Genomic DNA, 144,179 nt, shown 5'->3' with positions numbered 1-144,179 from the left:
AAAGGCGAGCAAAAGTATCATCCTCGCCTTTAAAAACATTTGAATATAATTTTATTTGTCTTGGAGTTTTTTATCGCAAATGTACTTCGGAAGCAGACCAAAATTGTCATGCACCTTGGCTTGAAAGTAAGGTTTTGGTACCAATGATGAACGGATTTGGTACCTCTACATACGATTTAAAATTATGCATTCATTCTTTCTATCACTCTTGGTTTGATTCCTGCGTTCATTTGGCCCGATTTTTGATACCAGGCCGTCGACCGTCACTATCGTTTTTTGACAATGCGCTGTTATGACTTAGCTTTCTGATATATAACTCCCGCGTCAAAACAGCGTCATAACGGCTGTCACATAGGTGAACCTACAAAGTCTTCGTGAGAGGCCTAGAAAACAGAGATGTAATGCTAAAGTAGAATAGAACTATTTACCGTTACGATTAAGTGGTGATGATGAAATTTACTAAAATGAAACTCTTTTATAATATCCAACCTTTCGAAACGCAGAAGCCTGATGGGAAGATGTATCGAAGTTTCGTCGCTCGAAGGCCTTGACCTCCGTTCTCGGTAATAATGTGCCGGCGTCCACAGCATCGCCCACTGGTGCTGGCAAAAAGGGCAGTGACGAGCCCAAGTTGGCTGGTGTCGCTGCTGCAGCTCCGAAGGACGACGGGAAGGGTGGCGCGAAGCCCGACAGCAGAGCCCCTAACGACAAATTTCGCCACCGCCGAGAACGGCGCAAGTCAATTCTGCTCGTTCCCATCGCCAAAGTCATCCGTTCCAAAGTCTTTCGCAAGGCGGTAGGCCGTGAGTGACCACAGCTGCATCATGAAGTCTTTTTCAGACGAAGTAGTACTACCCATAAAAGTGTTGGTGTTTCAAAAAAAGACAGGTATTGCTATGCCACCTTTCAGCCATCACAATGTACACTGCGCTGTCATTAACACTGGGGAAACTACAAGTAATTATACTTGTTACTAAATATTGTTTCGGTGGCTTTCTCTACATATGTTTCTCCTGTGATTTCTCGTTGTCCGTAATATCCGTTTAAAAGACAAAGATGTGTTGCAGACTCTCTTTTAAGAATCCGCACCTTATTAGTGAAGGTAGGCCGAGTGCCGTATATCTCTATCTGGTCATCAGATCTGAAGTGAAACAGCCCCTTCTTGAGAGTTTACAACTGCCTGCGTACTCACAAACAGAAAGTTAGTACATTTTCTGGGAAATAATTTCTAAACGTAATTTGGTTTACACATTGTGTAGCTTCACGATAGCAGTCAATTTTGCTCTAATCCCCCCAAGGAATCATGATGTTTTGCTGATCTTTTTATGAACTCTTCGCATTGCTTTTATATGCCAGCCTTAATAATCTTTTTCGAGCGCACAACAATCTTCAGAACTAAAATTGTATACATTACAAGGTTAGACATTTTTTATCAGTGTCTACAAAAGTAACCTAAATATTTCAACGTTGCCTGATAAATATTTAAAATGCACCCATCGATTTCCCGTGTAATTGATAATTACTCTTTGTGAGTGCGCAACAAAGTTCAGAAGCAAATTTCTTTCCCACGAATGCGAAGCTAAAATCGTTTCTTTCAATGTAATTTAATGTATCGTAAAATATTCCACACTCCTCAAAATTGTTTCGAAAATCAAGCATAGCTCATTGGCTCTGCTCACTGTGGGCGCAAGAAAAACTTCAAAAAGAACTTTTGTCGTCTATCCGAAGCTTAGATTATACTCATCAGCATGTGCCTAGCAGTTACTTAAAATGCTGTACATAATCTTCAGAAATAACGAAAATATCCAAGAACTGTGAACTTCTCCATAATCAAAAGGATTGAAAATATATGTAAGTTCTGCCTCTATAATGGAACAGAATTATATTATGTTAACTTCCGACCTACATTTTAGGCAACAGTCTGGCGCTTATTAAACTGAATACTAATAGGGGCTACTTTTGAGTACCGGAGAACACCATACACTTGACCGAATGATGTCCTCGTATGCCATTCAGAGTGTGGCGGAAGATGTGAGGAGACTGGTTTTGTAAGTGCCTCAATTTCTGAAGAAACAAAACTATTAGTTCAGGCGCTGCGTGAAAACTGCTCTATGCTTTTCGGAGGCGTAAGATAGATTTTTTTAGTCTATCGCGAAACAGCGACCTTACAAGAAAAAGAGGTTTGTATACTCAAGAGGCGGTTTGGTTCGAGCAAAGCGCTTATTACCGTAAACTTTTACATTTCATTGCCAGAATCAGTCCAAATGATTCATTTTGACTTGCGCCTATACTATTACTCCATTTCAGCTTACGTGCAGCTAAACAGGCTTTTTTGTTTAGCAATTATCCAACAAAACGCGAGTTACACCTGTCCTCGAAGAGCGCACCTTTAAGCTATTGTGTGCTGTGTATCTGATCTCGAGTGGGTATTCTATGATTGTTCAGGTATTTCGTGGACTGTTTTATGGTTTGTTTTGTGTAGCGAGCTATAAGACAGCAGCTTCCATTAATTCATGTTTTAGTTATACCACATAAGTTAGAAAGGAGTATGCAGGAAGCCACTGCGAGACGCACAGACTGTACACAGGTATCCTATAATGCAGCAACGTTCCATCAGAGGGGGCGCATCTAACACATTAGAGGAGGATAAGCGGTGACGTTGCACTCAAGCTCATATCTTTTTTTTTTTTCCTAAGAATTGAAGGAACGTATCTACTCCTGTAACGGGTGTGTACTGCCTTCTAGCTTAGCAGGAATGCGGTGATATCTAAAAAAAGCAAAAGAAGTGAAGTATGGGATAAGCTACGCTGCCATAGAAACTATATCTATGTTCCGGTTTCCACCCATTTTGTGCATTACAACAGCTGTGTTTGAGTTGCAGGTCAACCTGCCCGTCACTATAGCACACCAATATCTAGCGGTAGAAGTTATATTTAATTCCGCACTCAGTGTGATCCTTAAGTTTACCCCTATCTTCAGGATGAGTCCGGTCTGCTATTCTTCAGTATTCTCAGTTTTTGCAGTGCGTTTTCAACATAGTACGCGTGCTATGAGCTTAGTGTATGATGGCATTTCCGCGGTCGAATCAACCGAAAATTTCTGCAGCACTGGTTTTCTTTTCGAGAATATTAAAACTATGACAGCTAATATCGTTATTCTGAGACTTTGCAACACAATCTTTTCCGGTGAGCTGGAAACGAGGCAGCTCAGAGCGCACGAAGTCTTGAAATGGTGGCTATCTTCTGTGACCCGGGGATGGCAGAAATGACGCGGTTATTATTCTTTACGAACGCCGTAAAAGGAACATATGCCTTGAAATACGCGGTAGAAAACGTTGTCATAATATGAAGAGGAAATGGTCTGAATCATGAACATAAACTATGTCTTATTGCGAATCTGGTGGTTGGTGTTGGCTGTTGTTCAACACATACGGCTAGGTGCGTTATCCCGCCCAGGCGGACGACTGGATGACGACGACTCGGAGGCCACCCTCAGCAGCAAGGAGGAGCTGTCCTTGGTCTTCGTTGTCATGCTGGCCGCTTTCTTGTTCTTCTTCATGCTGGCCCTGCTCGTCTACTACTTCATAAGCGGCCCCAACCTCCCCATCGCCGTCGCCTGCATCTCCGACGGTGCGTCAGTAACAGTGATGGTGACGCCGTCGATGTCCGTCCCTCTCGCGGTGTTTGTAGCATCACTGTCAAAGCCAGATATAGTTTCAGTGGCATTGATGACGATGGTAGTGTTAGTAGGTTCATCAGTAGTCCTGGTACATTGCCAGTAAAGCGTCACACTGGGTCAGTTGGACATCAATTACCCTAACGTAAAGACGCGCTAACAAAATACAATGGGGCAGCACACAGCACATGCAAAACACCTACAACTAAACCTTAGTTTAATTTTCACCAAAATCAATAAAAATGAGGCAAAAGGTAAGAAAACAAAAGCGAAACCAATTAAAAGCGGCTTTAAAATTGTCAGTAGCCTAGCTCTGCTATGCCACGATATACGTAGCGACAGGTTCGTTTCCCTGGCTGCGCTTGTTATGAGTGCATGTTTAACGATGAGGGACATTGGGTATACACACATTTTATGCATTCTGCTTTACAGAGACGAAGACTGCCCCGATCTGTGAAGTAGCATGCAGCGGTATATATTTTGTCTATACGGTGTTTCGATTTGGTGAAGTTTCTTTAGAATACTGTCACGTAGTGGTGACAAGGCCGTACACGCCAAAGAAGACACAGGCGTGATGGTACTGAAATAACTCTATTGGGGCTGACTTGCGCCCGCAAAAGAACTCAGCAACTCGGCGGCGGCGACAGCAACAAACATGCTCGTCGGTCGTCGAACAAAGAATGCCCGTCACACTCGTCAACGCTCAATTTAAAGGCTGCTCAGAACAATCTAGATAACGTAGCAAACACAGCTACCAGCACAAGCTGGAACATTGTAGAAAGACACACGAGTGGCCGGAACCTTTGAGACAGATTTCAGTGCATCTTGCGCTACAACGAAACTGATAAAGGTGCATCTCGCGACATCGAGCATTAACAAACAAAGAATACAGAACTGATACGCGATCCAGAATCGTAGTGATAAGGCCGTATGGCGGCGGCTGTTAAAAAACAACAAATACAGTTTTGAAGGTTTTGCGGCAATACAACTTGTTTACTGACGTGTTCCATAGGCTCCATCTCGGCGGCTATGCGCCGTCTATTACGCTCGGCAATCTGGAATCTCCGTTTAGCAAGCCGTTCCTCTCTCTATTCGGGCGTCTCCGCTGCTCTATTCGCCTTCTTAAGCTCATTCTCTCTTTGTTGAGTAGGCTAGTGCCAGGGACAACCTTAGGATAGTAATCTTCTCTTTTCTATACCACCGTTTATCAGCGGCTTGACTCTCCTCTTTATCCACGTCAAACGTTGTGATACAGCCGACTTTCTAATCTCCGCCCTTTATACGCAACGCTGCGCATGCGACGCGCGGTTGGGGTGATAGAGCGGCGTACGACAAGATGGCGAAAAAGCTCCGCGGCGCATCTCTGGGGTCTCTCTAGGTAGCATTTCATCTGTGCATGCGCACAACTGCTCATCCGCGTGGCGTCACGCGGATGAGCAGTTGCGCGCATGCGCCGATACCATGGTAACTAGAGACGTCATGCGCGGCTCCGACGGTGGAGTGGGACGCGGCGAAGACAATGTGCACGCCGCATCAGATGCTCTTAATTGGTTGCCATGGTAACGGCGCATGCGCACAGTTGGCATCTCCCGACCACCGCGAAATGCTTCACTGGTAGCCCTGTGTAGCTCTTGCTACAATAGATATAACAGGACCATTCGTATGACTGAACTCATTCAGATCTGATAAACCGCAGTATTGCGAATACATGCTTCAAACATTCAAGTAAGAAGTTTATGCCAGTACAGGGGGAATGAAATCATCGGCATTTTCTGCGCCAATAAAGCTTAAAAGCTTGTGCGCAAGAGTTAGCAACCACGGAAATGGGACCAAAGAATGCTCTTGCGGTGTCGAGCATCAGAATAGGTTTGTGGCCTGTGTACAAGGAGGCGTGTAGAATATATTCTATTGAGGTGCAGACTATATGCGCCAGACCGGAAAGTGCGTGAATGAGAGTTTGCGACAAGCTGGTAACATTTGGCAAGTCAGAATTGAAAATCTGGCAGCGAATTGCTCAAAGCATAATTGTGAACCTTTTTAACATCTATCCTACTTATATCGGGAGATCAGGCGACACGAAAGCTATGGAAGGCCTTTTCAATTTCTTTGATCTATCCTACTTATATCAGGAAACCAGGCGACACGAGAGTTATGGAAGGCCTTTTCATTTTCTTTGGTCTATTCTACTTATATCAGGAAACCAGGCGACACGAGAGCTATAGAAGGTGTTTTCAAACTCTTTGATCAGTCCTACTTATATCAGGAAACCAGGCGACACGAGAGTTATGGAAGGCCTTTTCAATTTCTTTGGTCTATCTATACTTATATCAGGAAACCAGGCGACACGAGAGCTATGGAAGGTGTTTTAAAACTCTTTGATCTATCCTTCTTATATCAGGAAACCAGGCCACACGAGAGTTATGGAAGGCCTTTTCAATTTCTTTGATCTATCCTACTTATATCAGGAAACCAGGCGACACGAGAGTTATGGAAGGCCTTTTCATTTTCTTTGGTCTATTCTACTTATATCAGGAAACCAGGCGACACGAGAGCTATGGAAGGTGTTTTCAAACTCTTTGATCTGTCCTACTTATATCAGGAAACCAGGCCACACGAGAGCTATGGAAGGCCTTTTCAATTTCTTTTATCTATCCTACTTGTATCAGGAAACCAGGCTACAGGAGAGCTATCGAAGGCTTTTCAATTTCTTCGATCTATCCTTCTTATATCAGGAAACCAGGCCACACGAGAGTTATGGAAGGCCTTTTCAATTTCTTTGATCTATCCTACTTATATCAGGAAACCAGGCCACACGAGAGCTATGGAAGGCCTTTTAAATTTCTGTTATCTATCCTACTTTTATCAGGAAACGAGGCTACACGAGAGCTATCAAGGCTTTTTCAATTTCTTTGATCTATCCTACTTATATCAGGGAACCAGGCCGCACGAGAGCTGTGGAAGGCCTTTTCAATTTCTTTGATCTATACTACTTATATCATGAAACCAAGCAACATGAGAGCTATGGAAGGCTTTTTCAATTTCTTTGGTCTATCCTACTTATATTAGGAAACCAGGCGACACGAGAGCTATGGAAGGTGTTTTCAAACTCTTTGATCAGTCCTACTTATATCAGGAAACCAGGCCACACGAGAGCTATGGAAGGCCTTTTCAATTTCTTTTATCTATCCTACTTGTAAAACCAGGCTACAGGAGAGCTATCGAAGGCTTTTTCAATTTCTTCGATCTATCCTTCTTATATCAGGAAACCAGGCCACACGAGAGTTATGGAAGGCCTTTTCAATTTCTTTGATCTATCCTACTTATATCAGGAAACCAGGCGACACGAGAGTTATGGAAGGCCTTTTCAATTTCTTTGGTCTATCTATACTTATATCAGGAAACCAGGCGACACGAGAGCTATGGAAGGTGTTTTAAAACTCTTTGATCTGTCCTACTTATATCAGGAAACCAGGCCACACGAGAGTTATGGAAGGCCTTTTCAATTTATTTTATCTATCCTTCTTATATCAGGAAACCAGGCCACACGAGAGTTATGGAAGGCCTTTTCAATTTCTTTGATCTATCCTACTTATATCAGGAAACCAGGCGACACGAGAGCTATGGAAGGTGTTTTCAAACTCTTTGATCTGTCCTACTTATATCAGGAAACCAGGCCACACGAGAGCTATGGAAGGCATTTTCAATTTCTTTTATCTATCCTACTTGTATCAGGAAACTAGGCTACAGGAGAGCTATCGAAGGCTTTTTCAATTTCTTCGATCTATCCTTCTTATATCAGGAAACCAGGCCACACGAGAGCTATGGAAGGCATTTTCAATTTCTTTTATCTATCCTACTTGTATCAGGAAACTAGGCTACAGGAGAGCTATCGAAGGCTTTTTCAATTTCTTCGATCTATCCTTCTTATATCAGGAAACCAGGCCACACGAGAGTTATGGAAGGCCTTTTCAATTTCTTTGATCTATCCTACTTATATCAGGAAACCAGGCCACACGAGAGCTATGGAAGGCCTTTTAAATTTCTGTTATCTATCCTACTTGTATCAGGAAACGAGGCTACGCGAGAGCTATCAAGGCTTTTTCAATTTCTTTGATCTATCCTACTTATATCAGGAAACCAGGCCGCACGAGAGCTATGGAAGGCCTTTTCAATTTCTTTGATCTATACTACTTATATCACGAAACCAAGCAACATGAGAGCTATGGAAGGCTTTTTCAATTTCTTTGATCTATCCTACTTATATCAGGAAACCAGGCGACATGAGAGTTATATGGAAAGCCTTTTCAATTTCGTTAATCTATCCTACTTATATCAGGAAACCAGGCCACACGAGAGCTATGGAAGGCCGTTTCAATTTCTTTGATCGAAAATGAAGGTAGTTATATGAGCGCTCCTTAGCTGCGATGATTGTGAAAGAAAAGGTCTTTCTATCGGAACAGAAAAGGAAGGTAATGGGACGCGTGTCATTTGCTCGTTAAAGTATTTTTCACCTTCGGTTTTGTTTTTGTTGTCATAGTGCTTTTTTATCTCATCTTCAGTGACGTTGGTGAAGAAGGAAATGAACTTTACCTGTAGGCTTTGAGCACATATGTCTTGCGCTGCCTTTTTGTATATTATTAGCACGCCACTAAGTTAAGATCAGTACAATGTCAGTTAGTAACGATGGTAAGTCACTACATTTGTCCTTGTCCTCAAAATAATTTTCAATCAAGCCAGCAAGAAGAGTCCTTAACGCGCGTTACCTGCCAAGCATATCAACGCCATTTTATATATTGGTGATATATAGTTTTTCTGCTTTTGAATCACGTCTAAGCGCCGCATATACGTAACCTAAACAAAACTACACACGTAAAAGTCTGTAGCTAGGCATCAGTGTGTAAATACTTATTGTGGGGAGTACGTGGGAGAATTGTGCTCTATTCCGAAATTTAATCTGCAGAACAGCATGCGTATCGAGCCAGAGACTAAGCATTCGAAAGGAGGTGCTATTACATATAGCACAAACGAGCCATACATATATTTCGGTGGCACACTATATACTTGTTTCTCATATATGATCACAGTAGACCTCCTTGCATCTCCTAGCGGCTGCAAATAAGATGGTCAATGATACCGCAGAAAAAAAAAAGAACAGTTGCAAGGAAGCAGAAAACAATTTCTCGACTAAAGGACACGTGTATTGCTGTCTCTCTGCATCAAAGCCGGAAAATACTACAGAAAAATGTCTGCTGTTTATGACAAAATTTCTGTACAGTTTTTGAGATCAAACTAGTTGCGACAACAGAACTTTCTGTAGTAACATAAGAATGTTTTTTCTTACGATGGAAATCTACTACAGAAAATGCTACAGAACTACAAAAAGTGTTTACGATAGAACTACAGACTATTTAGTCCTATGTTTGTCACTGTTCTGTCGTTTTTATTTTCAACTAAGATGGTCAACAACACTTCCAAAAAGTATAGCAAAGGAAGCTCTCAAAGAAGGTTGAAGATTTTTTTAATCACCTGGTGTTCTTTACTCCGCGCTAACCCTACACGCAGTAGCATACGTATTTTGCGCTTCGCCTCATCAATATGCGGCTGTCGCAGCCGGGATAACATGCACTAACATCGTTCTCAGTATCTAGTATGTGCCTTCCCTGCGGCGGATTGCCCAAACATTTTTGTGGCATACAAATGTGCTGCCCTATGAGATTTTCGTTATACATAATTCCAAGGAAACATGTGTTTTGCTATCGCTGTCAATAAAGTTTATTCTCCCTCTTTCTGGCTTGCTCAGTCGCAAGTATGCACGCATGCACTTTTTAGTATGCACAGTTGCACGTGCTTTACTGCCATAGACGCACACGGAGAGCGAATGTTCTACAGTCTTCAGAAACCTTTTGATACAGCGTCACTATGAATTCCAATGCTTCAGTCAGCTGCACTACGCGGCATGTCGAGCATAACGTTTGGTGGGGTAGTACCTCAAGGAATAAATGGTCTGTACTACAGAACACGCTGTAAAACTTCTCCCTACCGTAAAACCTCTGCAATACATCCATGTGTGTGCATGCAGAGTGCCTCAAGGCCAAGGAATACCTGGACGGGCTGTTGAACAATTCTAAGGATCCATGCGGCAATTTCTACGGACACGTGTGTGACTCGTGGCGCAATACGAATTCGAGCTTCCATGAAAACGTGGTCAGCAAGGAGCTACTCATGCTGAACCGGTCACTCTTCCAAGACGTCAAGGTCACTGAAGACGACGAGAAGCGGTATGGCGTTCACGTGCTGCGACCCGTCTACAGGTAAGTTCTCATACAATGGATTCATGCGGCGCGTGCTATCCTTTCTTAAGTCTCAATCAACAGTTCTGTGACTAAGTATGTTAGAAATAAACGTGTGATCAGGTCTGTGAACATTTAGACCGCATATTAGTACGTAAGCAGGCACCGAAAAGAAAGTCAAGGAAATATTTTTCACACTGTATGTGATGTGTATCAACGAAAATTAGTCATGCAATCGTTTACTTGCTTTAAGATCTATAAATAGTGAGTAGAAGAATTCCTTCAAGAATCGCGTACGCTCCATCGTAACAAGCAATGTGACATGTAGCATATCGGCACCCTCGTTTTGCTGTAAAGAAGCGCTGGTCCTTGGGAAATTTTTAATCGCTGCATATTTTGTAACGTTCTCACCTTGAAACGCGGTGATATCAGTGCTTTCATCGCTGTTCTGTCTTTTGGTTTTTCATCCTTCTTTCATGCTTCCTGAATGCAGTTTTGGCCAGTGTGTGGGGGTTAACGTCCAATGCCACTCGGGCTGAGAGGCGCCATAGTGGAGGACTCCGGAAATTTGACCACCTGTGGTTCTTTAACGTGCACTGACATCGCACAGCACACGGGCGCCTTGCTTTTCGCCTCCATCGAAAAACGGCCACCCAGGCCGGCATTTGATCCTCCGTTCTTGGGAACAGTAGTCCAGCACCATAACCACAGCGCCAAACCGCAATGGTAGAATGCAGTTTATTGTGTTGTGTTCCTGTTTTTAGGTTTTTGCTACATGCAGGATTTCGACGCATGCTCATTGACAAAAGCCGTTTATTGGTTTGGTTTGTGGGGTTTAACGTCCCAAAGCGACTCAGGCTATGAGAGACGCCGTAGTGGAGGACTACGGAAATTTCGACCACCTGGGTTATTTAACGTGCACTGACATCGTACAGCACACGGGCGCCTTGCTTTTCGCCTCCATCGAAAAGTGGCCGCCGAGGCCGGGATTCGATCCCGGGTCCTTGGGAACAGTAGTCTAGCGCCGTAACCACTCTGCCACCCCGGCGGGGTAAAAGCCGTTTATGCGGAAGCATTAACAGGCTACGTTGGTGACGTCGAGCCGTGGACACATTTCGATGCAGAAAGTGAATCTACGACGGCTCAGGTGTCCACGAAGAAAGTGTGCATATTCTGTGCCTTCAAAATAATAATTAGTTGTGATAATTAATAATAGTAACAAAATAATAAATAGTGATAACAACTAATGACAGTGGTGAATAACAAGAATGAAATAAAAATAAAAGCAATTTGTTTTAATAACAGAAAAAGACTCAATAAACACATTGAATGTAAATAGTACAAAAACGTCGCGGATTTTTTCCATTCAGTTTCAGCAGTGGTCACTAACATTTTCCGTTCCGAGTCAGTTGCTTGGTCACTCGTATGCGAAGTTTCGTCCTTCTCTTGGTTTTGCTTCTGCGCTGTTTTATGCACGAAAATTGCCCACTGGCGCGACGTTCTACTTAACTTCGTTTTACTCTCATTCCTGTATTGGCGCCAGTGTTACGTGGAAAAGATCGATCGGGGAGGAAGCAGCTTTGGGAGAACCCTATTATAAGATCGATCGGGGAGGAAGCAGCTTTGGGAGAACCCTATTATAATGTGGTGTGGCAGAAGGTATCAGAACAAAGGGCGTCAGACAAAACAAAATATTTAGCCCACAAGGATAGAATTATGAGGGGCTCGTATAAGATAACATGAAAAAAAGTGGCGCTTATTGAGACACAAGCAAAATTATCCGGTGTTTAACTTCGCTTATACCAATTATGGTTTTTTACCTTGGGACCTCTCGCTTGTAACCTTCTTCGGATTACCCAATAAACTCAGCTTGAACTTCAAGACGTGAGAAAGCAGCATTTTGTATGGTTTTGCTCGGTGGGTTAGCAGCGATAAAGAATTCAAGTGTTAAATGTCTATAGTTGGCTTTGTGTTTACGCGATGCCATACACACATCGTTCTGTTGCTGTTCTCGTCACCTCAATTCGTTCCCAACGTGTCGGAAAATAATATGCACGTCGTTTCATATCAGATTTGAGACGCAAATGTTCTTTGTAACATTCGGGGTGGCTTCGTACGATCCCTCTTCCGATATGGCATCTATTTGCTACCTAAGTTAGAGGCGACCTGGATTACAACCGACAACCTATGTTTATACGTACCTACAATAGACCTATGCCATCAGCCGGTTTCACGACGTCACTGCTGTCGTGGTGCATGCTTGTGTATGCCCTAATCCGGCTTCTTCAGCCGCTCGAGCTCCTGCGCGCCACATTTCGGAATGATGTTTAGTTCTTGGGAACAATCGTGCAATGCGGGTATTCACATGATGCGTTCCTATATGCCACAACAACACACCAGGGGCAAAGGCCTCTGAGTTTGCTATTCATAAAAAGCAAGAGCTTGATCAAACTTCGGAACAGCGGCATTTAAGAGGGTGAGACAGAGCGGCTTGTTAAGGCAGTCTTCAAAAATCGATGGCGCCTTTTCCCAAGCATGAATGGGTACTCGTGCGACTTCTTGTCTAGGAATGTAAAACTAGTAGTCGAGCATGCCAAATAATATTTAGCAACTTTTCTCTTCGTATCCCCTTTCCGGAATGGGTTAGCCACCGCTCGTTACCTGAAGACATGAAATTTTCGTTGCACATCCCCATATCCCTACGTTATTAGAAAGGAGATGTCTTTGGGTCTGAACGCTATGCCAGAACAGCGTCCCATAGATATATTTCGCTGTTTCATTTCATTTCAGTTCAGTCGTTCAGTCGTGTCCGACTCTTCGTGACCCTATGGACCATTTCACGCCACGCTTTCCGGTCTCTCACTATCTTCCTAACATCACATAACTTCATCTGCAGTGCCTCGAGGATGCCATCTAACCATCGCGTTCGCTGCCTACCCCTTCTCCGGCGACCGTCAACCTTTCCCAACATCAAATCTTTCTCCAGCGGCTCCTCTCTTCTCATCAGATGACCAAAGTAGCTGAGCTTTAACTTTAGAATTTGACCCTCCAATGAGCAGTCAGGGTTTATGGTCGACAATATCGACTGATTTGATCTTCTGGCAGTCCAAGGAGCTCTCAAGAGTCTTCGCCAGCACCACAATTCAAACGCGTCAATTCTTCGCCGGACAGCCTTTTTCACAGTCCAACTCTCGCATCCATACATCACAACTGGAAAGACCATGGCACGAGTTATACGGATCTTGGTTGGCAGACTAATGTCTCTGCTCTTTACTAGGCGGTCAAGGCTAACCATTGCTCTCTTTCCCAGAAGCAGGCGCCTCCTAATTTCATGGCTGCAGTCTCCTTCCGAGGTAATCTTGGAGCCCAAGAAGAGAAAATCTGTCACAGCTTCCAGTTCTTGTCCATTGATGCTCCAGGACTTGATAGGGCAAGACGCCATGATCTTTGTCTTTTTGATGTTCAGTTTAAGCCCAAACTTCTCACTCTCTTCTTGTACGCGCATCAAAAGTCTCTTGAGTTCCACTTCACTTTCTACCATTAAAGTGGTATCATCCGCATATCTAAGGTTGTTGATACGTTTTCCAGCAATCTTCACTCCATATGAAGACTCGTCCAGACCGGCCTTCCTCATGATGTACTCTGCATATAGGTTAAATAGGCAGGGCGACAGTATGCAGCCTTGCCTCACTCCTTTCTCAATCGGAAACCAATCGGTAAGACCATGCCCAGTTCTGACTGTGGCCTCTTGTCCTTCATAAAGGTTCCTGAGGAGACAGATGAGGTGAATTGGAACTCCCATCTCTTGGAGAGCTTGCCACAATCTGCTGTGATCTACGCAGTCAAACGTTTTCGCATAATCAATAAAGCAGAAGTAGAGGGGTTTCTGGAACTCTCTTGCTTTTTCCATGATCCAACGGAGGTTGGCAATTTGGTCTCTAGTTCCTCTGCCCTTGCGAAACCCAGCTTGCACGTCCGGAAGCTCCCGATCCACATACTGCTGCAGCCTACCTTGGAGGATTTTCAACATCACCTTGCTAGCATGCGAAATAAGTGCGATCGTGCGGTAGTTGGAACAATCTTTGGCACTGCCTTTCTTTGGAATGGGGATGTAAACTGACCTCCTCCAATCCTGTGGCCACTGCAGGGTTGTCCAAATATTCTGACATAATGTATGCAGAATGCTAACAGCGTCATGGTTGAGGTTTTGAAGCAACTCAGCTGGAATGCCATCACTTCCGCTGGCTTTCTTCTTAGCAAGACTGGCTAAGGCCCATTCAACTTCACTCTTCAGGATGCCCGGCTCGAGATGAGTAATCACAACCGTCTTATGTTGGGTTTGCACATTCGGGTCCTTCTTGTACAGTTCTTCTGTGTATTCCTGCCACCTCTTCTTTATCTCCGAGGCTTCAGTGAGGTCCTTGCCTCGTTTGTCCTTTATCACGCCCAGCTTAGCACAGAAGCTTCCTTTGATATCTTTGATTGTCTTATACAGAGCTCTTGTGTTCCTTAATTGGCTTTTGTCCTCAACTGCTTGGCACTGTATGTTCAGGAAGGCATTCTTATCTCTCCTTGCTATTTTCGGAAAATCCGCATTGAGAACCTTGTATCTTTCTCTTTCCCCCAGAACTTTTGCCATCCTCCTTTCCTCAGCTATTTGCAAAGCCTCTTCAGATAACCAGTTTGCTTTCTTGCATTTCTTTTGCTTTGGAACTACCTTAGTAGCAACTTCTTGTATTATATCACGAACATCAGTCCACATCTCTTCGAGCTCTCTGTCTTCTAGATCTAATTCTTGAAATCAGTGACTGGCCATAGGGTTTTCTTGGCAGGAAATACTGGAGTGGGTTGCCATTACCTTCTCCAGTGAATCACATTTTGTCAGAACTCTCTGCCGTGACCTGTCTATCTTGGGTGGCCCTACACAGCTGAGCTCACGACTTCATCGAGTTTCGCAAGCCCCTCCGCCACGACAAGGCAGTGATCCATAACACAGCAAACACTAATGCGGAGATCTGCGCTACATTTTATATAAGTGATATAAGTGTTGGAATGCCCTGTCCGCATACAAGCATGCATGCTTACGCGGACAGGCAATGAATGTTGAACGCTATTTTGCTTATAATAAACTTACTTACCTCCGCAAGCTGTACAAAATGCACCAACTGACAGTGAGAACTTTTATTCATCAAAATCTATATGCAAATGATAACTGGCGTTCCAATACCAATTAGGAAAGTGTTGATCGGACAGCTACTAATTTGGAGCTGTCAGGGACTACTGTAGGCAGCGGGCACCTACGTCACAGTATCATCCGTTGTATTGGACACGGAGCACGGCCATGAGCACCGAAAAAGGCTAGTCATATGTAATTGGCTTACCTTTATCTGTTCAGGCTTACAGTGCCGAAGCTGTGCTCTCCACAACAATATAGAGCTGACGACGTCATTCGAATGCACCCTATATTTCTTGTTTCTGCATTGCAGTTTACGTACAGCATCTGCCAGATTACGATAAAGATTGTCGCTGATCTTGCACTTTGAGGATGCACTATAAAAATGTGGTGGCCTATGATACTGCCAGCATTTTACGTTAGGTAGCGAAGCACTGGATGTAATAGGCGGATATGTCTACTTAGGGCAGGTAGTAACCGCAGACGATGACCATGAAAGGGGAATAACAAGTAGAATAAGACTGGAATGTAGCGAACTGGCAAGTTCTCGTCGATTATGATTAGCAGCTTACCGATACAGCCCAAGAAGAAAGTATACAACAGTTGCATCTAACCTGTACTCACCTATGGGGCTAAAACGTGGAGGCTAATGAAAACGTTCTACATAACGCAGAGGGCTATGGAACAAAAAATGATAGGGGTACCATTGAGAGATGGAAAGCGTGCAGAGTTAGTCAGAGGAATAACTCAAGTTACTGACGTTCTAGTGGAAATTAAGAAGAAATGGGCATGGACACAACATGTAGCGCGAAGAGATAACTGATGGTCGCTAAGGGTAACAAAGTGGATTCTACGGGAAGGAAAGCGTAGCAGGGGGCTGCAGAAAGTAATTTGGGCGGATGATGTTAAGAAGTTCACAGGGGTCAAGTGGATGCAGCTAGCACAGGACCGGGTAAATTGGAGAAATATGGGAGAGGCCTTTTTCCTGCTGTGGGTATATGCCGGCTGATTATTACGATGATACCTATACCGCGATTAATTTCTTAGAGCTAAGAAATAATACTGTGGCGATGGCAGTAAACTTCAGGTCTTGTACAAAATGGTGATGCGAAAGACGATAAGTCGCGAAATACGGACAGTGACACATGGAGACAATAGAGGTTATCGGAAGATTATGCAAAAAAAAAAAACAAAAAAACTGTACAATATATAAATCAAGGTTGGGTAATATGGATCTGGATAGCTCGCCCTAGCCGAAGATAGTGAGTTAAGCCATAGCACAAAATACTCGACTGGGTCCTGGGCGCAGCTTTTAAGCCTCGGAGCCCCAGCTACATTTCAATCCTAGCCATTGCAGCAAAAATCACCACGATTGGTTGATTGCTGCATACCACACCCCCTCCCGACCTTCCTGAAAGTAACAACTCTTTCCCGAGACATACATGCAAGCAAAAAGAGCAACAAAAGTCAGTACATGCAAATGGCAGTACCCGAGCGACCATATTAGCCTGCCGAAACCGGGTCCCTGCCCCACAACAGTAGCTTGTACATAGGCCCCTCTCTTGCAGAAGGAGGGAACAACAAAAAACCAAACATTCAATTTTTTCAACGCTTAACTTCGTAACCCTGTTCTCGCCCACGCATTTGCACTGTGTGGCTGGACACCCCAACGCCACGGTTGAGAAAGCTAATTTGGCTTTTTCGATTCGCTGTATCCGATAAGTGACTGTCAGTGGCCTGCACCCTTGCTAGTTTTAATGAAACTAACCTTTCCAAGCGGATGCATCTCTCTTTTGTACGCCTGCCATCCAACGGCCCTCGTGGATGCTGTTCACCTAGCAAGATTCAAAGTTCGGTGTCGACAAGCCCCTTTGTCTTATGTAAACGCAAGGAACCACTGCTGACGCTTGACTGTCCCCACCACGTTTCCGCGTACCAACATGACCCTTACGACTAAATGACAAAAGTTATTTAGCACAATAGAATGATATAGAAGAGCCATTTTATGGAAAATATTGCCACATGTCTGAGTGCATGTAAACGTAGCGACAGGATTTGCATGTTTCAAATCTTTCGTAACACCCCTTCTGAAGCCTATCTCTCCCAATAGCCTCTGCTAATGCTGGCAAAACATCCGCCCGACGGAATGTTTTCTACGCTCTCGGGTAAGCACTGTAAGGAACAAAGGGACGATAGAAGCCCCTGGCGATGAATTGTACGCAGGTCCTGCTACCGGTATATGTCCGAGGCGATTGACATGAAGGACGCATTAAAGGAGGCGTACGAATTGCTCGACATCACCGAGCTCGCGAATGCCGCCAGCTTCTTCGGTGTGGTTCGCTACCTGGTACGCCAAGTGATTCAGGTACGCCGCGCTGCTCACTGAAGCATATCACAGAGACCTGAGTTGCACAGTAAATCAGCCTTTATTAGGCCGACTTGCACTTCGCAGAGAAGCAGACACCGCAGGTCTGCCCCGAGATTTCGATGAGAGTTTCGACAACTGGACAGCATTGTGGCTAATACAGAGTATCGCACTCTGGCCCCATGCAAGCTCGCAACACACATTCAACCAACGTTCGTACTCTAAGTGCTTGCAGGAATTTCTTTCTAAATTCGTATTGATACAGGTTACCTTACAATTTAGTGCAATTGTTTCGGGTGCGAACTCGGCGAACTCCAAAGTCTTTTTCTCCCACACACAAAAAAAGAGGCAGTGATGACACGTTTGCCTTACTTCGTTTCCTCCTTTACGCCGCCTTCCCAACATTCTTTTCGAAGTTCGCTGACATACCTCTCGAAGATGCACATTAGCACCTTCATGTGCGGAAATGCGAAAGAATCTTCCCGGCTGGATGAAATCGAGCTAAAGATAAGCAGTCGGGCTGCTCTGCCGGGGAACACGAACTGAGGGTAGGCATTTCAGGTGATGAAAAGATTTGTCTCGTTGAAAGGCGAGTAGACGATGTCACCCTATCTTCAGACTAAAATAAGGAAGTAAAATTATTTTCGGCAGCGGTTAAAATGCTGCCAAACACTGACGCACTATAGTAGTCTTCCTAAGGCCATTCTGCATCAGCATAATATGGTGTGCACACTTGAAACCAGTTACGATTCGCCGTTATTATTTATTCCGCAATGTGCTCGAAGTGAGCGCAGGGCATCTTCGAAGTTTTCTTGTGTCCTTTTTATGTCGCCATGCCTGATCAGTTCCCACTGATATATTAAATTGATTTTCAGTACTTTACTTGTGGGAAAAAGTAACACTACACGAAAGAAATCGCTTTTGATGTCTACCACTGCTTGATCACGATGTCTCTTCTCTGCTACAGACAGGATTATTCACCATCTTCAAGGCGATGTTCGTGTACGAGAACGGTGGTACTGTGCTCTTCATGGGCCGGGGGTATTCCCTGAGCGACAAGCTCGGCGTTCCTTTCGACAGCAGCGATATGCGTGGACGCTTCGAGGAAATCATCAAGGTAAGGGCACACTCTACTATGCCACGTGATGTCGCCAATGGCGTAGGCGACAAATAGGCAGAGGAATGCGTAACTGAAACTAACTATTCAAGAGGCGGACTTGCCCTCACAAAGGAACTAAGCAGCTCGACAGCGGCGATGGCAGCAATAGCGCCCGCAGGTAATCGAACTAGTAATTTCCGCTATGCTCGTCAGCGCTCGATTTAAAGTTGGTCGGTGATTTAAATAAAGACCTAGATTAATCTTCAATGTGACTAGAACAAGCAACATCATTGAATCAATATTCGCGGTACATTTTTCGCGAGACCTCTATGACGTCATACTACCTCAGCCAATCAGAGCCGCTGCAAAAGCGGGACACATTTTTGTCCACGACAGCATGAGTCATTAAAGGCTTTCGCCTTAACAACAAAATATTCGCGTCTTCGCCTAACTCATTGGGCGTATTACAAGCAATGCATAAGGCTTCGTGCGCACGGTTTTTGATTACAATAGTTCGCGGCAATATACTCTACCTGATACTTGCGGCGCTAAGTGTTGCATTTCGGACATGGTATTCTGATTAGGCAGCATCCCCACTGGACCGCGGCTCACATCCTCTTTAGGCAATATGAGATAGTAAGACGAAAGCCTTAGAGCGCTGATACTCGCGGGGACCATCCGTCCATTACATCGAAAGGCTGGAAGAAATAAAAGAAGGAGGAAAAAAAAGAATAAGAAGAAGAAAAAGAAGAAGAAGAACGTTAATAAAAAGAAGACGAAGAAGATGCTTTGGTTTCTGGGGTTTAACGTCCCAATGCGAATCAGGTTATGAGAGACGCCGTAGTGGAGGTCTCCGGAAATTTAGTCTACCAGGGTCCTTTAACGTGCACTGACATTGCCACAGCACACGGGCGACTTGCTTTTCACCTCCATCGAAAAGCAGAGGAGAAGATAAGGAGGAAAAGAAGCAGAAGAAGAATAAGAATTTTAGCAGTAGTAGCAGTGTTTCTAGAGGAGCTATGTCACCAAAAACTACTCATCGGTTTATCAGCGCGAAAGGATTTCTCGTCTGATAAGCAGCATTAAGAATACCAGTCGATAGATCCTGTCGCCACGACGTGTCCTCAAGAGCTGCCAATAATTAAAAAGAAAAAATTAATGTCCACGTGAGAACTCCCACCACCATATTTCCGCGCGAGTGCGCTAACCACTACTCCTTGCCGACTTCCTGCGAGCGTGTCCACAATTCTTGTTTAGCTAAAGGACGCTGAAGGGCTTTGAGGGAAATAAAAGGAAAAATTACGAACACGAGAACACGAATAAAAATAACACATGAAAAAGTGAAACTAACACAAAAAATGATATTTAGTGCCGCCACCAAAGCAGTAACGGTCAGGCTTTCGCATTTCTCCAGCGCCGATTACGTAGTGCTCTGAACGTTTTTTTCTATGAAATAAGGTAAAGGAGGACAACTGTCCTCAACAGAGCGCGAGAGGGAATTTTTAGCATCAAAACGAAAAAATTGTGTCGAATTGCTGCAAACTTCGGAGTGTAATGCTGTGTGCATTGATTGCTTAGAATGTAATATTTAGACGCTCTATTTATATGATAGAGCTTGGTGTGCTCCCAGAGCGACCGCAGATCAGCACCGGTGCCTATAATGCAGCAGTGTTAGGTTACTGCATAAAACGAGACCTTCCTGTTATTTTCTTCTTATATCAAGGCGCAGTGCGCAAGTATATGAACGCGTGCTTTCGTGAATAAGCGAGGGCTGACTCTAAACGGCTCCTTCGCCTTTTCTGAGGCCACATTAGCCAGCGTTGTGTCTGACCGGCTAAACGCCGAAACTATGACATTTTTTCTTGTCTGATGTACCAATGCTCCTCGGGCCAGTGGTCATTCGAGCGAAGAGAAAACGTCTGTTCTTACCACTTCTATATATTTACCAGGATATTATCAAAGGCAGGTAAATGAATTCGGTGCTCCTGACTGCTCACTTACGAAAGCCAGCAGCGGTAGCAACCTTTCATTGAGTTTCTGTCGCTGCTGCCTTTCCTCATGACGCAGGGTTTTTGTTATAGCTTACAAGCTTCTAGAACTGGTTGCCTATTTTAGATTACAAACGAGTTTTGTGTAAACATTTATAGAAATGGAGGAAGACGTATAACGTTCCACGAAAGCGCGACGTTTTATAGTACGACCACCAGAAAGCTTTTTTAGATCAACCAACCTCATTGAGTTTATTCTGGGGTGTGCGTTTCGTTACAGTAAGGAAGGTCTGTCTTAAAACAAATTGTTGCGATTTTCAGTCACCAGCACAAAGTGTCAGGACGTCAATATTTCTAATTTCTTTGCTTTACTTTGTTCTGCACCCCACCTAAGTTCTGGGTAGGCCGCGAAGACGTGAAGGCTGACTTGGACCTCTTGGCGAAAATCGACAATAGGGTTAACACCATATTCCGCGACGTTCCTATGAAGGAGGAGAAACAAAGTTTCCATGATGTCGTCTCCGGCATGGTGGCCAACGTGTCGCCCGAACAGTGGCTACTCGCTATCAAGGACGCACACCGTGAGAACTTCGTTCTCCAAATGACAGACGACATCATCGTGGATGCGACAGCCAGCATAAGGCAGGCTATGCAGGTAAACATGTATAAAAGAGTGATGGTTCGAACTGCTGATAGTAATTTTGCTCTAATAGACCTGCACTCCATACCTCCGTTGTTGTTTAAACATAACGAAGTTCATCTCTGTATTTTTATCGTTTCTTCGCCGGTGCATCTTTGTTTGGGAGGCTGACTTTTGTCGAGGTGAAGGTTTCACTCGCAACTGCTCGTGCTTTGTCTTCAGTGAATTCTGGTGAAATCGTTTAGTAATTTCAATACGCGCTGGTTGCCTGAAGAGTTGTGTTCTCAATACGCACACCTGAAGTGTGACAAGATGAAAAAGGAAACGAAGGTATTTTACATGCAAGCGCTGTGCTCGATAAGACACAGTAGGTCAAGTTTCGACTGTAGTGTTGCGCAGCACTAACCTGGTCCATATACAAGCAAGTCTCAATCGAGATAGACCATGACACGTAAATGGAATATTCCGAGCTCGGTACAACTGATCGTGTACGGGAATGATTTACGTCTAAAGCAATAAATGTTCCCTCTAAACGTATACAAAAATACAGCTGGGAGCTTTCGCGCACCTACTACAGCGTATATGTCAGTATGCGCCCCATATTACAAAATTTTTTTTACTGACCACGATGGACCTGTGCAGAACAAGTTCATTCTTTATTTATCTCGAAGTCTCGACTAGAATGTTTTATCTTGTCCTGTATAAATGCAGAGTCTTGTAAAAGTAATCAGAACAAAAAAAACACAGATTTTTATTCGCTATGTTTGCCAAGAATCATGTAAGACGAGATAAAAATGTAGGAGACAGCGAGGTTATGTCTGCTCCTACTTCCTAGCATGTCGTATAGTACACCTGCCGGTATTACGTCCCGACAGTCAGCATGCGCGTGTGACCTAGGCTGCCTTTTGTGTTCCGACACGCGCACAGATGGTGGTTGGCTATGGTTTGAGCAACGCGTCGTTCTACCTGGCCACAAACATTGAGGCCGACGTGGCGTACATTATTTCCATGCGGGAGAAGATAGCGCAGAGTGAAGCGGCCAAGGCATTCTACTGCCTCCAGTTCACGTACAGGTGCCTGACGCTCACGTGGGCCTTCCTGGCCGCACGCTACGTCGCCTCGGCCCCAAGCATTCGCGTACTCAACGACATTCTCGATGCCATCCAGGATACCATGGCCGAGGAAGACGACACGCTCACGTGGATGTCGGTGCGTCCATGTCCATTCAGTCAGGCATCAAGGAAGCGAGTCAGTGAGATAATTATGGTGTCATCTTAATTAGCAGTTCACTGTTTGAGAGAACAGAAAAGTGTAATTTAAGACGTTATCCTAGCAAAGTTCAGTACAGGTCATCTTTAGTGTAAGTTTATTGCTCAAATATTATCACTGTAGATTGATGTTTGTACGTTATGCTTTTTCTCGCGTGGTTTGGAAAGTTGTTATATGAAAGGTAAACACGCAACAAAAGCTTTGGTCTCGTAAAAATGTATTTTCAAGGATAATACGAAGAGTTATTTATGAAACAGAAACAAGAAATGACTTTCGTAACACAATTGAGTGCGTTAAGGATCATTCGCAAGAATAGCCTTTTTACAAGGCAATCTTGTGGTGCACACTACCGAATTACGGAAATAACGCATTGCGGGAACCAGAATCACTCGGATTTATAGCTGTCGTCTTTCCACGGCTCACTGCCTCCACTGGACAGTAGCACTGTGAAATAGTAAACCGGACGCGTAAATTTAAAACACTGTAAAGGAATTCCGCGATATTGGACCCCTTTCATATCACGTCGTATGTGGTCATCCTGTCATCAGCCAGAAGCGTCCCTGCAACTGCTGTATTTGCAAAGGCCCTTTTTGGGCCAGAGTTGCAATAGACAGACGATGGCCTTATTATCATTTTTCCCCTGACAGATCAAGACAAAGCCTCTCCCGAACGCCACAATTCGGAAACAGGCATGCGGCGTGCTAATCAATCTGTGGCGTCCACGCCCATGCCCCCGACAAGGTACAGCGGTCACTCATACTTAGCGGGAATGCGGCTTCGCCTCTTCTGCGCACGTCTGAAGCATCACCGCTTCCAAGCCAGTTCCGAATTCGGACAAGATGGCTGACAACACGAAGCAATATTGCTTTAATGACCCGTACTTTTGTGCCATTCTGCACTGATTCGTGGCCAGTTTATCTGCAATGGCGCTAAGGACGTTCGTGGTTACGCGGAGCCATGTTTAAGCTTAGTGTGACTGACCCCGTACAAAGCATTTGGTCATGACAACAGTGACTGAAAGTTTGTAAAAAGAAGAACATTTGCTACCAAATCCACGATTACCATAATGCACTCTACGCCGTATATACTAGGTGTACTCCAATAGCCTAGGTTAGGAGGATTCTAGATTTGTCTCTTGCAGATCATATCTGTTGGCTAAATGGTTGACAGGCTGTCATATGCATGCGTCGTCTAATACATAACAGTCTAAATGCTTGCGTAAAGAGTACTTGCTTTCTAACACGAGGTATAACTATGTCACGATTAGTTTTGCGGCACACGTAGTAGATTTATGCCCTTATATTCTATGCTGTTACTTAGACTGCTTAGTAAAAGTCATATTATACAAAAGCATAAAGACCCCCGCGGACAGCTTCGTTCCCGAAGCTTGTGCTTCAGACCTGTACGCCACTCAAACATCCCGCGTAATAAACGAATGGTCGGAAGTCTCCCGCTGCGGACAATATGAGGTCTTCTAATTCAGTTTCCCACGTTCTCACGTCTAGAAAGGCCATTGTCTTGCGCAGCATAGCCGATGCCTTTAAAACGTCAGACCTGATTTTTGTGATATCGCTAACCATTGTAGACATTCCTTTATATAGGAAATAGTTTTTTCTTTTTGATTGCTGTCCAGAACAACTTCTAAGTACTTTCTCCACCTTCCTAAATTGAGAATATTTGCGCTTACTTTCAATGTATGCTTGTGCACGGATTAAATAAGAATACAAACTACAGTGACACTAGCTTGCAAAAAGAATTGCAAGAAAAAAAGAAAATTTTCTTTCTGAGCAAAGTTCAGATTTCTTCCCCACAAATGAGTTGCCAAATTTTCCTCATTCCCGTGTCGGAATTTAGCAGGCATCCTATAATCAAAGTGAAATTGCTTTGAAGCCTGCTTTAATGATTTGTTCCCTTACGCTTTTACCATAGAGGGCGAACGCTACGCTTCAGCCTTCAAAATCGACTCTAGTTGTCCTGGTTTTGCAAGAGCTTTTTTTTTTAAATCCATTTACTTGCTAATCTGGCATTGTTAGCTATATTAATGGCACAAATGTCCGTTACCGCTGTCAGAGATTCTTACTATCAAACGGGTAGTAATTATAAATTACCCGAAAGATATGTTCAATCACGCACGCCTCAGTCGCACTGGTCTATAATCATAAGCTGCGGGGGGCACGCAGAAGTCCACCACCCGCAAGGCGACGGTGGAGGCGCTGTCCAAGGTATCCCTGCACGTAATCGCGGGCAGACGCTTCAATGCCTCTAACGTCGACTACAACGAGGCGGACGTGAATCTCAACGAGGGCGAAAAGTTCTTCAAGGTCCTCCTTGCGGCGCTCAAGCTGCACCACAGAGTCATGGCCGCCAACCCGCCCACGCGCATCGAGTTGCTGATATCAGAGCTCCAGTTCACAAGCACGATTTCATTTGTCTCCGAGGGCAACTACATCGTAGTGCCCACACTTTACCAGGTGCGTGCAGTCGTCCAAAACGATATATCTTATATATCTTTGTGCAAGACGGATACCAGCCTGTTGCGAACTTTTACGGAAAATTGTAGGTGGCACTGAAGTGTCCTGAGGAATTTACTCGATATAATTTTCGTATGAACTTTATGTATTCATTGTATGTAATGGTTTTAATTAGTGCCCTTATTATTAATACAAGTACATAGGCTGTGTTGTAGTTTCGCTTACTAGTGCAAAGTTGTAGAGCTATGTGGTAGTGCTGCTTATTAATGCTTATTTTGGCCAACTAGAGGTGTCGGAGAACTAGGAAGAAGAGAACTTTCATCACCCTTAGCACAACGTAGCCTTCGCAAACAGATTTGGGACGCTGCCGACGTCGTCACCATCGACATTCACTATACCATACCGCAGCGTACTGATTTATTCTTACTCTGTGAAACCATACAAGGGGCCTCTTGGAATTTCACCAGGGATGCAGTCGTCGTCCTGAATACAACCTTCCGGAGGATATGCCCAATGCGTTGAAGAATTTGAAACGCAAGCATTAGGAAATTTAGGACACACCTAAGGAAGGTACAGTCGTGAGTAAAAGTGGTAAACAACACTCCGCCGGTGGTGGAGAACGGGAAAACTGCATTCCAACTTCATCTAGCGACAGCTATCTGGGATCGAGAGAATCGTGGCGGTGCCCCACTTTATCCTAATGCATGTGTCGCTGTGGCTATCGCTGCCGCTGTTGCTAGATAGCATTCCGATGCAGTTTTCCCGAGCTTCATCATTGGCTCAGTGTTGTGTGCCACATTTGCTCATTACTGTACATCATAACAGGTGATTTAAAGGCCCGTTTTGGCTGATCAGTTAGTGCTCTCGGTCGCGGACTGACTGGTTCAGTTCCGGTTGCCGCAGGCATATTTCAGAGGAACCGAAAAGTTGTGTGCGTCGTCGGGCTGCGCGATGTCATTGCGCGTTGTTTTTTTTTCTCTTGGTGACATAACTTATAACAATTCTTTGAGGCACCAGTTAGTTTTCTTCTTTAGTCCCTGCTTAATAAACTCTGTTCATCCGGTTGTCTCCGGACGTATGCTGCGCCCCTTCCTTTCCAAAAAGCAGTAAATTGTTGAATCACTGACTTTTATAACACTGCGCAAAACAATAGTGTACGTATGTGAAGTGGAATTCACCTACAGCGGCGAATTGCCTGATGGTAGATTATTAGATAAAAGAAGCGGTTTAAGAGAGTTGAATGCGCAAGGCTGAAATAATAGGAGGAAGAAAAGGTACAAGTTGGATTGATGCGAAGTATTTGGTGAACTGTAGATTTTGTAAGGAATTATATGGAATGGTTAGAAGAGTACGAAGGTCAGAATGCATAGATGACATATGAGATATAATGGCTAAAACAATACCAATTACATATATTTTGACTTCGAAGTTGATGGCAATGAATAAGCCTATTTTAGCACCACCGGTTTATTATCACTGCCAATGGGTGACTTTTTTCTTAATCCTGTTTTATTACGCCTCGTGTTTTTTTATTCGGATAATATTTAATTTCTTCACCTTCATTACACTAATTGTGTCTTTACATTATTTGGTCCTTTTTTATATTTGATGAGCTCTGTAGCCTCTATCAACGGTGGGACCGACCGCTGAATTTTGTTTTATTTGTTCGGCTGCCTGTTTCTTTGGTCGCATGCTCTGGGTCACGCCAACGTCATGCCAAATTTAATGGACAATATACATATAGGCCTGCACAAAATACTACAGCGGGGCTGCAACCCGCGCACCATAACATGACACAGCCGAACCGACATCTGTCTTACGTGCAGAGAATTCCGTACCTGTACAATTTCGACGTGCCGGACTACTACAACTACGGTACCATGGGAGCCTTGCTTGGTGTCCAGCTGGCCAAGATCGCAGGCGTTGGCATCAACGACGAGCGTCAGTCAACGTGGGACACCTCCTCGGTCAGCCAACACACCCGGATGGTCGAGTGCCTCGTCAAGCGGCGCAGGCTCTTGGGGTTCCCCGATTTCTCTCCCAGCAAGAGCATCAAGCAGCAGACGCAGTTGCTCACGCTCACCATCGGCGCACGATTCGCCTTCTCTGCTCTGAAGAATATCATCCGCAGGAAGGTCAGTGTCAAAGTCTATGGTACAACACCCAGAATAGAGTCTGAAGAACTCAAAATTCTATATTACGGCGGCGATATTTAATTGTGGGTCGGCCTGAGAACATTTTTCTTCGTCTGGGAACAGCTTCTTGCATCTCGTGCTGTCGAAACGTAGATAAAATCTGACGAGAAGACGCATGCAAACCCAGGACAATTCCATAAGTCGCAAACACCTTTCGGACGGCACGTTTTAAGCCCTTTGTAATACTACAACTTTAGTCATATGCATTTAGGTCATGGCAAAGAATTAGTTATGAGCCGTACATGCTAGAGGTGGAACATGGGATGGAGAACTGAGGGGAAATCGCGCCATCACTTTGCCTTTAGTGAGAAAATTTTGGAGAGCTGTAGCGGCCAAGTTATACGGCTTGGAGACAAATGAGCATTTTTTACGGAGCTGTATTTTTCTTGTTTAGGGCATAACGACATCCTGAGAACAGTGCAAACGCACAGTCATAGCATGTTAACTTGAAATGATAGAGCGAAGGCAAATGTGAATTGATGACCTCGTGGAACTTTGGCCACCGCCGAGGAATATCCAGCACGAGAATCTCTAATGAGTCGAAATAATGCGCCGTTAAACAAGTGTAATGACCCTGTGAAAACTAAATGACTCAGAAAAAACCGTACTAAACTCTTCACATAAGACCGGTCTTGAGATCGTGCACTTAACTGAGTGCCAGCTTCACCACTTCTTGTTGCATGGAATCTGACAGCGTTCATCCTGAGGTCCTAAGACCAGACTTTCTTGCGTTTACTATTGAATTACGGGTGCTGCCCTCGTGTTTCTAGTGACCGCACCAGCTTTTGTCGGCTTATATGTACGTGCGCTTGTGCCGAACGCAGACTTCTGCGTGGAAAGCCTTCACTGCGCAACCTCTGGTGAGAATTAAACTTAGCTCGGTTTTGTTTGGTTTATTGGTTAAAGCACTGGACTGGGGATCCTAGGGCTGGAGGTTCGACTGCCAGTAGTGACATAATGTATTTATTTATTTTTTTACCTATTATCCTCACGTAGACAAGGAGAATCAAGATGCGCGTTTCACAGTGCCGGGCGTGGAATAGTTGGTTAATGTCCTCGGTTAGGGATCAGAAGGATGGAAGTTCGATTCCCAAAGGAGAAGGAGTTGTATTTTTCGAATCACGTCACTTTCGGTTTCGGTTGATGACGTCATTTGATTGACAGCTATAGTGTGACCAAACAACGCCGAGAGCAAGAATCAATAAATACTTTGCCTTAAAAGAAGCCCATAATTCGGATCTCCTTGGCGTCTCTCATCGCCCCGAAAAGCGTGTGAGGTTAAGTGTCGTCCCGAGGAGAGAGACGGATGTGGCAAATTCCGATTTGGTAAGAGCGCATTGTAGACCACAATAGACCGCAGAGTAAGCGTCCGCTATCTGTTGTAGGCATGTTTCCATGTTTCCAAGACTGCCTTCCGTTGCCCAGATAGAGATGTCCCTCGCGTATAGGGCAAAACGGATCTCAGGCATGGAGCTTAATTTTGCGTCCGAAGGTCTTACCTTGCACGCTTGAAGAGGGAGGGGGGGGAGACAAAACTGCACCCTGTGGTGTATCGCGGTATCCGATGGCGTAGGGTCCGTGTTCCTCGTCTTGAATTAGAATAGAGCCTGGTAGATATACGAGACATTGCGAGATGTATCGGTATGAATTCTGACCACAGTTCGTACCTTGGAGGTGACTGGTTATTACTTCACGTCTGACGTTATCAAAGGCTTTTTCCACATTCAAGGCCCGGATACCTTATCATTTTTAGGAAGCTTTTTGGACTTAGATATGTCCTGATTGAGTTGTAGAAATATATCGTGTGCGAATTTGTGTAATCGGAAACTAAACATAGTATCCGCAAAAGGGTGACGCATTTTGAAGTAAGTGGACAATGTCCCGCACCAGTCTCCATCAGTTTACCGACACAATATGAGAGGGAGATATGGCGCAAGTGTTCCATATAAGTTGGCTTGCCTGCCTTGAGAATAAGCGTCACTAAGGCTGTCTTCTAATCCGGGGGGATAGGAATCTCTCCCACCCAGACTCGGTTGATGAATTCAAGGAGGATATGCGGTAAGCTCAATCAAGGTTCACCAGAAATTTTACGGTAACCTTCTCCTGGCCCGATGCATTACCACGCTTCATTTTGCTAGGACCTAGTTGAAATGATTGAGATGGAAATGTGCATTCATCTCGTTTCTTTTCTGCCTGCGTATGAGCATTGGGAAATGTTAGTGTCGATTGTGGTATCTGTAACGTCGGAGGAGTTCGAAGAGAGCAATTTAGTTGAGTATATTAATTGAACTCGATGCAAGCGCTCACATTCCAAAAGAAACGTGGCCATAGTCTAAACCCTGATCACTTCTTGGCCTAGTCAGAAATCGCGTCTACTGGGTGGCGACAAGGGCAGCATACCGCATTTAGGTTGGAAAGTAAATTATTCTTTCTGACAAAGTTACTCTTAGTACCCGCTGACAATAGGGCAACATTAGATATTTGAACTAAGTAAATGCGCGACGGTTCCAATCTCCTTGTTATATCCTTGAGAAGTGGCGCTTGCGATCGTATTTAACGTTATTGGTAAAGCATCACTCGTTCGAAATAAGGCTTGCACATTCACATGGTCTCGTGCCCTTGTCCTCAGGCTGACTTGCGCACCGACGCAATTTGATCAAGACGATAACTTTCAAAGCACAGGCTACTTAGCTCAAGCGTTGTCAGGCTGCGCTTAGGTATACGGCGCTGCGGTTTAATGGACCGGCGAGCACTACACCTGATTTGTCCGGCTGCTGCAGATTAAGGTGAAAGCCTTTAATGCCTCACCGTTGCCGCCAGAATATCGTCGACAGGATGTTGTTAGCAGAGGTGAAACGCTTTCGAGAGCGAGCGTAAAAACATTTGACGACGATTACGTTACTTGCTAATGCGAAATTTGAGTGCCGCTCATCAGGTGTTTCACCTTTTTTAATAGATTGAGGCAAAGATTCGAGCAAAACATGTATGTACAATTCCAAAAACTATTTTCCACACTTATGCCTTCAATAAACACTCCACTAACAGTTCTTGCCTGTCATGAAGAAAGCTTTGTGGTCGGAGAAATGAAGAGAGCAATTATGTTATCGGGAGGTTGCAGGAGGCAGCGCGTGGGACTATAGAACGTTGCGCGATGAAGAGACTGTCACAAGCTGAAGACGAGAAGAAAGAACCTTCGCAAGTGTCTTAAACTGACGTGAAAACGCTGTAGCCAAAGTTAGCAAGCATCTCATGGAATTTCTAGCAGTATATGTTTTAAAGAAACCTGTGGGTGGTCTAGATCCCGACCAGGCCTTCCTCGAAAGCCAGGGGACGATCGGCTAGAGATGCTGACTATCAAACTAGCTGTATATATGCCAACTAAATCAAAATGTAATGCTTTTCTCTGTTAATTCTCGGTTACTGCGCATGCTACCCTGCAGTTAAGTGTGGGTACTCGCATTACTCATGTACTATGTTTGCAGTGTGTATCATGTATGGTCACGTCTTCTACTTGAGCTCTGAAGCGTGCCTACATATTTGGTTCACAGGAATGGAAAGGCGCAGTATCCGTCACACACTCGTTTCTGTGAAGGAAGAAAGGGGAGCGTTAAAGTGGAGCTGGTTACGAGGGACAACTGCTACGACGACGACGACGATGCGAAACCCAGGAACGGGTTCTCTAAATTAAATTAATGAACCTTGTCTCCACCGGGAATCGAGCCTCCATCGTTTTAACGCGATAGCGTCTAGGAGCTCGTGTCGCAGAAAAGCCGGTGTCGTCGGCGTTGGCGGCGTTGGCCGTGAGCGATAAATCCCGGCATACACTTCATAAATAAAAAGCAACTTCCAAGATGGGCTGGGTGGGAATCGAACCAGGGTCTCCGGAGTGTGACTACAGTGTTCTAGAGTGAGACGGAGGCGCTACCACTCAGCCACAAGTTTTTTTTTCTTTATTGCCTGTTTTGAGTTCACATCAATTCAAAAAAGATCCACAATAATGGTAAAACTCGCAACAAACAGCCTTCGGCTGTCACGAAAGGTTTAAAATTTCTTCAGGACAGCCAGTTCATCGAGCACACTGATCCAGTCAGGTGGATCAGAAAGCACCCGGTACGTTTCTCTAAGGAGCAGCACACTCTCGATAAAGTTCTCGCGTACAGAACGCGTGTTGACATCTGCATGTTGCACTTGCATCCTTGTTTTCCACAGGCTGTGGAGGCCCAAGACCATGACTAAATCCAAAAGAATACCCTCACTGTTCAAGCAGAGAAAGCATTCAAGAAGTCACTCAGCCACGAGTTCGATGCTTGAAAACGGTACAAAAGCGCTTCTAGTGAATGCGGTGTTGCCTTGAAAACGTGCCGTAGAATGTTATACTGCGGTGTATATCGGTAATTATGAGCATGTTACTTACAGAAGTCGAAGTTACACCACTAGCGAAGTACGTTTCTGCTACATTTCTTTTGCGCTCTGCGCACATGCAGAGCCATCTTGCGGCAAACACAGAAGAACCCCTCCTCGCAATGTGCGGCGCTGCCCCGACACGTGGCGCGCCACTCGCCCCTGACGTTTCGCCGTGCACCCTCACGGGTTGTAGAATCAAGCGTCTTTCCTTTCTTCAGATCACTATCTTCGCTCACCCGCTTCTCCCCTTCGGGCCGCGCGGGTACCGGTGCGAGGATGCCCCAATACCCTTGCGTTTAATAAGTTTTCTCGCTCTCTCCCCTTCCAACATCCAGCGTGCGTCACTCGAACAGTGGTGTTTAGGCGACGCGGCTCCTCTTTCCGCTTACAGCGCGATTGCTAGGTGCAGCATCTAATGCCGGACGCCTCTGACGTGACCGCTGCGCCGTAGCGCTTCTGCTGGGAAAGCAATTTGAAGGAGTCCAAAATGACTTACACTACGATGAGTGAAAATGCCAGTTTGGTGTGTGTGTATGTGTGTGCTGACTAACCGACATACTCAGTGCGTGTGAACGCTAAAGGAACACGGGAGCAGGAAACGTTGTAGTGTGCACAACACAGTGCGATAATGTAGATTGTGAGAAGCACTTGTTTGAACAAATAATTAGAAAAAAGTTGTGCAGTGCACTTTGAGTATGAAAACTATGTCTTTGTGTGACTCAAGAGCATACCGAGCGAATGAGTGGGCGGTGCGTACGAGGTGCAATAACGCTATCGCGTTCCACTCTTGAAGGCGAAGCTTAAGCGTCCTCCAAATTTTGATCCCCGGCCCAACGCTTTACCAATTGCGCTACGCCCCGGATCGCGAAACGCTCTTCATAATTCCCCTTCCTTCTCTACCGTAAGGATGATAGTGGGATTCCGCGCTGGGGTGCCCCGCCGGGGTGGTGCAGTGGTAAGACGCCCGACTACTGTGCCGGAGTACCCGGGTTCGAACCCGACCTCGGCGGCTGCGTTTCGATGGAGGCGAAACGAAGAGGCGTCCGTGTGCTGTGCGATGTCAGCGCACGTTAAAGATCCCCAGGTGGTCGAAATTACTCCGTAGCCTCCACTACGGTTCCTCTTTCTCTCTTTCCACTTTCGCTCCCACCTTCCTCCCTTCCCTTATGGCGCGGTTGAGGTGTCCACAGAAAACAAGTGAGGCAGTTACCGCGCCTTTTCCTTCTTATGAATCAATCAGTCTCGTCCGTTCCGCGCCGGGGTGGTGCAGTGGTAAGACGCCCGACTACTGTGCCAGAGTACCCGGGTTCGAACCCGACCTCGGCGGCTGCGTTTCGATGGAGGCGAAACGAAAAGGCGTCCGTGTGCTGTGCGATGCCAGTGCACGTTAAAGATCCCAAGGTGGTCGAAATTACTCCGTAGCCCTCCACTACGGCTCCTCTTTCTCTCCTTCCACTTTCAATGTCATCTTCTTCCCTTCCCTTACGGCGCGGTTGCGGTGTCCACAGAAAACAAGTGAGACAGTTACCGCGCCTTTCGCTTCCTATAAATAAAATCAGTTTTTTTTTCCGCAAGTGATAAATACTGCGTCTTTTCTTTCCTGTAAACGAATTATGGAACGCCGGTAACTTTGATGCCTTCAATACAATTCTTGTTAACAAGGGGCGCTTGATGTACCGTCAAGACAGGTAATGAGGTCAGGAGTGGATTCCTGCACAAGCTACTCTAAGCCATATTTAAACCTTAGAACAGAGGATAAAAAGGTTAAAACCACTCATCAGATGATGCATTAAGAGGGTCCTGGGCCTACCAATGAGTACATCTACCGAGACCTCCTAACTATCGGGGTACACAATACGTGGAAAGAAACAGCAGAGGCAGTCAGAGCATCCCAACTGGAAAGGATAAGCCAGACAACTACAGGAAGAACCATTTGAAATATGGTAGGCCTGCAGACAGACAGAGGGATGCAACAAAATTCGAGAACCCCACAGATATATTGAGATAACCTAACCATCTCCCCACTTCCTCGAAACATGCACCCCATATACAACGCGGGGAGGCGGCAAAAGAGAGCAGAAGCACTCAAAAAGCGCTTCGAGCCGCTGGACTGATTTAATAAAACTGATTTATTTATAGGAAGGGAAAGGCGCGGTAACTGTCTCACTTGTTTCCTGTGGACACCGCAACCGCGCCGTAAGGGAAGGGAGGAAAGTGGGAGTGAAAGTGGAAAGAGAGAAAGAGGAGCCGTAGTGGAGGGCTACGGAGTAATTTCGACCACCTGGGGATCTTTAACGTGCGCTGACATCGCACAGCACACGGACGCCTCTTCGTTTCGCCTCCATCGAAACGCAGCCGCCGAGGTCGGGTTCCAACCCGGGTACTCCGGCACAGTAGTCGGGCGTCTTACCACTGCACCACCCCGGCGGGGCACAGTAAAGCATGTGCGTACGTAGATAGGGCGAGAGGGAAGTCAGGTGTGGCGGTAGCCTCAGTAGTCGACAGTCGAGACGCCCCAGAATCGTTAGCCACTATCAGAACCACCACTCTGAAACAGCTCAAGTATTTGCAATAGCGGTCCCTTGCGTAGGAACTGAAGCAAAATTCATAATTAGCAACAGCAAAACAGACTTCTACAAGTACGCAAAGAGCAGGATTGCACCAGGAGCGGTGAGAATACTGACCGGAAAACAACTGAATAGAGAAGTCAGCTTAGTATGGATTCCAGCGCCTGTGTCTGTTCCTTGTAACGAGGCGACACACGAGTTAGTTCGAGTTGTCTACTTCTGGGTAACCGTGGAGACGTCCGATTGCCAGAACATTGACCAATGTCTGTTAAATTACACAGAAATAGTTGAAGATTACAGACAAAGAAGAAAGCTAGTGCCACCAACAGATACGCGTCTGAGCAACAAATAGGCGACCGCATAGCGACGTCTACAGGCAGGGAATTACATCCAACCGGTCTAGGCCTATCACGTTCAAAACAATGAGAAACAGGACGATAAATGTAAACAATGCGGAGAGAGGGACTCTCAACGACATAATTTGAGAATGCGCTAGCTCTTCAGCGGCGAAGACAAAAAATAGATAGTAAAGAAGCCTGGGAAACCCTTCTGCGGAGCGAGGACACAACTCTGCAGAGCAAGAAATCCACCTGGCGGAAGAGGCCGCAAGGAACAAAGACCTGTTTGCCTGCCTCTTATTGCGGAGCTCCCGGCCCCCGTCCCCTAGGCCTGGGTACCGGAGGCGCGGAATAGGGAGCCTCCATTTTGGTGGTAATAAAAGTTGTTCACACAAAACCATGTGCACATACGAAGCTGAACCCGCCGGGTGTCCGAACCAGGGGTCCGATCCACGCAGCAAACAGAAGTAGACCCAAATGTCTAGGAGTCAGTACAGCAGGCATCAGCGGCGTTTGAAATTCATTTACAGGATATGAAAAGCGCTGTATTTGTCGCAATTCGACGAGGTCGACGGAAAAGACTCCTGGATATGTAAGTAGGAGACACTTCTGAAGATGCCCCTAAAACCACCGAAAAATAACATATAGGGCTAAATAAAGTTTTCCTTCCTTCCTTTGGCGGGCACATGCACCCCGCCGTAAAGGAAGGAAGGAAGGTGGGAGTGAAATAAGAGAGGGAGTTAGAGGTGCCGTAGTGGAGGGCTACGACACGCCGCGCTGTAATGGCTTTCGCCTCATAGCACTTTAGTGGTCCAAAGTGCCCTCTAGAATTTTTTTTCATGTGCCGATTAGGTGGAATATATGATGGCAAGAGGCTCAGGTACATGTTGTTAACTATTTGGTGTTTAACCTTGCGGATTCTGCCGACAAATGCTGCACCATGGCAGGTCAGTATAAATACTGCACGAAATGTGGCGATCCGCGCCGTCCAGTCAGGCTTTAGTTGGACGCAGCGACAGCGCTTTTACGTATCGTCTCCAACGTAGCATCTGTGCTGTTACATTATTTTCGCCATTGTCGTGACCTTGAACTGTGCCTATATGTGTCTCTGCTCGCAGTCCGGGACGGCGAAAGTGTTCAACGACTACTGGCCCGAGGCGCTCCGCGTGTTCTTCACACGCTACTGCCTGCTTTGGTGCAGCAGCAGCGTAAAGGCTGACCCAATGACGCCACGCGGCAAGTGCATGCTGCCACTGTACAACATCGAGGAGTTCGGCGAGGTCTACAATTGCCATGCAAACCACACGGGCGGCGCTGTCTGCCAGACTTAGCCGCGCTCTGACTCAGATGCACTGCACACCGGTTGGCATTGTACACCTTACACAATCTACAAAGGGCTGTATCAATCAACTGTACATAATACTGCCCCTTACAGCGGACACGAATTTTACACTGACACACATATCAAGCTTACATTGAACTACAAGTCAAGATATCACACCACATTCTGCTATGGAGGAGCTGCAATATCCGCATTCCGCCACATTACACTCCGTTGAATTAGCTTCACTACGCTACACCATGCTGCATCACAAGAGGCTGCTGCAAAAGATTGATCCAGATAAACACACATAGCGAAGTGCAGGACATACCACATGTTTCATTAGGTCACAGAACCATGCAACAATTCGCTGCAGTTGCAACAAAATACGCGCTGAATACATGCTTCGTCGATTATCCTAATGCACACGATCACTGTCAAGAGGCGATTAGGGCATTACAAAGTATAAGATAGCAGCGTCCTTGTAAAAATTACAGCACGTGGTCCATAGTGTATACGTCGTTTTTGTATTTGAATTATTACTTTGTTACTCAACTCGTTACTTAATTTCTATTGAATATTTTTCCCAGGAATAATTTCACCTCCTCGCATGCTTCTTTTTGTTTTGCTTGGACGGTCACTTCTGCTTCACATCGCTATTTGCTTGGCATCATGTGTAAGCATGCTGGACATAATTTGGTCTCTGTAACTTGTTTTCTTATTTGAGCGGTTTCTTTTGTTACAACTCAACGCAGTTTTGTTTGGTCCGGTTATTATGTATGGTTTTTCTTTATTTCCTTGGAATCAAGTGTGCATCGATTACACTGAAGCTCTCTATGTCTAACTGCAAATCAAATAAGGTGGTAGCTATTTTTCAGATTTTTTGCTCCAGATTTTAATTATCGCATATGACGCCCTGAGGCGTATGCATATGTTAACAGCGTGCATGTGTCATCTACCCACTGGACAGGAACGCTGATATTTATTCAACTGCAGCAATAGTCACCAGCAAGGGTTCTACAATTGCACAGAAGACTCTTAGAAGCTGAAACGTTCACTGGGCCATAATTTGGCTTGAACATGGTGCCAGAAGGGCAAGGGCTGGCGATGCATATCCATGCTGCTATGCGAACTGTGCGCCGAAATAATGTACGCTAAGAAGTCCTGTCAGAGTTGTTGCCCGCACAACTGACTTCATTGCACTTGCAAGGGGTTTAAAAGGCGCTGCTTTTAAAACCTTGGTAAACTGCACATGAGATGCAGTGAAAGCAATGCGCAAACGCGGAAACGCACAAACGCGCTTGCGCTAGTAGCTGGATATAGTGAAGTTGCAATAGCTACGATCCTCATATACTGACCAACGGGTTCGAGCAACTGAGCACTACGGGCCAGCGTCTGCATACATCGTGCATGCATCGAATGGAGCTCATTTTTAAGTGTGCCTTTAATTGTACAGTGTATGTGTCTAAGTGAACTTTGATTTTTCCTATTATGATTAGCTTGTGTGAATCGGGCGTTATGAGCGAAATATTCCGGTATCTCTTGAAGTACGCTTTAAAGCTGATGTGTTGATTTGAGCATTGTGCTCAGCTTTTGTGTTCTACTTCGTTTACAACTAAGGCGGAGACGTTTCTCTCGATGAAATAAAATTAACTGTGCCATGTTGTTCCTGCGGTATGGAACTTAGCCGTACGAGACGTGTACCGGGTTTGAGCAAAACGTGTTTTTGTACGCTTCTCAAATTGGTTACCGTCATTAGTAGTTCAAATCCCGCACCTGCGGGCCATTGTAAATAATACTTCTCAATGTTACATCTGCGCTTTGTTCTTGGTTTCTGCAAAGATGCCCTTTGGTTCTTAAATTCACATTAACCTATACAGATGAGGGCTGAAAAAAGTTTGCGAAGATTCTTTGGCCTTGGTTGAAATGAACTACAATGAAGTCTGTATACTGCATGACACTTTATGCATATGCTTTTTCTAATGCGGCTACGCGCTGAGGTGCTGCTCCACGTGCCTACAAGTACCTTAGTTATTATCCTTTATAAATTTTATATAAGTCATAGTTGGCTCTAGTTACATACCGGATGTGTCGATATTTGTATATTAAGAGAAACGCAGGTATAATAATGTGCAAAATACTCCCAAACATCTGATGTGCAGAAAGTCAGTGTACGAAAAGTCTCAGTGCTAGAAGACAGTTTAAAATATGGCTGTTTATAACGGATCCATACATGAAGGCCCAGCGGCAGGTACTAACGTATATGTGATAATGTACCAAATTATATTTTTCACAATGCTTGCATATCCATTTGTTTCAACCATATGTTTAGAAACATCAAGTCGTTTAATTCTTCTGTATTACTTGGAATAATAACGCTTGGAATGATCATCTTTACGACATATAAACTTATTTATTTATTTGGTACATACTGCTGACCTCCTTGAGGAGGTATTTGCGGGTTTGGGGTATAAAATGAAATCACAAAATGACAAATGTTGAGTCCACACTTGCTAACTTTTTACACAATTCTATACGGCAGTGTGGCACAAAAAATAGAAAAGAGGAGAAGGATATGGTACAATACAATACAATACGATACAATATAGTACAATACAATCATCCTTAAGGCATATGTTTCACAATATTTGTACAGAGAGATTTGTACAGTAAAAATTCAAAGGAGCTGGGTGGTCGGTGCCCCTAGTCCAGGGCTCCGCTGGCAGCAGCTGACTTGCGGACTAGCTGGATAATCCAGGCTTGCTGGTCCAGGTTGTCGCTGGTCAGGGCCGCCTCCCACTGCTCGTGTATCGGGCATGGCACTATTAACGTTGGGTCAGGTTTGTCCTGGCATTCCCAAGAGATGTGATAGAGTGTGGGGCTTGCACCGCACCAAGGACAGTAACTCGTGTATTTTGTTGGGCTTATCTTATTTAAAATTTGAAGATTAGGGAATGTGTTTGTTTGTATTTTTCTCCAGTCTATAGCGTCCGAGGAAGGAAGTTGTTTGTGTGGTGGTGAGAAAATTCTTTCTAACCGTAGGTGTTCCAGCCTGTACAGAGGTCGGGCTAGACATATATAGGGTTCTAAAGAAACAGTTGCCAGCTGTGAACTGAAACTTCTTATTGATGAGCAATTAACCACTTCATCGGCTAAATCATTCCATTCGCGGACCGCCAGCGGAAAGAAAGAAAACATGAACGTATCGCTGTGTGCGGTAACCTCTCCGCATACGTCGCCACCGCACACAGCGATACGTTCATGTTTTCTTTCGTTTCCCTGGCGGTCCGAGAATGAATGATTTAGCCGATGCAGACTCTCTCGCAGAAAATATCCACCCCCAGCCAAGGGGCTCTCCAAAGCGGAGGAAGTTAGATGGCGACGCCCACAGACAGGTACATATAACACACCGGCCCGTTTAAACACAATACACCCCGGATTCCCCAAATGCAAATATTGCGGGGAAAAGGCAGGCCTGCACCACATGGTGTGGACCTGCCCACACAATCCTCCAGATCCGAATGCAGTGCCAACAATTGAGGGGTGGGAGGCTGCCCTATCCAGCTCTGGACTAGAGGCCCAACGGGCCCTCGTGACATGTGCGCGGGTAGCAGCGGCAGCCGCTGGAGTCCCGGACAAGGGACCCCACCTACACATCCCCCTCCCTTAAATATACTTAATAAAGTGTTGCACTCACTCACTCACTCGCTGTGATCGCGATACTCGACTAGATACTTGGAATGTCGTGTTCTTTCGTTTCTATGTGGTGAGAGTAAAATGTATCTGTTGCGGTTAATTTTAAAGGCTCCAGTTGCTCGGGTACTAATAGTGCTAAAACCAGCCTGTCTATGAAGTTCGGAGGGAGAGTCAACTTGGCGATACCTATTGTAGACAAACCTTATGGCCTTGCGTTGGACGCTTTCAAGTTTGGCAATTAAATTCTTTTTATGACGGAACCAGCATATTATGTTGTACTCTATGACTGATCGCACGAGGGATGTATATGTAAGCAGCTTAGTTTCGGGTGAGGCGAAATGTAAGGAACGTCTTAGCGAGCACAGAGCAGAAAACGTTTTGGACATCACATATGAAACGTGCTTGTCCCATTTTAAATCAGATGATGATATTCCTAAATACTTATATTGACTGACAACGTTTACTTTATGGTCTGCAATATTGTAGGGAAAAACTAGCGATTTCTTCTTTGAAATAGACATCACTACTGTTTTTTCAAGATTAAGTGCCACATGCCATTCTTCACACCAGTTCGATACCTTTTCTAGGGCACTGTTTAGAATAACTTGATCTTGTTGACTATTAATTTCTTTGTATATTATGCAATCGTCCGCAAACATCCGAACAGTATTGTCAATGCTGTTAGATATGTCATTTTTAAAGATTAAGAAAAAAATCGGTGCTAGGACTGTGCCTTGCGGGACCCCAGAAGTTACTTTCGTACATTTGCAGGAGTATCCTTCGAACTGTACAAATTGTTTGCGATCAGAAAGATAGGCTGCTATCCAACTAGTAATCTTGCTAGTTCCGAGAACATTTTCGACTTTGTAGATTAGCTTTGGATGGGAGACACGGTCAAAAGCTTCCAAAAGGTCAAGAAATAGCATATCGGTTTGGCCACTCATGTCAATCGCCGTTGCTAAGTCATGTAAAGTTTCTAGAAGTTGTGTTGTGGACAGGCCCTTTCTAAAGCCATGCTGATTTTTGTCGAGTAATTCATTCTATTCTGTATAGAGTAAAACATGCTCTAGGATCTTGCATACCGTACAAGTTAGAGAAATCGGGCGGTAGTTTGCGGGGCTATTAATGTCTCCAGATTTATGTATTGGAGTCACTTTAGCTGTTTTCCATTCTTCAGGTATATCGTTAGTATCCAAGGATTTATTGCAGAGAAGTACAAGATATTTGGACATCCATTCGCCATATCTTTTACGAAACTGATTTGGGATATTGTCAGGACCCGAGGATTTTTTTACGACAATGGTCAGCAGTAAAGAGAAAATGCCTTCTTCTGTTATATATAATTCCCTTAGCTGTCCAGAGGTTCTTTGTTGGTGCGACAAGGGAGGCCTAATGCCATTATCACTTGTAAATATCGACTTGAAATAATTGGAGAATTTGCTTGCTTAATGAGATGCTTCTCTTTCAGATAATTTGCTGTTATTGCGCTTGTAAGAGTTTATGTAGCGCCAGAACGTGTTAGGAGCAGAACGTATGAAATTCTTTAATGTAGAATTGACGTATTTATGCTTAGCAGTTTTAACAGCATGTCTTAATGTACTTGATAATTCGCGCATTTCCTCCTGGTAGTGATTCACTGGGTGCTTGTTTCTCGTTTTCCGCAGACCTGATATTTTGCGTTTCAAATGTATTATATCTCGGGATATCCATGGGTTATTTTTGTACTCTTTTTAACCTTGAGGGTAAGTATAGCGACTAGCAATGGGTAATTGTAGACTTTACATCCCACAGATCGTGGACTGTAACTGAGGCATCTGCGTAAAGCAGCGAGTATGCTGAGTAATTGTAGGATAAGTGGTCAAGAATAAAGACATCGTCTGCATTTTAACAATCACATACCTCATCTGGATGCATTTATCTATACTTTTCTCTAAATATTCCCTGCTGCACTAATGTTCCATTTTTTAATTGGATATTCCCTTTTCGCGTCATGTTCATTTTTTGATTACTTCTGCTCGTATTTTATATTTTCGTATCCAAATGTAGGTTGACCATATTTTTTAATCAATTTTGCGTCAATTTATTAAATTTGCTTTGCACAGCGCCCGCTTTACCGTAGTGCGCCTTTTAAATTTGTGTATATTCCTTATTTATAACGCATGCGCCATCACTTATTTGCTATTCGTGGCCGCATAATTACGCACAATTACCGTATTGTACGGTACTCTTCCACTCGATCCCATAACATGTCTTTTGATACCATACCATACTATACTGCACTATACCACAGCATACTAGACATTCTTGAACACACCGTATCATACCACGCCATAAACGATACCATAACATAAAAATTTGGAGGTTTGAACATTGCTGTGGGAAAGACTGCAGCTTTTTGTGCAAGCAAAGTTGGCTAATGATAATGAGTACTGAAATTTCCTTGCCGGTATATATGTTATCTCCAATATAAAACAGAGAACTCTACGCGGTGAACACTGATAGCAAAATGTTACGTTTGACATGGCTGCCTGCAACAACAGGGTTATGCTAATAGCACACGGGCTTTTTTCGCTGTACACTGCTAGAGCCAGGTACATATATACATATTGCAGTCCAGAGTTAGTTGGTCTTATCTCACAATGCCTTTAGAACAGCCGTTTTATAAGGACTGAAAGTTATGCACAAGTTGAAAGTCATTATGCAAGTTACGCCAAAATGCCTTACGCTTAGTTGCCAAGCAAAAATAAAAAACAAGACTCAGTATAGCAGGATAAAAAATGTCAATTCGTGCGACAAATGTGCTGCATGAAGTACAAAAAGTCAAAAGCTGTCATTTAGCAAACATTAGTATATTTAGCTGTCGTTATACTATGCCACTAATATTCACGCTTCAAAATAAACTGTCACCCAATTTGTTCAGTAAGAAAATACTGACTGAAAATAGCAGACGAAAAACTTATATGACCGAACAGTTTAATTCACAGCCGTACATTTGGCTAAATAGAGTGGTTTTGACATATGTATCCTATCACAAATCCTGAAGTGGTAATTCCGAATATGAAAGGGTACCAGAACAGTCAGTCAGATTTCTTTACAAAAACGCACAGAAAATTATTTTTCACTCATAATATTCTTTACCCGCTACGACAATGAAGAAAAGGAAAACTATACTGCACAAAACGCTATGACCAGAGTGATAGCCGAATAATTACGGTAGAGGAAAAATTCATTATGCTCGTGCGCTTCAAGTCTATGGCGTTTGCAAATTTAAGAAAAAAATAAACACTTCTTCTCCGGGTTCATTTTGCTTCCCTTGGGGCAGCCGTACACCTCCGCGAAAGCCTTGGAATTGCGCACGACTTTGTTACAGTCGGACGCGATGGCATTTTGGGCACCAGGGCTGGCGCACGTCATGTAGCACAGCGTCATGAAGAACACCTTCTTCTCTGGCAAGTCCGGGTTGATGCCGATCGGCCCGTCGGTATCTCGACGCTCGGACGCCATCAGGGCGGCGTAGGCGATTTCTAAGGCGGGAATATCCGGAAAGATACTGCTGTGCTCACAGCCCTCCCTAGCGGTAAATTCTTTAAGGGTAGAGCTGGACAGTATGGTGTCTTCGTACGCGGTTATATTGGAGGACCATTTGATGCCTTCCGCGTCTATTGCGCTCACCAGCTTCATAGCCATGAAGAAAAAGAGGCCGCCATAGAGCATAGCCTTGGTCCCGTTCCGGTAGAAGGCCGGGGGCGCCGCAGCACCCATTGCTAGTACCACAATGTTATAGACGTAGTCGTAGCTGGCGTAGTCGGGGAAGTAATTTCCCAGCAGCATTAGTGCCTCGTCGTATCCCTCCGTCATAGTGACCTGGCTCGCAGCGCTGCGCCCCTTGAACCAAAAATCAGCGTACGAGCGCTCCTTCTCCGGAAAGTGGGCGTAGATTTTTTCTAGCGTGTGGTTGCTGAGGAGCGACGCGGAAGGCCAGATCAGCTTTTTCATGGAGCGAAATTTGTCTCGCACCCGCCACTTGCTTTCGTCATCTATCCATGATGTGTTGTTGACTTTGTCCACAGCAGCTGAAATGAGACTTTCGAAGCCATCGTCGATGATCTTTCTGTCTTGGACCGTGAGCCGGCTGAAAAATCCGAGGGCGGAGACGAGGACCTTGAACACCGCTTCAACGTGGTGTGCGCAGTATATCGGTAAATATTTTTCGGCTTTCTCGTGACTGCCGTAGTAACGCACTAGGACGGAGTAATCGCCGGCAACAGTAAAATACTGCACTATCAACCACGTCACGTGTTTGTTCAACTCTAGTCTGCTGTACGTGACCAGCAGGTTGGCAACAGTTTCGAGGAGTGCAACGTCGGTCACAATGATCTGGTCATCAGCAGTCAAGCTCGGCTGAAGCAGAAGCCCATCCTGGAAGTCACGAACCCAATCGGTGGCAGACGCATTCCCGACGCGGGCGCCAATGTCTCTGAAGGAGAACAACGCCGGCCTTTTTCGGGATTTTTTTCCTACTTGATACAACGTGGTGATAATATCTTCCTCCATGATTCGAATTTTATTGATGGCCTTTTCGTTCATCGGAGGTCGATTAGCAATGTCTGGATAGAAGATTAGAAGGAATTGCTGCCAATACTTGGCGTAGAATGGCGATACTGACCGGAGATGATTGAGCAGAATGGGAAGGTACAAGCCTGGACTAAGAAACACGTGACGTTTGCCAGATGCTTTATGATGCCTAACGTTCACTGTGATCCATAACGGCATCCGCCACCTGTAACCAAAACCGACGAACATGCCCAGCGGCGACTGTAAATTAGCGGGCGACTGCGGCCAGCGTAGACCATGCTGCAAAAAAAAATCCTTAACCAGCGCCATTTGGGACGCACTGTGCGGGTATTTCGTCCGGCACATATCGTACATTGCCAATGGCTTTCTTGCAGCGGAGATCTTCAGTGACCCCTTGGTCAACGTATCCAAGAAGTGATCGTACCAGGTAAACCGTAGATCGTCTATGGAAGATCTGGCCAGCTCCATGTGTGCCTTTGAAGGCTCCCAGGAGGAGCACACGAACGCCGCATAGTCTTCGCAAGGATCCAGTGCACTGTTGAGTAGCTTAGTAAGACGACTCGCGTGCAGCTGGCAATCTTCGGTGTGGCAGAATGCGTGACCGGTCTTGGGCTGCTTTCGGATGTCGCTCAAGTAAAACACGAAGAAGATCAAGAGCACGCAGGCACCGAAGAATGCGAGAGTGATCCAGGTTTCTTTCTTTGCATGGGAGCACGCTGCTATTTTGAAGAGCCCTGGCAGCTTGTTGGGATCCGTCTCAGTCATTCTTATCTGCAAGCAAATATTTATCAAAGATTTTCAACTTAAAAAGATTAGCCAATCCTGGCATTCAAACAAGCAACATTTCTGTTTGAAATTTTGAGGTATTGTGTAAGAACAAAGTGCGTTTTCGTAATAAAATATGAAGAAACTAGGAGACACCTCATTTTGTGAGCATTTAGGAAAAACAAAAAAAAATCTGGTATTTTTTGGCACTTTTATTATTTTCGTATTTTTACACACGGATATAACCATCGGCAAACATTGCCTTTCCATGCTGAGCAACTTGATCATTTGGAAGACGTTTTTCATTATTAAAAGTGTTTAAATAAATAACAAACAGTAATGCACGGCCACAACCTAAAGACGAAGCTGTTTACATCAAGCCCCTGCAAGAAAGTTGTACGACGCGCAACCGTCAGCCCCAGTTCAAGTTATCATGTGAGCAATTTGAGACGTTACTACAACGCATTTACAACGGGCATGGCCATATCACCTTCGCTATAGCAGCGATTGAGGTGATGTGCGATTCAAATCTCATATAGTTCACTTGCCACTAAGGTTTTTGACGGGCGCATGATCTCAAATGAGTGCACTAACAGCTCAGGCATGATTTGTGTACTTGTCGTCCTTTCCAAGCGTAACCAGTAAAAGTGCAGGTAAACGCTTTGTAAATTGTATAAAGTCCAGGTGTTCTGCTCTAGGCCGTGTAGTGGCTTCGGTAGCATTCAATGAAGTAATTCCGCTTGAAGAGCTTAGGACCAAAATTTGAACTTCATGAAACTGAAGCACTGGCTCGGCAGCAGACCCCTTGGAGTCTAAACTTTTGACAATAACCACATATAAAATACCATATTAAGAACGAAAAAGCAGACACAATATAACAACACGAGGTCTGCGTCGTGTTGTGTTCCTGCAGAAGTAAACGATATGAATATTCAACTTTAAGGTTTAACAGACAAGTCGAAAATATGGAAATCATAGTGGTTGTAATTTTTGTTGCCTTTTGCTTTTGCTCATGCAGCTTAAACGAGGAATGTTTCTTAGTTAAGAAGGAACCGTGTTCGGCGGTCATGGTTGGGGATGAAAATTCACTGCAGGTTTAGGTTGCATCTGATAAAGATGCATTTTAAGTGATGCACAAATATGGATGGGGGCGATGGCGAGCTATGTAAATAAAACAAGGGAATGGGGTGTACCCTAGTTCCACTCACTTAAAAAGCAGCCAAGACAGAAAATAGACAAAAGATTTGAATTATTCCCCACTTTCGAAGAGATAAGTATCACTGGCCTAGAGAAAAACTTAGGAAAAGCGAAACGCAGAAGTGCGCTTGTGGCTCATGGATGTGGCCTGACTGCTGTGTGCATGAGGTCGAAAAGTCAAAATTTGTGCGTAATCACTACTTTCAAGCTTGCGATTCTGGAACACATTTTTGTTGTAAGAAACGTGACCGGTATTGTAGGATACTGTTATGCACATGTTGATGGGAATGGTGTAAGCATTCATATGTGGGGCAAAAAACTTTTTTGGAGTTTTTCCTGTGTCGCAGACAAGGAAGTTATAAAAACTGCTGGAATAGAAGTCGACTTTACCCGCCAATGGGCTTAGGTGAAGCCTCCAGTGGCCATATTGAGGGGGGCAAGAAGCAGCCTGCCAAGCGCTGGGAAGCGCTGTTCACCGGCGTTGGCAGTTTGTTTCAAGCGTTTCAAGGACTTTTAATTTCTGATGCAATACTGCGGGCTATCACAAACCTGAATCACAATTGAATTCCTTATTTTTAGAAAAGCAAGTAGACACACCCCATATCTTACGATACTTCACAAAAAGGAAACTATACTGCTGTAAATAATAAACTTGACCATCACACTGATACAGGCTTCTTTATTAGCCTTGAAGCAGCAGGTGATATCAAGTTCTGTGACCAAGCGTTTGTGACCGACCAACAAAGAAACAAACAGCAAAAGATCCAAGAGGAACCTTAATTCTTGTGGGTTAACAGTTACATAGCATCGCCAGGAACATAAATACGAACGTCAAACCGTTTATATTTTGGCGAACATGAAATTTGCTGGATGAAAGATACTTATAATTGAAATTGAAAGTTGGTGCAAAACTCGTAATTAGCAAAGTAAATAAATTATTAAAATTAAAAAGTGCTACTCTGCTGAAGGAATAAATGGAGTTTGCAGTGAAGTGAAGGCAGGATCTCTTCGGCATACATTATGTACCAATACTGCCATGACTTAGAAGAATCCGCAAACCACAGTGTTACATCATGATCATGATGCTGCATATTGAAATTTTATTGGCTCCTATTTAATTGAAACCTTGAAAGGACAGACTTCAGTTTGTTGTTTGTACTAAACACATTCAACTTTTGTGTTATGTAATGAATCCTAATTTTACGTGGAGCTACAGCACAGTTTGCAAAGCTTGTAGACATGCTTTGCCTAAGGATTGTAGTCTATGAGAAGCTGATTCAACTGTGAAATCATTTTTCTCTGGTGAGAGGCTCAGGACTTCTAGCACCAGGCGATTTGTTTTCAAATAAATTGTCTAAATGATTTCAAATTATTCTTGCAGCCAATGCAGTCCTTCTTTGTTCGTTTATTCATCAAATATTTAACCGACCCTTTCAAAGTAGAGGGCTGCTGCTTACGGGCTATTAATGAGAAATCAACTCTTCAGTAACCTGACTTAATCTAACATAACCCAAAATAGGCACCTTTAATCTAACCTAACACAGGTTATCTTACGTGATGACCCTTAACCTAACGTAATAACCCTTAATCAAACGCAGTCAGCCACATTCTAAGTTAACCCAATGTAATCACCCTTTTTCCCGCGTAAACTGTCATATTCCAGCTTAAACCACCCTATTACAACTTAATCCGTCCTAATCTGACATTATCGCGCTTGGTAAAACGTAATACGCCCTAATCATGCCATCATCACCAACTCGCTATTATTATAACTTAATGAAACTTAACCAGATTTTCTCTACCTAATCTTTATAATTCGACCCACATTCCAACTTTATCCACACTTTATCTGACTTAACACGTCTTTATTGTGCACAACGTACGACGCCACTGACTCACAAACACCACACAAGGCCTGCATAACTTTCCCGACACATTTTTCTTAATTTGATGATACGACGATGGTTTCACAACCGAGAGATCTGTATACGCTTTCCGTAATAATCGCGAGCAGATTCATCAGCCATCTAAACTTTAATGCACAGAAGAAATTGTGCTCGCCTGTACACTGACGAACAGCGCCAGTAGCAGCTCCGGGAATAACGAAGCCGACACAAAGCCTATGCGCAACCATGCCGTTTGTCCAGTTCAGTCAAAGAATTCTGAAGTAAAATGAACCGAACGCAAGCGGCCTCCGCCTTTTGCTTGCAAGCCCTCGCGACAAACAGTCCGTTCCTAAAGTGTTCGCCCTCGGGACTCTTTGGAAACAGCAGAAAAGAAACAGTCGCTATATTTCCGCCCGTAGCGCCGTTATAATGAGCACGGTCATTTCGGAATGAGCTATAACTGTGAAATGTGACTCCCGGTGTCGTTTTTACACGGTTCGTACAACGGCAAGTCATGCATGAACCGACAATGTTTGTCTTGATCGTGTTACATGCCGCGTGCTTGAACAACCTCCACTTCTTCGTGCGCTCGGGTGAGATCTGTGCCACTGGCTCGCGTTTTTGCTCCCCTCAAAATGGCGTCGCGGAGGCTTCACTTGATAGGCGCGCATGCCACTCCATCAGTTCTTTACAATCTCCTTGGTTGCATCGTGAATCGAGCTACCATCGAAAACCAACGCACTGCGTTTGAAAATAGTTATGAGTTAACTGGAATATTAGAAAGTGCGTTTTATGAACATACGGATTAAAACGGTTAGAGGTTCCGATAAGTAGCAAGATTTTGTTTGTAGAATTTGTTCTGAGCTCACAACGAACAATTTCCACTTCTTTACAATGGAATGAAGTGATTTTAACTCTCGAATTTTGTGAAATGTATTTATGAGTATGCTCATAATCTTCCAGGCTTTCGATTCGTTCCTAAATTTTCCTTCAATAGCATATTGCTAGCGCACAATAAGTCAGAATACCATAAAACCATAACAAGCGCGTTTTTGAAACTTAACTGCAAAAAAGAAATGAATGTCTGTCAAAGGAAGATCAGCGAATATATTAATGATTATCGTGATATCAAACACTATGTGAACGAGTTATCTTCAAGCATTCTTTCCCCTCAAATGTACGATAAAACGCGTAACAGGGTATAGACGTAACAATTTTTTTATACATCATTAACTCGCCCGAACATACCCTTTGTATTACTTGCGTGTATCGAGCGGTGGTATCATCGATTAAAAATCCTCAACTTCTCGGAGCTATTTCAACGCAATATAATAAAACGATTCTTCGAGACCAACTCCAAATATAATAACACTACCTATACAACCGAGTCTCGCACTCTCACTAGAGACGCTTATTACGCTGGATTTCTGGCTTATTATACATGTAAAAAGTAACACATTGTGCTTATTAACTCCAAATATAATGATACCACCGATACAACTAAGTCTCGCACTCTCACTAGACACGCTTATTACGTTGGATTTCTGGCTTATTATACATGTAAATATAAGACATTGTACATATTAACTCTAAATATAGTGATACCACCTATACAACCAAGTCTCGCACTGTCACTAGATACGCTGGATTTCTCGCTTATTATACATGTTAAAAAGTAAGACATTGTGCACAACTGAGAGGATAGTGCACGCTCTGTACACCTACCGGAGGTCAAATTGTAAGAAATACTATACTAACATGTGCATTTTTCTTCCCACACGCAATTGTTAAAATTCGCATTATCCGAAAATCGACCCGATACCCAGGCGGTGCATTACGCACCCTACTCACCTTTTCGAGATTGTTCTCGAGGTCAGCCATCGAAGCTAGAATGTCCGCCGCGGTTTTCTTCCGTTTCGTGGCAGCCTCTGTGGCGGAATTGTGTCCACATGCAATTCTGGAGGGACGCACATTGATCCCTGCTCGCGGTGAAGCGGCCTCTCCCACTTGGTAATCCGTTGGACGGGCTCCGGCTGTCGCCCCCAGCGAAACAGGATCCCTTGGCCCCTGCTGCTCTTCAGCTTGTCGTGTCTTTGAAGGTTGCACTGTTGCGGCTGCAGCAGTCTCGTCCCGTGGTAGTCGAAAGCCGGCGGCGGCGCTGGTAACAGCGCTGGCGGCTGGCCTAACGGGCCCGCGGGTTGTCGCACTTGTCACTGGAATACCCTTGTGGGATTGGATGCTTACGAGGGACTTTGGAGACTGATTCTTTTTGGGAGACTTTTTTGTGGTTTCCTTTAAAGGTTCTCGGCGGTGACCACGCTTTTCACTGGGTCCGCGCTTGCTCGTTTTTGTTTTGGTGATCTGGTGAAGAGACGCGTGAATTAGGAATGAACGCGATCGGGATTTTTTTCTGTTACTAAACATAAGTTCTAAGGAAGTCGGTTTCCTAAAATGCTTCTTTTTCGATGCACCGTTTCGCACTTATTCTTTAATAGAGACATTTAGTTTAGCGCTGCCGCTTACCGCGGCCGTCTACCGCTACCGCGCACGTCAGCTAAGCACGCGCTGATTGGTCCACGCGTGCGGTGTCCGCCGAAATTTCACAGGAACGTGGCGCCATCTGTCGCCTTCGGGGTGATCTGCGCATGCGTACTGACGCTCGCGCGGTAGTGGTAGGCGGTTGTGGTAAGCGGTAACGCTAAACTTAAATGTCTCTAATATTTTGGTGCATGAGTACAGTATTCCATAATAATGGAACCTAACAAACTTTATTCAAAACAAAGCATAGAACTGAAGATGAGCGTGTTTATGCGGGGCTGCCCTGCGGACTCCATGGCCTCTTAGATAGCACTTTGTATTGCGTGATAATTTGCATTGGTTAATTTCTCTTGGTCATGGCAACATAAAATTCGCGCGTAACATGTTTTCTATCGGCTTCCTTCACCGCGTAAATAGAACTATCTCACGATTGACTGAGACTTTTAATCACAACCCTAGGCGATAAGCAAAGTAGAGCGTTTCAAGCAAGGTGGGTGAAATGAACGAAGAGAAATCGTTTTAACGCTATGCTATATTCTAGTATCAGTGTAGCCACGGACGTATCAGCTCACTTCTTTTAACGGGCCAGTTTTTATTAGGCCTAAAAGGGCTGAATTGTTTACGCAGCTTCCTGTAGAATTTTAAAAGCTGTACAGCTGACGTTTCTGGTATATGTGCATCTTATGTGGATATAATAGGACCGGACTGGGAGGTGGCTTAAATATTTGTGCGCTCTATTAAGGCAAGCTAGTTGTGAAAACCTGAAAAATTTTGCTTTTGCGGTCATGATTATAATTTTTGTCTGCTACAAATAGAGCGACATCCATAAAAAGAAAGAGGGGATGTATTTTTCTCAGCGCGCTGTAACATATATATGGTTAATCCCTCTATTTATAAGCGAATGGTGGGGTTCGGCTCACTTCTGTTCTGCATTTGTAGCAACACCCGAAAATTTTCTTTTTGTACATGTCCTCTCTGGATCACGTTTCCCTATTCTCGTGATCCTTAAAAGAATGAGAAAAAAATAGGTTGCTGAAAGTTCTAGGGAACATGTCGGTGTTCAATTTGTGCCATAATACACTCCTAAATTTTATGAAAGAGGATGTATTCTTCGAATGAAACATCAGTGGTTAGGATGAGCGCTGCTTGCTTGGTGCATGCAAGATAATCCATTGCCCGAAACCCGTGCACTCCGAGATAAGTCTGTTTATATACAAAAGAGGCTTATTAATGCTAAGATGTCTATTTAGGTAAAGCTGGTGGATGCTTAGCAAGCACCTCAACGAGCACTGCGACTCTATGAAATTGCGGTTCTTCAAACCTGCCCAGTAAACTCTGTCAGCACCATTTCATCAGGCTGTTCAATAAAGAAATAAAGATGCGTTTTTGAGTAGAAGACCCAGTTATCGACAAAATGCAGAAGAGTTTCTTTGTATCGCTAGAAAAAAGTGCAAGGCGTGAGGAAACCATCTGTTGTCAGTGACGAAGTGATAGGCTGACGCGTGTCGAGACTTTCAGCTTGGAGATGTTCACTTTTAGTACGCTCTTGATCGCTTGCTTACCTCGACAGCAATAATTTTCCCCCTCTTTTAGAAGGTAGCCCGTCGGTGCCCGCTCAGCAAGAAAACCCTAGCTTGTTGAAAAAGTTTCATCTCACATGGGAAGCGGTGAAAACTAATGATTTGTTCTTAAAAGAATATTTGCGTTTGATGAGACGAGAATTTATCGAGCGACCGCTGGATTCCGATTCATGCTTGTTGCCCCTAGGGCACGCAAGCCTGTTCGTACTTATTGTCATCATCATCAGCCCGTGTACACCCACTGCAGGTACTGTAACTGCAGGGCAAAGCCTTCTCCCATATTCCTCCAATTAACTAGTCTGTTATACTCCTGCGAACTTCTAACCTCACCCACTGACACACCACATTTTCTGCCACCCACTGCTCTGCTTTCCTTCCCTAGGAATTCAAGTTGTTACCCTTAGCGACCAATGAAGATGTACAGCAGATCTTTATACACCTCCCTTGTGGCATTTTGCACAAACTAGGCTACAGATGTCTGCTATTCGGTATGTGCGAGATTAAGAGGACTATAATTAGATTCTTCAGCGCTACCTCGCTCTAGCACGCCCCATATTACTGAATCATTGTCGGTCGGAATTAACTTAAATTGTCATTGATGTGTTTGAAGCGCCATCTCGCAAGCTTACCGCAGTAAAAGCAGGGAAATGGACATATCTCTGGTATACTTGATATCACTGCACGACTGTATGTAGGGGAAGGACGAGCATACGATTTCGAGGATCCATATAAGGATCCCCAGATGGAAGTCACTGTTAAGCTCACGTCATAACATTAAGGGCGGAAAATAGGTAACGCACTCTACCCATTTTTTACATATTTCAATCACAAAATATTGTGTTTAACCATGCCTTTTCCTGGTTCCTTCTAGCTTCTTTGAAATACATCTATTGTGAACAGGCACTCGTAATTCTATTCAGTTATACTGAAAACGGAGATTTCATGCTTTTCAATGCAGTGGTAACCTCTGCAGATGCAGAGGTTACCATTGCAGAAATGACATCTGCAGAAATGGCCTTACACTGGGTTCAAGTAATACAGAACGGGCAGTCAGAGGACTTTCTCGTTGGGATAGCAATCAACACTTTCTTAATATCTACTGTCATCAGCGCCTCTAAATCTGCCATTCTCAAACTGCATGGAACTTTATGCCTCTGATTTCAGATTAAGGGAGCGCTGTATAACGAATGCATTTCCTGTAGTAAACGGAAAGCGCTCTTTTGCTGTAGAACACCACCGTATTTTCACACATTCTGCCTATGCGTAAATATCTTTTAATAAAGCAATTAAATTTCGATGTCACACCACCTCTGTCGAAATGGCCTTTCTCACAGCCATCGGTGACTCCTGCTTCGCAACTGCGGTTGGTGTCGGCACCAGCTGGACCTTTTCTGGATCCCGCGGCTGCTCCCGGTCAGGCACGATAACCGCATGTGGTGCTTCTGTGGTCTCAAAATGGGGCTTGTCGGTCACCGCAGCGGCTCTCTCTCCGACTGTGTCGGTGTTCACCCCCGCTGGCTTACCAGCGGAACCATCGCTGCACATAATGGTTCTGGGTGACACGCTGCCTGGCTCCTCTTTCCCTGGTATGGATCCTAAGGAACGTGGTACTGGAGGCCCAGTATGCGTTTGCGGTATTATGGCCATTACGTACGATACTGGCCCGGCGTTGAGGGGAATGGCGCCGACGTCGGCAGGTATAGCAGTGCCGTTGTCACCCGTTACGGCGGTCTTTGAAGACACGCGGCCCAGGTTCTGTTCTACTGATATTGCTGGCGCAAATGGGGCTCCTGGCAGCTCAGCCTCGACCCTTGAGGTAAAGGCTGCCGGGTACGGTTCTGGCTTAATCTTCGAAATTACTGTTTCGGAGTCAGCAGGGTTAGAAAATTTGCCCTCGCTGGACAGGGTAGTTTCGATAGAAGATCTCACTGTCTGCTTTTCTCCTGGCACGACACCGGCAGCAGTTGCTTCTGCGGGCTCGGCCTGTTGATTCTCTGTAAGGGCCACAGCGCACGGCCCTTGCGGCGTGTCAACAGTGCTGGAGCCACCATCGGCGGGCTTAGCAGCGACGCCAGCTGTAGGTGCGGTATTCCCCGCCGTCGCGCCGGGATCTCGAGAGACCCACATGTCTAGCGGTGTCCCGCTTTGGTGGTTCGACATGGCGGCCTGCACACATAATTTAAAGTGAATCATGGCAGCCTCTCAATAAGTGGTCACTATATTACCGTTTTCCGCAGCTACGCCATTGGCCATGAGATGATGACGTCATTTAAGCGGAACAACGCAATTATCCCGCCGAAAGCATTTCGCATTACTTTTATAAAACAGGAAAATATCGAAATTTTATTACTAAGGCGAAGGCCTTTAATGGGCCATGCTGTCTTTGACAAAGCGTCCCGCTTTTCGGGCGTTCTGGTTGGCCGAGGCAGGATGCGTCCCTGCCATCTGCAATGCCACATTGAACGCGTGCCAAGGAATGCCGCGCGACAGGTGCGATGGTGTGCCATCCAAACACACTTGCCGGAAAAAGTGCGATATATACTTCGCCTTTTTTTTTCCTGCAAACCAACTATATTTAAGACGAAAGCATTTAATCGCTCATATGTCGTGGACAAAGTGTGTCCCGCTATTGCGGAGGCTGTCGCATGGCGTTCCTTGGCGTGTGTTCAAGTGAAGGATTAGAGATGGTAGGAACGCTAGACAAGATGAGACTTCTGGAGGAAAGGCGCAGTATCTGTCACACACTCTCCGACAAGTGTGCGTTTGGATGATACGCCATCGCTCCTGTCGCGTGGCGTTCCTTGGCGCGCGTTTAGTGCGGGATTGCAGACGAGAGGAACGCCAGACAAGATGAGACTTCTCAGGCTTTCGCCCTTCACTGCTTTAGTCGCTAAAATTCCCGTAAATATTATTCAATGCGCTAGCATTAGCAGCTCACATAGTGGTCTCGTCTTCGCATATTCACATTGTTACTGGCTTAATCCCTGCTTCTTTAATTTGTGCCTCTGGTATCTGACACCTAGTCATTAGTACACATTCTTAAGCTGCCACGTTATGTAAAACCTATTCGCAGCAGATGTAAATCCTCGCTGAAAGCAAGCCATACGAGCTGCCCTTCTTGTGTGACTGGGGACCAGGGGTCCTGCAGAATTCGATTCTTAACTCATAGTTCCATCTCAAAGGAGCTGCCCAAGTTCAAAGCTCCTGCGGTATCGACCGTATGCGATTTCGTGACGCCATAGAACACGTGGACCACTCAGTGTAGCCGCGTGACGTGCCAACTACCAACGGCAAATTCTTGTGAGACTGAGCGTGTTGTAGTATCTCATTAATGCCGCACATCAAAACTCACTCGTAATAAACAATTAGACGTAAATAAAAGTATTGTTTGACGAGCGTACCACACCCGTTCGACACAAAGTTAGATACTGTCATATATAGAAGTACTCAGAGCCATGGCTGTCGTGCTATGAGGCTCGGGTGGGGCTGGGACTGGTAGGTCACCGACGCATGCGGCGGAGGCTAGCGTGCCACTGATTTTTTATCTGTTGTAGGTCGTCATTTCACCCGCCACCGCTTCGGTGGTGGAAGACGGCTGTTGCGGCGCACGTCTTTCTCTCAATCTTCTTTTTCCTTCTCTATTTTCTCTTCTGTCCGCACGAGGCAGCGGAGGTGGCTCAGCTACAGGGCCAGTAGCAGGCCGGTTCATTTTCTTTTATTATGCGAAGCATACTAGCCGCGCAACCGAGCTCTTCCTTGCTGCGCCGCGCGCGGCCGCGTAGCTACCACTTGACCTACATCGGCGTACCACGTGATATGACGTCACAACAGCTGTGAACGCTGGGACGCGCAGCCTCCGCCGGCGGCCTAACTCCCGCTCCTACCGCTAGGGATACTAGAGAGTTTTAGAATAGGGGGCCCCAAGCTTTGGGGCCCCCAAGGAGCTTGGGGCGTCGAAATGCGCATGCGCAGAACGTAAGGCGTGCTTGGGGTCTTGGGTTAACGCTAGGGGCGGCCCCTATTTTTCGGAAATAGCGTTCGCCCCAAGCCGCCGTTGGGTCGCTTGGGTTACGGCAACATGGCGGCGTTCGGTCAAGCGGCGGCCGCTCGCCTCGGCACACATTCGTCGTCACCGCTCTATGGTGTCACGCGTTCATGGAAAACGAAAGACCAACGAAGCTTATGCTATGTCTCATGATGCCCGCACAACCAAATTTTAGCGATAAAACGCACTATATTTTCAGATTGCTTCCGGATTTACCGAGCTGCTAGGCTTAGCGAATTCGCCTCCTTTGGTTGCCATGAAGACCAGACGGCGGAAAGCGCGGAAGGTTCAAATGAGGTTTCCCGGTCTCGGCCTGGATTGAGAATTGGCCGATTTCGTCTTGTCTGACGAAAACTGTTTATATAACCGGTAGTCTTATGATAGTGTTTGCACAATAATAGTACTTTTTGACGAATAAGATAGCGTTGTTGGCTTTTATATATTAAAATGCTTTACCTTGGCTACCGTCGTGGCGCTGCAATCGACGAACGCAAGCCCGGCTCCGCTGCGTCGGGAAAACCCCCTATTCTAAAACTCGCCGCTCGGCTAGCACGTTGCGCTGCCGCGCGCTATTTCCTTGGGGGACCCAAGCCTTGGGTCCCCCTATTCTAAAGCTCCCTACTGACGTCACGCAATTGTATAAAAGGCGACGCACTCGTTGAGTCAGTTGAGCAGCGGGATGTCGGCCAGGGAGAGGGGTAATGTCTTGTCTATGAATGGCTAACCAGGTATAGCCAGGTAATGTTTAATTTTTTAGGCTAGTATGCTTCGCATCCTAGGCTTAACCATAAGCTAAGCCAGACCAATGTTTTCTTCCTACAGCCACAACAAAAACTATGTTTACCAGTAGCTTTGTAACGTGAACGCGTTAACCTTCCCATTCTCTAGAGACGGAGTTGGAGTGAAAAATTACGGCAGTGTCTCTGGCAGGTTGTAGTTTGGAGGTGACATATGGAGAGACAATGGTACATCAGGTAGTCCGGAGTCATGAGCCCAGATGACGTGGTGTGTAGCTCTTTTGGGGTTGGAATCTAGCGGACTGGAACAATGGGGTTCCGAATCAGGCAGAAATGCTCATATAGGCATGTTTTGATGAGTTTGTAAAACCTTGGTTTTATATTGTGCACAAAATCTAGCTTTAACATCACCATAACCGCTTGTACGCGTATGAATGCAACTTGCCGAGTTGCAGCTCTTTCCAATTTAATCATGTCATCTCACCCGACCGCCATTCATACGCCCGCCGAGGTGGCGCAGTGGTTACGGCGCTCGACTAGTGTTCCCAAGGGCACGGGATCGAATCCCGCCCTCGGTGGCTACTTTTCGATGGAGGCGTAAAGAACCCCAGGTGGTCGAAATTTCCGTACTTGGAAACACAGCGCAGAACAGGACGTAACACAAGAGAACGAAGGTCGACAGGACGGAGCGCTGAACTGACTTTTATTTTCGAAAGAAGATAACCCGCAGTTAAGCGGTGCCTATCAGAGCACGTGATCAAGGCAGGGAGCAAAACACTGCTGTAAAACCTTTCTTGAAGAAAAAAAAATGGTCAAAGACAACAAAAATGTTATGAGGGATAAGCTCCGATAAATAATTTCTGCTGCATGAAAGTTATCTCCAGTACCGATAACCAAACAGCCAAAGCGAAGAAAAAGAAAATGAACATGATTAAAAGGTTTTTAAACTGACGTATGCCCAGAACTATACAGCAACGCACGCTGCTTAATGTCTAAAAAATGCCAAAAACCAACAAAAAAGAGAGATGAACATTTGAAAGCAGAGAAAGAAAATTTGAAACAAAGAAATTGCATTACATGTAGTATGTGGTAGCCTATGGTTAGCGCAAAATGCTGCAACGCGTAATTTAATTTATTTTTTATGTATGCCTGTGAATGTGGTTCGCAGTTTAATGCATGGGTGAAGCGATGGATATGAGCGCTGTTCGCCAAATAAAAAGCTAGTTGCTAGGTGGCGCTTGTCCTGTTCTCTTTCTGCGTCCGTGTAGCTTTTTTGCGCTTCAGTCTATTCCTGAATATTAGTACGGCTTGGTTAAGCAGGGCTATACATCACTGCTAGCGATAGGCTTTTACATATTGTGGTAACGCCAATATATGCTGTAGTCGTGAGCAGAAGTCGCTAGCTGTATATGTGAGATAATACAGGCGCAAATTAAGTATTTAATGATTATCAGAGTGTCAGAGTGTCATAGTACATGTACAGGGTCGTCCACTTCTAGCTGTAACACAGTGACTGCTTTCAAAGCGCCATTGCTCAGACTCGGCCGCGCAATAAAGCAAAGTGGCAGGCCACGCCAAGCACCACGTCTACGTTCCTCTGTACTTGCACAGCTTTGCTCGCATATGCGCCTGCGTCGAACGCAGTGTTGCCATGGATAGAAGAAGTGAGGTTTATAGCTTCAGGTCGATGACCTCAGATCTCGGATCCGGAAGGGGAGCTTAGTGCGCGAATCATTGAAGGTGTCTCGACGCATGCTTAAAGATAAACTTGCAACGCGGGCAACTCACTTCTTGATCCTCGTCGGGAAACGACCTCGCCTCGTATCGAGCTTGGCGGTCCGGGATCACCCCAAGTAGACAGGTAAATCAGTTGACCTGCACCAAGTTCGTGTTTTGAGCCTTGGTTTAAGCCCGGGCACTGGCTTTGGAAAGAATCCTGTTCAGTGATTTGATCTGCACATTTTAGGATCATATGGGAAGCTAGCCTTCAGTAGCCTTGTTCGAGACTGTTCCAACGATGAAATTTCATGTACCCGTCATGCCTAATGCGGTACTGCCCAGACTTGACGCTTGCAGTGATAAAACACTTTGAGACATTTGTTCAGGCTCTTACAAATACTAGCTCCTTATTTAGACTGCAAACAAATGACGTGCTGTGCGCTCCTTGCTTCAGCTTCCACTTCAATCAACCAAATAATTTCCGGCACTGGAAAGGTACTGGCCACACCACCTCTCAAGCATCAGCCAAACACTGTGAAGTCCACCAATAAAAATTCACTTTCTAGCTGCTGCTCTCTTCTCGGCAGATAAAATGTTTTGAACAAAGTGAGAACATCTCCGTTCGCGCTCCATTAAAAGGGCGTGCTAGCGTAAGATAAAATTGGTGTTGGTGTGGGCCTGCCAGCAAAATAGAAAAATAAAAGCTATAAAATAGCCAACTAGGGAGGGCTGGGAGGCGGCCCTGTCCAGCTCGGACCTGGAGGCCCAGCGTGTCCTGGTCCAGAAATCTCGGGCAGCGGCGGCAGCCAATGGCGTCCCGGAATAGGGTCTGCCTCTCAGCTCCAAAACGAAAAGCACCCCCCTTACCAAATCATATCATCTTAAATAAATGTTTTCTCCTCCTCCTCCTGGTGAGCTTACCTTATGAAGACAGGAAGCTGGTAATGCTGCAGGGATCGCTGAGAAAACGTCGCCTTGTGTTAGCTGCGTTGCAATTCGGAAGCCCCGATATGCGCGTGCGCATGCCACAGCTCTGCGTCTGCTTCTTCACCTTGGCTGTCGCGTGTCGTGCGAGGTCATTGCCTGCAGGCATGGCTTTGCATTTTTAGCCATCAAGAAATCGTGCAAATAATTAGCAGTCAATTAGCTTAACTTCAGGGGAAGTATTCTATTGTTTGTTTTATATTGATGCCAACTACGAATAGCTTTACGGCGTGCTCCGGAGAATTAAAAACAAAAGAGTAGCCTCAGTAGGAAGACAGCCTCAGTGCATTGTACCTGGCCCCATGATCCCAGCTGGACATAAAATTTTCCCTATCACTCCACTTTATGAGTCCGACGAAAGTCCAAAGATGGTATCAAAGACATTATTTGTAATGCTGAATCTTTGATCACGTGACATGGCTGCAATCTGTAATCTTAAAGTGATGGAGAAACGGTCGAGAGGCTAACGTAAAGCTAACGCTCTTAAAAGCTGAAGGAAAGCAACACACATGGGATCGGCAGGAACGAGGCTACAGACCGTGCCACTCGAAGCCATACACACCGAGAGGCCGTTAATATGCCCCTGGCGCTATCCACGCCAAGCTCATAAAGAGAAATATTTACACATTTTAAATGAGAAAGGAGGAAGAAGAAAACTGCCACCACCCTATAATACCAATAAAACACATGCAGCAGCCTGGTGGTGCCAATGTACAAATGCGAACCCCAACTAGTCTAGTTACTACACCCCAACGCCGCAAAATACCATGCGACTTAGCCAGAAGGATTCGATAGCTTATGAGCTAAAATCGATGAGTTCTCTAACCTTTTCCCCGCAGTCTGTGCAAGTAGCAAGTCATACTTAGATATTGTGGAGCCTGGGAACCTTCCACACAATCGCACCTAATAATGATGGCATGGCGACTAGCAACCAGCCCTGGACTCCTGGGCTTGGGAGAACACCCCCCCCCCCTCCCTACCTAATCAGATCAATAAAGTGTATTCGCTATGTCCAAATACTATAGGGAAATCGGAAATAGATGCAGAGTAACCAATAACTTCATTCTATCAATGGATGAGGGTCGCTTTCTGAAAGGCTGCGCGCACTCTCCTTATTCTAGTGCCATCCAGTGGGCCGCCCTTACCACAGAACGATAAAAATTGTATAGGTAGTTCGAATGTTTTCCTGGGCTGTAGGAAGTGGCTGGTCTGAAGCCCATCGCCGGACAAGGCTGTGTAGGTGCTAGGCTGGGTCTACCGGCCAGACGAGTGGCTTGCTTCGGGGTGCCCTTTTAGAAGCGATTCCTCTAAGACCACTGCGCTCTTTCGGAACGAACCCAGTTTCAAACACTTCAGCTTGCGAACGTGGTTTGTGTTACCGTATTCAGACGAGGGTTCACGCTCATGCGCGTATACTTCTAACTAGTGCGCCTGAACAAACGTGCAGGTTAAGTGTCCGGTTGCGAAGTAGTTTTTTAAATGAAGTTCGCTTCAGAATATCTGTCTGACTTCTGAGCACACATAATGCACAACCATGTCTGTGAAAAGTGCTCTGCAGTCCCACCCCAGCAAAAACTTAATCCTTCGCATTAAACAATCGTTACCATTATTTAGTTTTCTTTTTCTATTCGCTAACAAGTGGTGACGATAGTTGTGAGCGTCTCAGTCAAGAAAACATTAAATTGAGCAAATTGAGCGCAAACTACAAAGGGTCAAGAAAAGAAGAAGGAACACAAGACAAACGCTCTTCCTGTTTTCCTTCTTCCTTTCTTGTCCCTTATAGTCTTTGCTGCTTACATTATGAATATCTTAGTCAAGAGTAGCCAAAGAGGCTGGAAGAAAAAATCGCCATCCGGATAGAATGACATGCCGCTTCCTCCTCGGCCTAACAAAGTTGAACACATTTTCCCCATTGTTAGCGGCGCTTAGCTATTGCAGAAAATTGAACACCTCGAGGGTCATGTAATGCGTGGAATACACCCAGTGTGTTTAAAAGGGGACATCGAAGGTGAAGTAAACTTTGTGTCAATAGATTACTGCATTCAAACAGCAAAGATGATATTTTCATTTAAAACCGAGGGCTTACTCAGAGCAAAATAAATACGCATGCAATCACCAGCTGATTTGGCAAGCGAATTCCAGTTCTTCAATAGAATGTCTTGATGTTGATTCATGAGGCTTAGTTTAAGGTTTCATTCGCTTCGAGGCGCCGCTCACGTGGTTACCTTTCAGTATCGGGGCCATCAGTTCGCGTGGAGCGGCGCGCAAAGTTTGGAACGCAGCCTCTCAAATGTGCGCCTATTGCTACCGGGCTAGCTTTACCACAGCCAGAACGCACGTAACCTGCGTTTACTAAAATTAATATTTGGAAGTTGTTATCTGCAGTGTCTATGTAAGGTTTAGAGAGTAACGACTTGAACACGCGGCTGGTCGTGGGTGGGTGCCTCTGGACTTCATTTTCGCGTTGCCATCGTACTTCCTCCCTCTTCTCCCTTTTCGTGCTGATTTTGGAAAAACGAGCACAATTTCAAACCCCAAATATTTCTACACTGCAGTTGTTTCATTGACTTTTGGCATAATTAGACTCTGCCTCTGTTTTTAACCTCCAGCACAACTGCTATCTACTTTTGTAAGAGCAACTTAGAGTCTGCCATGCCTAAACCAGCACATGAGATATGTTTGCAAAATGTGTAGTCACATTGCGCGGTATTACCCCATAAATGTTGTTGTTTAGGGCTCGTAAGTGAGAGCCCGTTATCCGTGGTCTCAGGCCAGAGTTGGAGAAAGGAAAGTCAAAAGACCCGTCGAACAGCCTGCAGCTGTAGGGAGTCGGCAACAGTTTATGCTTACGCAGACTTCTGCGAGCGCAGCTATAGCCCCGGTGACGAGATTTCGGCCTCACGAACGCTATCCTCTACAGCTTCTGACAAACAGGTGATTAAGGACTCTGCTTTAGCTGTTGTGAAGGCAGCCAGCCGTAAACGCTTGTCCATTTTTATCTGACAAAGCAAACGGGCCTTTTCCTACACCACCCCCTCACCAACCATGATCCTATTGGTGGAGGCAGCTGTTTTGGAATATTTCGCGCGACTCGCGGTGCCCTAGCTAGACCTGGCTCTTCACCGTGGCCGTAAAAGAGGTGAGAAGCCGGCGATAGCAGCCTCACAGGGCGAATTAAACGAACCAGAGGAGGAACCTATGAGCAGAGATAACAGCGTTATATGAGGATAAGGTTCAGACAGCGATAACGCCATTCCAGCAGCGCTGCACCCACACCGTCCTCGTTAGCAGACGACGCCACTGATTGTCGTCTGCTTCCATTCCGTCGACTGCTGCTGATCGCGCGTGTGGGACGTTCGTTTCCGAAGGCAGCTAAGCAACAAAGGCAACAGACAGACATTGGCGCACTATCGAAGCGATTGGGCGTTCCGATTGCCGCTCCAAAACCCCCTCGCGTAATTATCGGAGGAGGTTACACGGACATTATTCGCTTCACTGTTGCGAAATCTGACTATCTTGTGCCTTTGAGTACTCTTTTTTGTGTTCTTTTGTCAGCCGCGCTATTCGAGGTTCGATTCAGCAGACGCTTCACAAGCGGTGTGGTCTGTTTTGTTGGTGCGCGTCGTATGCTATGACGGTGCCTAGTCCTGACTAGTCTGGAATTGGCTCTCGGTACCACTCTCTGCCCCAAACTCTTGGGATCTCGAGACGTTTTCCTTGTGAAGCCGACACCCCGCATCGGGGACTTCGTCAAGACGTCGCCCTCTGGCCAGTACCAGAATCCCAGGACTCATGGCTTTGGACTTTGTGGCCGGATGCTTAGGAGGTGAGTCCGAGGAATCCGCGACACCTTATCATATACCAGGGGCGTTGCCGAGCACGCGTATCTGTAGAGCATCGGTTGTGACGTAAAGCCCTGTCTAGCAATATTTGCATTGATGCATCAACGCGAGATCAAATTACGTGCTCTAAAATTCCTTCATCTTCTTGGCTCCTGCTTAGTAGGATGTCTGCTGTGATAGCACGGCAACCCACCTGAATGTGTTTCAGGAGTTGTACCTCTGCAGTCGCTAAATTAATATGGAGAGCAGAAAATACATAAAGCGTTCTTGTGTAGCATACTCCTGTCATAGGGGATTCGGTTCCCAGGAAATGAAATGACTGTCGGCAGAGCTTTTAATGGAAGTCTGTCTCCTTCGTCTTGCGCTATGGCGCTAATTTGCTGAGAAGACAAGAAGCTGCGGAAACTCTGGCATGGAGATTTATGCGGCAATAAACATTTTGCTGCAAATGCTGCTACTGCTGAGAAATATATCCAGTACAGAAATTCGGCCGTAGTATCCTGCATGAACCCATGTCACAACGGTTTCATCGTTACATTTCTGTGGCGGACTGGATCGTGGAAACAGCGTGATTCTCACGTGAGTAGCCCATGGATAGGTTTCCTGACAATCGTGAGACTACCTAGAAGTCCTTGACAGTTGGGTACAATGCATATTCACGGAGGTGACCTCATCGATTATAGACCCTACAGCATTTACAAGAGGGAATATGACCTTGCGAAGCAACAAATTGTCAACTTCATTTTATATAACAATGAAAATGAAATGAAGAGCTAATAACCAGCTGAGCAATTGTTTTCGGTACATTGGTTACTGAACAGCCCATAACATCAGCGGAGATCTAGTGGTGTGAGCATCCACCCTCCATACACGAGGCGCGGGGATCGATACCCTGCCCCACCGTGTTCCCATGTGTTTCCCTATGACGGAAACCTTACTCTCGCTTCGTGCTCAACTATCATTAGTAAGATACTTAAAAAGGTGCAGTTCGACTCGTGTCGTTAGGACCAAACCATCTGGTAAAAGCACTGTCTAGCCAAGTTGTCAAGAGTAGGAATAACCATTCAGTACCGGCGCTGGGATGCAACACATGTGCGTTTTCAAACAATGTTCCCATAGGAATGTGTTCATGGCGGCAATGATTGAATCCGTGACTGCCTTCTTTGGCAGAACGCCAGTGTACCGAGCTACTCTTCCGGTGAAGCAGAACACAATGAAAAGAAGGAAAACCGATTTACTTGCAAAAGCTTATATAGCCGTAAGCAAGCCCAAAATTTCTCGCGCGAACATGTTTTTTAGTTCTTGTTGATTAAAAACACAGAATATGTAGGACAAGGTGAAAAAATAGGAGAAGCAGGCGATGATCTTTAAAAGCGTTTTATTTATGAATACCGAACAAATGTACGTTAACAATCCCTGTATCCTGTCCCAGTACCAACGGAAGGAAACCGTGGTGAAAGGCCGCGCGCTGACTTGCGGATATAGCTTTTCTAATGAGCAAGCGAAAGAACAAGTATAGAGATATGAAAGAACTGAATCATAGACTAATGCCATGTAACACGCCCCTAAAGTGTACTCACTGTACTGCCTAATGGAAACAATCCACAATAATCGATATGGTGCAACCAAAAAGCAATAATTTGCAAAAGAGCTAAATATTATCTACGAAGTAAAACATAAGGCAAGTGTCTTCATTGAATACAAAGGAATGGTAAAGCAGAAAGTAAGATAATAGGAGGAAACAACGTGATTAAATATATCTCATACTTGTAATAGGCTATTTCTACTCAGGTTGCTTCCTAATTCGATTTGATTTCTATCTGTCGTTTTATCTTGTGAATGCAATTTCTCTGTGCTGTGGATTTTAATCTCATTATCTTTGACCGTTTTTGTTCTCATCATGGTGGCTTAGCGCGGTAAGGGTTCGAACTAATGGCCCACAAACCACCGCCTTTAATCTGAGTGTGTGTTGATGTTTGTGTTTTTGGCGTGCGCTAATACTTGACACAAAGGCAAGTTATTGATATCCTGGCTCAAATAAAGAGAAATAAATATTAATTGACAAGACACATAATGCGAAGTTCAGGTAACCGGTAAGCCCTTGAGGAAAATAAGGAAAAAGGTGGACTCCAAGAGAAGCTAAACGTCCAGGAGGGTGTTAGGTGAGCGTGTGAACAGGAGACTTTAGTAAGGTTGAGAAGGTACTGATGCAGGAATCTTTAAATACAGCTCAGAGGGAGATATTTTGTAGTGAAGCTAGGATGCTGATGGTGATGACATATATGGGCTGCTGCTGTATGATTTCGTTGCTTGCTGTTCCTGTATATATCGTTCTTTGATTTAGAGTCTGTACTATAATGACTACAGCATTCTTGACTGCCAATGCGGATCTGCTTCCGATCATCAAGCGCTATATTTCAGGTTTAGTTGCTATTTTAATTTGTTATGTGCTTTTCATAAAAGTCGTTTGGAAGCTTAGTGTTTAGTCACATGTTCTTGACAGCATTCGCTTCCACTATCGGACAGGACCTAGATCGCTCATTGTTAATCGTCATAGCAGACACTTAAAGGCAGCAGACGTAGCAATATTCCTCATACTTTCTGAAAGCGGAAAGCATGCGCCTACAACGTTTATTATTCGGTAAAAACAAAACTCAAGCTTGACAAAATATACTCAGAGTGATTAAGGAGACTCCAAGAAATGCCTTGAACTTTTCGTGTGGGTTGGGGGCGATTTCACTGCTTAAGAGAGAGACACAAGCTAGCCTAGGCAAAACGTGAATACAAAGGGGTTTTATGTTTACACATGGCACTCGAGACTGAAAAGAGGGGGGGGGGGGGGGGGGGTCGCGGCCGGCAGCAGGCGAGAGAGCCAGGAAGGAGACGACGCGCGAGAAGGGCCGCAAGGCGCCTGTCACCTTTATACACATAACACAAAAGCCAGTTCTCTCCACCCGCGCGGGAGAAGAAAGAGATAAATGGGAACCGCGATTAGGCAGCACTGGAAATGGCGAAGGATTCGAATATAGGCGCGTTGCCTCACAGGTTTAAAGCAGCAGATTCTGAAATCCCTCAAAATATCACCTGCTTATTTACATTCTAATCACTTGCAAGGAAACCATCGAAGACCATGGTGTTTTCAAAGTCTTCAATTCTGTTGTTTTAATCGCGTTGTGGTGTCTGCTCAATTCCGTTTTTTCATTCCAGGCAATAGTAGTTTTATATTGAAGAAAATTATCTGATGGCGTAACACGTGTGTTTTATTATGAAATGTGATTTCACATGAACTGATTCCATTTTATATGGTCATATCGGTAATTTACGTCCCAAATCGTACTTTTACTGCCCTTCATGGGAGGGCAACTCTGGCTCTTCAGGCAGTCTCGGCTCGAGCTCGCGTTTGAGGTGACGTTCGTGAAATGCCATTTTGTTTGCTGCCTTCGACAACCCATATTCCAATAAAGCTGACATTCGAGCTAGTTGGTAAAGCATCTCGGTACATTAACAGCGCACACAAGACAGGGACAAGAAAGACAACTCCACAAGCACTTGTGGTGCTGTCTTCCTTGTCTCTGTTTTGTGTGCGCTGTTAATTTTTCCAAGACCGTTATTTCGTCATGAAAGGGTAACAGCATCACGCGGCGAGTGGTGTCAAGAGTGATGTGATGCCCACAGTCGGCTATAGTAGAATTTCCTCCACACCCATTTTTATCGCCTTTACATAAATTAATATTCTGTATTCTGTCTTTCATGCGACAGCGGGAAATATATAGCGATTCAGCTAGCTCCTCATTCAGGCTGCGGTCAAGCCATCGATAACGCATTGTAACTATTTCGTAGAAGAAGGGTGCCGTTGGGTGGTTATCGGCTGCTCCATGCACAAACTGCACTTCATTTCCTTTTGCGCATGGACGATGCGCTAACGTCCATGCTTTTTTATAGTTGCTTTTATACACTTAAGCCAAAGTCAGAGCCTAGTTTTGGAATCAACATTTAGGAAGGGCTGAAACATTTTGAGACTTGGTACCAAGGTGCCTAAGAATGACACCTAGAAGGAATACCGCGCTATAAATAAAGCCACAACTTCTTGAATGCACCTTCAATACGTGCTTATAAATAATCTAGAAAGGAGTAGTGTCAGAAACCGAAGGTTCTTTTTTGCATTTGAAAAATGAGCTATAAGACAAATTGATAGATGAAGAGGGAATGTAGGAGAAAGGAAGAAGGTGGAGTGAAGACCAGTAGTGCTCAGAACTTTGTTGCCGGTATAGCGGTTGCACATGGTCTAGTTCCAGTAGTCACTGTGGCGGTTTAAGCGCAGACACACCTTCTCGAAGACTTTTCGCCCAGAAGGAGTGGTATGTCACGTTAACTAGTGTTGAACATAACATTAGTTCAGTGAAGCGTCACTGTGGTGTCACATGTAAGTCGCTGGCATACGTTTGCTACAGAAAGGGTGAGAGCCGCACCTGCTCGGGGCCGAACCACGAATACTGCCTCCTCCTCCCCTAGTGACACTATGGAGAGAGGTTGCGAATACCGAGTAATTAAACCGCGTGTTCCTGGACGCTGAGTTTGGGATTTGGATACCTAAAACAAGAACTAACCGGAGAAAAAGGAAGGTAGAGGGCCGCGTGAATATGAGCGGATCAATCGCATGGCTCCGGATCCAATATATGCTGAAAGTAAAAGGTACATTTTTTAGAACTGATGAATTGATTGGACATTTCGGAGTGTGCGACGGAAGATCGCAGATATATGAACGCTACATGCTCTTCTGTCACGGTACCTAACTATTCACCACAATTTGAACTATTACAAAAAACATTTCAAGGCTGTCTGACTGGTGGAAGAGGCCGCCAGGACACAAGACCCCGCCCGCCCCCACGCACATGCACACACACACACACACACACACACACACACACACACACACACACACACACACACACACACACACACACACACACACACACACACACACACACACACACACACACACACACACACACACACACACACACACACACACACACACACACACACACACACACACACACACACACACACACACACACACACACACACACACACACACACACACACACACACACACACACACACACACACACACACACACACACACACACACACACACACACACACACACACACACACACACACACACACACACACACACACACACACACACACACACACACACACACACACACACACACACACACACACACACACACACACACACACACACACACACACACACACACACACACACACACACACACACACACACACACACACACACACACACACACACACACACACACACACACTTGCCCTGTAGGCCTGCCAGTCAGTAGGGCCCAGGGGGGACCAGCCATTTTCTATCGGAAATGTCTTCCCATTCCATTCAAGACTTTTACCGTCTCTGACATTAATGCAAAAGTTATTTGCTGGGGTGATAATTTATTGAACGCAAGGGGAATGAGGATAAAAACCCTACCGGATAAATATATTATGGAAATGATAACAGCGCCAGCAACGAAGGATTGGACAGCAATAAAATGTGCATCTATGGCGTCGAAGAACTGAGAATTGCAGAGAGAACAAAAATGTCCTTTGTTCAGCGGATAAGGCAAAATACACCGTGTCGGGTAGTCGATAAAATACGCAGTATGACCGTGGTGAATGTAACAAGCTTTGATAAAATGAGGAATGTCCTACTTCGGTTAAAACAGTTGACGGCGATTGAGTGTCATGTAGCAAAGGCCGCATTACTCGTTTTCTCTCTCCAATAAAATTAAACAGTAAACACTAATTAGCCGCCTTTTTTAATGATTAGCTACGGTAACAGGTGGGCAAATCTGAAGCTTGCGTCAAGTAGAACATTTATGAGGATCTTTAAAGGCTGTTAAAGAAACTGCATCGTGCAATCAGCTGAAGATGGAAACAATTCAGAGAAACTCACTTTTTCATAGAATCGACAACTGCTCAACTTGCACTTTCTTCTTGGAGCCAATGAATAAAACAACAGTCAACTAGTCTTGAGAAATTCATGAATTTTTTAGAACGAAACAAAATCAGCAAATGGACCAGGCGAATATCAACCGCCCTCAATGGGTCTCTCTAGACTAGAGCAATTCTTGCTTCAGAGACACGATCGAAGTATATTTGCCGTATGTAATAAGACACGTGTGAAATGGCCCCCTGTGGACAGGTAAAACTGAAAACAGAAATAAAAAGCATAATCACTATTACATCGGTACCAAAATCATAGCCGTGAGGGGCTGGTGAGTTGCGCACAAGAGTACAACATAGTGTCAACGCTAACTTAATCGCATATAACCGAGGAGAAGAGGGAATGGATATTTTTTTTTTTCGAGGTAAAAGCTTCCGTTTATAAAGCTGAACGTCTCTCCAATCAGAGACGTGAAGTCGTAATAATCCCTCTTTTTGTATTGTAAAAAATGCCTTTTTAAACGTACCATTCTAATGTGTGGATCATAGGGGAGCCAAGGATTACTCAAAGCGCAGATGCATGGCTTTTCCCACAGCCTCCTTTTAAAGTTCTGTGAGAAAATAAAGGCTAGATTGGAATTGTGGGGTTTAACGTCCCTTAGTTACTCAGGCTATAAGGCAAGGCTGAAAATTGGGGCTAGTTGGCATTGTTCCGTGGTGAAAAAGAGAGCACGAACCAAGGCAAAAGACAAGTGAAGTAATGAAGTAACACGACACAAGCGCTTGTAGTGCGTGTTACTTCATATGCCCTCCGTCTTGGTTTGCGCTCTCTTTCATCAATGCTATGACCAAGGCGGGATGGGAAAATAAACAATGTATGTATGTATGTATGTATGTATGTATGTATGTATGTATGTATGTATGTATGTATGTATGTATGTATGTATGTATGTATGTATGTATGTATGTGTGTGTGTGTGTGTGTGTGTGTGTGTGTGTGTGTGTGTGTGTGTGTGTGTGTGTGTGTGTGTGTGTGTGTGTGTGTGTGTGTGTGTGTGTGCGTGTGTGTGTGTGTGTGCGTGCGTGTGTGTGTGTGTGTGTGTGTGTGTGTGTGTGTGTGTGTGTGTGTGTGTGTGTGTGTGTGTGTGTGTGTGTGTGTGTGTGTGTGTGTGTGTGTGTGTGTGTGTGTGTGTGTGTGTGTGTGTGTGTGTGTGTGTGTGTGTGTGTGTGTGTGTGTGTGTGTGTGTGTGTGTGTGTGTGTGTGTGTGTGTGTGTGTCTATACGTACATTTGTTTTTTCATGGGGCTTACCGCCACAAAGTGACTCAGGCTATGCGAGACGCCACAGTAGAAAGCTCGGGAAATTTCGACCATCTTGGGTTCTTTACCACGCACTGACATAGCACAATATACACTTACCTTGTTTTCGCCTCCATCGAAAAGCAGACACCGCGGCTAGGACTCAATCCCGCATACTTGAACACAATATTAGAGCGCCCTCCAATTGCACCATCCCAAGGGGGAGGGGAAGGTCTTAATTATAGTTTGTTTCCTCTGCACAAATAACGCAGGTGAGAACGCACAAACATTTAAAATATGGGAGGGTAGTTGAGATACCCTTGAGTTCGATAAGCGCAACGATCGTACCGTTTCAAATCTATCCACCAAACCTTTTGCCAGCAGTGCAATTTGATACAGTGACGAAATGACTGTCAGCTCAATTAGGCGTAAAGAAGAATAAAAAAAATAGGAAAATGCCTAAGCTTCGTCTTATGAGTAGATGCGATAGCGATTTAACACCGTCTTTTCATTCCTCGATTCTGACATTGTACTTTTTTAAATTATTTACATGTTCCAAATTATTATTGATGTAAGACAGGTACAAGCACACATTATAGAGTCATATGGACCACAATGCGGTAACTTAATGCCCCTGTAACACGCTTGGTAAAAGCGATCCTAAATGCCTATGCGTTACATACTAGCCTCGCATTCACACGGCCTGGGTTTCTCTCTACAGTGGCGATATATTTAACAGAATAAAGTTGTATTTCGGAAATACCCCTCTTAGAGGAACCTACTCGCCAGTTTTGGATACAATTGGACAGTCCTCTAATTCGATTTTTCTATTTAAATATGAAATGTTTAAAACTCTCGCACAAAGTCGTGCGAGAGTCGACGTGACGTCATGATTCTGTCAGCCAATCAGATTTTTTTTTCCGAGCGATCTGTCCACAGCACCGGTGGCTTTTCGGCAGAACGAACTGTATACGCTGCCACGTAAAAATTCGCCAAGCATATACATATTTGAATACTAAAGTGTGTGATGAGCGCGAGGGCCAGCAATAAAGCGATAGATTTGGAAACCCCATTCTATAGAAGATATGGTGTCGGCTTCGACATCAAGCGGAAAATTATGAGGATGCTCCGGGCTGAGCCCTGACTGGTCGGCGGGTTGTGCAACATCTCGAGACAAGATAACATTACCTGGTTGGCCGGAGCTGGCAGCTCGAACAGCTCCTTTGAGAAGGCATGCTGAAACGGGAAAGAACCCTCTAGCACCCTTGGGTGTCACAGCAGCTTATTCATACAGCCTGCGTAAAGCGAGGCTTAACTATGCCGGGTAACATTTCATAGAATGTAGCTGAATCAAACTATACGCTAATGAATACGTGTACAATAGCGAATTTTATGCACGAGAGCGACATCTTCAAGGCAGCCGTTAACGAATGCGGAGTTTAAGTGTCACAGAAATGTTTTCGTAACCGGGTATTCATGACAGGTGCATGATGGAGGCAAGCAGCGCCAGTGCCCCTGGGTCAGAACTTGTATTTCGCGTTCTGTTAGCTTATTCTGCCGCATGTAGCGCGCACGACATCAGGAAGGGTTCTGCACCCGCTTGGACTACCAGACTTTATCTTACCTTCAGTAGCATGATGCTGAACGCGTCATCTTAGCATTGCTTTTAAGCACACCACGCTTAAAACTTCGAGAGCATTTTCAAGTCAAAAGCTTTTATAGGGTCATGAGAAATGAATTGATCGATGAATAAAACAATGGTTGTATTAGGCAGAGGGTGAAAAAAGGTGTATGTTGCACAATTTCATTAATATGGAGTCGTTAGGTAATTAATTTGAGCTAAAACGTCATTTCGTAGTTAATATATCTAAGGAAGTTGATATACTGTGCAGGCGTGAAAGCATCCATGGACGTCGAAGCTGGGCAAAATGCGTCAAAATTTTGCAAGGAAAACGTTCAAAATCGTTGCAAAGTTTTAATTTTAGGCATCGTCATTGCATTACCACATCGAAATCGGTCATTGAGAAGTATCCGAGGAAGTATAAAAATAGAAAAAGAGTAAAAGCGGTAAAAAAAAAGCGAAAACAAGCAATGCAGACGAAATTGAGAACAGTGGAAAGGAAAGATAAAAGGAGCGAAAAAGAAGAAAATGGATAACAAAAAGGAAATGAGTGGAAAAGCATCAAATGAGCGAAAGAGGTGCAGGAAAGGCTTTCGCCTTACCGCATTTACCGCATATTCTCGGTTTGTAGAGAGATCTAAGTGCCTCTAACGAATTTTGTTTTGTGTGTGCATAGATGCGGACGTACAACTCGCTGCACGTAAACACGAACAAGCCGCCATCTGTACTCCTTTCGCCCGGCAAGTTTTTGTCCCCCTTATCGCTGCAGTGTAGAAAGTAGGGCGACGTCTGGCAGTGTTGTTTTCCAAAGTCTTCAAGTGAAACGAGGCCGTTCGCTGTTGGCACTGCGCCTGCTAGGTGACACAGAAAACGTCGTGCGACGCAGCAGGTCATACCAGGTCTCACAGCGCCACCTTTGATGAGCAAGTGAGCCTTTATTTTTTACGGTGCTGTGAACATACAAGACCAAGCGTCTTTTCTCCAGACTGTTCTAAATGGATCCAGGACCCTTGCACCGCCCCATGAGCATTACTCGCCCCCCAGATGCACATAACTCACCAGCGAGAGACTCGGTGACGCATTGGAAACGATGTTAGAAATAGTTTTCAGAGGTTAAAAACTCTTCTACCAAATATATATAACAGCGAGCCTTCTACTCCTTCCTGTAAGAATCCATATAATAGATATTGTTACTTCTGCGTGTTCACTCTGAAAGCTCTATAGACTTGTTTTAAAGACTGTCTGTAGAGCTTTGCTGTCAGAACCACTCGTACTTTCTTGCAGGTAGAACAGTGCTCCGGTTATGTTCACTTCGACCGCGTGGGTCGCCACTAGCTGCTTTTTTATTGCTCGTTGTCGGAGCTGTTTTTACATCTGAAGTATGGCGTTGACATCTGACGATGTTAAGTGGTCGTAAAACATGGCCTTGCTATGAAGTGTTGAAGCGCCCGTACTGCTTATTTCTTCGTGAGTCCGCATGAAAGAGCACTGAACAACGGTAGATGAGGAGCCTTAGTTCGCAAGCCGAGACATCTTTACGGCAATAGGACTAGTCTTTTTTCCACCGGCTGGCCACGTAAAAATAATGGAAAAAAACAAAAGCATTGCCGGTGAAATTTGAGCAGAGCGACCTTCTCAGGAGAGTACAACATCATAAAATCTCTGATAAGGACGTTTGAGAACAAATGCATAATTGTAGACTCTCTTTTGGTCCTTACTCGTAAGATAAGCACTAGTTAGGTCATTTATTCCAATTTAAAGATTCAAAACCCGGCACAATGCTAACACCAGTGAGCGCAGAATCTCTGCATAAAGAAGAGAGCACAGTAAGTGCACAAAAGACACAAAGTTCAACTTTAAAGCCAAGCGCAGCCCGCAATGCGCCGTTCCTGGGGCGTTCACACATAAACATGGCCTTGAGCCTGGGAATAGAGTCTTCCACAACCACAAATACAGTACACAGGCCGCAGACGCACAGAGGTAGTGTTTAGCTTCCCAACCACGTACAACAATCAAAATAATGGGGAAAGTATCTGTTTAGCTTCAGAGATCTTCGAAAGCGTCAATAAGGAGGACAAAAATGGGTCCACATAAACATGGCGATAATCTTGACTACCCTGCGCAACACTGAACACAGAGTGTGTAAGACGCGCACACACAAACACAGTGTTTAGTTTGCCAGCCATGAGTAACGCCAGCCCAAAGGAAGTGACGGTTCAGCTTGAGACGGTTCAGTTTGAGAACTCTATGTAACCTTCATACCAGGTCCATAAGACACGCACGCATGAGCAGGGTGAAGCTTCAGAACCCTGTGCAAACTAAATTCGTGGTGCACAGGACGTGGACGCACAACACGGCAAGACAAGCATTGTGCTGTGCTCACGCGAACTGTCATATGTATTTTGACACAAGGCCTTCATACTTCGATTGGGCACACCACTCTGACTGCAAATTCTGTCGGTGGTGCAGGGTTTAGGGCGCTAGACTGCTGTGCCCGAGTGGGAGGGATCGCGTCCAATGGTGCGAACTACAAACCGGCAGCTTCCCCCATCCCCTCTTATGCAACAAGATCATTCCGCAACAGATAGCCCCCATGTGCAAACACTGCTAAACTCCGGCCACTTTCATACACATGGCGTGCACTTGTACACACTACAACAAAGACACCGCAAACACTCCAGAGACGTGGGAGTCTCTCCTGCGTACTTGCGAGTTAGCAGACCAACGCCGGCAGACCAAGACCAGCGCGAGGTGGAGGCCGCGACGTCCCAAGAAATCCCCGCCGACCTCATCTAAGCCAGCGCAACCGGTCCTTTGACTGATCCCCTGTTTTGGGCGTAATAAAAGAATTCACCACCACCACATTGCTGCGGGCAGCTGCTTTTCGATGGAGGCGAAAGCAAGGCGCCCGTGAGCTGCGCGATTTCAAAGCATATTAAAATTACGTACAGGTAGTCGAAATTTCTACAGCACTCCACTATGGCGTCTATCATAACCTAAGTCAGTTCGGGGCGCTAACTCCTGCCCCCCCCCCCCCCAAAAAAAAAAAAAAACAATTGTCAGCATATGCTTGCGTCTGCTTTCTGTGTGCTTGGCGTAAGTGCATTTTTACATGGTGATTCACAATAGATGCAGATGGATTTTTGAAGTCACGGGTGTCATAATGCCCGTCTGGTCTGCATTTTATACTTTGTTGTTTTTTCTCGACAACACAAAGGGAGCGTTCACGTTTGAAGGTAGCGGTGATTGTATTGCTCATTGAAAACGTGATTGCAAATAAAAACAATAATCACAATTCCTCTGCAATACTCGGCGCTAACATTTTCTTAGCGGCAAAGGAGTGACTTCAACAGAAGATGTTTTTTTTTTTTTTTTCAAAAAGCCGGACTGATTTATTCTTGAGCAGCGGTGCGTTAATTTTTCCTTTACACAGTAAACATTCATTCTGACAAGGATACGTCTATGTTGTTTCCCCGCCGCGGTGGTGCAGTGGTAAGACGCACGACTGCTCTGCCAGAGTACTCTGGTTCGATCCCGACCGCCGGCCGCTGCGTTTCAATGGAGGCAGAAAGAAGAGGCGTCCGTGTGCTGTGCGTTGTCAGTGCACGTTAAAAATCCCCAGGTGGTCGAAATTACTCCGTAGCCTTCCACTACGGCTCCGCTTTCTCTCCTTTCACATTCAATCTCACCTTCCTGCCTTCCCTTACGGTGCGAACCCGACCTCGGCGGCTGCGTTTCGATGGAGGCGAAACGAAGAGGCGTCGTGTGCTGTGCGATATCAGCGCACGTTAAGGATCCCCAGGTGGTCGAAATTACTCCGTAGCCCTCCACTACGGCTCCTCTATCTCTCTTTCCGCTTTCACTCCCATCTTCCTCCCTTCCCTTACGGCGCGGTTGCGGTGTCCACAGAAATCAATTGAGACAGTTACCGCGCCTTTCCCTTTCTATAAATAAATCAGTTCCCTTACGGTGCGGTTGAGGTGCCCATAGAAACGAGTGTGACAGACACTGCGCCTCTCTCTTGCTGTGAACCAATTATTATTACTATTATTAGTCGTCTACGTAGTGCCTTTTCTTGATGACTAACACGCTTGATTCATGCGTGTACGCATAACTTAGTCTGCATATCTGAGAAATATCGCCAGTAAATACGTATAGCATATAACTTCTGTACACAGCATAATCTTGCACTATAAATGAAAGATTGTACGATTTAAACATCGAAAACACAAACCTGGAGCAAATAACGTACCTATAAACTGACTTCGGAGAAAAATTCGTTGAATGTCATACCTGCCTGATGTCTTCTTAAATATAAGGCAGAGTTTTTGTATCCTTTGGAATTAACCGTTCATGCGACAAGTAGTTCGACATTTGAGGAACTTCCGTGGCCATTTGCAGTCATTAACTTTTTGTACCTGACATTTTTTTGACGTTGCTGCCACAGCAAACTATGGCTTCATTGTTGAGAGATTTAAGGTTCAGTGTGGAATATATGTTTCCTTCATTACTATAGAAAATCATAGCTTTGGTGCTAAGAACCACTCTTAGCTTACCAGGACTCGCCGAAAGGTGGAAGGAAGAAACGGAAGAAAAGACAGCAGATTTTGTTAATTCAAATGCCTTTAAGGAGGGTGTCGCTCACTTGCTCAGGGATCGCAGGTGATGTAACGTTCTTTACGTCTGTCTTTTAAGCGTGCTAGCAAAAAGATAAACAACGAAAAAGCAATTATGTGTGTTGGTGAAGGCTCCGAAATTCTGGAAACGTTACGGCTCGTGCGCTACTCTCGTGGAATAGGCTGCATATAGGCCAAGCAAGGGTGGTCGCATATACCTGCCTGGCCTAGGTCAGGTGGCTGCAGCTAGTGGAAAGGTATGGTGCCTTAGGAGCTGCAGTTGCTGTATATATCGTTACGTTTTCGCTGGCTCGACATTTGTTGAGATTCTATGCAAGAAGAGAATAGGTAAGCGAAGCTAAACCAGGCTAACAGAGCTGAAAAACAAGGTTAAACTGGCTCAAAACATGGCAGTGCACCTAAGTCACTTTTAAGTTAAGCATACAAATGCAGTTCCCTCTTTTTATTCCTCACCCCGCCCCCCCCCTCCCCCCAGCCATGCAACTTTACGCATACATGAACTTTTCTTTCTTTCCCGCACTGGATCGATGCACTTTGCAACCCATTCAGTTTTATTTTCCCCTTCCCGCGATATACAAGGGGTCTGTTTGAGGCTCCTTTCTATCACCCGCAATTGACTTCGTCTTGATGTCGCCTAGATCCTGATGTTTAGCTTGCATTTTTTTTCTTTGTTCGCCGCAGCGATTCAAATGGTGGAATAGTATTCGGCTAGAAACTTTGGTTTTCTCTCGATCCAACAAAACACTCATGATGTCCACAAAATTTACTTGCTTAAGAGGGCGGTGATGCAAACACCTGTTGCTACTCTTGCTCAATCGAACATGTAAGAGCTGAGTTTTATGAGGACACAGCCTCTGTCATTAGCTAGTAATAATGCAGCAGTTTATGTAAACCTAAATCTGGTCCCAGTCGCTTATCAAGAATGAGCAGGAGAAAGACAGGGACGTTCTCAAAATGCAACAAAAAGGGATGAAAAAGGAAGTCATGTACCGTCTTTGCCAAAAGTAACCAGGCAGCGTGTTCCGCTTTTCAGTCGGATAGTAGAGAATTCGTACGACTTCTGAAGCTGTAAATCTGTGCAAAGTAAAGGCGAGCTCCTCTCCTCACTTCTTAGGAAGTTGAGGTACTCTGGGAATCCACGTCGGCTGTACAATACAAGCGAGAAGCAAAACATGCAGCCTGGTTACTTTTGGCAAAGACGGTACATGATCGCCGGTTCGTGTTACCCGACAAAAATTGCTTATAGGGCTCTTGTAATCCCGCTGTTCTGAAACCAACATCGGGAGCGAGTTAGCAGGAGATCACTCTCCGAAAGATAAAAAATCAATACGCTGCTTTGTTTCCTTGAGAAGCTCGCACAACTGTAATAAAGGTGAAATTTAGGTTCCTGTTATTACCTCATTTCCACTTCCTGCCTAATGAGCACTTCCATTTTATCACATTTAAATGTGAGAACGTCAGTGTTGAAAAGATGAACGCCTTGCTCTCGGTAATAGCTGTCGCAACTGTAGGGGCCCCACGGACAACCTCAGTATAGCACCTGCGCATGGGTCCTCATCATCATCAGCCTGATTATACCCACTGCAGGGCGAAGGCCTCTCCCCAATTTCTCCACTTAACCCGGTTTTGTGCTAGCTGCATACACTTGACCCCTGCGAACTTCTTAATCTCATCCGCCCACCTAACTTTCTGCCGCCCTCTGTTACGCTTTCCTTCCCTTGGAATCCAGTTTGTTACCCTCAGCGACCATCGGTTATCCTCTCTTCGCACTACATGTCCTGCCCATGTCCATTTCTTCTTCTTAATTTCTACTAGAATGTCGGTAACTTGAGTTATTTCTCTGACCCACTCTGATATATAAATATTATAGATAGTTGTATGCAATGTTTGCTAATTTGGTTGACGTTCATTTCTGAGGAAGAAATACGACAGAAACGGCATGTAGAAAAAAGAAGAAAAATGCCCCTTATATGAGGTCTTGTGGCGTGTGCTGTCGATTCTTCTTATGACATTCCGATCCACTTCCTTCTGTAGTAATATATGTAGTTCATATTTGCGAGACATCGCTTCCTACTTAGCTGTCCCAGTGACATCCCCGTCGGCTAACGGAATTATGAGTATGCAGTCTTGCTTACCTCGGACAAGGTATCTTGTAAAACTCTTGCTATGAAATCCAGCTATTACATTTAAAAGGAAAAATAGAAAGTACAACTCCAGAAGGCATCGTGCTTAGACGTCCGCTTTCCAAGAAACTCCATACTTATCCACATTTATTACAAGAAAGCGTTAAGATGAAAACCGAATATTTGCCTCTCTAGTCTATTCTTAGAGTGGCAAGGATGATGATGTGGACAGTGCTAGAAAGTGTCTAGTTTTTGTCTAGAGGTGACCTTTGGGGTATTTTTAATCTATAACATGTCCCGAAATAACCGATGTTAGTAAACACAAGCTTTCTTTCATTTCTGCAATTTTCTATTTTGATGCAGCGGCTCTTGCAGTGAAGGTATTTCTAAATATGTATTCGACAAATATTCATAATGGGCTCAATTAACTAAAGAAAGCTATATATTTCATATTTTAAAGAAAACGCTTCGGAACCTTTCCGCCGACAACGTAATCACTGTGTTCCAGGCTGCTCAAATGCTTGAAACCGGCGTCTTATCGCAGCCGTTGCTGATAGCGGTAGACATCCATTGTTTTTTCTTTGATTAAAGCACAAAGAAAGTCAAGTGCTGTCTATTGGTACACGCCGACCACAGCTGAAATTTTGGACTCTTATCTAGTTCTGTCTGCTCTCCTATCTGTGTGGAGGCACATCGCTTCAACGCCATGTTCTGTCGCGTAACTTTGTCCTGGATATCCAGAGTGGTTAACGTTGTTTCAGGCTAGAGTTGGGACGTTCTTGGTCTTTTGACACACCGCGAGAAGAGATCGAGCCTATTATGTACTGGCGTTATCTTTTCTTCTCAGCCTGAATAAAACATTTACACTAAGCTAATGGCAACAAGAAAGGATTTTACTCATTGAGCTAACCGCCTTTGTTCTGTAATTAAAAAGAAATGTAATGAATACACATATTTGCCAATTGGAGACATAAAATGCCCCTCCAGCACTTTGCCCCTAAGAAACAAAAGTCTTAAGTTTAAGAAACTCGTAACCATGCAACCTCGTAACCGCCTGTGGAATTGGTAATTATGTTCACTTTACAGCATTGTTATGCATGAATAAACAACGCTTGCTGCTCTGAATCCAAATTTATGGGCGAATTTCCTCAAGTCCTTATAGACCTTTGCAACAAGGGCTGTCTGGGCGTCGCCATAATGGGCACTGGGCTGTTGTGTGCGCATGACGCTAGCACCGGGGAAGGGGCAGCGGAACGGGTTTGCAACAGTCCAGAGAGGAGGCGTTTTGTCATCATCCTCGCCTCATGGAAAGGTTAATACAAAAATAAGTTGTTTTCTCCTGTGCTGGAAAAAGATAAGCGTGGGCATCAGCGCTGTGAACCCGAAAAACAGGTGTCAATAGAGAAAACAGTTTTCAACGCTTCCTCGTCTTTCCTGAGAAGGCTACAAGAGGATCATAAGAGTCGCGCAGAAGTCAGAAAAGCATTCATATCACGTTCTCTAAGCCACTCAGCATCACCTGCAAGCCAATAGAGTGTTTCCGTTGAAGTGTTTCGACCAGTATGTAAGAAAATGAAAAACTCCCACTATTTTTTTCGCAAGTATGAATCTTTTGTTATAGATAAGGTAGAAATGACAGTGCGTCACGCTACCAAGATACTTTGTTGGGCGAGTTGGTACTTATTCATTATTAATATAAACAGCGTGAACACGAAGACAAAGGACAAGATAAAAGAAAGCCACAGTACAAGCGCTTGTACTGTGGCTTTCTTTTATCTTGTCCTTTGTCTTCGTGTTCGCGCTGTTTATATTAATAATGAATGCGTCACGCTACGTCACCACTCATGCATCGCAGATATTGAACACTGACATGATAAATATATACAATATACGCTCGTGAGCAGTATTTCCTGAGTGCTGATGGTGCTCACAACAATTTATAGCAGGGATTAAGAATGCGGTTTTAGAGTGGAAGTTCTACTTCTCCCATGCACAACCTGAAGAAGATTGGCATCTAGCGCCGAACGTTCGACCTCCACGTGGCGCAGCGGACGTTTTTCCGTGACGACATACAAGGTGACTCGCCGCGCCTCCCCACTGCAAGTGCGAAGCGTAGAGCCGGCGGCGCTCGCTCGCTTCGCGGTTGCGCAGCGGAGGCATGTCTATAACATCATACCAACTCACTCACCGCGCCTCTCCACTACAGGTGAAGGGAGGGGTTTGTCTGTGACGTCATATCACGTCGCTAGCCGCGCCTCACCAGAGCTGGCGGTTAGATTCTCCAGGATTATGCTCGGAGGCGGCGGCACTCGCTAGCCTCGCGATTGCCTTGCTTGACTCGCCGCGCCTCTTCACAGCAGGTGCGATACGTGGAGTGGCGGTGTTCGCTCGCCAAGAGAACCCATTGTTGTATAATAAATTTAAACCAAGCGTAACAAACATGTCTAATCATTCTTAGCCGAGCTTCCCTTTTGCATAACTAGGTTCAGCGCAGGTGAAGCACACCTGTATTTTATCGCGTGTGCAAAACATGTGCGGCCTGTTGCGTTTCAGGAGTAAGTGTGTGCATGAGCTCCTCAATAACTCGGACCACAAGTGAAACCTCACTGAACTAGGGCATCATCACACCCTAACTCTCCTTTAACTTCCTCTTCCCCTCTTCCTCAGTGTGTAGTAGCAGGCCAGCATCTCTTCACCGCCGACCGACCTCTCCACCTTTCTTCTCATTAAATTACTCTCCTTCTCTTTCTCTCTCTATCTCTCATGAGTTGCAATTCGTGGAAAAAGAAAAAGCTTGATTTTTAGTTGGAATTTCTTAGCAATAAATTCGTTTTTTGCACTGGACAAACACTCAAATGCTAACAACGATTCATTCGGTTTATGGTCAATTAAAAGCAAAAAAATTAATTTCGCTGCGTCGCTTCAAAGAATGCAGTTCATCGACAGTAAGAATATTTGATGTTATAAAGGGTCAGCTTATGCTCAGCTCACATTTCAAGACTCAGAGTGCGTATTTCACGCGACATATGTCCTTGTCATCATCGCTGTTGTCCTATATCATAGCCAGAAACTCCTCTAAAGGTACTCGATAATAACAATATCCCAAATGTAGCCATGGGTAATACGTACCTTCACACAAACACTTCATTATATCGCACGTTGAAGAAGCTACGGCATTTAAGTCTGAAGTTGGCTAAGCTTTCCTCTTCTCCTCAGTCCCCGTACGCTGAGACTGTGCAGACATCGGTATTTCACCTGCAGCGACATACTTCCGCTTGTGGGGATTTTCCACTAGAGTAGACACATGAGGCGTTAAATCTGACTCCGTGCCTACTAGATACACGAGGCACATTTGCACGCAACACCTCCCTACTGACACCCAGCCTGATGCCGGGCTCGATTATGCCACGTGAACAGCGAAAATTTCCACTTTGCCATATGGTTTGTGATTTCAGGACATCACACACTCCATACATAGCCTTATCAGAAATCTGCGATGTCACCTCATGACGATATATATATATATGTATATATGTTTCGAGAAACCTACTGCCATATAGCGGTCATCGATCTTACACTTAGCTGATTGTTCGATAGCGTTTGACGTCATATATATATATATATATATATATATATATATATATATATATATATATATATATATATATATATATATATATATATATATATATACAAGTGAAAAAAAGCGTCACACTGATTCCAGTTTTATTTAAGGTTGACGTTTCGGCAGGAGCCCTGCCTTTAGCAAGTGAAAGGCAGGGCTCCTGCCAAAACGTCGACTCCAAATACAACTGGTATCAGTGTGAAGCTTTTTTTCACTTGTGTATAACCTCTAGCAACCAAGTACGTCTATATATATTGCGCTTCATCCAATGTAGGACCAATGGGAGAAAAATACTTTTGTGCTTGGCCGCTTGCGATAGCGAGATCTACCAGTGCTTATGAGGGGACGTTTCGAGATGATTCTAGCAGTAGGCAGTAAACACAACAGCAAGTAAGCACCGATAACTGCAGGCATTAGCACGAGAGGCAACAAAGAAATGATAACGCATCCCACCGGCAACAACGCAAACAGTTTACACGTCACGTGCACCATCCACTTGACGCGGCTGTTATTCGTCACTCTACTTCGGCAGTTTTGTTTCCGAACTCTTTTTCCACCGCTCGATGTCTGCCCACACTGAAAGTAGGTAGAGATAAGCTAGTGAAAGGGTTCAGTGCACCAAACATTTTAAAGTAGTCCCGAACCTGCACTGGTGAAATACGGAAGCCTGAGCGCTATTGCTGCTCCTGTTGCGGCGCTAACCGCTTTGTCACCTATTTCTTTATTTTCTTATCTATTTTCTGCTTTTCATTCTCTTCTATAGTATGTGTGTATTTATTCTGCTTATTATATTGTTTATTATTTTTCGCTTTATTTGTAAATATTTTTATTTTTATTTCTTCAACACTGTCCAGTGTCCAGCAGAATTATGAACACGTTCTTCAGGAAGTCGACGTAGAGAACGTTTTTGAGAGTACGGTACTCTAAAGAAAAGTACTGTAAGCCGAAAATAACTTCCCATTACTCCGTACGGAAATCGATATCTCCTGGTTGAAAGTGCTATTCAAGGTTCTGTGCCTCCAAAGCTTGTAGAAGACGAGAATGACTTTGGTAATGCAGGTGTCATTGTGCGCTCGGCACGTAATAAGTTCATTGAAAATGTTCCTCTTATTAGAAAGTCTATCGAGCCCAAAGCGAATTCTCGATGACCTGGCACGCCTGAAGATATTGAAATATACCCATATATTTTTACGCAGCATTGCTGCATTAAAAATATTGATCTGCAGTTGTGCAATGTTGTCTAAGAAGACAATCAAGGGGGAAAGATCGGCATAGAGGGCGCTCTGCTAGGACCCGGAAAGGTGATTGTTAAAATCCTGGCGTAGACGCGATTTTTTTCTTCTGTTTAATGAATGACAACTCATAAGTAGATGCCGTGGTGACATCTTCAGCTGACAGGCTCTGTACAAAGATCGTCGTGCACTCCATTTATGACGCAACTGTAGTTTTCGCATTAAAAATTGGGGCTAGATTTAGTCGAGGGTTCGACGGCATACCGTCTCGTCAGAAAACATGGCTTGATGCGCTAAAACACACTATGGTAAAACACAAATGGCGTTTCAGGAGCGCTACGGCTCCCTATTTTCTGAACGTCGTGGGGACGTCCAGCTGGTTGCTCATTGTGAATAAGGGAGCTGTAGCGCTTTCGAAATGTGATTTGTGTTTGATCATGGTCGGTGACCAGTGAACCCCACTGAGACGAGATTACGACAGCTAGCTACTGTTGTGACGTGTAATAAAGCATTTCTTTCCGCAATTGTTTGCCTTGTGCTTCATTACGTCCCAGGGACTCCAAAAGGATAAGGAAGGCGTATAAACGACCAAGAGGACGCCAACACCTACTTGCGAGTGAAGTTTTAAGGCGAAAGCCTTATTAGCCCAAGTAGTTGCAGTTGTTGGCGATCACAACGAAACGTGGCACCTGTAACGAGAAGTGCAATATTTGTTTATTCTTCGTGCACCCTTATGGTGCTATCACACAACTGCGCTTCCTATTTAGCATTCACCTGATACAAAGTTGGGGATAGGAATCTGAAACGATGGCATCTGTATCTCAATTAGGAGCTCTTTAATATTACCAGTTGCGCAACATCCGAGTGTGCCCATGTATCAAAACCCGCCGGTTTTGATTGATTGAAAATCGGACGTTTACAGATAGTGGCGGCATCTACGGTCAATAAAGTTTATTGTCTAACTTGTAAAGTGCCAGCGTTGATAAATGAACAATCACCCGACAAATAAAATCAGCTGAATAGGTGCATTAGCTGAAGTTCTTAGGTGTAAGAGTCGTAGAGCAACTAAGAAGAAAAAGAAAACTAATTGAATTGATTTTCAGAAAATGACGTCAATAGCAGACAACTTTTATTGGCCGCTTCCAGATGGCCCGACACTTCATAAGCATCCCGAAATTATATGCTGAAGCTAGTCACTTTTCCAAGCGGAGTTTGCAAACTCGTATTATCAGAAAGCTCTGCCTGAAATTATGTGCGTTATCACCTCAACACACCACGTAACTTAGCGCAGCGATGCGGTTTGAGGAGGATGAGTGCAGAGGGCGCAGTAAAGGAAGCAGAAAGTAGTGCCCGTGACCTCTTGTTTGACAGCAGAATGCTATAGCGTTCTGAGCCGCAGTGTCAGATGCTTTGCAAGCTGCGCTCGTGATTATTACTGTTCGTGAACTGAAGGCCGTAGTATCTGTCACTGCACTGGCCCTTATCTCGACTGGTTGTCGAGTGTTTTCCTGCGCTACCCTACGAAACATTCAGAAAGTGACAACGAAGGGCACATATGAGTTCTTCAGTGAGGCGGCTTAGACTTGACAGTGCGCCGTGATGAAGAATTCAGTTGACTACCTACTGACCCCACCTTGCACAAAAATTGATAACTTACTTCAGATGTAGAACTGCTGCCACTTATCCAGGCAGAGGAGGGAGTCCCTATGAGCACACTGTTTCAAGCAGTACGTAATAGTGGATAACCATCGCTTCTCTTGATGAAGGAATGCAGTCCTCACAAATAAGGTATTTTTCTCCACATTCAAAACAAGTTTTACTACACGAACAAAGGTCCCAGACGCTTCACGGGTCAAACCATTAGCAGCTTTGGACATATGGAACGGTCTCGGTTGTTATGTATATTGCATAACATTCTCATCATACCAGCTAGACAAGCAAGGCAGACAGAATATGTACATGTATCCGCTACCTCGATTAACTTTCTCACTCTTTCCCACTGAGCCGCGAAACTCTACAAATTGACGTTTTCTGCGTGACTGTCTTTACCCAAGCCGTGGTCTCGCCTGCCTAGGCCCAAGCCGCTGCTTCCGACTTTCGCTCCTTCTATGCACATGATTGCACACTGAGCGTTAAAAGGGCTCTTTGGCTGCGGTATAAGCGACACTTCAACATGTACCAAACATCACGTCCAAATACCTCACAAAAGAGGTATTTCAAACTGTCCGGGGAGAAATCTGCACTTTCAGTTATGACTTAACACGCAGGCAATGTCAACAGTTAATGAACTCGTCATCTATCTCCCTAGCCGGGAAATATATCATCCGCGTTCCTTTTTGTCGCCATGGAAATGCTCTGACTTTCAGAGGTTTCACCCCTGCCATAAATGAGGTCAGGGCGTCAACCTCACGCATGTCCCAACGAGCAATGTGAGGACTGAGCTTGTCAACGTGAAGGACTAGCTCCTTCGCAAAACATTTCCCGGCGTTGTATATGAAATTGACTGCGCCAATTGCTCATCAGTCGATATGGTCGACCATAAACCCTTACTGCTTATTGGAGAGTCAAATTCTAAAGTTAAAGCTCAGCTACTTTGGTCATCTGATGAGAAGAGAGGAGTCGCTGGAGAAAGATTTGATGCTGGGAAAGGTCGAGGGTCACCGGAGAAGGGGTAGGCAGCGAACGCGATGGTAAGATGGCATCTTCGAGGCGCTGCAGGTGAAGTTATGTGATGTTAGGAAGATAGTGAGAGACCGGAAAGCGTGGCGTGATATGGTCCATAGGGTCACGAAGAGTCGGACACGACCGAACGACTGAACTGAACTGACTTACATAGACGAAACAAAAGACTTCAGGAGACGCCTGAGAGAGCACCAGAACGACATGCGAAACGAAAAAGTGTCAACGAATGCAATCAACGAACACGCGAAGAAAAGGAGCCACGAGATTAACTGGAAAGAAGCGAAGATACTGACAACAAAAAAAATGCATCAACTCGCCAAAACCCTGAGTCACTTATCATCCAGATAACATCTAACGCAATAAACAGGAACGATGGAACTTCACATCCTATCAATGCCAAATGACTGAAAACACTTCTAAGTGATACAAAAACACGGAGCCGTCCGCCGGTTGACTCATTGTGAACAAGGGAGCCGTAACGTTCCCGAAACGTCTTTCGTTTTTTTGGCCTTGGTCAGTGACCAGTGAATTTCAGCTAGTCACTCAGTCACATACTTTTCCGCGTAGTGCTTAAACACACCGGGCCCTCTGAGGGACCCCAGCCGCCTTGCTACAGCATTATCAATGCATAAATTCTTGTTTTATGTCATACGCATGCAACTATTCATCTGTGGTCAGAGCTGAATTCCGCTCCCAGGTGCGCGACTGTAGGCTGTACTTGTTGCATGAAGTGGGATGGCCGCAGTGGTGACGCTGCGCATGTTGCCTCGTCCATCGTGTTAAAGTTGTTTCAATTAGCATTAAGAAAGGACTTTCTCCTTCCTTTAGGAAATTTTGCCAGCAGAACATTCTCAGCCAAAAGAATGCACCCTTGTGAACACCCTCATATATTGGATTTTTTCAGACTCGTGAAGAAATTGTCCTAACGCGATTTTTTGAAGTCGACTGCATTATTTGCTGCCATGGCAGCTTTCGTGCGGCAGGTTGTTGTGACTGAGGGACCTGATCAGTATGGACCTGAATAAGTTTCGCTGGTGGGTAGTAGCTAGTTAGGCTTCTTTTCATTGATGGAGATAACGAGTAAGGCGTGCTTACATTCTGACATAGAAACAATCTAGCTCAAACACCAAAATATATTACGGATGATCAGAGAACGATGTGCAACAAAGTAATATTGTTCAATATTTGTTTGCTTTTATAGCCAAGCTTTCTCATTATAAAATTAGAAAAAGCAGCACACCTATTATGGCAGAACGAAGCACAAGGTGAAAATATGCGCATTAAGGGCGCAATCCCTGTACTGACATTTGATTATCGAGATAACATTTGCACAGTACTTCATCCGCAGCTTTACAATGGGCAGAAATCGCTGAAAAGACAGCTTGACAAAGCAGAGTAAATGTCAAACGGCTGCCTCTTTGTTGACTGTTTCAGCACCAAATTCACAGATTACCGGCGTATAAAAGATATTCCAGATCTAAACGAACAATACAGCTAACAGCGCTGAACAGAACTTCATTAGCTACCTCCCATGACCAGCCAGGGCATTGACCTTCGTGCATTTCTGGGAGCGAATGATCCCCCTAAGATGGGCTACCTTTTCCCCCACAAACACAATAATAATGCCTACAAACATCGTGCGGCAACGAAGACAGGACAGTTTCTCAAGTTCACGGACGCACCTCGTCGATGCGGCCGTTGGCTGGAGTGGCAGGGGTGCAGCGTAACAGCCTGCGAAATCGGTCTTTTGTCGATTGCAAATAGGTTCGCTATAGTGTACAGTCACAGGTGCTCAATGTAGCCTTTTAGGGCGGGGAAAAACTTTGCCTATGTCTTAGACATCCCACATTTGTGAGCACGAAATGCGAGGAGCTCCTCCTCACTGGGCTATGGAGCTACGGAACCTGGTAGATATCCCCACGCAGAACCAAAACGGGGTAATCGAATATGTTTTGATAAGCGAACAATGAATAAGGAAACTCTAAATTTGCTCAGTGAAAAAATACGATGAAAAGGGGATGAAAGCGGTTGAAGAAAGCAGAAATAGGGTTGTATAGAACAGCGCGAAAAAAAACGACAGGGACGAAGGAAGACCCTGTCGTTTTTCTCGCGCTGTTCTACACAATGGATTACCAACATGCCCAAGCTTCTGTTTTAACGTCGTTCAGAAATAGGGCGTCCTCCAGTCACAGGAAAGCAACGAACGTACACTATATTAACAGCGCTATAGTTAATTATGTGCACTATAAATGTGTATTGTTTATAATATTTTGCCACCAAACATGCTTTTTCTCATTTCATGCATTTTGCTTCGCAGGGTGTGCTGGTGTTATAGTTGGACATCCTTTCGACACCATAAAGGTGAGTAGTATTAATGAGTACCATTCTCCATCCCTATAATTAGGAGATGAAACAGTTCAATGGAAGTTCAAGCAATCGTCAAGCGTGTTAGAACGCCAGCTGATTAGGGATCGTGTTATATGCAAGGTTTTCAAAGGGTCACGCATTGCAGCCAACGATTTGCTTGGTCTTATAACGGGTTCAACGGCTAATAACGACTCAGAAAATCAGGAACGTCGTTGTGAGGAGATCCGGATGAATTGGACCACTTGGTGATCCTTAATGTGCACTAATTTTGGCACTGTGCACTGCCGCTTTCGTTTCGCCTCCATCGAAGAGCGGTCAGGATCCAACCTTGGTCTCTCAGATAGCTTGTAATGCGCCCTAACTATATAATGACTTAGCTACAACGGCAAATAAAAGTTAGTGGGACGATTAAATCATTACGTTTTGTTATGGTTACATTACCATGTGATTCACTTAAGTTACGTCGTTTGGATTTGCATATGAGCGCAAAGTTCTATCCCGAATTTCACGGATATCTCATAGCCTGTGATGTAGCTTATTACTTGTGCAAGACGTGTTTTGTTTTGGTATAGTATAACGCGGTCGTAACTTTACAGAGATACGAAATATTCTCAAAGAAACAGTTACTTCGACCATGGCCTGTATTTTGAGTTAATGATTAATTATTACGCACTTTAGCAAGCTCTACAGCTGCTTCTCTCTTATGCTTCCCCGCATTCGAATCAACATGTGTAAAACTTGCGATGATGCCCTTCCTGTGATGACGTCCGCACTTTCACGCAACTGCTTCATTGCTTTATCAGAAAGCGAGTTGCGATAACGTTCACTGGCTAGAACCGGTTCATGCGGCTACATGACCGCTACGGATGATAAGATAACGAGTGGTATTTCATGTTCACACATGCAGCTAATCTATGGTGGCTACTAAGAGACAGCTTGGCCTCGCTCGCCAAAAGATTGGCAATTATTTCTCAAATGGAGACACAAAAAACGGCACAAAAAAGAAACACACTCCACTAAGAAGTCACGCAGCACAAAATAAGCACCGAATGTATATTGCGAGTTGAAGTAGAGGTCACCAGGCTGATATGTGACTTGGTTTGGTTTGGCAAAACTTTATTTCCCACAGTAGGGGTCCTGGAGGACACTCGGCTAGGCGCCAGGTGTAGAGGGCAGCTCCCACGTCGGAACAGAGAGCCCAAAGCTCTCCGCCGCCGCGCGGGCCTCCTGGACAGCCCGAAGCTGATCATGTAGTGAAGCACTTTTTAAAACTTTGTCCCAACGTTCCTTGTTCTTGGCGTAGGCGTCGCTCGATGCACAACCACACAGCATATGGTTTAAGTCTACACGGTCACTGCACCGTTCACACACATGTTGTCCGTCGTAGTCTGGGTCGATGTGCTTCATGCGCCAGGGGTTGGGGTATGAGTTCGTTTGGAGCAAGCGTAACGTGACTGATTGGCTGCGGGTTAATTTCTTATCCGGGAGGGGAAATGCTCGTCTGCCTAGATAAAAGTGCTTAGTGAGCTCGTTGTACGTGAATAATTGATCTCTGTACTCGATATGTGGAGTAGCAGGGGAAACCGGAGGGACGCGGTCGATGAGTCCTCGCGCCGCCTCGTGTGCGATCTCATTGAGATTCCGCAGGCCGCCCCCTAAGCTGCCCATGTGTGCCGGGAACCATACGATGGAGTGATCGGTGATGTTACTTCCGCCTAAGATCCGTAGCGTCGTCTTGTCTATCCCGCCCTTGGCGAAAGCTCGAGTGGCTGCTCTAGAGTCGCTGTATACAGTTGTGAAGTCCGAGTCTTTTAGAGCTAGTGCTATCGCTGCTTGTTCAGCTACCTCTGGCTTCTTGGTGTAAAGTGCATATATGCTTGGGAAAGAGAAAGTCGTGCGTGCTTAAGACACATTTGTTTAATCCTGACGTAAACTCCCCAAAATGTGGGCACGCTAATGCCCCTGAAGCTGACGATTTCTTCGCACATATCTTATACCTGCGGGCCTCTTTCTCCGCCGCGGTGTCTAGATGGTTAGAGAGCTCGAGGACACGTATTCGATTCGGGCAACCGCGGCTCCATTTCGACATAAGCGGAAAGCAATGTGCCCTGTGCAGTTTGAGTGCTCGTTAAAGAACTTCAGCAGTTGACCTACCTAACTACTTAGCCACTGTTGCTATTTCCGCTTTTGTTGCTACAATGTTCGCTGGCAGCGTTTTTAATGGAAGCTGCATTAAAGGGGGCCTACGGCTTGATCAATGCGGGCGAGTACCATTTTAAAGTACTTCCTGCTCTCGGGAGCATTGTTTAAAAATATCTTTAGTGAATGAAATGTGCGAAGTTCCCATTTGCATAATGTTCAATTCCTTCAAAATAAAGGAATCGTTGTCAGCTGCTTCATGATTGAATACAGCGTCACAAAAATTCAGAAGCTTTACTGGCTTATATTCCCTCTCTACGCGCCAAGCGCGTGTAATCCCTTAATTTTAAGTATTCAGAACACTGTGTTTCTCTGCAGTTAAATTTAGTTAAAACTTCAAGTTGGGCTAGTTTGGAACAGCTTGTTAGCATTATATTCTTAGCGGTTCTAATTCAGTAATGACAATGTACAAGGGACTGCCGCTAGCCTGCATACCACATAAGGGGCACTTGACATTTCGAGAATGTAGTAACTATATTACCAGTTTCTTTTAGTGCTGGTATTTATCACAAGTTCTCTGTCGACCTTCAAGATAGCCGCAAGGACAGCAGTGTCTTTGAGATAAACTTTCGCGGCAGTCTCATTTCCTTTGGTGCAGTTTTCGTGCCATCATCAGCGGCGGCACTGATTGGGCCTTTTTAAGCACTTCGATGGTTTCCCTAAAAAACAAGCTACGTGTTTTTAAGCTTCTCAGGAGCTGCCTCGCTGTCTGTGGGTTCGGTATGGCATGGCTAGCATCGCGTCCAAGTTGCCGACAACGGCGATCATTCTCCAGCGCGCAACCCTTGTTCTTTTCGCACTCTTTGTTTTCCGCCGCTTCTTTTATCTTCTAATCGCATTCCGTCGCCGATAAGCTAGTGGGGCCATGTCCTTCAAGATAACGCAGTTACAAAGAAGACGCGGGTGGGTCTGTTCCGGCAATCGCGCCCTCACGGAGGAGGTCTATCCTTCTCTGCGACAGGTAGCCTTATCACTCCGAAGAGCGAAACAATTCCTCGCAAGCCCGACATAAATGGTTTTATACTGTCTTGCAACAGGCCGTAGGGTCACACCATTCAGCCCCCGGACGGCGACACGTAGCAAGCTTCGACACTCACGTGCACAGTCGTGTGTCTCGTGAAGCCCAATGATGACACCTTTCGCCGCTTTCACTAAAGCCTCCCGCAGTGATTTCTTCAGCGCTGTAATAATGTGGGGAGCGGAGGATTCAATGAAGACTTTCAGCCCATCTTGTCCGGCATGCGTGGGTTAGCTATAGAGGTCGTTGCCTAGGGTACATTGCCATGGCAGACAAGGGATGCGCAGTTGCATTCTACTTGGCCCAGTATATATCTCCTCTGGTGCATACTGGTGCGCCTGTGCTGTGCTGAAACTCTGATTGCGGGATTCAAAGTGCTGTTATGCAATTCACATATGCTATGAGGATTATGGCCACGCATGAGTGTCCGAATTCTCCCGATACTCCAACGGCACACGTGAGAGGCACTCAACATGAGCCGGCCGTGCCGACTAACCAAGATGAGGAAAGACGTGATCAAGGCACACGATTATTCTATAGGACCAATCTTCTTTTTTTTTCTCGATGTCTTGTTCAGGCTGTGATACGCTTTTCATTTCTAACATCTGAATTCAATAGTTTCTTTTTGCAGTAGTGTAATAGATATATGCACCGGCAGCATATAAAGGGTGGTACATTCCGCAATGAACGGAGATAGCAGTAGGCGCACTTTCTATTATTTGCTGTGTGCTTGTCATTTGCGCCGTTCCAGTGCATAGCATGAATCAATCAACTATTCCTACTGTCGTGACGCTGGGACTAAGTCGACCCGGCCTTCACTGGGTAGCGTGCAGAGACTCCGGGTTGAAGAAGGATTGAATCTTCGAAGTTGGTAAAATAAATACAAGCAGGTTTAATGGCACTTTGAGAAAACTTATTTACATGAAAAAGAAGGGTATATCAGCAAAATGGCAAGCGTTAAGAGTTCATAGCGAGAAGTGTCTGGATGAGCCGTTTACCCAGGGCTCAGAGCGTCATTTAGTGCTCTGCAATGTCCTTAAAACCTCCTATGTCCAGCCCCTCTCTGAAGATGCTGACCAACCAGTTCCAGGGCACGCCCCTCAGATATCGGCATCCAATCGAATACATCACTGCACTGATGGTCTGATGCACTGACTGGTCCGGTATTGTTTCGTTGGGCGTGGTCACTTGTTGGCGGGTAGAGCTTGGGAACGACGAGGAGGTACATTTCTATTCTGCAAAGATCCGATATCATGGTTCCGGCAAGTGGATTTCCTTCTCAGAAACCCAAGTGCACGTGCGCGCCACATACTGCTCCCAGCATTGTCCCTTTCCGACAATTGCAAATCTTTCCTGCATTCCCGGGAAATCCTCTAATGGCCGTATGCGTCATGCTCCTTTCTTGTCCTGCACGTCAGCGGACGTCGTCTCCTTTGGACAATAGGCATTCCTCACTTGACCATAGCGCTTCTCGACGGGAAGGGTGAACAATTGAACGAAAGCACTTCCGGCTATTTCCCACAGGGCGACATTTTTTTTGTATTTTTCTAGACGTACCCTTGACAGGGCCAATTTGGCATTTGCAGGGTCTCAACAAAGCAAAACAGGCTCACACAAAAGTATTCATGGAAACAGGCTCGCTTAGCGCCCTTGCACCCACAGCACATATCCACAGCACATATCCATGCCCACAGGCGAACAATAGAGCTCGAAAGTGCGGACGATGCACGGTCATAACACCTACCGCAAGTACTTTTACTGAACACAGCATCGTTCTGGCCTTAAAGCGAGAGCAAACAATGAAAGGTATTAGGGCAACGCTTCAACAAACGTAACACTGTATGTGCTGCGCAGGAAGTCCATCAGAAGTCCATCGGCTACGCAATAAAGCTAAGTGGCAGGCAATGTGATGCAGCACATCTGGGTCCGTATGCGCTAGCACAGCTTTGAATCTATACAGGTATGTGTCTGCGTCGGACGTAATTTTACTTTGAAAGCAGTGACCGTGTTATAGCTAGAAGTGGATGACCGTCTACATCTGGACGTACGTGGCATGTTCTCACGTGGTATCCTTTCTAAATGTTGCAGGATGTTAAAATTCCCTTGTAAAAAAGGGGATATTCGCAAGTTCCACACATGGTGTCGCCGCCACGCGGATACTTCTGGAAACGCCCGAAGGGTGTTAGCGGCGGAGGGCACCCTGCTTGCAGAGGCGCTTCTCACCCAGCATCTATGCTTCTTGTCACATCGCATACTAGTTTCAGAGTGCCGTTCGATTTCGAGGGCTGTTTTTTACATAACCAATGTTATTTTAATGTCCACCCATGAGTATAACACACACAATATAGGTTACATAGGAAATTTATTTGCCGAGTTTCAAATTTTTATCTTTCGCGCCGCACTCGAACCGTGCTACAAAAGACGCCATGGACCTGCATACATACATGCGTACACGAACCTGCAAAACAGCGCTGAGCAGAACGGGCATGAAGAATGAAAGCGCTAAAGACGTGACAAGAGCTGCTTGTTGTTTTTGTGTTCCTTGGAGATTTTACCTCCAATGTACGCAAACTGTGAACTACCCTTTAGCGTGAGCATGAGATTTTTTTTTACCACCAGCCGCTGCTGCAAAGCCCGTACAGGTAAGTTTGTAAGAAATTAAATGTATGTTTTCCGCGCGATTCCTTGTGTCAATGCTTGTAGCCAAAACCACCGCACGTGCACTAAATGTGAAGTGTGCCTGAACTCAGGACGATGCGCGGTGACAAGAGCCTTTGTGGTACCCAGAATTAAGTTGTAGTTATTCTCGTGTTAAAGCCGGAATCGTTGCAATTATCAAGCGACCACCGCTGAAAACTACTTTCGTCAGGGCTTGTTTTATTTCATTCAGGATCGATACCTACCACTGGTGCTCCAAATGAAATTAGTGTTGGCTGAAATGAACCTTGCAGACCACCATTCCCACTTTCCAGCACCATGAATATATGCATTTTGCTGGTCTAGGCAGCAAGATGAAATCGGGCCACAGAATAACCGGAACGCGTACACCTACAATGTCGTGAAAATTCACTTCATATTGGAATTAGTACCATGAATAAGATAACAGCCGTAGAATTTCTAGGTATTCCTCTTGCTGTGGGCGTACGTCTGTTTACCGCCTTTCTTGCCAGGATTCTGAACCGCCTGAATATAAGTCGCACCTGTCGCTACATGCCCTCAGTAGTCGAATGATTTGCATACCTTACTAGCCACTCCTGCGTCGAGTTGTTTCTGCTGCACTTGAAATTCGCAAGCACAAAACGCCTGTACGGCGACAACACAACACAGTCTACATGGAGAGCTTTCTCGACAAAATAGCACACTCCTACACTAATTTTAATGCAGCCTCTGCCAGTGCACCTACCGTGTAGCGCAGCGTTGCCGCCAACTAGCCTGACCACCCTTCGGGCAGCCATATTAGATTTCCAGTGGCGCCCTCTATAGATCATGTAACTTGCGAATAGGTAAGCCTACCTTGTAGGAAGCACCAGGGTCAACCCATTATCACGGCACTCGACAACTTTCCCATCTGCACCAAAGCAATATGCCACATTTAGAAAATTAATTAAAAATTGACACCAACTTTTACAATACTTTGTAATTGTAATAAAAACCATTGTAATGAAAACCTGGCGACTTCGTCCTCAATGGCGTGAGTGAAATTTGTGCGTCCGTTTTGTCAGCGGTACAGTCCACAGGTGCCTTGATGGACAGCGCCGAAGCGCTCTAGTGCTTCCGTTTGAGCAGGGTCACCAAGCAAAGACACTAATCAAAAATTTTAATGAAGACGAATTCCAGCGCAATTCCCATAGTTTACGATGGAGCAGCAGCGGCTATAGCGGCAATTCACACTTTTTATGAGTAAGAAAATGCTCTAACTTCTATGTGGTTAGTAGCTTAGTATATTAGCGCTGTGTAAATGCGGCAGATAGACTAAACTTACTCCGGTTTTTCGTTTCTGTCTTCTTTCTTTTTCACATCACACTGCCGAACGCCGAGCGCATAACGTTGAAATAAATACTTCTCTCTCTCTCCTGCAGGTCCGCTTACAGACCCAAGATGGTTCATCTCATAGGTATAAAGGGAGCATCGACTGCTTTAGGAGTATTCTGAGAACAGAAAAGGTAAGTTCCTTCTTCTTTTTACTCTGCACATAGAAACACTTCCGGCAGCTGTAATAAAGCCGGAAGTGATTAGAAGGAGGAGCATCAGCGCTCACAATTATGAGCTTTTTCACCTAAATAAGAGAATAGGCTATAGAGTTTGATTCACTGATCGGTTTTGTATATATCCAGATTTAGTGCTGTAACTTAAGGCTGTCTCTAAAGGAAGAGTTTAGAACCTCTGTTTGTTTTGGAGTTCCTCTGGTAATGGAGGCTGCAATTAGATGCAGGCAACGTTCGCAAACAAGCACGGTGAGTTTGCTGTTGCCATTCAATCAGGATTAACCATATCAGGGAACATGCACCCCTTCCTCTGCTGAGCACGTTGCTCTCATGCTAAACTAACTCGTTGATCCTCTCGATCGCCGCAGATGGCGGGCCTCTACCGCGGCATGTCCTCGCCGATGGCTGGCGTGGCGCTGGTGAATGCCGTCGTCTTCGGCGTCTACGGCAGCGCCCAGAAGCGGCTCGGGGACACGGTCTGGGCCCACGGTGCCTCCGGTGCTCTCGCCGGAGCTGTGCAAAGCCTCATCAGCAGCCCAGTCGAGCTGGCAAAGACGAGGCTGCAGGTACTTGGCCTAGTCAGCTAATATTTACAAGCCGACACTGCTTCTAATCTTCACTGCCCTAAGTTTTAAATCCGCACTAAGAAAGCGGCTTTTGGCAGGCCTACGTTTTAAGCTGCGCGACATGGAATAGCACTGAAGAGCAACATAGCAGCTAGAGAACAAATCTTAGCGAGAGACAGATAGAGAGGTCCACTGGATTATTGAGTTTTTTCTACCCTTCTGTCCCTTCTGCGGAAAAGGGGCACAAGAGGAAACGAAGAGTAAGTATGTAAATATAATATTAAATATGGTGAGAGTCGTTACAATAAGCTGTAGGTTGTGTCCAAGACAATGAACTTGTCTATGCACGCACTAGGGAAGCATACGATGTCAGAACATCATTGCACGCGGCCTTAGGTGAACAAACGAGGATACTGTCCCGGAATGCACCAACTGCTGCATTGTTAAATTGGACGTCCTCTGCCGCACCTGGTATTTCGTTTCTATTTTCACTCATGTCGTAAAGAAAAGTAAAACAGGATGCAGGATTCCAAACGTTTTAAGGCGAGTAATTGTGCAATTAGTAAAGAAAAATGTTCAGAATATTTATCTCTTCATAGCGTATTTACTAAACAAAAATGAATTACATGTTTCGGTACCCACAAAGGCGAAAACGACCTAAGAGGTGAGAACATTGCAAAAGCAAGGTGGATTGAGCTAGTTGGTGAAAAAAATCGGAGCACTAAAGAGACATAGGCACAATCACAATGAACAAACAAGACAGACAGGTGCTACATTTCCAGCTGAATTTTATCGAAAAAAGTTTGACTCTTAAATACAAACAACGCTCGTGGCGTGAAGTCTAATCGAAGTTGTCCAAATTGGTATTTCATTCTCAAGTAAAGATAACGACGGTGTGCTGACGCTATTGTCACAAACAATTCTGATATGAAAAGCTTGCATAATTTCGCTCGCAAATCTGCCTTTTCCATGACAAAGAAACTGTGTTTCCCCAAGTATGGGTTTGCATTTGCGTTTCCGGCAGCGAACGGCAAGATGCCCACTTATTTCATCCTTAACTAGTTCGGAGTGTCCCAAAGATTTTTTATTGAAACAGTGGATAGACTGGCCGATGTACACCCTTTTGCAAGTTAAAGGAATGCTGTATATGACTCTGAATACGCATGTAGTGAGCTTGGTTGCATGCTTTTGCACACTACTTTCTTCTTACTTGTCATCATTGGGGAAAAATTTTGATAACTCGCATTATGCAGAAAAAAAACTACGTTAACCTTGTAATGGCTGCCTATTTTTTTAAGGTTGTGGGAAACTTTGGGGACATGCGGAACTACTTGAGTGCTTATTTAATCTTCTCTTGATCCCCTTGTTTCTTGCGTCTCTTTTCTTCAATGGGCCCTCGCAAACAGCTGAATTGCTATCTGCAGGAAAGTCAGCCATGCAAAGCGGCTTGATCTGCCTATTTACGCTTTCTAGCCATTGATGTGGGCAACACCTTTCCAGAACAGCGTTGGTACAATTCAATGCAATTCCTCGTTTTAGGCCTTTTCAATGTGCGCTATCGTAAGAGAGAAGACACTTTTTGACCAGGGGTTATACATGTGATATATTACATGTAGTTGTCCATGAAAAAATTTCGAGGCGCAAAAACATGTATGGCATTGTCACAGGGAAGTTCGTAGGTAAAATGTAAGCCTCCAACAGGAGCTTTAAAAGCCGTGATAATCTCAGCTGCAGCTTCGTCAAGGAATGAGGCATTGCCGTTGTCTAGGGTTGCCAAGAAATCATCGACGGATCTAAAAGTTACTTTACGTGAAGGAGCTTTAGTGCATTGTGTGTGATTTTGTCAAGGTAACAGAGAAACATATCACACAAAATGATGGCAGTTGATAAGCCTACACATATGCCAGCCTTCTGAATGTCGAAATGATCAATAAAATTGATGGCAGTTTTTTAAAGAATAAATTTTAAAAGAGTCAGAAAGTTGTCACTGCTGACACCGAAACAATTACAAAAGGCACTTCTCCCGTTTCATCTGTCACTAGCTATTTAAACAGTTCGTCATGCGGTATGGAGTAATAAAGTTCCTATATGTCAACTCCGATTCCAATGGCATCGGAGCTAGTCGTAATGAGCTCATGGATTAGTTCTTGGACAATCTCATACGACCATCGAACCAGGAAGGGATCTTCAATCTTCAGCTTCGTAAACTATGTTTTGTAGGTACTGTGCAACAGCGGACTGCCAGCAGACCTTTTCAGAAACTGACTCAAAACGTTTAACTCGGCTTGTGAGCCTTGGAAGAAAATAATGGTTCTAGGCTTCAATTTTCAGAATCCTTTACAAGACGCGATAATATCGAGGTACGTTTCTTCAAGGAGCCGATCTTTAAAGTTTTTCCTTCTACCTTGCTTGCCTTTCTCATGGAACTATACTTTATCTTCGACAGGACTGTAGCACCTGTCCTGCCTTGTTAGTTCCCTACGCGTGTGTCTACATCTCTTTTGTGTTGCGAATGGTTTCACCAAGGTGAGAACAAGGGCTCTCTTTGTAACATATATAGACTTAAAATGCAAGGTTCACCCTAGGTGTCTCAATATAGTGTTGAAAAGTAAACACCTTGTAGAATGGTTATTTTATATGCGAAGGAACATATCCTGTTCTTTGGGCATTAATACAGCAATTGGTACCTCTGTACTCCTTCAGAGCGATCTTCAGAGTATGTTACAGTGTGGCTAAAAATTCCAGCGTCCACAGAACCACTCGCGAAAATTTTACCTCAAGTTAACATGGAAGCTTTGAGGGAAGGAGAACTCGCACATACGGCGCACTTGGCTTTACCACCAGGTGGAGGCGAAGGAGAGCACGAAGGAAGTTCGGAGAGGACGGTGAGATTTGTGCATATTGATTCTTGCATTCGCCGATGTCACTCAAAGACACAAGTGGTTTTACAGTGCGCGCAAGACATGAAAGAGGGGGTGGGGTCGAAGCTCTAGCTGTGTTAACCGTATAACCCTACATAACAAATATGGCGCGTAATTCGTATTTTTGATACCAAATTGAACATTTTTCCCAACACGCATATTTCACAAAATGCTAGCATACCTCACAGCGTGGCCTTGCGCTGTCAGCTTTAAATGCGAGGCTAACTTCAACGTTCGCGTTGCATTTATGATTCTGTCTTTATAAAAAACACTACAGCCGGTAATTTGATGTATAATCTACTCCTAATAAATAATTCCTTAGCGTAATGAAATAAAACAGCGCAAGGAACGGGGCGAAGCACGAAGAAAAGGAAACGAAGACACAGGCGCTGTGTCTTCATTATGCAGTACCAATTTCATTATGCAGTACCAACTAGACCGGCATCTTGCACTTCTGAATTCCTTAGCAGTTAGCACTAGTGTATATCTAGCATTGCAAAATCCTATCAGCCGTTTGTGCTGAAGAAAGCGCCGGCGCAAAGAAGATCATTTCGAGCCACTCACTGCGCTTATAGAAACCTCGAAAGGGGAAGAAAAAAAGGCAGAGGATGAGCATTTGTATGATTTGCCCATCTTGCCTAGTATTGTGCTTTTCACAGCCTTTCTGTCATTGCTTTACAGCAGCAATCCAGTATGTTGACGTTTTTGATGCACTCAAACCTTACCTGTCGTGAATCCATAAAGACAGCAAAGGCTTTATAGCGCCATATATAGAAAGATATGATTTACCACATTTCTTGTCATCCCACATGTTTATTTTTTTTTTATTTCCTAATAACCTCAGCTTATCAACATTACAGAGGTGTTTGTGTACAAAAATAATAGTAATAATATTATCAAAGATTACAAAGATATTGGTAAGCATAACAAGAAATAATTGATGCAGAATAACGTGAGTTGTTGAAAACACAAGAATAAGCAATTTAAATAAGACAGATACTTTAGCATGGTATGCGGTACAATAAGATGATAAGAAAGCATTAGTCAGTTACATTTTCACAGACGCATTCCATATTTATACATATCGATAAATTAAGGCTGTTTAATAAGTTACAGGCAGTGATTATACAGTAGTATCGAAACAAAATATCAAGATATTACATGTTGCGCACCGCAGACCGAAATAATGGATGTTAAGTGATTATTGCGCGAGAATAAGGAAGGCGATTGCAGTCATTCGATGTGTGCGGTATAAATGAATCCAAGAATGTTTCCGTATTACATGTTGTTGTGCGAACTTTATGAACACAATCTAATCGCGCAGAACATGAATACCGTGGCAAATTTGCTTCATGTTCCAGTCACAGAACCGAACATTGCTGTATTGTGAAGGCGGAGCCTCGGACTGAGTAGCGTGCTGTGCAGGCCATGCATATGCCTATATTTCTTGACTATATGCTTAGGTTGCATAGAAATTCAGCCTTTCCATGGCGTGCGTGCTACAGACTGTGTGGACTAGTGCACGTGCATTCCGCGTTTGCATTTCATAAGGTGAGATACGAGTTGCTACCTGTGCTTTCGCGTACTTGGAGCGCATGTCATAGACCGTTGCGTCCATAACGTCAAGATAATCCCACCACTAACTAACCGCAGATTCAGGGCGAGAGTGGCGGCCGCGCCCTCTACAAGGGCCCCGTGGACTGTCTGCGGCAGCTGCTTCGGGTGGAAGGCATGCGAGGTGCTTTTCGAGGCCTAGGCTCAACTTTACTGCGGGACGCGCCAGGCTTCGGCGTCTACTTCGCTTCCTACGAGCAGATGGTTCGCGCAGGCGCTGGAGGCCCTGCCAGCCTCATGGCCGCTGGCGGCCTGGCAGGCGTCTTTTCCTGGATGGCCTGCTATCCGATGGACGTGCTCAAGTCTAGGCTACAAGTAGACGGCATGAGGGGACCCAGAAGGTTAGGAATGAACGAAACACTGACCAATATTCTTAATCACATCCTAAAGTGCAGTTTTATTAAGCTTCGCTTACTGTAATCAGCATAAATATACTACTTCCATAGAATATCTTGAAGCAACTGTTTGAGGGCTCTAGTGTTAAGGGTACGTGCAGTACAATCACCACAAATTTTGACCCGTAAGTTAATAACATCAGTATTTTTAAATTGTAAGCTGCGTGCGGCTAGACATCGTCTTAAATTAGCTAACAGCAGCATATAGTGCTTTTATAATAAAGGAGGAAAGAAGCCAACAGTCGGCGAGGCCAAGGAAAACATTGGAGATTGTACTTTGTCTTTTTTTTGTCCGCCGCTTTGGTTAAGGTGGCGCTGGTGAACACTCTCAAGGTTCGTATACAGACAAACAGTAATACCCAAGAAAGTAGCAGGGGGGACAGCGGCCGATGTATCTCAGTTGGAAGAGCACCGGACGCGATATTCGGAGGTCGTGGATTCGGTCCCCACCATCGGCACGTTGTTTTTCCTTCTACTTTGTGTTTATATTTCCCCTAAACAGATTACATTACTATTTTTTGTGATTACCGAAGTAAAAATTAAAATAAAGAAAGACAAAGTACAATCCCCAATGCTTTCCTTGGCCTCGCCGACTGTTGGCTTCTTTCCTTCATGTATTATGACGAGTACCCTCATTTCCCTTTCATAATAAAGGCGCCTTATGACAATGAACATAATTGCGTACAGGGGCATGTGGGCTATCGCTGAACGCGGCCTTTCGAGGGTGCCAAATTATATTCAAAGTTACCAAGCCAATGAATTCGAAATCAGTTTAGCTTTAAAAGTTGTTAGCGCTTCAATTTATGCTGATAACCTTTGTTAGGTCGAAACGTACATTTCGCTTGACAAGAATATCATATATGCTTGTCATCAACTTCACGGTTTTGAATTTTGACCACCAAAAAAAAATGTATGCTTCAGACATTAGGGCACAGTGTCGCTGGCCAAGCAGCTAAATGTGCGAGAAGTGTAGATTGAGTCGCTGGAACAAAACATAGTATAGTTTTTATCAACAATAACTACGCCGCTGAACAGTGAAGCAACCTATAGTTCTCTCTCATCTGTAGTGTCCTCCAGCGTATGTGTCAGTTTAATTCGCAAGTGATGAAGAATTGGCCGTGGAATACTTTTCTCCGAGTTCAGAGTGGCAAATATCCTCTAAACTTTTATTTTTTTCTAGCATAATGTATCAGAAGTTTTTACACGCTGATGCTTTTTACATTAAGGTATCGATCTTAATTTATTCCGGCATCATGAGTGTGCGCTGCATAGTATACTTCTGACAACAGATATACATTGTAGGACTTCTTATACAGTCAACCACTCTTTGCCATACGCTTCTCAAATGCCAGCGAAGGGCAAATTGACAGTCTTCCATTCCAACCTTTCTGTCCACGGCAAAAGCGCTTAAACAGGTGCGTGAAAAGTATATTTGGCTGTTTCGCGGCATTGAACATAGTGCGCCATTACAAACTTGGTTATGCTCGCTTCGTAATTGCCGAGCACTCACTAATTCCGGATGCGAGCATCTTAACTGGCCTGCTGGAAACATGCCTCTCAAAACAATAGATAGAACGAGAACAACTTCGGCGGAACTCGCCCTGGTTGGATGCTCGAAACAAAAGTTTAAAAACACTATCAACAACCAAATTATTTATTAGAACCCGACGTTTCAGGATCAAATTGCTCCCGTCACGTCGAGTCGTGGTTCATCCGGCTGACAGCTGCAGCAGTTAACAGGAAACCGGGGACGCTACCCTCCGCTTACACAGTTCGCCACGTGTGGGCAAAGGGGAAGCATAGGCCGCTGCCTGCTATTGCGACCCTCGAACTTTAGTCGCCCCTGAGGAAGTGCCCGAGTTGGTCCCAAAACGTCGGGTTCTAATAATTTGGTTGGTGATAGTGTTTTTCAAACTTTTGTTTCAAATCAATACGTACCAAGAAAGGAATCAGTGAAACGTTCTATTTCTGGGATCTAACTGCACCAGTTGTCTGTAGCAGAGAAATTTATGATCGTCGAGCCTCTCAGCCGCAGTCGGTTCTGGGGCCTTAGCTTTCGTGTGCAAGTCCTAGGAGAAAAAATTCAAAGGTCGTCTATCCGAGTGCTCATACGAGATCGCGAAGGAAGGCTAAGTAATTTTCCGGGCTTTTTTTTTTTCATCCAAACAATTTTTGCGCCCCTTCACCGGTTCGACAAGGCAGGGACAGGTTGCTCAAAGGTTCTTAACACCGCATTTGTTGATTCGAAAAAAACCGTATACGCTGAGAGCTGTGACGCTGGAACAGTGTTGGTTACTTTGGCTCTTTCAATACATCTTGTTCTCCTCACTGCTTCAGGTACGAAGGCTTGTGGGACTGTGCCGTCCAAAGCTATCGTCAGGAGGGACTGAAGGTATTCACCCGGGGCCTCAATTCGACCCTCTTGCGGGCTTTCCCGACCAACGCGGCCATCTTCACGGTAGTGACTTGGGTGATTCGGCTGTGCGACCCAGATGCGCGGCCCAAAGAAGAACCAGTCACACACCTGGCCATGACGCAGCACCACCACCACTTCCATCCTCAGCATCACGTGATGAACTTCGAGCCCGATATCTACGTCAGCCGAGTCGCGGCCATGGCCTGGGACGACCTGCACTTTCACTTTTAGTGCACTCTTTACCAACTGTGATGCCATTCCTGCCTTTGTGTGGGATGGAGTATTTAAACTGCGGTGCGCTGTACGGAGCCCCTTGTATACAATTTTTTTTCCTTTCTGTTGCGTCGTCATGATGTCCTCATTCCTGCTTCTGTCATATCTGTACGGCTCCCATCTTAAAGATAACGCAAAATGCCGACTTGCGAAGCGCCTTTTCGTGCTTTTTATGCCACTAAACTTCATTTATTCGTGTATTGAATACAATATCGGTTTGCTCCCGTTACGGAGTACATCCCTTTGTCTGCTTACGGAGATCTCACCCGGACAATTGTACTCAACGAAACATCTACCTCACGGTGCAAGAGCAGAGCACTTTATCAGCGCACTTCATGGACGCCCATGCACACAAATTGATGGGTTACCCAATATCTACTGGTAAGTTTCCAAGAATTTGCTGCACTAGAAGATGCAGACCTCGCAAAGATAAAATAACTCTTTTGTGAGGAGCGATAAGGGCAGGGCAAACGAAATATTGAACACAACTTAAACAGCGCGAACAAGAAGACACAGGACAAGATAACAGAAAGCCACAGCACAAGCGCTCTGTTTACGGTCTCTCCATGCCACCTGTAAGGCAAGAAATGTTTAGCATCACAATTAATGGTCAGCGCTTGTACTGTGGCTTCCTGTTATCTTTTCCTGTGTCTTCTTGTTCGCGCTGTTTCATTTATTAATGGATGTTTACCAACTTGCCCAACAAAGTATCTTGGTGAACAAAAGTATGCCACTTACAGGGAAAAATAACTACATGACTAGTGATGCAGTATTTACAATGATACACTGTCCATCCAGCCTCAACTCATGCAGCGAACACCGGTCGCCGAAAAGAATTCGGGCAAGCCTGATATCTCAGATCTACGACGGACAGCACGAGTGGACTTCAATCCTTGCAATGAAAAATGGTTCTCCTCGGTTTGTACGAGTAGCCAAGACACTGAATTCTGGAGACGAGAACACCACGAAAACTTTGAAGGCGGGATGCAATATCCGTTGGACAACGTAGAAGGCAGACGAAGTAGTCCATAGGTCCACAGAACTGCAGCCTATCAAAGGGTGCGGGTGTGGAGAAGCAATACAGGTGAAACAATGCTTTATGTTATCAAAGAACTACGTAATCCCAGTCGCATTGATAACAAAAAAAAAAGAAAATAGAGGGGCGCGCGCGCTCAAGCTTCCCATTACCAGTAGGCGTAAAGCGCGTTAAGCACCGGATTTTTCTTCCAGGTAGTAATACACGTAATATTCCACGAATACTTTTATACTGCTTGATTAGGTCGTCTTTTATGGAAACAAAAGCGCAGTATCTCATTTCTCAGTGAATGCCTACATTTGTAAGAGGTGCGTATATCATCGGTTTGGATCCTTATCCCGAACTAGTTTCCAACTTGACTGCAAGTTGGAGGCTAAATTTAAAGCGAAATATTATGACCCCACCCTGAACGGTACACTGAGTATGATTACGTCACTGTTTTGATATGAAGTAAAGCGCGTATTTTGGTTACAGCGATGGCTTTTCGGCCTAATGAATTCTACAAGCTTTAGGTATAAGGAGAGTTCTTTTTTTTTTTTTTTGCTTCTTGAGGCGAAGCCGAATGCATACCACACTATGTGCATCTTTTATCTGCCTAGCAACTGAAACGCAAAAAGCAGCAGTGCGGAGCCCTTCACTTGTCTTTGTATCCTCCTGAAAGTTGCAGTCTGCCGTTTTGCTAGTCTGACGCAGTACAGTGACACCATGCTGCAACGAACGGCTCTTGTTATATATTGGACCTTCTGTCAAACCCATCACAGCTATGAAGTGTTCTAATTCAGTATTATGATACTCGCGTAAGTAAAAGACTTGCACTGGAAGCTCTTTGCTCCCTTTTGCTCTGGTCTGATGAACACACTAAAGCGTGTGTTCATCAGTTTTTGTGACAGGTAGCAGCACGTATTCAATGTAACCACTGCCGAAATTCTAAAAGAAAACAAGGAGACAAAAAGTACAGATGGCGCTTAAGTCCGCCTAAGAGTAGAGAGAGAGAGAAAAAACTTTTAATGAGCATATAATCAGTAAAGGAGCTGGGTGGTCGGTGCCCCTAGTCCAGGGCTCCGCTGGCAGCAGCTGACTTGCGGACTAGCTAGATAATCCAGGCTTGCTGGTCCAGGTTGTCGCTGGTCAGGGCCGCCTCCCACTGCTCGTGTGTCGGGCATGGCACTATTAACGTTGGGTCAGGTTTGTCCTGGCATTCCCAAGAGATGTGATAGAGTGTGGGGCTTGCACCGCACCAAGGATGGTAACTCGTGTAGAGTAGAAATGCGCCCCCATTTGCCTTTATTCTCCTTACGCTTTATTCGTGTCTACCTCTCCATTTCTCTCTTTTTTCTCTTCACTCTTGTTTCCTCTTTCCCTCTTTTGTTTTACTGCGAAAGCAATACTACTCTAGGTTCCGAGCCTTCAGTGTAGCGCGGCCGGTAGCCACGTCTTACACACGTGTCGCGGTGACGTCACACCCTACGTGACACTAGGGTGAGAGCTGGGCTACCAACTCAAGCGGTCAGCAGAAGCTGCTAACTTCGGTCTCTCGTTTAACATGGGACGGTTATGTCAGAATCAGCCTGCTGACCCTGGCATTCACGTTATTCATACGGCTTGGTTAAAGCGAAGCTTTATACACGGGCTGAGTAAGAAGAAAAAGAGAAGACAAATGCTCGGTCACCCGCAGCTAATGCTTTAGGTCAATTTTTGTTTCAGCAGCGTTGAACCCTTGCAATTTTTTTTCCCTCTCACTGAGGACTCAGACCCATGATGTTCTTGCTATCACTATTAACATTATTATGACTATGCCGATAATCATTATCATCATCACTATCACTACTGTCACCAACTATCATTATCATTACAATATCGAATCATTACAATTACCTCCCTACAATACCGAAATCCCTATCATTAAGTATCGCTGCCACTAGCCTTCTCCAGCATCAATAACTACCATCACTGGCAATACTACCACAATCTATAGCACTATTTCTACTATTAGCTATAATTATACCTATGCCTATTCCTTCCTAGTACTGTCACTAATAACATTACATATTTATGGTGCCTATGAACTGTCCCATAATCAAATATTCCATTTTTAATTGCCATAAACTGAAGATTGAAGTTCGCACCGACACATTTTGGCAGACACGCTCTGTTTACGGTCTCTCCATGCCACCTGTGAGGCAATGAATGTTTAGCATCAAAATTAATGGTCATGAGCATCATAAGCAAAAAGGGGACCAGCATGGAACAAAAGAATTTTTTAGCAACTGAAAGGAATATGCACAGAACTTGTTACACGCCTTTATTAGAAACGTCATTTTTGTAAAAAAAAAAAAAAAAAGAATAAACTCTTCAGACCTGTTGCGCCAGTGCTTTGAAATGATGACTGCTTCCCTAATGAGATTCACAACTGCGCGCGCTGCTATATAATGCCAGAGGACATACGGAGAAAGGCTATTCACAATGCGTGCTTCGTAAAATGACATTCCCCGCATTGGCCAACATAAGCGTTACTGTGTTATACAACATTCCATAACACACTCAACCTGCAGGGTGAAATTCTAAATGGAAGAACCGGTTCGACGCTCTTCAGAAGGGCCACTTTAAACTTCAGTTCACTAGATTTAAAATATTCTACTGCAGTTCCAAGAGAAAATTTCGTGGACAGAGACATAAGACGAGAACATCACAGCACAGAGTATAAACTAGCATCATGAATTATGATGTACATGACTTTGCAATACAAGTTTCTAGTTTATGGAGAAAGATAGTTAATGCATGATAGCTATATGATAAATCTGCTTTGCTCGTTCGGTCTATCATAAAAGCTTTGACAGACGCACCCAGTCACCACTGCGGTTTCAGGATGTGACCGCATTTTTTTAGCTCCTCTGGTGTCAGTTGTGTGCTGGTCGCCAAAAAGAAGACGTTCCAATATTTTACTTATGTTTACAGGCGGATATGATGTTTGTTTCGTATACCAAGAAAGGGTCGTGCCCTGAGATGCAACGTGCATTTTTCTCTAATGCTGATTGATTCACAAAATAAGAAAAAGTGGTTGAGCCAAATTAAGAAAGCCACCTGAACGTCTGTGTTTGAAATGCAAATCAAGAACGCAGTGTAGAAGCAAGCGCCTAAAGAAATAACAGCAGACAGACACTTTTGCGCATAAAATTATGAACTAAAGTTATTACAGAATATACTTGGTATCAAATGCAAAGTTAACTAACGACCGGAATAAAGAGGAAATCTATACAAAAACAAAGAGCGAAAAGCAGCCGATGTAAAATAAAATCGCAGGGAATCACAAAGTGAAATCGAGGTCCAACTATAGATACAACTACGTTAAATCAGCCTCGGACACGTACACACACAGACAAGAAATTCAGCATGTCCCTAATGGTGAAACATGAGGCAGGTTTGTTTGGCGACCATAGGACTCTTCGGTTGGCAGTGGAAGGCTTGGGCGAACCGAGTGCTCCAGCGAAGAACCGAGTTGCAGGTAGAGTTGCGCGCGTCCCCCGTGCAGAGCAGGTAGCAAAAGGAGACGTAGAACAACTGCCAGGGCGACATTGACCACAGGAGGAGCGGCTGGTCGCCCGCCGGCTCGTCCGGTTCTCCGCCCCCGCTGGCCGCGTAGACGATCGCAGCGGCTTCGACGGCGCTCGCGACGATCACGTGGTCACGCGACGGCGGGTTATGTTCTTGGGCAGTACACGCCTTGAACTTGGCGAAGGTCGTTGGTTCATTGCCGCCGGTGCCGTACTTTAGGTAGGTCAGAACTGTGGCCTGTGCCAGCGTCGTCATGAATGTGCCGTGCCTGCGGGGGGTGTCAGCAGTGCTTACGGGACATAGTTGGTGTGTTGACAAGAAATGACGTGCACTTGGGAAAACACTTGGACGCGTATTAAATGGCTGAAATAGCAATTGGAAAAGAAGGCGCAGTTCAACGAAGACCTAGAAGGTCTCGGTGTTTTGTGTTCGCTCTGGGAGCAAGAAATAACGTGGGATTAACGTTTTCGACGTCAAAAACACAGTGAAACACCGTCTTTAGTGTGGGAAAGGATATGCAGCACGGCTCCTAAGTATCATTACATAAATCAGGGTGAAGAGGAGCGCGTTCACTAAAGGTGCTATTAGAATACCAGAATATCGAAAAAAACTACCACTTGCGACCACGTGACTGTCCCGATGGCATGATTGCGGACATCCACATGCGACGTGAGCTCCTCGACACACAACGCCGGCATGGCGTGCGTATTTCAGTATAGGCGTGGAGAGGATTTTGCGACACAACCAAAATTTCGCCATTTCCGCTGATCAGGAGCTTTGTAGCTATCGCTTAAAGAACTTCGCTGTTTCCGTTTTCTTGCAAAGCCACCATATCGCGCTTCCTTTTGCTGACTCTGGAAGGCGTCATGCAAATACAGCCACGCGTTTCAAGTGGGGAGGTATTGCATTGGCAAATGACCGCGTGCTTTTTCATTTGGTTTAACTCGAGCGCGGTGAATGTTGATGAATACAACGAGATTCAAAGAAAAGCGCAAGACGATGGCAGTATAACAGGCAAGGAGAAAGCTGCCGCACTGATTGAGTGATTAAAAAGGAACGGCTAGCGAAGCTGATGTAGACGTGGAGGCCACAATGGCATCGACCCCTTTTTTTTTTCCCCCTCCTAAAATCTCTTCCTGCAGAAGTACTGTGCGAATTATAGGCTAAACAGAAAATATATACATATAGATAATTTTGCCTGAAATTCTAATATCATCCAAAGGTGGTTTTACAGATGGTTTGCTCTTCTACCACCTAGCATTGTGTACTTGACTGGAATGAGGCAATTTTGACACTACTTCAGTTTCTTCTTTTAATGATTGACTGCGCGGCTGCAGAGCCATACTACGAAACTTGCATTTGGCTGGGAACACGCTGAAATTTGCACTTATGCAGTTTCTGTGCAAATTAACGGATTGCTATGCAGCTGTAGCTATGTAGCTTCTGACCAATCAGTGCTCCTACAAAACCACCAACAGATTCCGGTCGGGGTAGCAGCCAAAGGGAGGAGGTTTTGAAACGCTCACCAGTGTCTCATGATCCCACAACCCCATTCTGTGTCTCGCCTGCATCGAAACGTGGCCCCCACCTTTGCCCACGTATTCAGGCGAGCAACCCAGAAATAGACAGAAGCACCATCTGCAATTGTGTGCGAACGTAAAAAAATAATAATAAGAGTCCAACGGCGGAAGGCTGCTATGATTGCTTTGTGCGGTCAGAAAGTTCAAAAAATCGAGAATTTGATGGAAGAAAGAGAGATAATGGACAGACAAGCGCCACAGCTGCCTATGCAAAACCGCTGACGAGAGCATGGCAAAAACCCACATATTCCATGTGCACCCGCCACTAGCAAACCCGCCACTAGCAACCTGCTGAGCACCCACAACTGCTGAACCAATGCAAGGAAGGCACGTTATTGTGGCCCAAGGGCTCAAATTAAAAGCATCTAAGCCATTTTTCTTAGATATGCGGCTGATACCACTTTAATGGCAGAAAGTGAAGTGGAACATGTGGGGATTCTCAATCCCCTTCCTCCATTATAACGCCCGCGCGTAATTAACACGCGTGATTACGCGCGCTGGCAGAGAGGTTGGCGGAGGAGAGGGCATGCTGGCCACCCCCCGCCGCCTCCCGGACCTGCGGCGACGCTGCCGCGGGCTTCCCTCTTTCCTGCCGGCGTAACCGGGAGACCTCCTCCCCGTTCCGTGTCGAGGAGCGCGACTGTAGCAACTCGCTCGGGGGTCTTGGGCGAATGGGCGCGCACGCACGCGGTTCATGATTTCCGCCGAGGAGACCAACGCCGTCACCGAGAATCGCCCATTGACCGTAGGCACTTACCGCAACGGGATGTGAGCGAGAAGTCGTGTCAGGTGAGAAGACTCTTCCTCCCACCTCCTTGGCGCGCTTCCCTATTAGGTGGTTTTTATTTCACCCCCGTACGCGGCGTTCGCTCGCTACACGGTGGTTGTTCTTGATTGCTATTCCTTTGCCGTGTACTCGAGCACAATAAACTATGTTCGAGTACGTAACTCGGTGTTTGTCTCCTCTGGCCCGAACCCGCCGCAGTGGCGATTTCTCGCACCGCGGGTTGGGGGTCACAGCTCTGTCTGCTAGGGCTGGCACGTCGGGGCTAGAAGGCGACTGTAGCGTCTAGCCCTCCCGTGGCGCATTCTCTTGCGAGAATTAACCCCCATAAACACAAGAGACTTCTGATGCGCGTACAAGAAGAGAGTGAGAAATTTGGGCTTAAACTGAACATCAAAAAGACAAAGATAACGGCGTCTTGCCCTATCAAGTCCTGGAGTATCAAGGGACAAGAAGTGGAAGCTGCGACAGATTTTCTCTTTTTGGGTTCCAGAGAACCCCGAATGGAGACTGGAGCCATGAAATTAGGAGACGCCTGCTTCTGGGAAAGAGAGCCATTGCTAGCCTTGACCGCCTAGTAAAGAGCAGTGACATTAGTCTGCCAACCAAGATCCGTATAACTCGTGCTATGGTCTTTCCAGTTGTGATGTACGGATGCGAGAGTTGGTCTGTGAAGAAGGCTGACCACCAAAGAATTCACGCGTTTGAATTGTGGTGCTGGAAGAGACTCTTGAGAGTTCCTTGGACTGCCAGAAGATCAAATCAGTCGATATTGTCGACCATAAACCCTGACTGCTCATTGGAGGGTCAAATTCTAAAGTTAAAGCTCAGCTACTTTGTTCATCTGGTGAGAAGAGAGGAGTCGCTGGAGAAAGATTTGGTGTTGGGAAACGTTGAGGGTCAGCGGAGAAGGGGTAGGCAGCGAACGCGATGGTTAGATGGCATCCTCGAGGCGCTGCAGATGAAGTTATGCGATGTTAGGAAGATAGTGAGAGACCGGAAAGCGTGGCGTGATATGGTCCATAGAGTCAAGAAGAGTCGGACACGATTGAACGACTGAACTGAACTGAAGTCATTTTTGCGGAAAAGATTATTCGCGCAAGGCACGGAAGCGACACCATGTGAAACTGTTCATGAAGTTTCGCCAGCACTGCGAAAACAATGCATGCAGTGAAAGCATTCAGTACATAACACTGTGAGAGAACAAATGTACGATTGGACATTGTCAAGCACGCATGTAACAAATAAACCAAGAGGTCACCTGATGTAGTTGGGGACGTCCGGCTCATAATAAGGGAACATTATGGCAGTCGGCAGTATGCCCACGTCCTTTCCTTGGTCTACCTGCTCGAAGGGCGCATCACTGGAGGACGCCAGCTCCTCACTCAGGAACTCATGCCACTGCGAAGCGTCCACACCCCGCGAGTTCACCGCCATGGTACGCACGTTCAGCACAATGTTGTCTCCAATGTCGCCCATACTGCCCAACACCTGCGTTGTGAGACAGCTCAATGAATGGTGTGAAGGCACCAGCTCATGGACCCTAGCCTCGGGACTACGACCAGGTGTCAAGCATACGAGCATACGTAGTCTACTTTCCCATACAATATACACCTCCTATGCAAAAGGACGCAGTTAGTATGCATGCAAAAATAAATTAATAAATGAGAGAATAACTGTTGAGCAACTACATCTTTCGTGAGCTGGAATTCCTCCACGAAGACAGTAGCGCCTGACGCAGAATAAGATTCATGTCCAATGGTGTATAGCGCCTTCTAGGCCCATGCATGCATGCAGTGTCCTTGCACGCATCGGCCTCGCGCGAGGGCACAGGCACTGGCTTCCAGCCGCATTGATGCCGATCATCATCATCATCAGCCTGACTAAAGGCCTCTCCCATATTTCTCCAATTAACCCGGTTCTGTGCTAGCTGCATCCACTTGACCCCTGCGAACTTCTTAACCTCATCCGCCCACCTAACTTTCTGCCGCCCCCTGCTACGCTTTCTTTCCCTTGGAATCCAGTTTGTTACCCTAAGCGAACATCGGTTATCCTCTCTTCGCTCTACATTTGATGCTAATGTTAACTCCTAATTTCTGAATTATTAAGCAAGCAAAAAGGAAACGATTATTACCTCCGAATTTTTTGCCAAACATACTTACATATAAAAAAAACTATGTACCAACCTTTAGCGTTGTTTAAGTTTGATGTATCAGCATGGCGCCTTTCAGCAACGAATAACACATGGTACATTTTGGACTCAATCCAAGGTGTCGGAGAGACAAGAGGAAAATAAAATGTCAATATCTTTTCTGTCACATTTTTCAGAAAATTGAAATTTTCTGAAATTACCTGGAAGTGCCGCACTAGCGTATTTTTTTCTCCTTGAGAGCGCTTGTAAAACGGGAGCGAAGCAATTTCAGCGAGGTGCACTTACGAACATTTTGCTGTCTGACTTACGTATTCAATCTCCGTGTAGTCGTGAGTACACGACATGCAAACGATATGCTGTGAATTTAGCACCCGGGAAGGCGAAGTCTAAAACACATTGAAGGCAGCATCTGCAGAGTGTAATGCCCACGTATATCAGCAGACAGTAGGCAGATATTTGCTATGCTTAAGCAGTGCCAGAGTACTTCATGCTTACTAAACCGTTTTTACACCCATAAATATGTAACGCTCTCCCCGGGTTTAACACCCTATGAGTAGAGCAGCACTGCTTCACCGTGGAGTATCTTTCGTTGTGCAAATGTCATTTGTTTGGCGTCGAAAAGCGGATGCTGTGCTCGGTTAAGGCCGCAGCGCGCGGCAGCTCTTTGACTTCTTAGTACAGTGCTGCAACTGTTTTTGGTTTCCAGACCGCACTTATCTCTCGCTTTTTGTCATACGTCCCTCTTTCATTTCGCACAACGTAGGGCAGCCAACTGGAAACCACTGATTGTTAATCGCCATGCCTTAGCCCTGCCTTGCCGCTTTTCACGTAGCGTGTTAGCCCGGGGACACTCGAGCACCCTTTTCGCACTAAAAATGTGTAAAAACTTTTAATGTGTACCAGGAGTGTAGGCATGAAAACAAATTTCTAAGGCGACTTATCGCACAAACCAAGCAACTGGCGACAGTATTCGTTCAGAAGGCAACTCGCCACCCGATCAAACTCAGTGTCTGTTCGTGGAGACACGCTATGACGATAGGCCCTGATGGCACGCTGGGGTGACACGCTCCGATGACATGCTCTGTATATGCCACTCATTAGCGAAACTATTTTGCTTTAAAAATGACATACAAGATTTTGTCGTCCTTAAAATTCACCAATCACTTGTACAATCTCGTTTCGCATGCAAGCAGCCACATCTTTTCCTCCGAAAGAATAGCGTGACGAAAATTGACCCAGCGATGCATACAAGAGCGCATTCGGCTTACCGACAAGATCTTCCAAAGAACGCTTTCTCAGTCGCGGCATTCACTATACCCGAAATGAGCTGCTAGAAGGTAATCGGCATGTTCAAGTTATCCGCCTGACTCTCACATCCAACGGATGTAATGTCTTAAGAAGGCGCCCTCCTCCTACACCACAAGCCATAGAACAGGCCTGCTGAACAAATCTTCACAAAGGATTAGACATCCAGCCACTCTGTCAGCCACATTCACCCTCATTTAAATTCCTCCAGGTGACAGACTCGGCTACAAGATCTCTCCCGCATATGGCACACAAACGCAGACACGTATTATATGTATGCAGCAAGGCCCATACAATGCAAACCTCTAATCAGGGTCTCAGAGCCGAACGGTTAATTAGCCAGCAATGCCGCTGAAGGGGCCACGAACATATAAAGCGCCTTCTTCATAGAAGTCTCAGCAACATGCCGAATCCTCATGCATGGCAAAATACGGCGAACCGACCTCCGCTTCCTCGGCACAACCCCACAACCCCGGTCTTCCAGGCATCAGTGATCAGCAATGAAGCATTCACAGATTGCTTATGTGCATAAAGAGAAGAATGTTCCTGCAAACGGAAGTGCGAAGACTTAAGCCCGTGAGCCCTTACCGATGGTATGTTGCTGGACACGGCGTTTTGAAGGAACTGGAGCATCCGACCCAGCTCGTGCCAATCGTAGGTGGCATCACTAAGCGTGCCGAAGTAGGTGCGGCGTATGCTCCGCGCCATGGCCTCCACGTCCCGACGTACGGCGGCCGTGAAGCGACGCTCGACCACGTACGTGATGGAGGACACGCCCATGTACTTCTTTAGCAAGCGGAAACAATACTCCTGCGTGCGTAGGAACATGGTCGCAACCCAGACAGGATCCAATTTGCGACTAGAGTTACATAAACCTAGCGACAAAGCACACGGCAGAAGAAAAGACTGGCTTAATGTGAAGTTCGCCAGGGCAGCCTGTGAGGATGGTTTTGCCCCCCTCGTTCTTCACTCATTCCTCTCGCATTTTCGGCTTGGTTCTGCCTTCTTTCTTTTTTCTTTCCTCTTCCTTAAAAGGGTTTCATTTTCTCCTTCCCTTCTTCATTATTTTTTTTATCTTTTCGTCTTGTTGACTTGGTGATGGATATGGCTTGCATTTATTTGCGGATTTCTACAAATATAACCAGACCGACCTACATTTCAATACACGGCCACTCGGCGTCGTGTTGCGAGCCACCCTCGTGTAGTCCTGTGGTGCTGGATTTATAAAAGTGGCCCGGACACGGAATTGACAAGTCTACAACAGTTTTTTTTTTGTGAGACTTTTATGCTCAGGATGAAGCAGCGCGTATTTTGTGTTTTGCTACATTACGAATACATAGTGACACGTTTTCTGATAATCTATTGTCGGCGTTTGACAGGAAGTAAAGGGAATGTATCATCCTGAGCATTAAGATGCCAAAAGATTATGAAGGCTCTCGGAAACAAGTTGACGCCTGTCTACGAAGAGTTTCGGCATTAGAGTTGTCGTAACTGTCCAGTTACACTGCTGAAAAGCAGGCGTTGTAGCCTGGGAACTTTTGATCTGCCCTGTGCGCTTGCGTGGTAGCAGAGAAACGCGAGTGGAAGAAGCGAGAGAAAAGAAAGGGGGCTCTCAGTGGGGGCCATGAAATAAGAAGGACGCAAGCAAGAGGCGAATATTAGAACTAAATTCTAAAAAAAAAACGAATTAAAACCACACTAACTATCGAAACGCTGCATCACATCGCATGATTTCCTGTGAAGTGTACCTTTTGGTGGTTTTTTATGACACAGAAGCACACAACAGAGAGACAGAGAATCTCTTAAATGTCTCTTTAGAGGAGAATGGCGAAAGCTTACCCTTTCTCTTCTAAAATTCTTCACTTATCAGCGTTCGTTGCAGTTCAACATATAATTATAATTGGTTTAGAGGAAAGGAAAAGCACAGTATCTCTCACACCGTCCAGCAAGTGAGAGTTTAGACGGTACACTATCGCTCCTGTCACGTGGCGTCCCATGGCGCGCGCTAAAATGTGGCATTGCAGATGGCAGGAACGCTAGACAAGAACTTATCTCACGGGTTCTCGCGGTGTATGAGAGATCTCGCGCACGAAATTTCTTTCGATGAGCCTAGAAAGGCTTTCGCTTAAAAATGGTAGGCTTCTTCTTTCTGCGCCAGGTCGCCTTACTGCAGTCCAGAAACAACGAGGTAACAGTCTACAAATATCGTGGGAATGCATTAGCGTGTTCACATGCGTGACAGAGCCTCTCTGTACGTTTTATTAACTTTTTTGCGCGTCTCCTAAATGGACCAATAAGAAGTCGGTTTTAACCAAGGTTCTGTAAACGAATAGAGCTACCGCAGGCTGCACCTTCCGACTGATGAGGCCGTTCAGTGTCATGGAAACGAGGCATGGCAGCTCTTGGATATTTCTCATACTCCGAGCAGTTGTTTGATAACAAGTGAGAAGGTATGAAGAGCTTTTGATATAGCATTAGAAATAGAAGTATCATAGCCGTAACAAAAAATTTCTAGCGGGCATCTAATACTGCTTAGGTGCAGTTAGGAAAAATCGTTTTCATATATCTTTATTTTATTCTGCAATTCATTTGGTTTTTTTATTTTTACATTTCGATTTTTATCATTTTTTTATTTATTTATATATTTTAATGGCTTTTTGGTATTGAACAGCCAATTTTTAGAGCTTTAGCCAATTTACTCAATGTTTTTTTTAATCTGGCAACCGTTGAATTGACTATGGATCTGTCGCTTTTGACACATTCCGTATTAAGGCATTATAGCCAACTAATCATGACTGGACACGGTATTTTGTCTTTTTTGGCTTTCTATATGAATTTTCTTGGATTCCTTTTGGATCTTTCGTCTAGTCACACATTCCGTGAACAGTAATTTTATTGATACGCCAAGAAAGGCTTCCTCCTTAAAATATGTACGTGCTCACTCAGTGCAGAATATTGCGTTTGTGGCTAAAGGTAGGCCTTTAAAGCTCGGTCATACAAAGTGAAAGGGAGAGGATGGACAGCGCACAATTACAGCGATATTTTTAACACGTATACTTTTTATTGCTCGGTTAGTAGCAACATGCTGTGTAGTGGATAAATGCGGGCACCTTCCCGTCGCGCAGACAAACAATTAGAAAACGTTGCCGATGTTTAGTTAGCATATCTAGTGCTCCTTCCTTACGAACAGTGTTGTGCAACAACTTCGTGCCATGAAGGCTTTCCGGCGGTAAGGGCGGAGCTGAATGCGAATGTTTACAGCATAGAGTTCGGCTACATTTCCGCACTCTGATGAGAACTCGTGTTTTTCATGCTGATCATTAAGCGCCTGCTATTTTTATCTATTCGAGAAGTGCCACAAGATAAAGGCATCTCATTATTGCTGATATGCATCATGAAACGCAGTTGCGTAGGCGCGTCTTACCAAGAAGCCGCGCTTTCTACCACTTATCCGATTCGCCTTGGTTTTGGTTATTTGGAGCAGATGTGCGCCATTTTTGCATTGTAGAGCATATTGGGTGTTAAGTGCATCCGGCTCCCAGCATTTATCTCGCTTCAAGGTCCGTGCCCATCATGGCAGCCCCATCATATCCTTCGAATGCTTTCTATTACTCAGAATTTTTATCGTCTATGTGGCAAGGTTTCAGATCGTAACTTATTCACATATTGTAAACTTCAAAATAACAACCAATTTACCTTGAGCTCCTTTCTCGGTAAGCTTCTAGTTTTCTTGGTATTTATTTCTAAAAACGTGGCCAATTGGTTGTTTATGTATGTCAGTCCTAATTTTAGTAACTGTGAGCGCAGGATCAGACTATGTGAAGAAAAACAACATTCGATAGTCATGACACTCCGGCACTCAAGGGGCAAAAGTTTCATTGTAAAGTCAAATCGTCATCCTGTTCACCTTATGCTCCATGGAGGAATGCTTGCTGCCTTGTGCGAGGCCGTGGAAGGCGAGGGCCAGATCGCGACTGGCGAGTGGCGCCATGTACTTAACAACGTGCCAGCCAAGCACGAGCTCCAGGTCGTGAGGTCGATTCATGACCTCGTCGATGAGCCACCGGACGAGGGCTTCGTAACTAGTGGCCAGCTTCAGTTTGTGGTCTGGCCGGACTCGACCCGGCATCGCCTGGACAAGCTCGTTCTTTATCAAGTTCTTCGTAATGGCAATGTTCGGCTCGTTGTCTGGCAAATGAATCTGCGGATCAAGGGCCAATATTGCAATAAATGTTGTACACTTAAGCTCCACATTAAGAGTGTGACGCAGCTTGTTATACAATATTTCTGCACTCCAGAAGGGAAACCAAAACGCAGTTTATACTACGAGGTTCCTCTCCGAAAGGATGATTGTTTCACCCTGACGCAGCCCCAACATTGTAAAATAAATCGAAAACAAGGCTCAATTCTGCTCACATACCATCTCTTGGTGCAGCGGTATACATCAGATCGAGGGGCTTCCGGTGGTTACCGCATGTCGGCGCCACAGTGCCACATCAAGGAAAGAGTATATTAAGCGACACGACGCTCTTCACTGCACGCTTATTACTTCAATAACCTTTACATCAATAGTTACACAAAGTCTTTAGCACATGGTAAGGAGGTATTAGCTTACATGAAAGACCCAATATTATACATCTAAAGCCAAGCCTCCTCTTAAGCCGTACAAGCGTGATTTCCGTGACCTAGTCAGCAGCATGTCCAGGCTGCAACACAGGTACCGTGGGTTGAAATGCCACCTGACATTCTTGAAACTTTCCTTGAAGCGAAATAAACTTCTTAAGGAGGGGTGAGGGGGTGGGAGGTGGGGGGGGGGGGGTGCGAGGGGTAAATTATTTCAGACATTCGGCGACCATGCAGCGACAACAGTACCTACCATGCGCTCGTAAACACTTTTAAATTCGTTTCATAAATCAGGTCTTGCTTTCTTTATGAGTGAATAACGACCCTTACGTGAATTTTTGTTAGTCACTCTTTCTTAAATAATTGAAGAGTATTTTTCATTTAATCTACGTGTCCCTTTGCTTTTATGTTGCGTACGTATTTCATAAGAAGTCAATTGTTATTTATGTTTATTTTTTTCTTCATCTCTGCTTGCCTTGTAAACGAAGGTGCGGGCTCTAGTCAAGTCACTCCCTTCTGAAGCGAATTCTACCCGTAGTCTCTTCCATCAAGAATGGGAATAAAGAAATTATAATTACTAATTCGCATACTTTGCTCCCTTTCATTCCACGCGTGATGCCATTTTACCGTGACCGTTGTTGATGTTTGGAAATAATTCGCGAGGTCACATAGCTGTGACGTCATGACCCTGTCCCCCAATCAGGATTTTGTTAAGGCGAAGTATATATACCACAGGATCCTTAAAACCTTTCCGCTTACCCGCCGCGGTGACGCGCTGTTTATGAACCGCTCGTTTTTCCTATGCAAAACATTATATTTAACGCCGCAGTGAGCCACTAGGCCGGGCTGCGTGTGTATGTGTGGACCTCGCCAGCCGTATATCTCAGGAAGAGAAGGACAGCAACGCGAAGGGAAAGGAATCTTCGAAAAAAAATGAAATATATACTATGCTATCACCATTTACAATCAACTGCCTCTCTCTCACGGTTTGCATTGAATGCCAGCGTCTACATACTTAAGAAGCAATGTGCGCTTAAAGGACTATCACAGGAAGAAAGCATAGGGCAGGATAGGAGAAGGGATCGGACATACGTTGTCCTGCTATTTCCTACGATCGTCTTTTAAGCGCAAAACACTTCGTAAGTGTCATGTTCTAACTAGCTCCCCAGGATGTTTTACTACATCTACTTCCACCAGAGCGAAGTGGAACCTAAAACACCGCTATCATAATGCCACCCGATGTGCAGTTTAGTGGCCTCAAAATTTACGGTCGCTCCTGTCCCGTCACCAACGTCGCTTACTTTATCGCGATAGTGTTCAGGGCCCCGTTCCGCATAAAATTCGGTGTTGACGTTCTCAGCGAAAAATCGTGGGCATGTCTCCAGCAGCTAGTAATTACTGTCCCACATGGCCGGGCATTTATTGGACGAAGAGCTGCCTGACGTCAAACCGCTATATGACATGGCACATCACACAGGAGCTGCCACCTAGTGCCTCTCCTTTCATATGTGGGGCTGATATATCACAATCAACCTTGAGGACACGCACTCTGAGGTAGACAGGCTACACCTTTGTGAAGCAGGCTCGTTCGTGCGGCTTGGTTATAAGCGGGACGTTGTATCTACGTCGGGTGGCCTTTCACATACGGCCGTGTGATAAAGGGCATGTGGGAGATATCAGATGAAGAAATTCAGAGATTAGTAATTGGGCGAGTAGAAACGTCCACGTACGCAATCCTGAAGGAGAGCTGACAAACGGAAATCATTGCCGCTATCTCGTCGTATATATTTAAATGAGGAGCTTAAGTGTCCCTTCAAATCTTTTACCTGAACTCTGACCACGAAACTCAAGCCTCGAACCAAAAGCGAAAAGAGATGCGATGTGCTAGTGCACATACCCAGCATTATGCGAACTAGGCTAAACAGGTTGGGATTTTCCGTCAAAGTACATCCAGCTCTCAAGAAAGCCGATTTCTTAGCTTTTCCAAGCAAAATGGCAAGAAGACATTCTGTCAAGAATTCAAATAACTTCAAATTTTTAACTTTGACATTCTGTAAGTTGTTAAACCAGCACCCGAAGGAACCTGGAGACGTTTCTTGTATCCAGTATGAACGTTATGCATCAATTAAGAGAACGATGGTGTCAATAGCGATGTCAGAAACCTGTCGGCCGGGAAAAAAAAGAGCAAATGGTAGAGGACGTGATATGAAGCAAGCTGTTTTCAGAAATATTTACTGCGTTCGCCACCTGGGAAAAAAAGCACCCTGTATGCAATGCAGCATGAAAAAATTGGTCGCAATGAAGATTAGCAATGAAACACTTTGCACATCCCCTAAAAAAAGAAACTGTGTTCACTTTACCCAGAATGTTTTGCATACCGCCTTACACAAAGCTAAGTGCTTTTCGTCTCCTAAAGCACATTTTCAGTGCATATGTATATATGGTCAAATAAAGTGTATATCATTCTCGCTCTGTCTTCAGCGAATCTTTTACAACGCACTAAAAAATCTCATTATCTTGTCACACATGAAATATTTCTCAACCCTTAAATTGTCTAAGCTAAGAAGCGACATACTTTTCCTAGAAAACTCCATGAAGGCTTGGGTACTTCATGAACGTTCAGTCTGAAGGCGAGTCTTTATGTTCAAGTTAACCGTGCAGTTCCTCCAGAGTCACTATAAATTCACTTTGCATCGACAGTTCTGGCATACCGTCACTTTAATAAAGTTCAGGTTGCACTCCACCTCTGAACGGACTGTGAATGCGTCCCGTATGTCGTAATTTTCAAGCGGACACTGGTGGATGAGCATGTGTCCACATAGTGTGCCGTGATACAGACTGGCATAGGGGTGGAAGTTGGAAGCAATAAATTTCGATGACAATGGCCAAGACTCTAAGTAAAATCGCTGCTCGAAATCGAGATTTCTGAATGCGGCGATACAGAGATGAACTTGGCATAAACATTTAGCGGCACAAATCGCGACAGTGCACTCTATGCAGGAGCCGACCAAGAATGGTGTGGACATTGTTTCGCCAACGGCCACACGAGCAGAGTCGAGTATTTTGATAACCGCCATGGGAAACATAATCGAACAATTTGCGGGCCCTTGACACTACGTACTTGCCATGCGACCAAAGACCAATACGGCTTGAACAGCAGATTTTAATCGCTGCAATCTGGAAGAGGATTTCAGTCACTTTAGTCTCCAGGGCTGCCGTTTGCCACGTGTTTCATAACTGCTGTCCAGTAAGCCTAATTCTAAGCCCGGTTTAACGAGAGCTATCTCAATTACAAAGGTGCCACACATCTGCTGATCAACCGTTTAGGCCTCACCTGTCGTAGTACACATTTACTCGTTTTCTTTTCGATAATGACTATCGTTAAAGCACAATTTTATTCACTCAATGGTACGGTCCAACAACTTTCTTCTACCTGGTCGTGTGTCACCTAGTTAGTGATTTCGGCTCGCAGAGCGTGAGAACGTATTGCAGTCTTACACGAAGCATAAACGGCGGAGGCATCTCGAGGCATTCAAGTAACGTCACAGGCGCCATTTTCTGGTACAGAGCCCAGATTAAGCAGTGCAAGCAAGTATCGATGGTGCGGACACGCTCCGAAAGCAGGCTCTGTCACGCCAAGAAATGCTTTCGCATGAAAATGACGTGCGCCATGTCTTACGGCCGAAACAAAAAATTAAAAAGCTTGAAAATGCTCCTCTTGTGTTCACATCTAGCGTGTCTGGACAAGAAATACCTCTGTTTTCATAACGGGAAGTTATCATGTGTGAAATACTCATAACAGAATGCTCTGCAGTTCAAGAAGTATATTGCTTGCGGCGCGTCCCAATCTTTACCTCTAACAGTCGGCTCATGGCCCTAGGGGTGGCGAACACTTTCAGGAAGCTTCGGGAAGCACATTATACCCGCATCACACAGACAGTGTCGGGTCACCACCTTCTTGCCCGGCTAAACATTCAACATAAACAGTTCACAGACGAGAGGCTCCGCCTCTCAGAACTCCGGAGATGCGCCATCAGAGTGCGGCCTCTCCCTGCCAACATGTCACGAGAAGACCATAATGAGCGGCGCCTGGCGCGGGCAGAAGTCTTGGCCCGCCATTATGGCAACAAATCAGGTGTGTTCTACATGAATGCCTCGGGCCCCCATCCGGGAGGCTGGTATACGGCCGCGTTCGTTCACAACGGGAACACAGTCGATGGCCTTACCTTGAAGGCCAAATCTATAACGCATGCCGAAGATGTAGCCATTGCACTCGCCGCCTCAGACCACACTTTTAAATATATTATTACCGACTCACGAGCGGCTTGTCGGAATGTCACGCAAGGGTGGACCGCCCCCTTAGCTTATAGAATATATCAAAACTACAGTCGGGACACGGACCCCGCATGCCAATATCTCGTCTGGGCTCCTAGCCAACAGGGTCTTGCAGGGAACGAGGGAGCTGACGCAGCCGCCCGCGCGCTTTCTCTCCGGGCAGTTTCCTCGGGACTTGAATCGGCTGAGGACATCGATTCCAATCCGACATACACATTCAAAGATATTGTAACTTTTTATCAAAACTCGCATCGCAAATACCCTAACCCCTGCAAAGGGTTACGAAAAGCGAACGAGAGGCTGCTCCTGCGCCTCTTCCCTAACACGATGCTGTGCCCGGCAGTACTTAAACATTTTGACTCCAAATTCCCTAGCCAGTGCCAGTACTGTGGGGAGGTGGCTGACATCTACCACATGGTATGGGTCTGCCAACGAAACCCATTCCTTCCCCCCATCCCTAACCCTTCCCGGGAGGACTGGGAGGCGACCCTGCTCGGATGCTGCGACCTGCAGGCCTAAAGGGCCTTAAAAAGCGGCGTGCGCGGGCGGCGGCAACCGCCAATGGAGTCCCTGACTAGGGTCTCCACCCAGTATTGTAAGGCCGAGAACCTTAAGGCTCCGCGTCAAACGAACCTTCAAAATGTACAATAAATGTTTTCATCACCACCACAACTGTAACTGGATCCGGCGCTATTATGCAGATGTCATCCGGCAATCGAATTGCTTCGACGTCTGTATTGGCGCGAGATATATATAGCGACCTCTAGTTTTGTATTAGGCACTAACAGGCTTCCTTGTGTTTGCTAGGAATGTTTACCTTGTTACAGTGTAAGAGGTACTACTTGTGGTGCAACTATGGATTTCTTCTCACTGGGTCCAAATGACCTTAAAACTGCGTCTGCGAGATTATGAGCATGTTCGAAAGGCCTTGCGGTACGTGTGTTCGAAAAACCTTGAGCTGAGTCCAAGTAATATCGAACGAAAACGGATGCTGCGCTTCCCTACTAAATAAACAATGTAAACCAGATATAAAAAATCGCACAAAATACGAAGTGTAACCGTCATGCAATTAAGTTTAGATATCCATCGAAACGTGAGACGCAGCGCGTTCCTTTCCCGAAAACCCTGCTTAAAAGTATTATTATATTGCAGAAAAGAAACAAAGGTTGTCGAATAAAAGACACTCTTAAAGGAACGTTCCAAAACAGTGAAACCGTGTGTAACCTTGCTAAACCACGCTTGAAAATTACAAATTGCTGTGTAGAAAAGGAATGGTGCAGCATCCGTCACACTTCGGAGGGGAGAGAGAGAGAGAGAAAACTTTTATTCGTCCAACAGAGTGACTATCCCGCTCTTCGCGGGTTAGACCCTGAAGGTGGGACAGTCGCCTTAGTGGCAGGCCGGTAGTTCTGGGACTCCGGCGGCATCTGCGGACAGTCGAACAATTTCTCTTCAGGCTCTTGGGTCTGAGCTTCGCAGAAGGGTCTCCCAGGTGTCTTTATTTATATTTTTAGCCTTGCCTGGTGACTTTGCACATTCCCATATTATGTTATCTAGTGATCCCCTTTCTTTACATAATGAACATAGGTCTGATCGTATTTCTGGCCATATATGGTTGACAAGAACTGGGTTCGGGTATTTGTCTGTAGCTTTCTCCATGCTACTGCTTCCTCTTTGCCTAACATGGGGTCTGGTGGTGGTAGGACCCTTCTGCTCAGTCTGTAGTGCATTGTTATTTCGCTATAGTTAATCAGGTCCTCTTGTTTGCCTTGCTCCAGTGGCACTCCTCCAGCCTGGTGTTGAGATCTCGGGCTAGTTTGTGTGCCGCCTCGTTTCCGGGCACGCCTGCGTGGGCTTGCGTCCAAACAAGGGTAACCTCTCTTTCTATTCGCTTTTGATCCAGGATTCTACCCGCGATTTTTGCTATTACTCCAGCGGTGTAGCTCCTGATTGCGCGTTTGCTGTCACTGACTGTGTATTTTTCCTCGGTCTGAGCAAGAGCCAGTGCTATTGCAGCCTCTTCCGCTGTCTGTATCGATTTTGTTTTTATAGACACTGCAGTAACCATTTCTCGCTTGCCATTGAGCCCGACTGCATTCATTTTTCCTTTGCCGCAGTAGGCAGCGTCTACATATGCAATTGTAACTGAAATTTTCGTCTCGAATCTCCGTGTCTGTGTTTCGGCCCTTTTCTCTCATCTCTACAAACTTGTGTGTTCGGTGTGGAACCCTCAATCGCACCGTAAAAAAAAAGAGAAGAATGGGAACGAAAGAGCTAGGTCACATAGCGAAGGGCTCTGAAACAATTTAGAACTCCTGGGTATATTTAGATTGCACTCACATGGCATCAGCGAACTCCGCTTCAGTAGCCAAGAGTATCAACTAGTGAGCCAACCTGGGTGCTTTCGAAACCACGCCTAGGAGAGGTTTCGCTCGTACCACTAGGTTCAAGCCATGTTTAAATCTCTATCATTTTTTACTCCGATCGTTTTCTTGTCTGCACGACCGTTTGGGAGTGTGTATAGAAAAATGAGTCTTTTTATCCGTTATGTTTTTTTTTTTTTTTTTTTTTTTGCGGCTGCCATGTTTGGCAGGGTAATTTTCGCTAACTGAGAGGCCCGTGGTTTACGCTCAACCAATTTATATATTTACAGGGAAACCTTGGATCGACAATTAAAAACGCAAGAGATATACCTGTGCTCCAGGAGTCTCGCCGAAAAAGGCCTCGTATGGCTGTTCCAGGCTGGTTATGGTACTGAAGTTGACAGCGTCATTGAACGACACGTCTTCAACTCCTTTAGTGGTGGCCTTCATGGCGTCGAAGAAAATACGGGCAGTAAGGTTGAAGAAGGCCTCGTGTTTGTTAGCGTCTCCTTCCTCTTTGCGCTTGAGCACCTCAGTGGTGTATGGCGATAAAAACAGTGATACCTGTGTGTAAGAGAAGTAACATGTATGGTTTAACTTCCCGTTGTGGTCCTGTACATTGCGTTTGGGGGAGACCATAGTGGTTTGCTCCGGACTATTTAGACCATCTGTGGGACTGCGACCATTGGACCGGCTGCGGTACACCTGGTCGGATTTTGTCCTATTAAAGCAAATATATCATTACAAGAGTGCCGACAGGGCAAAAAAAAAAAGATGGGGACGTAGGAAGGACACAAACGAGCGCTATGTCCCCGTCTTTTTTGGGCTGTCTGCACTTAAAGATTACCAACTTGCCGAAGCGTTTGTTTCAGCATATCATTGCAAATGCTAGCGGTTCTTAATGGCGTTAAGTTATAGAAATCGGCAATAATTTTCCACAACCCTTGCAGCAAGGGTATGTGACGACGGTTCACCTTGGGTTCACCATTGTTTAGTAATGGCGGTGCCAGAACAGGCAACCTTCAAGGTACTTTTCAATCCTCCCTTGGTGCCACTCACCTGCACAACGCCCTTAGACATGTCTTGTACGGCGAAGTCGAGAATGCTTGGCCAGGCAAACTTGGTCGCCAGGGCCACCATAGCCCAGACCAAGTTCACCTCTCCAACGGTGGGCACAGGCCAGCTGATACCCGCTTCATTTAAGCCAGCGAGCACGGTGGCAATGTTGTCTGCGCTGCCTTCGACCACGTCCTCGCAGGACTTGTAGAATCGCCAACCCTTCTGTAGAGCGTTTTGTCCGGCGGCGATCAGAGAGCCATTTCGTGCCGGCGCGACCACCTCGTCGCGGTAACTTTGCCTGGCCGCCTGCAAGCGACCGTCAGACGCTGAGTGTATCCTTAGATTACCGCTAGAGCCGTGCCACATGGGCCTTCTAACCGCATTGCGGAAAAGCAGAGACTGAAAAAATTGTTCTCAGCGCTAAAAGGAGCTACCTATTCCGGAAGTCAGAAGCTACCCATCTGCACTGTATACAAGAAAAGAGCTATGCTAACAAGGCAAATAAGACGCACACAAGCGCTCATTTTATTTTTAGTTTTCCCAAGTACAGTACCGAAGCACCCAGGTTCGTACCCGACCGTCAGCGACTGCGTCTCGGTGGAGGCGAAACGGAGTGGCGTCCGTGTGCTGTGCTTGTTGTTGTTGCGGCTGTAGGTGATGGTAAAATCATTATTTAGTGAAGGACAAAATAAAATTATGTTGCCGTCGTTCCGTGGGTAGCCTTTAGGCTGCCGGTCGTAGCCTCCAGGTCACGCCTGGTGGTGACTTCCGCTTCTCAGGTCGTAAGCCGCTGTTGAATATGCGGCTCCGAGCTAGCCAAAGCAGCCTCCCACAACTGCGGGCTGTTTATTTGCCAGGAGACGGGGGGAACCTGTGCCGGACAAGAGTACAGAATGGGAGAATAGTCTACTCTGGGAGAGCTGCAAAGCGTGCATTTGGGCGAGAAGGCACCGGGGTCAATAAGGGGAAGGCATGCAGGGGAAAGGAAACTGTGAGCCTGTAAATGGCGCCACGCATTCTGTTCGATTTTAGATAGGGATTTGTGAGAGAGAGAGGGATAAGCGGGAAATGCGGTAGTGGAGGGTAATGTCATGCAAGGTAAGGAGGGAATCAGGCGCGCGGGAGTGGTGTGAAGGGTAGCAATTCCTGGCCCTACGGGGCTGGGACGGTAGGTCAACGCCGCTTGCGGCGGGGCCTAGACAGCCACATAATTTTATTTGTGGTAGGCCGTCATTGCACCCTCCACTGCTTCGGTGGTGGACGATGGCTGTTGTTGCGGCGCACGTCTTTGTATCCCTCTTCTTTTTCCTTTCTTCTCTATTTTCTCTTCTGTCCGCACGAGGTAGCGGAGGTGGCTCAGCTGCGTATTTGGGTTTGCTCGGTACGGTGGCTCCGCAAGGGACAAAACGACAGAAGAGACGAAGAAAGCGGGCTGTTCCGACTAACATCTACCGCCCCCAGGAGCCGAGCAGCCTAACGATTAGCGGCGTATGCTTTTTCAATGGGCGTCATGTTAGACGCGGCACTAGCTTGAAAGAGCCTATAATACTACTACTACTACTACTACTACCACTATTACTAAATAATAATAATAATACACAAAGTAATATTTCTCTGCTAATGATTATTATTATTATTAGTAGTAGTAGTAGTAGTAGTAGTAGTATAGAGGAAGACTCGTTTCACGAAGTTGGCATTGAATTGTCTTTAGGTAACGGCCAAATGAACTGGCTAAATATTATCTTCACAGTTTTAATTAATAATAATAATAATAATAATTGGTTCACAGGAAGGAAAAGGCGCAGTATCTGTCACACTTGTGTCTGTGGACACCTGAACTACTCCGTAGCTCTCCACTACGGCTCCTCTTTCTGTCTTTCCACGTTAACTCTCACCTTCATCCCTTCCCTTACGGCGCGGTTCAGGTGTCCACAGACACAAGTGTGACAGATACTGCGCCTTTCCCTTCCTGTGAATCAATTACTATTATTATTAATAATTAAAACTGTGAAGATAATATTTAGCCAGTTAATTCGCCCGTTACATACAGACAATTCAGGGCCAACTTCGTGAAACGAGTCTTCCTCTATACTACTACTACTACTACTACTACTACTACTACTATATTAATAATAATAATAATATTAATAATAATAATAATAATAATAATAATAGCAATAGTAGTAGTAGTATAGTATAGCCTTTCTCAAGCTAGTGCCGCGTCCAGCATGACGCCCATTGAAAAAGCATGCGCCGCTAATCGCTAGGCTGCTCGGCTCCTGGGGGCGGTAGATGCTAGTCGGAACAGCCCGCTTTCTTCGTCTCTTCTGTCGTTTTGTCTCTTGCGGAGCCACCGTACCGAGCAAACCCAAATACGCGGCTCAGCTACAGAGCCAGTAGCACGTCCATGCATTTTCTTTTCCTTCTTCATACAGCCACAACAAGTCACGCGTGTCCATCCCTGAGTGAACGGGGCCTGCTCGGTCGGTGATCTCGCGAGCGATGCAATTTGCCGCCTCATTTGCAGGGTACCATTTGGGAGCCGGAACCCAGAAGAGCTGGATAGGACGGGAAAGGGAGGAGGAGTGCTGAAGATTTTTGAGCGCGGAGGAAGAGATTCTACAGTTTGCAAAGTTGCGGACTGCGCTCTTGGATTCGCTAAGTATGAAAAGGGCCGGTGTGCTGGCAATGGCGAGGGCGATGGCTGCTTCCACTGCGGTAGTGGAAGTGATAGCGGGGATAGTGGCGACGAGTGGGGGGGGTTCGTGTGTTGGAAACAGTGGCCGGGGCATAGGCGGGATGCGAGAGGTAGGCTGCCGCATCAACGTACACGGCGTCAGACCGTGTACCGCACTGGCACCAGAGGGTGGAGGCGCGGGCAGACAGGCGAGCGGCATGACGCTCAGGGTGCATGTTCTTGGGAAGGGGCTTGACAGTGAGCATGGAGAAGATAGAGAAGGGTAAGGGATGGGTAACACAGACAGGGGAGACAGTGGTCAAGCGAAGGGAAGTAAGAAGGACCCTTCCAGGGGTGGTACCAGATGCACAATCGAGTTGTACCATGCTATGGGCCTCCACAAGTTCTGAAAGAGTATTGTGGACGCCAATCGCCAGCAGACGGGAAGTGGGAAGCCCGAGAGCCGACGTATAGGTTTGGCGGATGAGATGGTTGACCTTGTGTTCCTCGGCACGAGACAGAAAGAAATAGGGGAGGGAGTAGACGAGGTGGCTTAGCATAAAGGCCTGCACAAGACGACGGAAGTCGTCCTCGCGCATGCCGTGGTGTCGGTTAACGACCCGCCGGATCAGCTGTACCGTCTGCTGGACGTTAGTAGTAAGGCGGGAAAGGACAGTAGTGTGTTTGCCATTGTATGAGAGAAAGAGACCGCGAATACGGATGCAAGGGACAGAAGGAATTGGGTGTGCGTCGATAGTGACGTTGAGGGTAGTAGATGAGGTCGGAACTATTCTTCGAGCCAGGAGGAGCACGAGCTCCGACTTGGACGGCAACAAGCTAGCCCGACCGTGCAAGCATAATTGGCGACCGTGTCCGCGCCCGCCTGGAGAGCGGATTCCATCTCTCCAAGGTTGCCGGTTGTTGTTGTGGCTATAGGAAGAAAGAAAAGAAAATGCGCGGACCTGCTACTGGCTTTGTAGCTGAGCTACCTCCGCTGCCTCGTGCGGACAGAAAAAAAATAGAGAAGAGAGAAAAAGAAGAGGGAGAGAAAGACACGCTCCGCAACAGCCGTCGTCCACTACCGAAGCAATGGCGGGTGCAATGACGGCCTACAAAGGATGAAAATTCAGCATAAGGCTAGCCCCCGCCACAAAGAGCCAGGAACAGCCAGCCTTCACCACCTGCCTGCCTGGAGAATGGCTTCCATCTCTACAAGATTGCCGGTAGTCACCCAGAAGATATCATCAGCTAGAAAGCATGGGAGATGTTAGGGATGGTAGCTAGAGCACGTGCCATAGGGAAAAGGGTGATGTTGAAGAGAAGGGGGGAGAGAACAGAACCCTGGGGTACCTCGATTTCCAAGAGGCAAAGCGGGAAGGAGAGAGGGCCGAATGAAATCTCAGCCGTGCGACAGGCAAGAAAAGCCTTGATGTAACCATGGACCCGGAAACCCAAGTTAAGGGTGGAAAGGGCGTCCAGGATAGCGTATGGGTGCCGTTGTCAAATGCTTTCGTCAAGTCCAGTGCCATGATCGCGCGAGTGAGCTTGGTGTGAAGAGGGTGAAGGACCTCTTCGTAGAGCTAGAGTACGACGTCCTGTGTTAAGAGGAATGGGCGACAGTTGAACATCCAATCGGGAAAGATATGGTTGTCCTCGAGGAAGCTTTGCAAGCGCTCTAGAACGATGTGCTCAGAGCTTACCGAGACAAGAGGTGAGGGAAATAGGGCGGAGATTTTGGATGTGTATGGGTTTGCCGGGCTTGAGGATGAAGGTTAGCTTAGTGTGAGTGCGCTCACAAGGCAGAGTGCCTTCTTGCCAATGTTTGTTAAAGAGGTCCGTAATGGCTTCTAGGGATGATGTGTCTAGGCTACGGAGGGCCTTGTTAGATATTTGGTCTGCTCCTGGTGCGGAAGTGGTGCGGAGTGTGATATCTGCATCAAGCACAGAATTAGGAGTGCCGATGTAGGAAGGGAGGGGGATGGAAGAAAAGTACAAGGATAGCAATCTCGGCCCCTTCATGGATCACTGCCTTGCCGTGGCGGAGGGGCTTGCGAAACTCGATGAACTCGTGAGCTCTGCTGTGTAGGGCCACCCAAGAAAGACAGGTCACGACAGAGAGTTCTGACAAAATGTGATTCACTGGAGAAGGTAATGGCAACCCATTCCAGTATTTCCTGCCAAGAAAACCCTATGGCCAGTCACAATACCATTATTGATATGGCGCCGGAAGATGAGCCCCCCAGGTTGGAAGGCGTCCCACATGTTACTGGGGATGAACAAAGGGCGATTCCTAGTAGCTCCAGGACGAATGAAGCGGCTGGGCTAAAGCCAAAAGGACGCTCAGTTGTGGATGCGTCGGGAAGCGACCGGAAAGTCCGATGTTGTAAGGAGATATATCACATAGCAACATGGAATGTAAGATCTATGACGCAAGGTAAACTGGATATCGTCAAGCGAGAAATGGACAGATTGAACATTGATATCTTGGGTATCAGCGAGCTCAAGTGGACCGGAATGGGAGAATTTAACTCCGGCGACCATTATGTCTTTTATTGTGGGCACGAATCCAAGAGAAGGAATGGGGTCGCTCTCATAGTAAACAGAAGAATGGGCAAAGCAGTGATAGGGTACAACCCCAAAAACGACCGAATGATGTCACTTCGGATCAAAGGTCACCCTTTGAACATAACCGTTATCCAAGTATATGCACCGACCACTACTGCTGAGGAAGCTGACGTTGAGAGATTTTATGCGGACCTACAATGCCTTTTAGACCGCACCCCATCATCAGACGTCGTTTTTCTCATAGGAGACTGGAATGCTAAGGTCGGGAGTGAAGAAATATCCGGAATTACAGGCAAGTTCGGTCTTGGTGAGCCAAATGAAGCTGGTCAGAGGCTAGCAGAGTTTTGTCAACAACCTGACCATAGCGAATACTCATTTTCAACAGCACAAGAGGCGCCTGTACACATGGATTTCACCGGACGGTCTGTACAGGAATCAGATCGATTATATTATTTGCCGGCAGAGATGGAGAAGCGCTATACAAGCAGTAAAAACAAGGCCTGGGGCCGATTGTGGCACCGATCATCAGCTTCTTGTTGCCAAAATTAAGCTTCGATTGAGGAAAACGCAGAAAACTAGAAGGCCTTTCAGGTATGATCTGCATCAAATTCCATTAGAATATGCTGTGGAAGTGAGGAATCGATTTCAAGACTTAGATCTAGAAGACAAAGAGCCCGAAGAGATGTGGACTGATGTTCGTGATATAATACAAGAAGTTGCTACTAAGGTAGTTCCAAAGCAAAAGAAATGCAAAAAAGCAAACTGATTATCTGAAGAGGCTTTGCAAATAGCTGAGGAAAGGAGAATGGCAAAAGTTATAGGGGAAGGAGAAAGATACAAGGTTCTCAATGCGGATTTTCAGAAAATAGCAAGGAGAGATAAGAATGCCTTCCTGAACATACAGTGCCCAAGCAGTTGAAGACAACAGCCAATTAAGGAACACAAGAGCTGTGTATAAGACAATGTATAAGACAAGGAAGCTTCTGTGCTAAGCTGGGCGTGATAAAGGACAAACGAGGCAAGGACCTCACTGAAGCCTCAGAGATAAAGAGGTGGCAGGAATACACAGAAGAACTGTACAAGAAGGACCCGAATGTGCAAACCCAACATAAGACGGTTGTGATTACTGATCTCGAGCCGGGTATCCTGAAGAGTGAAGTTGAATGGGCCTTAGCCAGCCTTGCTAAGAACAAAGCTAGCGGAATTGATGGCATTCCAGCTAAGTTGCTTCAAAACCTCAACCATGATGCTGTTAACATTCTGCATACATTATGTAAGAAGATTTGGACAACCCTGCAGTGGCCACAGGATTGGAGGAGGTCAGTTTACATCCCCATTCCAAAGAAAGGCAGTGCCAAAGATTGTTCCAACTACCGCACGATCGCCCTTATTTCGCATGCTAGCAAGGTGATGTTGAAAATCCTCCAAGGTAGGCTGCAGCAGTATGTGGATCGGGAGCTTCCGGACGTGCTAGCTGGGTTTCGCAAGGGCAGAGGAACTAGAGACCAAATTGGCAACCTTCGCTGGATCATGGAAAAAGCAAGAGAGTTCCAGAAACCCATTTACTTCTGCTTTATTGATTATGCGAAAGCGTTTGACTGCGTAGATCACTGCAGATTATGGCAAGCTCTCCAAGAGATGGGAGTTCCAATTCACCTCATCTGTCTCCTCAGGAACCTGTATGAAGGGCAAGAGGCCACGGTCAGAACTGGGCATGGTCTTACTGATTGGTTTCCGATTGAGAAAGGGGTGAGGCAAGGCTGCATACTGTCGCCCTGCCTATTTAACCTATATGCAGAGTGCATCATGAGGAAGGCCGGTCTGGACGAGTCTTCAGCTGGAGTGAAGATTGCTGGAAAACGTATCAACAACCTTAGATATGCGGATGATACCACTTTAATGGCAGAAAGTGAAGTGGAACTCAAGAGACTTCTGATGCGCGTACAAGAAGAGAGTGAGAAGTTTGGGCTTAAATTGAACATTAAAAAGACAAAGATCATGGCGTCTTGCCCTATCAAGTCCTGGAGCATCAATGGACAAGAAGTGGAAGCTGTGACAGATTTTCTGTTCTTGGGCTCCAAGATTACCTCGGAAGGAGACTGCAGCCATGAAATTAGGAGACGCTTGCTTCTGAGAAAGAGAGCAATGGTTAGCCTTGACCGCCTAGTAAAGAGCAGAGACATTAGTCTGCCAACCAAGATCCGTATAACTCGTGCTATGGTCTTTCCAGTTGTGATGTATGGATGCGAGAGTTGGACTGTGAAAAAGGCTGACCGCCGAAGAATTGACGCGTTTGAATTGTGGTGCTGGCGAAGACTCTTGAGAGTTCCTTGGACTGCCAGAAGATCAAATCAGTCGATATTGTCGACCATAAATCCTGACTGCTCATTTGAGGGTCAAATTCTAAAGTTAAAGCTCAGTTACTTTGGTCATCTGATGAGAAGAGAGGAGTCGCTGGAGAAAGATTTGATGTTGGGAAAGGTTGAGGGTCGCCGGAGAAGGGGTAGGCAGCGAACGCGATGGTTAGATGGCATCCTCGAGGCACTGCGGATGAAGTTAGGTGATGTTAAGAAGATGGTGAGAGACCGGAAAGCGTGGCGTGACATGGTCCATAGGGTCACGAGGAGTCGGACACGACTGAACGCCTGAACTGAACTGAGCAATCTCGGAGTGCAAGAAAGAAATCGGAATCAGATAGTGGAGAGGATTGTATGCGTCGCGTCACATCCCTGCGTTGCGTGGGCCTGGCATGCGACGGGTCAAGGAGGACACGTAGGAGCGTCCATGTATCCCTCAGCCCGGGGTTACCGGCAATGCTGTCGCAGGTCTGGCCCCACTGCTGCCTGGTGAAATATGAGCAGTGCTCTTTAATCTCCATATCCAGGCGGGTAAGGTGGAGGTGTAGCGAGCGGTTGTGTTTTTGTGAAATCCAGCGGCGGTGCAGGGAATGATGCGTCTCCCATAGGTGCAGCAGACGGCTGTCAGTCGTGGAGCAGTGAGGAGGGGTGGGGACGGTAGAGGTGGGGGATGAAACATCTTTGAGCAAGGTGGCAGTAAATTGAGAAAGGGTGGGAAGAGAGGAAGAGATGGACAGATATAGTAGTCACTGCCGAGAGACCCAGGTGTTCGTCCATGCCGCGTCCGCGACATTTTGCAGATGGAAAGGTCCGGATTAGTGTTGCGTTGAATGCTGGAGCCGATACGGGTAGGGTCCGAAAAATCGGTACCTACGGATAACTGTTCGTTCTGGACGAATGTCCACAGCGCGAGACCTTTCCTACAGTTCGCGGGATAACCCCAGCTGATGTGATGTGCATTGAAATCCCCAATAATGAGGAGCGCTTTGCGATGTGCGTGAGAAAGGGCTTTGTAGAGAAGGAGGAGGAACGGAGCTGGAGGTGTGCGAGCAGGGCTCTAGACATTTAGAACAAAAGACTGGTATCCCGCCGCCGCCGGGGGAGGAGTTCTAGGAAAAGGTGCGTGCACTCTGGAATGTCGAGAGGATGCTATATCACCACGTAGTTGGGGTGAACCAGAGTGGCAATGTTCGGGGGGGGGGGGGGCGGAGGGGGGAACGGGGAAGGAGGGTGGAAATCAGTGAAGTCTCTCAGCTTAACTGAGGAATGTTTCCTAGAGGGCAAATAAAGTGGGGAGGTTGGAGGGAGGGATGTTCTGGAAGTGGAGCTGCAGGGCGTTCAGCTTTTCGCGGAAACCACGGCAGTTCCACTGCAAGAAACTAAGGCGTGAGGAGTGTCTGGCCATCACGAGGCCTGGGTGCCACTGCTGATGCAGGGGATTGGGAGATGAGAAGGAAGAGAAGAGTCATGGATCTATGCCACGGACGTGTAGCAGGGCCTCGCTCGGCAGCGTCGAGCTAAGAATAACTTGCGCCTGGAATTTTCGGCTTGGTTTCCTTACTTTATAATTCGCCCTTCTTGCTGAAAACCTCTCCGGAGGAGTGTGCACAGTAGGCAGTTCGCAGCCTTGGCAAGGTAGCAAAAAACAGAAGAAACAAGACTAAACACAGAGCACAGATCAGACATGTCTCAGCTTGGCATCACCTGCTATCCTGTCTTCGCTCACATGAAAGGAAAGGCACAGTATCTGTCGCCCTTAATGCGTGGACACCTGAACCGCGCCGTAAGAGAAGGAAGGTGGGAGTAAAAGCACAGAGGAAGAAAAGTGCCTATTGGAGGGCTGTAGAGTAATTTCGACCATTTGGGGATGTTGCATTGAGATTGCGCGGCAGTCGATAGGATGTGGCTGGGACAGGTAGGTGACCGCCACGTGGGCCGGGGGCCAGCCTGCCACCGAATGTTTATCTGTTGTAGGCCGTCATTGCACCCGCCCCCGCTTCGGTAGTGAAAGACGGCTGTTGCGGCGCGCGTCTTTCTCTCCCTCATCTTTTAATGCGAAAGCATTACTTCGCTATGTTCACACATTTCTGTCCGCGTGGCTGGGACAGGTAGGTCGCCGCCGCTTGCGGCGGGGGGCTGGCTTGCCACAGATTTTTGTCAGTTGTAGGCCGTCATTGCACCCGCAACTGTTTCGGTGGTGGACGGCGGCTGTTGTTCCGGCGCGCGTCTTTCTCCCTCTTTCTTTTCTTTCTTCTCGATTTTCTCTTCTGTCTGCACGGTGAGCCCCGCCGGGGTGGTGCAGTGGTAAGACACCCGACTACTGTGCCGGAGTATCCGGGTTCGAACCCGACCTCGGCGGTTGCGTTTCGATGGAGGCGAAGCGAAGAGGCGTCCGTATGCTGTGCGGTGTCAGCGCACGTTAAAGATCCCCAGGTGGTCGAAATTACTCTGTAGCCCTCCACTACGGCTCCTCTTTCTCTCTTTCCACTTTCACTCCCACCTTCATCCCTTCCCTTACGGCACGGTTGCGGTGTCCACAGAAAACATGTGAGAAAGTTACCGCGCCTTTCCCTTCCTATAAATAAATTAATCAGGCTCAGGCAGCGGAGGTGGCTCAGCTACAGAGCCAGTAGCAGGCCCGTGCATTTTCTTTTCCTTCTTCGCACAGCCACAATGCAGACTATGTCCGCAAAATCGTGTCCGCAGCAGTGTGAGTGATTGAGAAGTGGTAGAGGTTAATGAGTGATGTCAATTGATAGAGGGTGACGTAATTGTGTTGCCGAAAAAATAATTAGGTCAATAAGGTAAGTAGGTAATCGATTAGAATAACTGGCTCAAAGGAAAGGAAAGGCGCAGTATCTGTCACATTTGTTTTGTGGTTACCTGAACCACGCGTAAAGGAAGGGAAGGAGGTGGGAGTGAAAGCGAAAAGAGAGAAAGGGGTGCCGTAGTGGGTATGACGTCAAGGTAGTGACGGCATGCAACCGGAAGTAGACCGAAAAAAGGGCATAGGAAGAGATTGGCGCGCAATTTGAAAGTACCAAAGTCAAATGGGTAAACAAGAAGTGAATAAGCAGCTAGAAGCAACCAGAAGCAACCAGCAGAAGTATCCGTGGTTTCGCATTACTCTAATGCAGATTCTGCACTGCTGTAATTTTTTCTTCTCTGCTTTCTCTCTTCTGTCCGCAAGAGGCAGCGGAGGTGGCTCAGCTACAGAGCCAGTAGCAGGCCCGTGCATTTTCTTTTCCTTCTTCCTACAGCCACAACAACAACGACATTGAAGGGCACATGGGCGCCTCCCCGCTTCGCCTCCATCGAAACGTAGCCGTCGGCTGTCGAACTAGAATCCAGGAACTCTGCACCAACGTTGCTTCGGACAGTATCCGACCTCTTAATCACTGCACCAGCGCTGCTGATGTTATCTATGCCTTTATTAGGGCGAAAGCCTCTCCAACGTGTTCGTTCATGCGTCCGCGAGAAGTTTACATTTGTCAATAATCCGAATGAAGTCATCACAAAAATAGAATGCATGTCTTCACCGGGAATGGAATCTTCATCCCTCAGATCCCAAGCCGAGAGCTTCAACCAACTGCACCACGCACAGAATTGTGAAACGCACATAATAATTCTTGTCCACTGCAAGGACGTATGAATAGATGGAATCAACTTTCTTAGATAACAAAATGTCTTCCAGTGTGGTCCTACTAGTCGAGGAGTCTAAGGGCTTGTGCTTCACATAGAGCCCAACCCACCAGCCATTTCTGGCCGGCGGGCTGAGCGGTCCGCAAAGCATCCTCCCAGGAAGAATACGTGGGATGGGGGATGGCAGATGGGGGGTACTGCCTGGAGAGAAGGGCATTCTCACAGGTAGTGGAAAGATGTGGATTTCGGCACGCGACAAGTTTCACAGTCAGGAAGCAAGCAGGGGTGAAAGCATGAGAGAGAGAGTTGGAGAAAATGAAGCAATCCGTCTGCAATTGTCGCCATGTGGCACTGGATAAAGGCGACGAGGTGCTGTGAGGTGGTGGCAGTGTCTTGCGGCTGTGTTTGTGGATTGTGGTGATTTGATGATATGTAGAAAGAACCAATGTGGCCTCTTGCACGGGGTTGGCTGCCGGGAAGAGAGTTCTCTGGCCGGCGCATGGACGTACTCATTACCGGGGATCGAGGTTGCCGAGGGATTCAGGTCAGATTAACCGTTCGGTCGAGAGAGGTGGCTGTGGCAAGAATATTATGGGTGGCCGGTGTCGCACGCCTTTCACGAGTGATTGTATGCAGCCCCGGAATCGGTGCAAATTTCGCTTATGTCTTTGTCAATGGTGGAGTCGGCCTGCGCAAGGGCGATGGCGGCTGCTTCCGCCTCTGCAGGAGAATTAGTTTGTGGCGGCCCCCACTTTGCCATCTGCGTAGGCTGTGACTGCCGTGAAAAATCCTACTGTAGAATTTTTTGCCGCGTCAACATAAAGAATATCGGAACCGCTGCTGTATCGTTTGGTGTAATAGCTGGCTCGAACCTTCCGCCTACCCTGATAATGGCTAGCGCCAAAATTTCGCGGTAGAGGCATCTGGTATATGTGATCCTACATGCCCGGGGAGATCATGAAAGGAAAAGGCCTTGCCGGGGTGGAGTGGGTGGATTGAGACGGAGTTGTCGCAGTAGGTGTCGTCCTATTTCCGTGTGACTCAGTCGGACTAATTGGTTGGTGCGTTGAGCCTCTGTTAATTAGTTCATGTGACACGTAGGGCGGAGGTGACAGCCATGCGTATTGGGATGTCCGCCTGCTCTGTTTGGCGTTGAGTATGTTATATGGGAGGTGGTATGTGGATTGGCTAATGATTAATGCGTTAATTATTGCGTTAATGATTAACGCCGCCGCCCTCTTCATGCGTTGCTAGGATGCGCCATGAAGTCACAGGCGGCGGTGCCAATGGCAACCGCCTTTTTGTAACGTGACCACGAGCGCATCTTTGACATTTTTTCGTCAAATTAAGTCCTAATTACTTTTTCCTAATTGATACTAATTAACCACTCTATAATCAATTTCTTCCCTTTATCTTGGTTTGCATTTATTGTCAAAATTTTCCCAACTTCCCCTTTGGTTTGACGTCATATACCAGTTCGCACGGCCCGGCGCTATTAAACATTTGTGCTATTTCGATGTCTAACTGACCGTTTTGCCTCTACGTAATTACTCATCATTCCACATCGATAAAATCCGGTATCTAGGAAGCTTTTATCATCCTCTACTTGATAAGGCCATTTTCTCTCTTAACTCTATATTTGACGACACAACTCTTCATGACACGAAAGTGCGGACATAGTCCCTTCATGCTATGCATTAACTGTTAGAAAAGTTCCATGCAGGCTGCCCTGTATATTTTCTGTTATACGAGCTTACGACTAAAGCACGTTACTCCTAGCCACGTAGGCATGCTCGCACTACTTGCTAAAATCGGGGATTTATATCTATGTGGGGCGGTAGCTTCCGATTTGTAGCTGGATAAAGAGGTACCTTAGGGCAGTATCTTAAAAAAGTGCGAGGTATTTAGGGACAGAACACTGAAATTTACGCATCAAACTTTTTTGGGCGCAATGAAAGGAATGCTGTCTAAAATGCTCAATTCCATTGCGGCTATGGAAGAAACGCTGTAAAAACTTTTACTGAGAATTTTTCGGTCAGTTCATGCGCTCGTGTATATGCAGTCCGATGTAGGAAACCATGAGCAGCGACCGCGATGACGACTGGTGGTCGAAATAAGAGACGTTTTGAAAACAAATAAAATTTTCACTCGCCAGACAGTAATTACACATTTTATCGTAGAGTAGAGTCCTTTTCAGTTTCCACACTCAAGGCAGGCACATTAACGTACGTCTCGTTGATAGATTTTAGTGGGCACTATCATCTGTTCATTCACGGAATTCAAGACATTCTGGCGCCATCTAGTGACAAAAGCTGAAATCATGCCTCTCGCGATGCCAAGGGAGGAGTGGTTTTTATTTAAGCGCACTGAAGAGAGTAAAAAATATAATAAAATATGACAAGCACTCCTGGAAGAAAAAGAACGGTGTGCACTAACGACATTCAGCGATATTTTGCTGAAATGTAGTCACGTGGCGTACTATAATGAAAGTAATAGGGTTTCTCCGCAAGATGCCACCTCAGCTATTTTTATGCAACTTTCAATGGCAAATAAAAATAGTAAAACATCTTTTCTTTGATACTGAAGTGCTCGATCTGTACTATATGAGGCAACATCTTTTAATTTCCACCATAATCTCATGACATATTTTGTCCGCAGTTCTGTCCCTTTAAGGCACAAATTAAGGATTTGATGCTAAGGGAGCACATGCATGTGAACAAGGAACCGCAAATGGAGCCTTTAACGCTATGATGTCATAGTGTTCTGCTTTCCTTCCTAGGGGTTGATCATCATCATCATCATCATCATCATCATGATCATCAGCCTGACTATACCCACTGCAGGGCGAAGACCTATCCCATATTTCTCCACTTAACCCGGTTCTCTGCTAGCTGCATCCACTTGACCCCTTGGGGGTTGATCATGTATAACCGCAAGTACAGCACACAGCCGCTTCGTAGCCGACTACCCAAATAATATCTCTCTGACTGGAAGATACTTTCGCATCACGCACATTTCAATCGATGAACAAGACAAATGCTTGAACGTTATAATATCTTACGTGCACTAACAGGTTTCTCCTCTCTGTAGGCGATCTTATGCAGCGATTGACAAGGAGACTTAATGAGAAATGCGACAGCAAAACAGGAGATGTCGCTACCTTGTCAGTACATAAAGACGTCAGTTGGGCTAAGTCCAAATGCTCTCTCGTGATAAATTTATGCGTCTAAACTCTGGCCCATTTTTTACACCGTTCATTGACATGTTTTTTCACTACTCGGTTAGGTTCGTCACTTAGGTCTGGATAAGTTAGACCTTCTTAATTCTTGGCCTAACCTCACACAACCGCACATGCATTCGCGGCATAAATTTCGCCATCTGCCGTGCACGGCCAGACTAGCGGCATCGAGTCGTAAAGTGCATAGCGAAACAATACGCAATGGAGATTAATTTTTTGTAAGCGAAGCATGTGCAGGTGAGATGGAATCAGTGTTTGCACGTAAACGAGCCTCAGACCACGTCTAGCATGACTGCGGTAGCGATGGCACCAGTCCTGTTTTAAACGCCACAAACGCTTCGCCTGTATTCTTATAAATCGGATAGTTAACATTGTGCTTTACTCTATTAGACTACTGGTATCCTTAGTGTGCTTCGTTCGGTGCTGAAGAAAAAGCAAGTAATATAAACATGGCGTCACCTCGGCCACAGACAGGCCACTCGGGTGCGCGTACCGTCCGCACACGTATTGGTTGAAGTCCCGGCACGGATCCGCCGATACGTCTATGCTGGCGCGCAGGGCTTCGCTATAGAGGCGGCAGCCTGGAGTCTTGCACACGGCCGTGGGCTTACGCAGGATAACCATGACAGCTGCGACGCCTGCAGCGACAGCGACCGCAAGGAGGACGAGGAAACCAATGATCGCACCAAACATGGCGCCGGTTGACCACTTTGTTGCAGCTTTGGATCTCCGAGAAGGCGTCACGGCAGGGGACCTGTGGGTACAAATACCTCACGACTGAGAATACACATGCCGCACATTCACATATTTATTCGCCGAGGGTGACAGCCACACCAGTGCAGCACATCTTCCTCCCTTACAATATGTAAGAAACCCACACCAAGTAGAGTTTTTATTCAACAGTAAAGAGTGCAAAGCTTTCCTTGAAGGACATGTCACGGACCATTGGTTAACCTATATAGGTGTTGACTTTGAAGCATAAGAGTTCTCTTTGGGACTCTTGTGATTCATAAAGCTCCATATGCATTCCGCTATTCGATCCCATTATGATTATTTTGAGCAGGGGAGAAAGTTGTACATTGGAAAAAAAATAGTTACATTTCGATTGCATCATCAATTAAGATGCACTCAGGAGATTCCTCGAACCATAGTTTCCCGACTCCAACAATGCTTTTTGGCCTATGTAGATGGCGCATTAGTCGCTTAGTGGAACATAGTTGCTGCGTAGCTCGACTAGCCCGGTTATTCAAACAAAGGATTTGTTATGTTTGGTTATGCTGTGTTATTAAGCCAAGTTATACTCGTATAACCCTCACCCTAGTTGACATAATGGAAGCTCGGTAAAGCGTGGTCAGATGCGGTTTGCTGCGGTTTAACTTTTCCGCGGCTACCTATGAACGTCAAAGAAACGCAGCCGAAGCACTGTTTCCAAACTACTAAATGGCTGTCTGCAAACCACTAGGACACCACAGCCTTGTCTAGAATAAACGGAGGTGTCGAAGGCATTTTGAAGGGGGATCCCAGGAGGCGAGCCAGATGGGCGGAAGGGATGGTGGAGAGAAAGGGTAAATAGGAGGCAGGGAATGATGTGTAGTATTGTGCCAGGCAATGTTGTATACTTGTGGAGATTGTGAGAGGAATTGGGCAGCGCCGGCGCCTCGTGAAGCACCTGAGGTCAACTTCATCGCGCCGTTGACCTTGACTGAACGAGGCTACAATACAACCTTCACTTTGAGGACGCGTAAAGAGTTCCGGACATGATACACTACCCCGACATTATTCGCGCCTTTAGGACTCTCATAGAAGTACTACGCATGTGCAAGGAATTGGGTAGTACCGGCGCCTGGTGCAGCACCTGAGGTCAACTTCACCGCGCCTACGACCTTGGCTCGAAGAGGCTGGAGTACAGCCTTCATTTGAGGACGCATAAAAAGTTCCCGACATGACACACTACACCGACATTATTCGCGCCTTTAGGACTCTCATAGAAGTACTATGTTCGGGATCCCATGAATGCTTCGAGCACAGTCTGGGAAAGCAGTCGTAGTATGGGGCTTATCAGGTAGCTGAAACTAATGGAGCAACTGGCCTAATGTTAAGCGACATAGTAGTAGCGGTTAAGACGCTGAGTCTGAAAGCGTGCTAAGAAGTTGACATAACGGTGCTGCACCTCATGCTTCATTTGTACGCATCAGCCCATCCATTACCAGCATCTGATTTCAGTCCACCCATGATTTCGGTCGGCACAATTTTGCTCTATATCTCGGCGTCAGTGTGATGCCTTTATGTGCTTTTTACCTGTGATTTATTGCTACCATTAATAGTTTGTGACAACTGCGATTTTTAGCAGGCATTTCAAAATTGCGAAAACCAGTCTCCAG

At 45.6% G+C, this 144,179-nt stretch overlaps 3 protein-coding genes across 3 annotated transcripts; 1 reads left to right on the top strand and 2 right to left on the bottom strand.

The window, feature by feature from the left end:
• Positions 1-41,660: 41,660 nt before the first annotated feature.
• Positions 41,661-59,622, bottom strand: LOC146176878 (neprilysin-like). The gene is made up of 5 exons (XM_084582997.1): positions 59,455-59,622; positions 58,603-58,689; positions 53,341-54,198; positions 49,766-50,275; positions 41,661-44,837 (listed from the first exon to the last, which is right to left on the bottom strand). Exons 3-5 carry the CDS (start codon positions 54,190-54,192, stop codon positions 42,759-42,761), a joined length of 3,441 nt encoding a protein of 1,146 aa, XP_084439123.1. The 5' UTR covers positions 54,193-54,198; positions 58,603-58,689; positions 59,455-59,622; the 3' UTR covers positions 41,661-42,758.
• Positions 59,623-62,738: 3,116 nt separating this feature from the next.
• On the top strand, positions 62,739-104,768 carry LOC146176877 (mitochondrial basic amino acids transporter-like). Its single transcript, XM_084582996.1, has 6 exons — positions 62,739-63,343; positions 88,874-88,917; positions 96,220-96,303; positions 96,714-96,911; positions 101,486-101,787; positions 104,179-104,768. Exons 1-6 carry the CDS (start codon positions 63,310-63,312, stop codon positions 104,486-104,488), a joined length of 972 nt encoding a protein of 323 aa, XP_084439122.1. The 5' UTR covers positions 62,739-63,309; the 3' UTR covers positions 104,489-104,768.
• A 4,157-nt stretch (positions 104,769-108,925) lies between these two features.
• On the bottom strand, positions 108,926-142,539 carry LOC146176876 (neprilysin-1-like). Its single transcript, XM_084581414.1, has 7 exons — positions 142,258-142,539; positions 127,320-127,625; positions 126,591-126,824; positions 118,847-119,140; positions 115,372-115,749; positions 112,744-112,973; positions 108,926-109,386 (listed from the first exon to the last, which is right to left on the bottom strand). Exons 1-7 carry the CDS (start codon positions 142,489-142,491, stop codon positions 108,963-108,965), a joined length of 2,100 nt encoding a protein of 699 aa, XP_084437540.1. The 5' UTR covers positions 142,492-142,539; the 3' UTR covers positions 108,926-108,962.
• Between the last annotated feature and the right edge of the window lie 1,640 nt (positions 142,540-144,179).

The sequence above is a fragment of the Amblyomma maculatum genome, chromosome 10 (assembly GCF_055883805.1).
Source record: "Amblyomma maculatum isolate TAMU_Amacu chromosome 10, ASM5588380v1, whole genome shotgun sequence".
NCBI classification, from domain to species: Eukaryota; Metazoa; Arthropoda; class Arachnida; order Ixodida; family Ixodidae; genus Amblyomma; species Amblyomma maculatum.
This window is presented reverse-complemented; position numbering and strand designations above follow the sequence as displayed.

Coding starts and splice junctions, on each gene's coding strand:
- LOC146176877 (XM_084582996.1), top strand. CDS start 63,310: ATGGCTTTGGACTTTGTGGCCGGATGCTTAGGAG. Junction 96,912..101,485: donor TGGCAAAGACGAGGCTGCAG/GTACTTGGCCTA, acceptor AACTAACCGCAG/ATTCAGGGCGAGAGTGGCGG. Junction 101,788..104,178: donor GGCATGAGGGGACCCAGAAG/GTTAGGAATGAA, acceptor TCACTGCTTCAG/GTACGAAGGCTTGTGGGACT.
- LOC146176878 (XM_084582997.1), bottom strand. CDS start 54,192: ATGTCGAACCACCAAAGCGGGACACCGCTAGACATGTGGGTCTCTCGA. Junction 50,276..53,340: donor GAAAGGCCATTTCGACAGAG/GTGGTGTGACAT, acceptor TCTCTTCACCAG/ATCACCAAAACAAAAACGAG. Junction 44,838..49,765: donor TCGAGAACAATCTCGAAAAG/GTGAGTAGGGTG, acceptor ATTTGCTTGCAG/ATAAGAATGACTGAGACGGA.
- LOC146176876 (XM_084581414.1), bottom strand. CDS start 142,491: ATGTTTGGTGCGATCATTGGTTTCCTCGTCCTCCTTGCGGTCGCTGTC. Junction 115,750..118,846: donor ATTCCTCCATGGAGCATAAG/GTGAACAGGATG, acceptor CTACGCACGCAG/GAGTATTGTTTCCGCTTGCT. Junction 112,974..115,371: donor GAAGCGGAGGTCGGTTCGCC/GTATTTTGCCAT, acceptor CTCACAACGCAG/GTGTTGGGCAGTATGGGCGA.